The sequence below is a fragment of the Dermacentor andersoni genome, chromosome 1 (assembly GCF_023375885.2).
Source record: "Dermacentor andersoni chromosome 1, qqDerAnde1_hic_scaffold, whole genome shotgun sequence".
In the NCBI taxonomy this organism is placed as follows: Eukaryota; Metazoa; Arthropoda; class Arachnida; order Ixodida; family Ixodidae; genus Dermacentor; species Dermacentor andersoni.
Genome location: NC_092814.1, coordinates 332,441,634 through 332,585,812, shown reverse-complemented (window position 1 = coordinate 332,585,812; position 144,179 = coordinate 332,441,634). Strand labels below are relative to the sequence as shown.

The window sequence follows — 144,179 nt, the reverse complement described above, 5'->3', positions numbered from 1 at the left end:
TATCGCGTCCTTACGCCTACGTAGTCGGGTCCGCAGTGTTACGTCGCTCGGTTTGACACGTGACTTCGAGAATTATTCAAGGCACCACCTGTCATTTGTGTGATCTGTTGCTTGAATTGATGAGTTGAAGTTTGGAGAAATAATAAAAACACACAAACGGAATGTCTGCGTGTTTTTTTGTCGTACTTCGCACCGAAGCAAAAGAGACTTCCGCTTCGTCTGCTTGTTCGCACGGTCGTTCAGTCACGTGCGCAGGTACCGAAACTATGCCATTTTCTACCGTGTTCCAGCGCGTGATCATGCTCTGCGATCGGCTTGTTCTGCCTCGGTATTTGTGTAGCACTGAATTATACCGCTAGCCATGTTCCTTGTGCACAGCGCGCAAAATCGTGCGCTGCGTGAAACCAGACGATCACAACAGATCGTGCGCAGCGCCGCAAAAAAGAAAGAAAGAAAGAAAAAAAGAAAGAAAGGAAGAAAAAGCGAGACCGGAACCGCAGATACGGGAACGTGCGGTCGAAGCAAGACGATAGCAACAACAAGACCCTGCGTAGTTCTCAGCGATGCTACTTGCGGTCATCGACTTCTCTCTGTTCATGTGCCTGCACATGCCACACCACGCGCGTTTTCTTAGTCAGCGTATGTCCACTGCAATTAATACTACCACTGCAGCTACCAGCCTTACACTTCATGTAATATTCCAACATGTGGCTACTGCATTCATTGATTCGCCTTTATGGCGAAATTGACTTTTTAAATAAATAAATAAATAAATAACATTGTTCAGTGGCTGGTCTCAGAGAACCTCAAGCACAGAAGTCCGATACTGTAACCACTGCGCCATTGACGATTTTCTTCCACAACAGCTGCGCCTCATAAACACATTGTAATTATGGCATGTAAAACCCAGGACATTATTTTAAATAATTAACGTACACGTCATCATACGTCAAAATGTGGGCCGATGCCAGAAATTGCGCAGTCTAAATATGTAAGCCTATCCCGAAGATAGCGCAGTTTAAAATTGTGGGCCGATCCCGAAGAATGCGCAGACCAAAAATATTAGAATCCGACGCTCCTCCTATTCCCCTCCCGTGAGGAGGGACGCGATGAGTGCGGTAAGCAGTGGCTGTGAATATCTCACCCCCAGACTCGCTCAGGAAGACTTTGTCTTTATCGACTTCAACTGGAGGTGGAATCGTCTTTCAACTTTTTGTCTCTCGGAGCATGTAGAGTGATTGGGCCTGCTCGGGCGGATTGTATCCATTGTACAATTTTACAACGTACGTCGCCAACTTCCTTCCTGAAGCGAATCATGTCTATTCTGATTTCATTTGTTTTCATTTGTTGCTTTCGACGCACCAGCACGTTGGTGCCAGGTAAATCGAGAGAAAGCCGGCAAAAGACGTTACTCAGATCTTACGAACGCCATTATTCCATTCAAAATAAGCACAAAATGCCAGATTGGCGAGAAATGTACGGGGAAATATGATGGAAATGAAAGCAAGAGCAGTACGGTGATTGTGCAAAAAAAAAAAGTCACCGACGATTACGATACTTCCTAATGCGAAGTTTGAGCGCAGCTCTATACGCGCTTTCATTTCGCGATATATCGAGGCATCGCACCGATCACCGCACCGACTGGCAGAGCCACGACGCAAGCGCAATATTTATAGACCGGCTGCACAGTTGGCGCTTGCCGGCAACCGCAGCTTATGCAGCCGTGATCTTTATCGGGAAACGTGGCGAACGCTGTGTGCGAAGGCGAGCTTTCTGGTCCCTTCTCTTTTTTTTTTTTTTTTCGTTCCCCGAACAGGCGGTGCCGCCGCTGCCACGGATGGATGGATGGATGGATGTTATGAGCGTCCCCTTTGGAACGGGGCGGTGGGTTGCGCCACCAAGCTCTTGCTATTATACTGCCTAATGTCCTAACCAGGTTAAAGAAGAAAAAAAATCACTATGAACTCCCACAACCAAATTTTCTGATCCCCTGTTGCGCACTGTGCTTTTGTACGTCTCAGTTTTTTTTTGTCGTTTCCCTACTTTTCTTCCACCAATCCCCCAATCGCTTCTTACTAATCCCTATTGCGGGCTGTTTGCTTTTCCCCTGCTCTCGCTGAACCCAAGGGCTTCAAAGAGGCCAGTGATGCCCATTGGCGCATTATAGTCTGCACGGCTGCTGCGCCATACAAATCCCAAATCATCATCATCACCAGTGGTGCCTAAATCGACCGCTCGGTAGATCGGTAGACGTCTTCAGATTTTCATAAAACATGCTCCATAGTTTCCCTAGCTTTACCGCAGCATGCACATGCTTCTTCTTCCTTCTTATACCTCGCTTTATAGGTGCGTGTTCTAAGGCATCCCGATCTCAGTTCGAAAAGTAATGAGCTTCCCTTTGAGTTATCATAAATTGTTTCTTTCCTGATTTCGTTTTGTCCTCTTAAGTAGTTACTCATGGCAGGTTTCTTTTCCATTGCCACCTCCCATGAGATAATTTCAGCCGCTCCGACTTTCCACTAGACATTCTTTGTTGCTGTGTTGTCCACCCTACAGGCCACATACTTGCTGGTAAGCTTCCTAGGTATTTTCCTCCACTGTGAATCAATGTTTTCCATGTACAGATACCTCAACACTCTCCCAGCCCATTTACTTTCTTCCATATTCCTCAGTCGTTCTTCATACTCAATTTGACTGCGAGCTTCCCTCACTTCAAAACCAGTCCATCCCATATCACCATGCGCAGCTTCATTTGTAGTCTTCCCGTGAGCGCCCAATGCGAGGCGACCAACTGACCTTTGGTTCCTATCGAGTCCTGATTGCACCCCCGATTTAAAGCAAACAACCGCATTCCCAAAAGTAAGTCCTGGAACCATTACACCTTTCCACATACCTCGGAGCCCCTCGTACGTATTGTATCCCCATAGCGCTTTGTGCTTCATTATGGCTGCCATTTCTCTTCCCCTTCACTGTTATTGTTTTTTCCTGTTTCCATATATCTATTTCCTTCGTTTATCCATATACGGAAGTATTTATATTCTGTTACCCGAGGTGTTTCCTGGCCCTGTGTCGCCACTGTCTGTTCACTTTTTTCATTGAATACCATAACACCTGATTTTCTAACACTAAATTTCAAACCTAATTTGTTGCCTTCGTGTCCACAGATATTAGCCAGACGTTGCAAATCACTTTGCTTGTTAGCTGGCAACACAATGTCGTCCGTATAAAATAAACCTGGGAGTTGCTGCTCTATTACTGTACCTGCCTGTTTGTATGAGAGATTAAACCCGATATTACTAGAGTCACTGGATAAAATTTCAGAGTACCGCAAAGGTTGAGATTTGACTGGCAACACTGAGCGGCCACCGCCATATACCTTCCAAGCCGACGGCGTTGCGGGAAGGCCGCCGTGTTGGAAGAGCTTGATATTCGGTGACACGTCGGGTTGAGTGTTTACTGAAGCACAAATACTTTGTGCCCGGAAATAATGGTTGCTAAGAACGAAAATAAAATGTTATGTTGTGCGAAGTAATGCAGCCGGTGGTTGTTTTGCACGCCGATCGTGTTTTTTGCTGGAACTGTGCTACGATTGTGGGCAGCAGCTTAGCGCTGCTATCGGGAGCTTATGCACGCGCTTTTTTTTCCCTTCCGCGGAGCGAGCTACGAAGGGAACATTTCGTCACTTCGAGCCGGAATGAGGCAAGCTTGTGCTTTTGGGCATGAACATCGTGGACCGCCGTCGGCTTCTATTGAATGTTTCCAAGCAGGACGAAACTAACACCGGACAATGTCACAGGCACGTACATTCATTGTATAATTCCACAAGCTAAATCGGATACATCTAATTAAGTTTGTAAACGGATACCGCGCGTTCTCGATTCTGCAGGGCAACTTTGTCCGCCGTATCCGCACGACACACTGCGACTGCCATGTGCGCACCGGTGTTTGGCCGTGATAGTAAGACGATCTGTGCACAGCAGGCGTAAAAACCAACTTCGATGACCATTTTGCGCACTAAATCTTGGTGAAGGCCAATATGAGCCATTTGCGTGATTACAGCAACGTACATGTACTTCTGTATACTGATAATGAGCGAGAGTTTGCTACATTGCGATTTATGAACGCGGCTGTCTAGTGCGTTCATGAGCGACTACTCTTCTCAACTTATTTATGACTGTTTTCTTAGACTGCCAAGATTTGCTGCCTGTGTAAAAAAAAAGCAGGAACACCCGCTGGTGACGCAGCACTTTCTTTTTCTAAGTTACATAGGCGATGTATAAAATTCTTGTGCTTTTAGAGCGACTTATGTAACATGCATAGTGACAGAGTGAAACTAAAGCTACTGGGTGTCCTGTTGTTTTGTATTTCTTGTTATGCATCAAGCACAACATTATTTGTGTATGCACAGTAGCGTTTCAACATAATATGTATGCTGACTTCAGTTCATTGCATGTGCTCGGCTTACAAGCTCAAAATTTGCAGCATGTGTTGTGAATATCACCTGGCCATTGGTTTCAAGCTCGAAATTCGTATGTATAAATGAGCAAAGGATAAGTGGAAAAAAAGGAAGTATCATGGGCCTCGTATTGACCATGTTTTTATTGACTGCGATCGTCACGATCTGAGAAAAACAAGTGCCATATGGGTCGAGTGACTCGAGGCGAGAGCGCGCTCACGTGCGCGGAGAAATCATGCAAGTACCTGGTGCACGTGAGGACGCGGAATTCTCGCGCGACAAGTGTGCCTTCGCGTGCCACGAGCACGGAATAACCGCGTGTGTTGAGCAACAAACGCGTACACGTGTACCCGCGTCAAAAGTGCAAGACGCGAACGATCCCTGCAATGAACTCCTATTTTCGTAGCATCGCTAACACCGCGTGCACTTCGCTTAAATATCTTATAAAACAGTGCCGAAAAGCACAAGCAAGGTGTACTTATACCTCGCACACGCGGGTGTTTTTTGTAGGCTTGAATTTCTCCTGGCCGATTCTGTCTAACCACGCAGAACGACGCTCTCGGCCATTTTTCCCGGTCGGAATCTAGAAAAAAGTCTTTCCAGACTCAGTTCGGTTGCTGCATCCGAAGGCGCAGCACCCAGGCAGGATTTCCTTGCAGTCAAATGCGAGCGCGACAATTAGAAAACACACACACAAAAAAAAAAAAAAAAAAACGTAGGGAACCTGCGCTGCCTGCGCTCTAACTCAGCCGGCCCGCCCGGCGCTTGGAAGGTATATGGCACCCCAGAGGTCACATGGTACGGTTGGCCAATGAGCGCGTCGGCGGCGCGGGGAAAACGAATGCGGTACTCTGAAATTTTTTCCAGTGACTCTAGATATTACTTCCTTCCAGCGCCCTCTTCATCCTCACCATGTACATCATAAACAGCAGCGGGGATAAAGGGCACCCTTGCCTCAGTCCCTTGTTGATATGAACTTTCTCCTCGCTCCTCATCCCTTCCCATTCAACGCAAACTGTATTTTCTAGTTAAATCTCTCTCAAAAGCTGTAGACAATCGCCACCTAAGCCTTCCCCTTCCAGAATATCCCACAAAATGTTGCGGCCTACGTTGTCATAGGCTCCTGTAATGTCTAATGTCAATGTTTATTTGCCAATGTCCCCATTGGCAAATAAACACAACTTCGATCACAATGCTTTTAACCTCGCACTGCATTTGAAAGAGGTCGCACATTTCAGCATTCTGTAGGCCCCATTGGCAAATAAACACAACTAATAAGGCCACATATAACGGTTTGCTTTCTACTTTTGATATTTCAATACACTGAGTAAGAACAAATAAGTTATCATCCAAACGCCTACCTATTCTGAAGCCATCCTGAACTTCTTCCAAAATGCCGTTATTCTCTGTCCATGCTTGCAGCTTTAATTTGATTGCCTGCATTACTAGCCTGTATATTACCGATGTAATTAATGGTCAACGGTCTATACGAGTGAATTCTATCTTTCTCCCCCTTACCTTTATAAATTAAATTCATTCTACTTTGTCGCCAACTGTCTGGTATTCGTCTATCTTTTAAAGTTTTTTCCCCCTGCTTTCACCAGAGCTTCCTTACTTTTTGGTCCTAGTTCATTAATCAGCCTAATGGGAACCTCGTCTAGCCCTGTGGCTGTGCGCTTAGGAATTTTCTCTTCGGCTTTCTTCCAGTTGAAATTAGTCAGCACCAGCTCCTTTTCCACCTGGGTCTCTTTCATGCTCTTTTTTTCTTCAAATACAACCTCGTCATTGCCTTGGAAAGATTAGGCTGTTTTTTTTTTCGGTTGTAATTTATTGCCGCTTCCCCGTCCAGTTTGCTTCCATCTTCGTCTAGTATATGTTGTTGTATTGTTGTTGACTTCCTGCCTAATAATTTTATGTGGTTCCAAAATATTCTAGGTGCGGCCTTCTTTTTCTCACGTATTTCTGTCAACCAACGTTCACTTTCACCTAATTTTTCTTGCACCAGTATTTGAACTATAGACTTTTTCTCCCGGTATATTTCCCATTTACTGGTTACTTCATCCTGCGGCAACTGCGCCTTCTTTGTTTGCCTGCGCTCTCGGGATGCTTTCTGTCATTCGGCGATCGCTTCTCGTATCTTCCTGTTCCACCAGCATTTCGGTTTCTTTTTTTCCTTTCCAACGAACATGCTGTTTCTCTTTCCGTATTTCTGTGGCTAATACACTTAGAAGCTCACTATATTCCCACTCTTTACTTGGCCATTTGCCAAGTTCTCCGTCGACTCTATGACTATATTTGTTATTTGTTCAGCGTTCAAATTTGGACTGGTCATTTTGCACTCCTTGCTTTCTTTCCCAACTACATATCCCATTTTCAAAATTATGCGTTTATGGTCACTCCTTATGCTGCTATACCCTGCCTCATCAATGACCATTTCTCTCAACTTATCCTGAATTCCTTCTGTCATCAGACAGTAATCAATGGTTGATTGCCGGTTTCCTACTCCCCACGTGATCTGCCCTTCAGACTTAGGCCCTGTATTCACGATAACGAGGTTATGTTGCTCACAAAGGTCTAGCATTCAATTCCCGTTGTTGTCGGTATAGCCATCTAAATCCTGTATGTGGGCATTCATGTCACCTAATAGGATAATTTCAGCATCATTCCCGAAACCCTTAACATCAGCGCTTATGCATTCCACTAACTCTTTATTCTTCTCTGTGCAATTATTTCCCGTCCACAAATACGTAACGCTCAGCCAAGTTTTTCCCCACTCATTGTACCTGATAACCAAAGATGCTCTTGACATTTTGAATTTACTCTTTTCCATTTGGCTCCTTGATGGATGAGCATTCCGACTCCCCCTCCCTTTCTTTCCCTACTTAGTTCTGTTTCACCCTTCCCAAACATAATTCTCAATCACTTGCGGCTCTTCTGAGTCTCTAAGGTGTGTTTCTGTAACCGCATACACCCCTATTTCTTCTCTATTTAACTGCTCCTCAATCTCTGCCCACTTTTTCTTTCTTTTGCCGCCCTGCATGTTTATGTAGCCTATTGCATGGCGAGCTCTTTCTTGCTTTCCTCCTTTTTCTGTTGTCGACGGCGATGCTCTTCTGAGGTTCCCCTAGGGGACCTTCTTCATTACTACTTACTATGACCTCCTGAGCGTCTGTGGGCCCCCTAAAAAAGCAACAACGTGACTAGCAAGTCGCCAGCCCACTTCTCGTGCCAGCCTCGTTTCGTCTCGTTTAAAACCACCACACCTTCTCACTTCCCTGTTTACTTTGACAACCTCGAAGCCTTTCTCTCGGCTCATTTTCCATATCACATTAGCAGCCACTACGGCTCTTTATACGTGACTGTCACGTACAGGCACCTCCGTTACCGTGCACGCCACGATCCGCACCTGAGGGGATAGCTCGCGCAAGTCGTCCACCCCCTTCGCCAAGCGCTGGGCTAGTCCTGTCCCTTTCCTGTTTAGGACGTCATTTAGCCCACCTGCTACTATGACAAGGTTGCGCACGTTGGAATTTTCCGCGAGCTTTCCTTTTGCTCGCTCCATGACAGAACCCAGTGTCCGCCCTGGAAATGTCCCTACCGACACTCTCTTATCGACTTTCACCCTTTCCATAATTGCTCCTGAGCACCTAGCCAGGTTTGAGTCACCGGCGATAATCACCCTTTCACTCTCTCCTACCTCGCCCTACTTCCCTTTGTCATTTTCCGCGTGTTTCGGACTCGACAAGGGGCATTGTCCGCTGAGCTCCAGCTTTTTCCGCATGGCGGCCGCAAGGTAGGTGCCGCTCTTTCCAGCTAACCCTTCTCCACGTTGCACGTATTCCACGTACTTTGCTAGCACTTCCTCTTCTGTCACGTCGGGAGACTAAGTTCCATTGTCACGCACGTTCTCGTTCACAATGGCAGCCCTGTTCAGCTTTTCCTAGGCTGCTTCAAGTCTTTTTTCAACCAGCTTCCGTGCATCACGCTCCCTATTTAGCTCATTTTTGAGCTCTTCCACCGGTTTGACAAGCTCTTCCTGGAAAGCCTCCATTTTCTGCAGCCTGGTATCGACATCACAGTGTGTGCCGGTTGACTTGATTCCCTCTCCATTCCTCATCCGTCCCCTCCTCTGCCTTGAGGGACCCTCCGCACACTGCCTGCTTTCCCGGTTTTCTTGCCATGTATTGCACGGCTTTTTCTGATGCAAATACTATAATACTATAATAATGCACAGCACGTTCCTTTTAGCCAAAACCGATACGTACAGGATCCAAATCCTCAAAATGTCGCAAAGCAACTCTCACCACTGTTTCAAAAGCAATCAATGCCGCGGAGACCCAAGGTATGACACGCTCTCGCACGCGCTCAACTACGTGGCCACGCTCTCACTTTCCTACCAAAACACGCACAGTAAAACCACTAATAGCTATTAGTCTTGCCACCTTCAAGCTACTATTTGAAGGCTACAAGCACTCAACGTCCCACCCAGCTGCACGTGTTGAAGCACGTGGCGCGAAAGGAAGCTCTAACCATTCTGCAAAACCAAATGTACAGGAAACACACTCGCGCACACGAAATACGAGAAAAAAGAAAGAAAACCACCAAATTACTATTTAAAGGGGAAAAAATCAGCAAATCAAAAACAGAAGCAAGCTCAAAGCATGCACAAAAACTTATGATTTCGTCGCCGCCACGGAGCCCCGAAAAGCACGTCCCATTCGCCACAAAAACCCACTGAACACCGGCGGATTCGCAGACGGGGGTGCCAACTGGTGGTGCTTGAAGGTGGATTCCGCCTCCTTCCTCCTCGCGCTCTCTTCGCTGTCGCCGTTATTTCATCCCTCGTTGCGCACCGCGTTCACTCTTCAATCTTTCGCTGGGCTCGTTCGCTCGGTTTCGAGGGATGCCGAGGGAGGCCGAGGCACGCCGACGCTCAACGCAGGAACGGGAGCCTAGGAACTGCGCTCTAAAAGAAGTCACACCTAAGCAGCAGTAGCTACGCAGAGCAGCCAACTGATTTGACTTACGTGTCTCACAACACAATGCACTTTATGTCCGATAACAATTCATGAATATACTTCTTCTATAGTATACCTGGAGGATGACACATTTTCACGAGATAACTGCAGTATCGCCGGATCAGAGTTCCACGGGATATTATGTTTGTCACCCTTTTGAAGCCATAATTACTACGACACCTTATGATATCGTGTAGACCCGAAATTGTGAGCAGTAGGTTTTCAAAAGTATTCCGATGCAAACTTGTGATTAGTTGCCAGGTATAGAGTGCCACTTTTTGTTCATTGTAAACTGCAGAGAAAATTCGTTCAGATAATGTTCGGTTCATTGATTGAATGCTCAGTTGTAGATTGTTCGCGCAGTCCTCTCCCTTATATATCGCATGCGTATTTTTCTTAGATCTGTTGTAGTAGACCGCCTGAGAAAATAAATTATGCTATAATTTTCTTCATATATAAGGGTTCAGGTAGGTTTTGGCGTTTGTAGCTTTAGGGATGGAACAAGTCTATGAAGGTGACACTTCGGAAGGTTGGGAGAACACCAATATTATTGTGCCATAACTTTAGCCACGAAAAGAAGCTTTCTTGCAGCGTCGGTTCTAGATAAGGAGATTGGAATTGGTTGGGCTTCTATATGGGCGAACCGGGCAGCTTCGCTGGCGAGGTCATTACCAGCAATACTGGTATATCCAGGCAGCCAGTGAAATATAATTTCATGCCCTTTAGCGATAGCTTGATGGTGGCCCTCTCTTACCTCATATGCCCGCTGCTCAGGAGTCCTGTGATATAAGGCAAAATGCAAATGGCATACTGCTTTAGAGTCGCAAAAGATGACCCATTTCCGAGGTGTATTTTGTTGGAGGTATTTTACAGCAGCACGCAGGGCAGCAAGCTTTACTGTCATTGATGACGTCATGTGCGACAATTTGAATTTGATAGTAGTTTTCGTAGCTGGAATGACAATGGCACTTCAGGAGCTGGTAGATGGAACCTAACCATCGGTATAGATGTGTATTCGGTCCCCGTATGTCTCATTCATTAATAGCAGCGTCATCTGTTTCAGTGCTATTTTTGGGTGATTGACCTTCTTCTTTACACCCAGCATGCTTAGGCGCACCTGAGGCTGTTGGAGGCACCACAAGGGAAATGAAGACATTACTGCTGGTGTGTATTCTGATGGAAGATATTGCGTCGTACGACGAGTACGTTTACTTAGCTTGAATTCTTGTGCAATAAAGATCTCCACTCAAATTTGTTGGTTGGCGCTGTTAAACACGGCAGTGGGCTTTCATGCAGGACGTTCACTGTGCACACTACGCACATATTTAATGCAAGTTAAATTTTGTGTTCATTGCAATCGTACTGCCGTACCCTTGGAGGCTGCATTTATCTCATAAAGTTATGTTCGCCAATAAAAAAAACTTTCGGGTCACATTAACTCCTCCAAGGCTAATGTCCATAGCATTTTTTTTACAGCGAAGCTGTATATGGCTAGCCGATTCGTCCGTCCGTCCGTCTGTCACCTGCACGCCGAAAACTCTTGTGGCGCAAACCCATGAGCATGCGCGAAAAAAAAAAAAGAAACAGAGAGGCGCGCGAATGGCTGCGCCAGTAGTGACGTCGTTGCTCTCCGTTGCAACCGAGCGCGCACGCAGCAGTTTCTCTCCTGCTCCGAAATGGGTAGGCCAAGCGGCATACGTACTCCTGAGGAGCAGGCAGCTTTCGATCAGCAACGCCGCGAGCAGAACCGGGAACGAGCTCGTCTACGCCGTGCTGAGGCTGCAGCCCGGGCACAAGAACAGGCTCGTGCAGCCGAGCGCATGCAAGCAGCAACTGAGTACCGAGGATCCGGCAGTCTACCAAGCCGTCGTCTAGTGAACCGCCGGGATTAACCCAGTGATAAACACCGGGGACGCACATTTCAGCTTCGCTGGTTAACCATGTGTGCGGAGTGCTTGGGCGGTGAGTTTTTTTTTTCGAATCGCCACCAGTCGAGAACGCTTAGGCATACCTACAAATCTCATAACCATCTTTTCTTTCAGTAATTAGTACTCGCATCCCTAGAAGCGCGACTGTTTCGTAGAGTTAACTGTCGGAAATGCTGGAACACCGGCAGCGAATGGCACGAAGAAAAATAATTGTGCATAAGAAAGGTTTTCTGTCAAACAAAATAATGTAAAGTTAATATATACATGCATGAATTTGAGAACGTGGCCTGATTTTTCAAACACGTGCTGTAGGCGCCCACGCTTCAGTATGTGACGTTCTGAATGAAAAAAAAAATCACTTAACAGCTGCCTAAAGTTATGTCGGCATCCATCGTGCAATTAAGAAGCCAGCAACATTAAAGAAAATCGCGTAATTGGCGTGTTTTATTCGCGGCTTGTCACAGAGTACGAGTTACGCGCATTGCATTCGGTCCCTTAATTCTGGTAAAATGCACAGATTGCATGGTATTGGTTTATTGTGAAGCGACGCAAGCAAAATGCAAGCGCGTGAACTGCTTCCTTTATTTCACGAAAGCCCAGAATGAGTCTCGCGTAGTGGTTTTGGCCCGAGCCCCTAAAATTAAATTATGGGGTTTTACGAGTCAAAACCACTTTCTGATTATGAGGCACGCCGTAGTGGGGGACTCCGGACCCCATGGGGTTCTTTAATGTGCACCTAAATCTAAGTACACGGGTGTTTTCGCATGTCGCCCCCATCGAAATGCGGCCGCTAGGCCGGGATTTGATCCCGCGACCTCGTGCTCAGCAGCCCAACACCATAGCCACTGAGCAACCACGGCGGGTATTATGTTGAGGTGAGATGACGAAGCTTCCGGTGCACTCGATGAATGTGGATTTACTGCAAAAAAAAAAAAAAAAAACCATACCGTATATTCTTGCTTATGTTCTGTAACTTTTTTTTTGTAGCCAGAATTGTCTGCACTGCTTAAATTTTCCGCCGGGCCACGGATGGCCAAAGCGGCGCGGCCATGGAGAGCAAGCCGCTGATCTACAGCTCGATAACCATTCTTAGAGCGCTTCCGCTAGTTTATCTCGGAGTCTTTTTCGAAAATATTCGTCAGTAGGCCCTATGGGAAGTTTACCATAGTCGTGTCAGTGTCAACCAGGCGATGAATTCCACTATAACGCTTCAAACGGCTGAAACAAGCGCGCGCATTGATTATTCTGCGGCGCCCAGAGGCCGCTGGCAGGAAAAGCGTGCCGTGCGCAGCGCGCCCGCCCGTGGGAGAGTGGAATCCGAGGAGAATTGAGGACGAAAGCGCGCGTGCGAAGGAGTGTCGCCACTTTCCTGAAAAGAGGCGTTTTAGGAGGAGGGTGGTGAGGGTGACACCGCTGCACGCCCCCCCCCCCCCCCCCCAACCTAACGTTCGCGCCAGCTTTTCCTTCCTCTATGTTCGCGACACTCCCTAACATAAGCGGGAAACAGAGAGAGATAGAGGGAGAGTACGCTTTTATTATTGAGCAAGCGAAGCGTTCTTCGGCCTTGGGGGGCAGTTACCTCATTCCAGGAAGCCGTCTCCCGGGCTCGGTTCGTGCTAGCTGGTACTCGGAATCCCGACTCAGCAGCTGGCCCTCCCACTGCTCTTCGGCGGTTACGTTCTCTGGCTGGGTTCTTGCTGAAGTAATAATGAACATCTGTAGCGTGCGTCGAGTTATCCATTTGTTGAGCTTTTTTAATCATCAGCTCTCTGCTATTCCAAACAAGCATCCGTCACATGAGTTCGTCACTATTTCTTTCGTTTTATTACGATAGAAATTATATGACCCGCCGTGGTTGCTCAGTGGCTATGGTGTTGGGCTGCTGAGCACGAGGTCGCGGGATCGAACCCCGGCCACGGCGGCCGCATTTCGATGGGGGCGAAATGCGAAAACGTCCGTGTACTTAGATTTAGGTGCACGTCAAAGAACCCCAGTTGGTCAAAATTTCCGGAGTCCTCCACTACGGCGTGCCTCATAATCAGAAAGTGGTTTTGGCACGTAAAACCCCATAATTTAAAAAAAGAAATTATATGGACACTCCAGACGCATACCGTATAAAGGGTCTCGAACGGCCAGTCGCGCGTCAATTTTGCCTGTATTCGCGGGTTTCTTTCACACTCGGAAAAACACTTTTATGTACCATGTATTGAGCGACAGAAAGCTGTATCGGGAGTTTTTCATGTTGCTCTACAGTTTGCTCATTGAAACTGTTCATCTAATTACAATATTTGAGAAGTTGATTAATGAATTAAGACTAATCATATAATTAGGTGAAATGCAAAAAGTAATCTGAGTATCTCAAAAGTGACGGCAAACAATATTACCTTGGTTCTGTCCAGCTACGTTGCTTTACAGAACTACGTTTAAATCTTGGTGCATGATATTTGGGACACCCTGTATAACAGGTACATGGAGCCTGAGTTTCTCGAGAGCGCAAGCGCATCGTGGCTTCGGAGGTGAAGCACTGCTGGTACCAGACACCTCTGACGCGAGCACCAGTTATACCGCGGTACCGCGGAAAGCTCCAGAATCCACTGAGTATTCGACGGAATAAAGTGGGGAGGATAGCATGTGAGAGGGGCGCCTTGTGTTCCCGGATAAGCGGCTGCAGATGACAAGTCTTGTCGAATACGAGGAAGCGCAGAGTTTCGGGACGATGGAAGGGCCACCTATGACGGCGCGTACTCAGTTTGCATGTTCTACTGGTATATTAGCACATGGGGTAGAAACTTGGAAGTCAACAAAGAAGCTTAGAAGCAGGTAAGGGCCGCGCAACGAGCGATGGAACGAAAAATAATGATATAATGATAATAATAATATTTATTTATTTCACACAACAAGGCCTCGGATACAAGGGCAAACGGCAGATGTGCTCTGCCTGACGGGACTCCAGCACCCGAATGCACGCACTCAGAGCATGCATGCAGCAACGGAAACAAGAACATAACACATTATCGTTACATACAGAACACAGTTTAATGCAAACAAAGAAACAAGGTAAACACTTTTGCAATCATAAAGAAAAATTCGTACACATAACGGAACCTCAGGATTCTAAATAATTCTGTATACACAACTTAATAATCATTAGGACCAGAAAAGAGGCAAGCTTTAACATTCTTTTTTAAAGAGCACAGGGAAACACATTTCTTAATAATTACTGTGGCCTGTGTATGTCTGTTGAGAAGACTGGAAATTAAGTTTGAAAGCATTTGGGTTCTGTAGTTGGTTCGCGCAAGTGGAATTCTGTAATGGTCGTGCCTTAATTTGTAAGGCATATTACTACTAGAGTGCAATTCAAGATATTTAGAAGGATCGAGCTTGATCTCATTATAGATGTAAGAGATCAATTTCAACTCATATAATTGATTCACTTTTAGAACCGAGTGTTCTAAAAAATGCAAACCTGTATGGTCGTTGCACCAGGGATTTTCGACATATCGTATCGCTTTTTTCTGTAATGTTATCAACCTCATAAGATTAGTTTTAGTTTTAGACCCCCAAATCAGTATACAATAGTGAAGATGTGAATGAATTATAATGTAATATAACTGCCATTTCAGCCATCTGGGAAGAAGGTTTCTGATTCTGTGCAGCACACAGAGTGACCTTGATACGTTGGCATGAATTTTATTAATATGCTGGGGCCAGCTCAAGTGTTCTTCAAAAAGGGCACCTAAAAACTTGTAAAATGAAACACGTTCAATTACATTGTTTTCAAATGTAAGCTGAAGTTCAGAATCATCAGGTTTGTTGTGCGCTTTAAATGCAAAACCTTTCTTTTATTAACATTTAATTCGAGTTTATTTATATTCAATCATAGTGATAATTCTTGTAACCATGCATTAGCCTCGATGTGTATATTATCGAGATGCATACCAGAAAAAAATACGCTGGTATCATCTGCATAAGGAATTATTGCAGGGGTTTTTGGGATGGCTATTATGTCATCGATATAGATAACAAAGAATATTGGACCTAGAATAGACCCTTGTGGTACACCATATATTAATTGTTTCATTTGTGACTGATGGCCATTGAAGCATTTATATTGCATGCGACCGGAAAGATAACTGCAAATCAGATTTAAGGCAACTCCTCGAATACTATAAAACGGTAACTTGTAAAATGAAATATTGTGTTTAATAGAATGAAATGCCTTTTTGAAATCTAAAAAAGTCCGACTGTGAATCATTTCTCATCCATATTAGAAAATATTTTTTTCCTTTATACTAAGTAGTGCCGTTTCAGTTGACTTCCTCTCCTGAAACCCGAACTGTTATTTCACAAGAATTTGTCTGGTGTCAAGAAACTTACATAGTCTATGTTTTATCAAATATTCCAGTTAAATAGGAATAAAATACAGAACGCCGACCAAGATGGGGTTGTCAAAAAGCTTTTTGACAACCCCATTTTGGTCGGCGTTCTGTATTTTATTCCTATTATGCCGTTACTTACCGACCAGACAAGATTTCGTCCAACTCTTAATTTCAAACATTCCAGTAGTTTAGAAAACAAAGGAAGGACAGATAAAGGCCTGTAGTTATTTACGTTGTCATAGGGGTCACCTTTGTGCAAAACAACCACTCTTGCAATTTTTATACCGTCTGGAAAAACACCTTGGTCTAAAGCATCATTATATATGTGCTGTAGTGGCGAGCTGCAGATCAGCAACAGCAATAATAGGTTCTGCCTTAATTTCATCTACTCCAACCGCAGCGGATCTATCTAGGTTTCGAAGGAACGTGAACACTTCATGTTCACTGCAAGGGTTTAAGAATACAGAACTTACAACTGGAGAGGCAATCTATTGAGTAATTTCATGCTTTCTATCTTGTTCTTGAACCGATTCACCAGAGGATAATAAATGCGCATTAACTTTGTTTGCCAAGGCAACGCCACTGTAGTCGATATTATTGAGTGTTAATGTGCTAGGAACATGACAAGTAGCCCTTCCCATACGGTCACTAAGACAATTCCAGATTTTCTTAGGAGAGGTTGAAACTGTGGCAAATTAATTCTTGTAGTATTATTTCCGTGCTTTTTTTATATCGGAACCTGACTTATTTATTTTTTATATTGTCTCAAAAAGTTTGTCACGTGCTACAATTAGTTTATACAACTCCCATTTTACCCATGGCTTTCGAGACTTTTTGTAGGTTTTTTTTTACTAAGATAATGGTGGGCGTAACATTAAGAGACAGGAAGGCAGCGGTGTGGATTAGGGAGTGAATGGGGATAGCCGATGTTGAAGTTTACATTGAGAAGAAGAGGTGGAGCTGGGCAGGCCCCGTAGTGCGTAGGGTAGAGACCGGAGTTTTATTTTAATTACAGAATGGGCAGAATGGGTGCCAATGAAAGGGACGCGCAGTCGGGGACGGTAGACAACGAGGAGTAACGATCATGCGCGGATCCAGGGTTCATGTCCGAATGTTCTGACCCCCAACCATTTAAAATTTGTATGTGCAGCGTTAGCCTACGGTGCGTGACAAGTTCATGAAGTTTTTCGCAGCTGTAACTGTTATTTTGCTCTTGAGACAAAAATGGTGTAACGATTACTGAATAGAACACGGCAGCACATAAAAAAACTCATCATCAGTAATCATCTCAATTGGATGATCAGTCAGGCTGTGCAAGGACACTGTATAGACTATTTCACTATACTACAGTAGTCGAACGCTACTACAGCTAGTGCATTTACTGCGAAATGATCTATCCAAGGAAGGGATAAACTTGGCTTGGCCAGCTTTCTACCTTAAACATGTATTCCAGTGGGAGCTCAACCCGCAACATCCGCTTTACGTGTGCGTTGCACTACCAATTCTCCTACGGCGATGACTATCATACCGTCCACTTACAATTCGGTTTTATGTTTGCTAGATACAGCCCTCGCAGTGCTAGCCAGCGCCACTCAGAGCCAAGGTGGGTGGATGTGGAACAACCGATGACACGTTATCTTTTCGTACACTTTCCCATTTCCCTTTCTTTATTATTTTCTACATTTCGCTTTCAACTACCACTAGGTAATTTTCCCAAACCTTTCCTTGGCTTCAATCTCTGTTGGCTTTATATGGTCATGATTAACAAAATCAACAACCTCGGTTCCCCTCCTCCTCTCGTTTATTCATTGCGAAAGTCTTGAATCTGGTAGCCTCGATCCTATTACATGTTTATTGCCATGGCGAGGGCCTCTCCCTGCGATCTCCAATTACCTCTGTCCTGCGCCAACCGATTTTAACCTGCGCCTGCGAATTTCCTAATTTCATCACCTCACCTAGCCTTCTGTCGTCGTCGAATGCATTTCCCTTCTCTTGGCACCCATTCTGTAACCCTAATGGTCCACCGGTTATCGAACCTGCGCATTACATGACCGCCCAATTCTATTTCTTTATCTTAATATCTCAATTAGAATATCGGCTATACCCGTTTGCTCTCTGATCCACACTACTCTCTTCCTGTCTCTTAACGTTACACCAAACATTCTTCGTTCCATTGCTCTTTGCTCGTTCCTTAACTTGTTCTCGAGCTCCTTTGTGAATCTCCAAGTTTCTGCCCCATATGTTAGCACCGGTAGAATGCATTGATTGTGCACCTTTCTTTCCAATTACAGTGGTACGCTTCCATTCAGGATTTGATAATGCCCACCATATGCACTCCAACCCATCTTTATTCTTCTGTAAATTTCCTACTCATGATCAGGGTCCCCGGTGAGTAATTGACGTAGGTAAACTTCTCCTTTCACAGACTCTAGAGGCTGACTGGCAATCCTGAACTCTTGTTCCCTAATTGCCAGGCTATTGATCATTATCTTTGTCTTCTGCATATTAATCTTCAACCCTACTGTTACATTCTCTCTGTTAAGGTCCTCAATCATTTGTTGTAACTCGTACCCAATGTTGCGTTGTGTCCCCAGGTAGTGTTACGATGAGCGTGCAAAAAAGAGGATCGAAAGAACATGCCTAATCGAAACGGAGGATGGATCCATAATTTGAGGTTGATGGTCTGGCGGGTTTTCCGCAGTGATTACGGGCCCCTTTGTGTGTGTGCGTGACAGGAGGGAGGGCCGCCTTCCGCGAACTGTGCGACTCAAGGGGAGACTCCTTTCCGCGAACAAAACTGGACCCACGGGTTGCCGCCAGCGGAGGCAAGCACGTGAAACGTCGCCTAGGAGAGAGGGAGCAGCCGCCCATCACCGACCGGACTCAGTACATGTCACGTGACGCTGACGTGAGCAAAATCCCGCCTACGATTTTAGCGAGCCTATGTAAGCGGCCCCGCAATGTATTTTTATGATTATTCTCTTCTTTTATATCCTTCACCAACCATTGAATAAACAGCGCAAGTTCCGCATTAGAAATCGTCTCGCCGTGCCGGGTCGCCATGGTCTACCGGACACCTGCAGCCTGCCGACAACGCCGCGCTACCCAGCAGTAACGTCGGTCGAGGTTCGAGTAACCGCGGCGTCGCAACAGTAGCATGCGAGAGTTTATTAGCCACGTGTCTGGTCTCCTAAGATCCCGTGTTACGTGATTCCACCGGGAAAAAAAGGATGTTCCACATCCGCCCACCTTCGCTCTGATTGGCGCTGGCTAACACTCCTAGGATCTAGTAAACATAAATACCCAAGTAAGCGATCGGTTTGATTCCCGTCGCCGTGGAGGTTGTGGTTTCGGCTCCCACCGGCGACGCGTTTTCTTTCGTCCACTTTCATTTGCCCTTTCCCCCCTTTATTATTTTCTACATTTAAATTTCCACCACAGCTAATTTCACCGATGCTTTAAAAAAATTGTAGGGTTTTACGTGCCAAAACCAGGATCTGATTATGAGGCACGCCGTAGTGGGGCCAGCCTCCGGAAATCTGGACCACCTGGGGTTCTTTAACGTGCACCTAAATCTAAGTACACGGCCGTTTTCGCATTACGCCCCCATCGAAATGCGGCCGCCGTGGTCGGGATTCGATCCCGCGACTTCGTGCCCGTCACCCCAACACCATAGCCACTAAGCAACCACGGCAGGTGACGATGCTTTCTTTGGCTTCATTGTCTGTAGGATATATATATATATATATATATATATATATATATATATATATATATATATATATATATATATATATATATATATAGTGAACTCTCACTTGAGTGAACTTCAAGGGACCGAAGGAAATAGTTCAATTAACTGAAATTCACTAAACTGAATATTCACTAGACCAACATGGCATGGCATACAGAGTCAAAAGTTTGAAGTGCAATTCATGGAGCAAAAAACATGGTATCCGTAGTGTTAGAAATGTGTGAAATAGAATTTGTACATATCAATGAAAAACACACCACGTGGGTCATTTGTGTGCACACGCAGAACCGACGAGACTGGAAAGAAAAAGACGACGACCATGCCATGACTAGCTGGTCGGAAAAAAAAACACACCACGTGGTTTGTGGTGTGACAGATCGCCGCTTTGCTTTGGCGGCGTTGTAAGCGCCAGCGATGTAACTTTGTTCATGGCCTCCGAGATTACATGCATGCTCGTTTTGTGCGAGCGATCTCGGAGGCCATGCCTCGTTGCCGTTCGTTTTCTGCGCCGTCGCTTTGCCCCAGAGGCGCTGTAGCGCCAGCGACGTTACATTGCCGCTGGAGCGGCGGTGTTATGAGGGTGGGCATGGGTTGCGCTTGCAGTGCAGTGCAGTGCAAGCCTTGGTCCTCTGAGCGAGTTCGTTAAACTGAAATATTGACTGTTCCGGAATTCGTTTAAGTGAAACATTTTTGCATAGAATCTGTAAGAAAACTGCCGGGGATTTTTAAAAAGTTCGTTATTCTGAAATATTCGATAAACCGACGTTCGTACAACTGAGAGTTTACTGTACACACACACACACACAAACATATATATATATCAGCGATTATTTTCAGGAAACAAGCATTAGAAACTGGAAGGTTGCAAAAGAGAAATTAACGTATGTTGTTAACGAATGTATGATGTGATACAAAACAAGGAAAATTTGCTTTGTTAACAATGCAAATTCTCCCTGTTTTATCACAAATTAATATGACATGCAAGGTTGGCGGCCATCTTCACTTTAAATGGCCTGGGGAACGCGCAAGAAAATGGGTTCGCGTTTGAGGATTTTCGGTATGATGAACTAAGCCAAGCGGTGCAGGCTGCTTGAAGTTCGCAGCCATACAATGACGCCCGTCCAACGCTCGCAAAATTGGCGGTCTGCATTTAGGCGTAGTCCCCGAGCTGGCTGTTACGATGGCATGAGATGCAAGCGGTTAAAAAAAATAGGCTGATTTCTTTTTTCGTTTTTTTTTTTCAAGCAGGATAAAACTGAAAAAAAAAGAAGAGAAAACAGAGCTTCCCCGTAGAATCCGTCTCTTGCGATGCGACTCCTTTCGACGTATCTAAATGTTTGGTTAAGGCCACCATAGCTCGGGCAAAAGAAGGGGTCTGGGAGTCTCCGAAGGAGCTGGATCCATCCACGTGGTGGCAAGGACTTTGCTTCAACAAACTCTTCTCCTTCTTCGTGATTTGGGAGAGGGAAAGTACGCTCAATTCTGCAGCCCATATGGGAGCACGGCGCAGCGTAATGGGGATGGGGGCGGGGGATGAAAGATGAGGGGATAGAGGAGGAAAGGGAGAGTAGATTTCAGGCCGCCCACGTCAGCATCATGCAGCGGCGATGGCCGGCGCACGAGGCAGAGGCCCATGGGAGGCCGAAGTCTAGTGGCGATCTAGGAGCCCGTTTGAGTACACATGTTCAAGCAGGCTTGCCAGTGCTGGAAGGTGGTAGCGGGCCGGGAAGAGTAGGTGTGTTCCTGAGGTAGCCGGAAGTACATACCGTCGGTAGGTGGCAGTGACTAGAGCGCGCTCCTGGGCTAATGCAGGACAGGTGCAGAGTAGGTGCTCGAGGGTCTCGGCGTCACCGCACCTTCTGCAGGCCGGCGAGGCGATGCGTCCCTTGGCATGAAGCCTAGCTGCAGTCCACACGGAGCTCGTGCGCAGACGGCCCCGTTGCGACGCTCCCTGAGAACGGTCCCGTCGCGAGAGACCGTTCTCAGTGAGGAGTTTTGGGGCTCGGTTGGTAGCTACCCTGTTATCCGGATGGCTGGAAGTGAGCAGCTGTTTTAGTCGCTGCCTGGAGAAGTCCGATGCTGCGACTGCTCTGGTGAGTGGAACGGTTGGGTGGTGGGCGGCCTTAGCAAGGACATCCGCCTCCTCATTTCCGGCGATCCCTACGTGGGAAGGTAGCCAGTGGAAGGAGATCGCTACCCCCACTGCAGCGAGGGCCGAGATTTTTGCTCTCAGGAGGGTCTCAGTGGCTCCGTGTCGATGGTGATCGGAGAGTGCCTGGAGAGCCGGTCGCGAGTCACTTAGCACCGATACTGGTTTTGTCGGGGGTTCCTCAGCCAGGAGGTCTGCAGCCAGGTGGAGTCCCGCAAGCTCAGCTGCTGTGGAGCTCGCGCGAAAACGAACTCGGCACTGCCTGCTCCTGCCCTCAGATGGGATGGTACAGGCCGCCGCTGCGGAGCCATTGGAGAGCACGGAGCCATCCGTGTACACGAGCAGCCTGCCGTCCAGCACTTCCAGGAGTTTGCCAGTAGCAGTAGTAGTTGTAGTGCTGCTGATGGCGTCCGGCGCTTTGATGCTCCATTCAGGGATAGGTGCACCTCTGGAGGTTGCTCGTGTGGCGGAGATGTGACCATGGGCACTGGTCGCTGCACAATCAGCTCCTCGTAGAAGTGACAGAGGCCCCCCATGCGAGATAGCGGCTGGCTCCGCAGTCGGCCGAGCAGAGCCCCACCATCTGGAGCACGGTGCAGACGGTCAATGTGCCCAAGGGCACGCTCGAGCATGTGCAGCGACAATGGCCATTCGTCAGCCTCAGCCAGTGTGGCAGCAATTCGGGAGTGCTTGGGGAGACCGAGGATGCTCCTTACTGCACTCCTGTGCAGTCTCTCGAGCTGTTGCTTCCTGGCTGAAGATAGAACCAGTGGCAGGGCATATAGCAGGATGGATATGGCCGCAGCTTGGTTCATCCGCAGCGCCCACTTGACGGTGCAGCCCCGACCACGCTGCTGCATCTTGCTCACTGCCCCCTGGACTGTTCGGACTTTGGAGGTGACAGCCTTGGCAGCAGGAATCCAGGAGAGCCGATGATAAATGGTTAGGCCCAAATATGTGACCTCCCGCTTCCATGGGAGGGTGGTGTTTGCAATGCGCAGCTGTTTCACGTAGTGGCGTGCGGAGGCCAGCGGGTGTACAAGTAGTGCCTCTGTCTTTGCCGGGGACACGGAGAGGCCAATGCCACCGAGGAAGGAGATGACCGCTTCTAATGCCCTCTGTAGAGAGCCCCGGATGGCAGCGATGCTTCTTCTGGGTCCTCGTATCCACAGCGCCACGTCATCTGCGTAGATAGCGCAGCACACTGGGTAGCGGCTGTCCGCCGGTAGTGCTGCTGCGAGTCCTGCCAGAGCCAGGTTGAAGAGGAAAGGGCTCAGCGCTGATCCCTGCGGGACACCGGAGGTGATGTCTCTGGGATCGCTGAGCACCTTGCCTACCCGCACACGAAAGCTCCGGCCCACCAGGAAGGCAGAGATGAATCCCCGGAGACATCCCGTGACGCCTAGGCAGTCAAGTGCAGCCTCGATCACCTCGTGCGGTAGCCGGTCAAAGGCACTCTGGACGTCCAGGAGCAGCAGCATGACGACGTCCCCACTGCCCCTGGCATCCTCCAGGGTGGCCACCACATCTGCGATGGAGTCCGGCTTTGAGCGCTTGTGCCTGAAGCCAGATTGCTGTTCTGCAAAGTACTTCAGCTGGGCAGCTATCCATTCGAGCCGTGATAGGGCCATCTTCTCCATCACCTTGCATGCTGCAGAGGTAAGGGAGACTGGCCTGTAGGAGGAGAGCGAAGTCGTAGGCTTCCGTCGCTTCAGCAACGGCACCACCACAGCCATCAGCCAGCTCTCAGACAGGACCTCAGTGCTCCAGTAGGAGTTGAACTGCTCCAGAAGTCGTGCCCGTTGTGCCTCTGCAAGGTTACGCAACATCTGGCAGGTTATCCCGTCGGCTCCTGGAGCAGTCTGTCGTCGTGTGAGAGCCAGCGCCGACTCGAGCTCGTGCATGCAGAGAGGCTCGCTGCACAGGACAGAGATCTGTGCTGCCACCCAATCTGGATGGTGGCAGGGAGGGAGGCAGCGTCTTGTGGCGAACGTCGAGGGCAGGTTCTGCGGGACTGGAGACCTCTCAGCAAACCGGTCGGCTAGGCGCTCGACCAGGGGCCGCTGGCTGATGCCCATGAGGACAGCCACGGTTAAGGACTGGCGTTGAGCGCTTGGAGCATCCATCAGTGACCTCAACAGGCGCCAAGCTCGAGTACCATCTGGATTGCGACTGATGGTGGAGCAGAGGCTCTCCCAGCTTTGCCGTCTGCGTCGTCGGGCGTGGCGGCGGCAGACAGCATCCACCCGGCGGTAGGCCGTCCAGAGTTCCGGAAGCATGGTGCGCCGGGCCCTGCGCTCCACACGGCGCCGAGCAGCTCGCAGTTCTAAATGGTGAATATCTGGAACTGGTTTGCCCTCTGGAACAGTAGAGCGTATGGTAGCGGCATTGGCGCACTCCACGATCATCTGCAGCAGATCCCCGTCGTTGTCCGCCTGCCGGCAGAGCTCACGGAAGGCCTTCCAGTTGACTGTGAGGCACTCTCTGCTCCTGGGGGACTTGCCTCGAAAAGGAGACAGAAGCAGAGGCAGATGGTCGGAACCCCAGGTGTCAGGAAGCGTCTCCCAGCTGTACCGGCAGTCCTCTGTGGTCAGGCTCAGGTCGATTGCCGTCTGCGTTGGACGAGCTCCACGCCGGATGAAAGTGGGGGCGCCAGTGTTTAGAATCTGCAGGCCGAGTTGGTCAGCAGCATCCCGTAGTGCCTTGCCACGAGGACAGCAGTGCCGGCCACCCCAGGCTGTGTGGTGGGCATTGAAATCGCCACAGAGGACGAAGTCTTTGCCCAGGTGGCTAGCAAAACGCAGCAGGCAGGAGGGGTCCCAAGGCTGGCAGGGTCGGACATACACACAGGCAATAGTAGTGTCCACGCCCCCGATGCGTACGCGCACTGCACAGCACTCAAATGGCCCGCCAGTCAGGTCAGCCACTTGTATCTCCACCTGCGCTAGCTCTCGCCTCACGTACACTGCGCAGCGGGGAGCTCCTTGCTGATGTGTGTCATCGAGTCAGGGAGCGGCCTGGCATGACTCCTGTGAGCAGGAAGTGCGAGCACTGTAGCCCACGTAACCTGGCAGTCGCATATTCTCTGCAGCAACGTATACCTCCTGCAGAGCAAGCACATCATATTCACTCTGCAGGAGATCTAGCGAGAGGTCCGCATGCCGCCGCCGCAGTCAGTTGACGTTCCACTGGAGAACACTTGGACGACGGCGGCCCTTCCTTGTAGCAGAGGAATCAGCCATTTTGGGTGGTCTGGTTCTGGAGTACCACTGCCTGTAGGCAGATGGCGTGGAGAGGGTGGTCAGCAGGAAGCATGGTGCTGACTGCCTGCATAGTCAGCAGCAGGTTTGCCACCAGCTGTTCCACGGTTGTCTGCACCAGGGGGACGGTAGGGGGTGTGGTCGAAGGGACAGCAGTGGCCTGCGGCACCAAACGTTGGGAGCTGCGTGGAGGTGGTACCGGACGCCTTGAAGGATCGGCGATGCCCTTGACTGCGTTTGCATAGGAGCGGAGCGAGGGTGTGGTGGCCTGCTCCAACTGGTTCTCCTCACGGACCGCTGCCCGCACCGCACGCCTGGACAGTGCAGTGGTGGAGGACGCTATGATGGTGGCCACCCGTCGTTCCTCCTGCCAGTTGGGACAAGCCGGAGTGTCCGCGGTGTGGGCGCCACCGCAGTTCACACAGCGGACTGTCTGGCAAGGGGAGCCTTCAGGGTGGCTCCTGCCACAGGAAATGCAGCCTGTCGGCCATTTGCAGCTCTCCACCACGTGACCGAAACGGCCACATTGTCGGCATTGTAGTGGACGAGGCCTTGCCGGCCTTACCCTGAACCAGAGCTTGAAGATGCTCACTTGTTCAGGGGGGACCGGCCCCGCAAACCGTATGGTCACCGTGCTGCCGTCCTTTGTTGCTGTGAGGACTGGAAGGGAAGACTGGATGGCCTCCAGCAGCTCCTTGTCAGCAGGCATCCCGTCCATCCCGTGTTTAGCCGGTGCTCTTTCCACGCTCAGCCGGCAGGCGGGCCGTCACTAGAATGCCATGGCGCTCGGTGACTGCCAGCAGCTCCTCAAGGCATGCCCGAGTGGTTGTATCGGCGGCCACGATGTTGCGCTTGTGGTTCACACGAACTGCAACAACACCTGGTCGCGCAAAGAGTGCCGCCGCGAGTGCGAGGCGCGGGGCACTCCGGAAGGCTCCACCCGGTGCAGATGGGCGGAAGAGCACCGTGCCGGTGACCGCAGGGTTGACTGGGAGTGCTGCATTCTCCAAAGCCCTTGCACGGCGCCGATCTCCTTTCGACAGGACCAGCTGGAAGTCATCCGCAGGTGGCTCACGAGCTGAGAGGTCCTCACGTTCCACTGCCTTTGTAGTGGCTGCAGTCTCAGGAGCGCGCTGCGAGGAGTCGGTCACCCGGGAAGCAGAAGCTTATGAAGCGCTAGAAGTGTTTTTCTTCGCCTTCTTCTTCCGCAGGTTCTGCTGTGCAGGTATCTGGCGTGGCGGGCCCCTCAGGAACTTTGACGCGAGGGTCTTGTCCGGAAGCACCGACGGGGCCGAAACCCTCGGATTGGGAGTGTGCGCTGCAGCAGTCGTGGTAGCAGGCAGCATACCCCCAAGCTAGCAGACGACGTTGTGTCTGTGGCCGCAGGCGCGCCCTTGCTTCGAGGGAGTGCGAGGGAAGCGGCCGGCACCTTGTCGAGAGGCCGAGAGATGGCGTCCGTACTCTCAATCGGGAGGGGAGCCGCAGCAGGCGACACTGTTTCGGTGGCCGGAGCGTCATCTTGTGCGTCAGGCAGGGGGGGAGGTAGCGACCGTCTCTCCGGCGTGTCGGGATATGTTGCCGCCGTCGTCCGTCCTTTCAGCTTGATCTTCGGGAGATTCGTCGGGAGAAACGCGCTTCTCCGAGTGGGGAAGAACGCACGGTGCCTGCTTGCAAGGGCTGGTCACTCCCTCGTCCTCGCTCTCGATTTCGTGGGCGCGTTTCCGCGAGCTCGATAGGTCAATCTCTTCTTCGTCTGAAGAGCTGGGCAGCGGGACTGCGACCCTTTCAGCAAGGGTACCGTCCTGCGTCAGAGACAGGGTGTTCGCCTTTGTCGGCTCCACAGCTACTGCAGGGGCCGCCGGGGTCCTGGTGCTGTCAAGTGGGGCCCCAGGCTGGCGACAACCGCTGGATGAGAGGTAGCGGCTTGCTGTTTTAGCCACTTGTCAACAATGTCCTCTGCACGGCGCTGAAGCTCTTCTCTTGCTTTGAGCTCTTGCAGGGTTGCAGGCACGAGAGTCACGAACGATGTGCTCGCGTGGCGTCGGTGGCCCATGTGTGTGCACGGCGCTGAAGCTCTTCTCTTGCTTTGAGCTCTTGCAGGGTTGCAGGCACGAGAGTCACGAACGATGTGCTCGCGTGGCGTCGTTGGCCCATGCGTGGCAGGCGCCCCCTCCCCCCCCCCCCCCCCCCCCGGCACGCGGAAATCCATGTTGAGAAAGAAAGAGAGAGAGAGAGAAGTATGCGAGAACAGCGCACAACACAGTCCAAAACGTGGCGCTCGAGCCCACTGGTACGCAGAACACGTGGAGCACAGAGTCACCGCACACTCCAAGACGTGGCGTGGCGTGCGAGGTCACCAATACACACCAACACGGGGCTGGCGGCCCCCGAGCGGGCGCGCGGACTCTTGAGCCACCTCGCCTGTCGCATACTGCAGATTCCCCCCTTCTTCTGCGGCATGGGAAAAAAAACTGGTCCGAGGTTGGGAATGTGCACACCAAGCTACGCAACAGGCTCGCAGGGCATCGCGTGCAAGAACTTGTGTAGGTGCACTCGAACCTCAGTGTTCGGAAGCCACCTCTTGCGCTGCACAGCGCAGCGTTGACACTGCAAGCGGAAATGAATCAGTCACAGATTGACACAAACGTCGGTCTTGACGCTTTGATACTCTAGTACACTAGCTTTGATGTGACATCAACGCCTTGACATGAAATCGTGCCTACATTTCGAGCGCGCGGAAGCGCTGCAGGGACTTTTGTGATGCAATAATGTAATAATTATATTCTTTTCGGTATTAGAGAAATAAATGTGTCGAGTTTTTCATAGCTCTATGTGCAATCGTCTGTTGTTTTTTCATTTTTTCCTATTTTTTCTGGAAAAAAAACATGAAAGAAGCCAGTTTCTTTTCATGCCCCTCAAAATTTCATGAAATTTTACATCTCAAGGCATGAGCATAAGCCCTGAAGCTGCACTCAACCCCAAATTTCTCTGGTGTTATAAGAAAGCACGTGTCTGATTATTATCAAAATAGCAAATTCAATAATCGCGTACGTGCGGTTGTAATTTTATGTTATTTCTTAATCATGCTGAAATAATTTTGATTATAATTAATGTATTCAGTGTGATTTGAATCGATCAGCGAGGCCGCATCTTTGCTGGTTCGCTGAAACGGAGAAGTTCGATAACACGGTTGAAACTGAAGCTTTATAAGGCAGCGTGCAACACATAAACTGCGTTTCGCGTTTACCTTTCTTTGAATTAATTATGGACTCAAATATGCATTTCGGTTTAACGCTTTTTAAGCTCGAGGTGTTCATTTGCTTTTTTTTTTTTGTTTTGTTGTGCTCACGCACGTCACCAGTCCCGGCCAGATGGCGTTCATTCTTGCCGAGCCCCGATACTGACGCCGAAATTTACCGAACTCGGATGTTTCTGTGCGCTTCAGCTGCAATAACCCGGCCAAAACCAGAGCACTAAGTACTAGCATTAAATCACTTTATATTAGTATGGTATTCCTTTCTAACCTTACTTTTATTGATTTGGTGGGAAAAACTTCCTTTTTATTGAAGGTAATGCAGGCCAAACTTCCATTTCAATTTTTTTTTTTTCATTTCGCGCCGAAGCCTCAGCGACGGAACGTGGATGCGACGTCACAAATTTTAATGTTTCTTTATCGTATTGGGGCCGCGTTGGTGTAGATAAAGTCATCGGAACTTGTTACGTCTCCTATTTGGTTTCTTTAGAACGGTAAACAGCTAGAGTGAGGGAAGGCCCGATAAGTACACGCGAGCTGATTTAATCTCCGTTCATCTTTCGCGATTGCGTCTTTTTTATCTTATGAAGCCTCCTCTCAAGATGAGCCTGACTGTTCTGATACTGCAAAAGCGCAATTTACTCATTCGCATTGACTTAATTTTCTTTAGTGTCCCATGGCCTCTGAGATTTCGTCGTATCGCGTGTGAAAGACGCGCCACAATCACGGAGGCCATATAAAACTGTGCACTTGCAATGCGCCGCCGCAGTGTTCCGAACGTTGTGAAATTGGCAAGCGCTTGGTGAAAGTTGAATGCTTGTGCATAACTTCATAAGTTATATACCATAGCTTTATGTAGTGCCTTTGTACTCCCATGAACTTGGAGCCGTATCATGCATTTACTTTCGTCCCATCAGTTCGATCAAGGTTCGATGCTGCGTGTCGTAAATTTACATTACGTGAAAAAGCCTGAAGCTTATTTGCACTTTGTTTAATAATACGTACCTAAAGTTTAGATTGCACAAGCAAATTACGTTACTTATTGTTACTGAATTGCATTGGCTTCTAGCGTCCTCTTTGTAGATTGAAACTGCAGCAGCGTTGTGTACGTCACGAACGCTCCCACCGCTTTTCCGGCCGGAACTGCCGGAAACACCTTTCGGAAACTGCACCACTGAAACTTCACGCAGCAGCAAGGGCAGCGAGCTTCTGGTGGTGTTGGTCACAGTTTCGTGCGTAACATGGTCACTTCCGGATAACGCGAACTGCTGTGACTTGGTCTGCGGCTTCGTATCTACAGCGAAACATCAATCGGCGCGCGGCGGCGAGATGAGCTTCCTTTTGTAAGTTATTCTGCGCTCGAGCGCGGACTTCGATGGGCTTGAACAGCACCTTTGCACGCCTTTGTTGTCTGGAGTTGGGAAGCGCCGTTTTGCCGTCTCTCGCGAGCTACTATTTTCAGTGCGGTGATTAAACGTCGGTTGATAGGCTTAGATCAGCTGAAGTTGAGCAAACAAGTTACGAGAAAGCCCCTCTACCTTCTGCGCCTTACACTGTGTCGTGATTTGTAACGGAACTGCACATGTATACACTATGAACTGTACGTAGACGTCGCGCGCAAAGTAGCCAATCCCTTACCTGCTGTGTTCGTTTCGGAGCGCCTTCATGTTCCGAAACGAACTGAGCGGGTTTGTGATGTTTGGTTGTTACGACTGAATGAACGTATGTTGCTGCAAGCTTGACCAGAATTTTGCGTGACTGTGCCAACATTTACAGCAGGGTTTCATACTTCCTGTGTTTCAGATATGCGCGTACCAAGGAGGTTACTCGTGTCGTACGCAGTATGCGTAATTCATACTTTCAGCTAACGGGTACTTTTGCTGCAACAACTGGCGATGTTCTGGCTTGTACAGATAACCAACACCGATAGAATAAAGTGTGCAAGTGAACATACTGTTTTAGCCACATTTCAAACCATGTTGATGCATGTAAATACGTACAAAGTGCATTATACAACGAGACGGACAGGTCCTGTATTGAACTGTGGTCGTTGTGTTTTATTCACTTTCTTTACTTGCTTAGCACACTGATCTTGCATTTGAGCACTTGCTGAACACCTTGCGAACTGCCTGCATTCATTTTCGTTCTGAAAGCTTGCCTCTTGTGTCAGACACGCCTGTTGAAGTGCAGTCGACGTCCGTTTGGCAATGAACTGAAGAAGATGGTTTGGTGATTGTTGAGCGTTTTAGTTTTCACTTCGTCAGTAGTTCTTTAAATAAATGTTCAATTTTGATAGCGAGGGCTAGTGTCCTCGGTCAGGTGCGTCAGCTCCTTTCCGCGCTTTTTGGCGAAACATGTTCCGTATAAGGTAACAGGAAAGCGTCTACGAGGTCTGTTGAGCGCGGTGCAAGTAATCGCACGCGCTCGCGTCGTTTTCAAGAAGTTTTGGCAAACCGTTTCGGTGAGGAGTCATGTGAACGAAGCCGGTGTGCGCGAGGTGACGTTAAGCCGCCGTCACACTTCAGTACACAACGCGCGGCACGTATGGTTGCGTTTTCTTTACCTACGCGCGACTTTTGGTGGTGAAGCCCTGCGCTCTTCCCCCCGGGACCATTACCATCCCCACCAGTGTGTGTACAAAGACACGGCGCTTCTCGTGATAAACTTTGCTGACCTGTGCCCGGCTGGCGGAGGACAGCCAGTTTCGTTGCCAAAAATAAGCCGGCCGAGCGTCGACTCCCCGTTGTCGAATGTCGGTGGCACCCGTCGTGAGGCGGCGACGCCGCAACATTGTTGTCAGGAGTCGTAGGTGCTGGAGTGACATTTGGAAATAGGCCGAAGGCAGGATGCGGTGTGGTGCTGCATTCTGGATTTAAATGCTTGCAATCGCGGCCGACGACTCCCGAAAACTGCGAGCTTGCAGCGCGACGGCTTCCTGTTGAGCATATAACACGAATAATTCGTCGGGTAAATATTTGATAAATATCTAGTCTTTCAATCAGCGTAGCGTACTCATGGCGTGTTCGTCTGGTCGTTTCAGAGCACTCCAGCAGTGGTTGAAAGGTCGTGTAAGCATTTTATGAACCTTTACTGTCTTGTAGTACAACCTTGGTGATGCCACTACAGTGCTATGAAATGGCCGGTGCAGTGCCATCAGTATTTGGGTAATGTAGTGAGGTGCGCACATGGGCATCACTTGTTGAGAGGTGATGCGACGGGAAGTGGGCAAGTGCAGCATTATACACTGCATGTGCTGCCTCTGTTCAAAGCAGCGTAAGCAAATGGAAAGACTGCAGAAACTGTTATAGCGAGGAAAAATGTGATGTAAGCATAACTAATAATAGTATGAAGAGTGCAATATAAGCTTGTATATAAAACTTGTAAGTGTAAAAGGTAGAGGCACTATAGTGACTTGAACAGAGCATGTGAAAATGGTGATTGAGAATGTGGATTACTTAGGATGCCACATAAGAACTTTGTTCATATTTTTGTAACTTCAGTGGTGCTTTAAGTCTACAAAATGCTGGAACTTGTGCACACTGGAACTAACTGTTAATAGAGGTTAAAGTGTATAAAAGCTGAAAGCCTGCCTCCATGAGCTTCAGCCATGTGGCTTTTATCAAGTTGCTTATGTAATACGGTTGTCACACGGCGCACTCTTGATAGCGATCAAGCCCGATCTGGATCGAATTTCTCACTCACGATTGGTTCCTGTGCACAAGGGAGCCAATCGCGGTCCAGTATTTCGATCTGGATTGGGCATGATTGCGATCGAAAGTGGCCATATGACGCCGGTATAAAGGAATGCAGTGACAGGAGGCTGCAGTAAAAGTGAAAAGCTTGGCTAGTTAAGGTTACAGTTGAACCTAAGCACTGAATTAACTAATGAAGACCCTGTGTGAGCAAGTACACTTGGAAGTTTATTGCTTGTTTGTGTTGTATTTCCCAGATACGATGTTTAGCCTCGACTGGAGTCTTTTGTCTCTATCTTTCCTTGCACGCTTAAAAGTGTTGAGACTGAGTAGTCCCACTTTCACCAGTGCCTGTTATGTCTCTTCCTTATCTGTGTTCCCTCGGGCTACTTGATACATGCTGCACTGTGAACATGAGCCATAGTCCTGAAAAGCAGAGCTCAGAATCAATGAGGTCATCTTCCCTGCTATCGTAAGGGTTGTCTGGCCACAGTCTGGCAAGTTCAGTCAAGAGCAGAGATGAGTGTTATATTTGTTTAATAAATGTGCCTGTGGGTAGAGACGAAGAGATAAGTTTTTAACTTTGTTTGAACCCACTCCTTTTGCATTTGCATACTGCTTACTGTGCTGCAGGTTGGAGAGCATTTTATAATGTGAAAACTTGCAACTGCTGTATGTGTCATTTAGATGTTCAAGGAATTATTGTGGTCTAAATTGTGGTCTAAATAGACTTTTCACCTGCAGGATATTTTGGAGCCAGGACATCAGTTTAATGTAGAAATTTGCATCATGTATCCTTAAATATTTTTAATGTATTAATTGAAAAAAAGAATTGTTTTATTTCGTTCAACAAGCACTGTCCGTTTAGTAGTGTATTTGTTGGTTGTTTGTTCCTTGTGCATTTTCTTCTATATGCAGTTGGGCAAGCTTCCTAATTTTATTTTCAGTGAAGGTCTGTTGGCTTCTGCCAGTTTGGCATAATTTAATTTGGCATATTTCTCAATTCACTAATTCAACGGTTTTGATTGGCGCCCTTACAAACACCTGTGCAGGGGAAAGGTTGTTGATGTAATCTCTTAAGCACAGAGCATGGTGTCATTTAACGAAGAAAGGAGCCATGGCCAATTGCATACTTGCCTATCGGCCGCACTACTGTTCAAACATGCAATAGCAGAGTGACTGAGAGTTGAGCAAGTTGGTAGGGATTCGTCTTACTGAAAGGCAGGCGTGGGAACACCAACACAAGGTTTTTGTCTTCCTCCTTTTTCATCATCATACGACCATTCAGTTCATAGTCGTTGATAGTTTGAATAGTTGATAGCTTGGACCACCATTTAAGGGGGAGTGAAACTTTGAAAAGTGGTATGGAAGAATTGAAATCAGAGTAGTCATGAACATGGTTGTGCATTTTAATTTCTTTATATTGCATCAGTTACAGTTTGGCTGTCTATAAAGCTGAAAACCTTTATAAAAAACATATTTTATTTTATAGCATTTCCATTCTTAGGGTACTTCACACACTTTCCCGGGGCTAGCTTTCTGTGTATCTGTTTCTAATCATTTTCCCACCTACCTGGGTCACTGGGTAGTTCATGGCCATTTGGTAGTCAATCGGATGCTGTGGAACAAAGTTCAGTCAACCAGCGAACCGTTTTGGGTCACAGAGTATGTGGCAGTTAGTACATATGTGCCACTCTTCAACGAACCTTTTTCATAGAGACATGGGTCACTCACTGTAAATGCAGTAGTGGGTATGCACCACCGATTCGATTCAATGAAACTCTAACTAACAATGAAACTATTCAGTGAAACTCTGACGCCAACTTGGAGTGCTGTGTATGTGCCACTTGTTCTGTGCTGGTCTTCAATGAACGTCTTTGATGCCAACTTGGGTCACTGGATATCTGCCAGAATGTGTGTGCCGCTCTTGAATGCATGTGTAATGAATCCTGAATTGAATGATGATTGTTCCTGAATAATGAATGTCTAATGAACCCATTGACCCAAGTTGGCATCAAAGAGGCTCATTGAAGATGAGCACAGAACAGATGGCATATACCCAGTGCTCCGAGTCGGTGTCTAAGAGTCTCCTTGAGCAGCAGTACCTGCCCAGTCCTGCATCAACAGTCACCCAAGCCGGCATGAAAGAGGTTTAACAGCAGCACATATGTACACATTGCCTTATACTCAGTGGCACAAGTTGGTTTCGAACCCTGTTCCCTCAGCACAGCAGCCCAATGCACTACACATTCGACTATAACTACCCTGCAACCCAGGTATGTGGGAAAAAGGTTAGAGACCTACACAACCCTCGGAAAATGTGTGAAGTACGCTAAGAATGCTAACATCATTAAAAGAATTTCTTTGATGCTGGGCAGAATCAAGCCCACTTCACACGGGTTCCTCAAGGACAGCAGCCCGACACTTTAGCAGGCTGTGCCACAAATGCACTGGGTATGTGCAACTTTTCAGTGAACCTCTCGCCAACTTAGGTCACTGAGTATGTGCCACTAGGTGTGTGGCAAGAAAAGGAACAATTCTCAGTGTCTGCACATACCAGTGCGCCACACTTCTCGTGTCAGAGGCCATGTGCAGACTTCTCGGCAGCGCCACTAGATTGTGCAACGTGTCCAAAATGAAGCACCAGAGTGGAGCCCGGCTACCGCATGACACATTTCTGAGCGTTCACACGCGCCGTCATGCCATGCTGTTTGAAGGCCACTCACAGGCTTTGCAGCGGTGCCGCTAGATGGCACAGAATGACGCAGAATAATTGTACCAATTATTATTTTAATGCTTTTGTTCAAGATTTATTTCATAACAAATAAAAAGCTGGCTTAGGAAAAGGATTTCCTTTACTTGCTGTTCCTAGTTTTGGCTTTCTGGTGTCCTTGTCTAGTTTTCCTGGCCCTGTAACAAAATGACAGCGCTACTTGGCTTAGCAACACAAGAGGAGAAGCTCCACATGTGCAAACGCATTCACGTAGCTTTGGCTATGCTGCCACAGAAAGTTGTCATCGGGTGTATTGCAGCTCATTGAGGTATCTTCTGCTGTTTGTGCAGTTCGTGGCTCTAGGCTTGTTGAAATGTATAAGGTCTTCTAGTTTATGGGGTTTATAATGCTAGGCATAACCTTGAGAGACAGAAAGAGAGCGGTTTGGATCAGAGAGCAAACGGGTATTGCCCATGTTATAATTGACATTAAGAGAAAAAAAATGGTGCCGGGCAGGTCATGTAATGCGCTGGTTACATAACCGTTGGACCATTAGGGTTACAGAATGGGTACCAAGAGAAGGGAAGCACAGTAGAAGACGGCAGAAGACTAGGTGGTGCAAGAAAATTTAGAAATTCGCAAGTGCTAGTTGGAATCCATTGGCACAGGACAGGGGTAATTGGAGATCGCAGGGAAGGGCCTTCGTCCTGCAGTAGACATAAAATAGTCTGATGATGATGTGCCTTATGTGTTGCCTAATGTGGATATCTATTAATGAAGCATCACTCTGCTATGATGTAATAGTTCTGCGGAAACCCTCAAGGTGGAGAGAAGTAATTAATGAAGGGAAAAATGAACTGGTGGATGTCTGATTTTCCCCTTCATCACTCTGCTATATTTAATGCCAAAATGTCTACTGCTATGAGCACTTGAATACTAATTAGGTGTTTGCTTTAAAATTGTACTACCCTGTACATTAGAAGGTGCAGCAAGGCTTCTAGATCCTAAGATGCACAAATACTAGGAAGGTAGTAAGTCTTGGTTGCGCAAAAAGAGTACAGTTTGCCGATTGTGAACATGTGTTGTGTATAGAATCGCTTTGTCTTGTGACAAATATGTTGGACAAACGGAATGCTGTTTTAATGACAGGCTGCATGAGCATAGCAATAATGCTAAAAAATGAGATCGCAGCTGGTGGTTTTCTTCCTTCTCATTGCAAGAGCTGTGGCTACACACCTGACTTCAACAAATGTGCAGTTATAGGACATCATCATAATCAGCTAACATGTGAAATAAACAAAGCTGAAGCTATAGCAAGATTTGGACAGATGTGTATAAGCTCGCAGTCTGTAGCTTTACCATGTGTGTTGTTTGCACTGAGTATACAGTAAACTCTCAGTTGTACAAACGTCGGTTGAACAAATATTTCAGAATAATGAATTGTTAGAAAATCCCCGGCGGTTTTCCTAGGCATTCTATGAAAAAATATTCCAGTTGAATGAATTTCTGAATAGCAAATATTTCAGTTGAACGAACTTGATCAGTGGACCCAGGCTCATTTTTCAAATCAGTTCAACTAAGTTTTGTGCTCTGCAGCGCTAGCATAGCTGATGCCCGCTGCCCCCAAATCACCCCTCCACCGGCAGCTATGTGCAGTGTGACAGTGTGACAGTGAACTCGTTACCTGTGCTGAACTATCAGATCTGGAAATTGTTTCCATTGTTCGTCCCAAAGAAGAAGAATGCGACGAGGAATATATGCAATGTCAGAGGCAGGTTCAAATCCTGTAATTCTAGCCTAGACTGTAGGATGCCTTGGAAAGTTGCAAGACTTCATGTCTCAGCAACGAGCTTTGCCAGAGGAATTGCTTAAAAACATATTCTCTGGACAGCTTTGTTACTTCTTGTGCTTTAGGAGCACCAGCGCAAAAAAAAATATATTTTTTTTTTTTTTTTTCTTCAAAATGAGGTAGGCAGCAACGTAACTGTTACACACTTAGCATATATTGATGTACATAACTCCATAAATTGCATTTCACACTTTTAACTCGATGTCTGCTGTGCCCTATGCTGTTCCATGTTCTAGTGAATATTCAGCTTAGTGGACTTTCAGTTAAGTGAACTATTTCCTTGGGTCCCTTGAAGCTCGCTTAAGTGAGAGTTCACTGTATAAGCTTTCACAGGGCCATGGCGGCCATGTTTCGATGGGGGTGAAATGCAGAAACACCCATGTACTTAGATTTAGGTGCACATTAAGGAACCCCGGGCAGACCAAATCATTCCGCAGCCTCCCCCCCACTACGGCATGCATGCTCATAATCAGATTGTTGTTTTGGCATGTAAAGCCCCATAATTGAAATTGAGGTTCACAAAATCAATCACTTGGGACACGTGGCATCCCCCTGTGTCTCCTGTTTCGTCGTGCTCATCTTGTAACCTTAACTCTTTCTAAGGTGTTCTAATTTACAAAAACATTGTAGAGAGCGTTTCAATTAATGATTCAAACTGTGGGAAGTGCTTTAATGTAGTAATTTTGTGTGTAGATGGCCATTTAGAAGTCTAAAAAATATGTCATATCCAGAAAAGTATTATAATATCCACGAATAAGAAGACTCAGGGATTTTTGTCGAGCTTCCTTTATTTGTTTTCAGATTTTCATAGGTCATCATTGAATGTAAAGGAGGGGAAAAAAATCCTCTTTATGTTGATGGACATTTTTGCAATAATAATTTTTCAGTATTGTTGCTCACTCACGAGAGTTAATGAGAGTCATGGTATTCCCTGTGCATGCAGCGGGGGTCGCTCCTCAAAGACCTTCAAGCCAAAGAAGAACATCCCAGAGGGCACACACCAGTATGACCTGATGAAGCAGGCTGCAGCCACGCTGGGCTCGGGCAACTTGCGGCTCGCTGTCATGCTGCCCGAAGGGGAGGACCTCAATGAGTGGGTGGCTGTCAACACAGTGGACTTCTTCAACCAGATCAACATGCTGTATGGCACGGTGACAGAGTTCTGCACCGAAGGCAGTTGTGCAGTCATGTCGGCAGGCCCCAAATACGAGTACCACTGGGCCGACGGACAGACAGTCAAGAAACCCATCAAGTGCTCAGCCCCCAAGTACATCGACTACCTCATGACGTGGGTGCAGGACCAGCTCGACGACGAGGCCCTGTTCCCCTCCAAAATAGGTGTGTGGCCACTCGCCACTTTTTTTTTCATTGCTTGTGCCCACAACACTAGGAACAGCAAGGATAACACTGTTTTCTGCCTTGTCAGACATGTTAATGCTAGCGTAGTTATGGCTGGTACTGTGGGGTTGCTACCTTCTACCAACACAAGAGTACCACAAATGGTTGGCAAAAGTTGAGCGAAACCTTGGCATGGACCGACATGTTGGAACTTGAGGCACCATAGCACTATCAGGGAAAGCAGTAACAATTCTAGATTGCATGATGACAAGTGCAGCCTTAACCACACTTGTCACTCAAGTTATTCTTTTGTTTATCAAGCCAATATTCACATGGTTCATGCTTCCTGAACTGTAGAATACAATAATTGCTATATGATTTCATGGATTCTTGTTCAAGTGCTTTGGTCATACTGTACACATCAAGCCAAGTTCTTTTTAGCCAAACCAAATCAAGTTTCGAGAACAAAACTACACATTTACACGTGATACACAATTCAGCATGTTTCTATAGCCGTGTTCGCCCTTTTGATTTCAAAAGAATGTCTCTAATGATGCTTCAACAAAACACACAACAGTGCACAGTGCAAGTGCGGGCACAGTGCAGCAGGGAGCAACTGACAGCCTATTCCCATTGCCGTTTTGCATTTGCCTCAACAGGTAGCAAGTTGCAGGATAAACCAGTAGTGCTTGTGTGGTAGTGTTGGCGCACGCTCATGGCACAGTGACTCAGCAGCATTTCGTATCACGGAGAGACCACCAAACTCTGGTTACTCACTGGCAGACTCGCACACATAAAGAAGCACTTATGTGCACCAGCTTGCAATGTGGGATGTGTCAGCTCTGCCGTTGCACTTATTGCCTCAGAGACAGCGCCGCTTGTAAGCATGAACATACATTCGTAATATGCACAGAAAAAGGCACGAACACCAATCATATATATATATATATATATATATAATGGAATTTTGAACACTAATTATGGTGCACTTTACAGCCGACTTACATAGGTCAATGTGTAGTCTCGTGGTGGGACCACAACACTAAGTACAAAAGTTTCACACTCAGATGTTGCAACATACTTCTTTCACAACTTTTTGTGCCAAGTTAAAATGAGACTTCCTATTTAATCCACAAATAGCATGTTCAATTCTGTCACTATAATTTATAGCCTTCTTCATTTCTGCCAAAATCTCATGACACGTTCTGTGCAGTTGTCAGAAAGGGTAGCAGAGTTTCTGGCTGGGCAAGCTAGTGCATACTTGTGAAGCAACAGGAAGGCAGTCTCATCAATTTCTTCCCTCGTGTAAGCATCAGTTCAATGGTTTCCTGTTTGTTCTCAAATACTGCTGGGAACCTGCTCATGAATATTTTCTAGCAAAAGAAATTTGAATGAGCCTTGGATCAAGGGAGTAATCTTTAGTCAAATGGCTGCCACTTCCTCTCTTTTTCGGCATCCAGCAAACAGTGTTGAAAGCTGTGCCTGTGTGCAAGGACGTTTTCCACGCTCTACCTGTCATCACATGCAGCCTTTGTACGAGGGTCGTTCAAGTCAATCCGGGACTTTTTTAAAAACAAATAGAAGAACAAATTTCAAAGTGTGAGAAGTGGATTTATTTTTCCACATAGCCTTCAGGTACAGTTATACACTTATCCCAGCGTTTAACAACCGCCTGAAATGCTTCGGCATAGAAGGATTTATTATTACAATAAAACCATTGTAGGACACCATTTGTCACTTCATCATCAGTGTTGAAAAATTTTCCTCCTAGGAATTCCTTCAGAGGCCCAAACAGGTGGAAATCACTTGGTGCTAAGTCAGGAATATAGGGGGGGGAGGGGTAATATCTGCCAGCTAAGTTCCTAGATTGTTTGGAATGTGCGTTGAGCGGTATGCGGTCGTGCATTGTCTTGCAAAAAGACCACATCCGTTGTGATCAAACCCGGACGTTTCTTCCGTAAACTCTTGTGCACATCACGCAGAACACGGCAGTAATACTCACTGTTGATAGTGACACCATGGGGTAAAAAAATCAACGTGAATAATTCCCTGTTTATCCCAAAATACACTTCCCATCACTTTACCAGCAGACGCAGCTGTTCGAAATTTCTTGGGGGGTGGTGATTTCGTATGCTTCCACTGCATTAATGCTCTTTTGGATTCTGGGGTGAAATGGTGAACCCATCTTTCGTCACATGTCATGATGCGATTCAGAAAATCCTGGGCTTCCCTTTCGTAGCGTTCCTTCAGTTCTCTACAGACTTCAACTCTTCTCTGTCTATCAAAAGCAGACAGCTGTTTTGAGACCCAGCGTGCACTTATTTTCCGGAACAACAAATGATCATGAATTATTGTGTTCACTGTTCCTAATGACAGATTACACACCCTTGCAATTTCACGACAGGTTATGCGATGATTGTTCACAATCAGCTGCTCCACACGCAGAATGTTCTCAGGAATGACTATTGTGAGCTGTGATCCACCACGATCGCGATCGTCAGTAATAGAGATACGGCCATCTTTGAAACGCTTACAACATTCAAATGTCTTAGTGCGACTGAGTGTCACATCACCGTACTGAGCCTGAAGTCATCTGTAAACTTCAGCAGGTTTTACGCCCTCGTTAACAAAAAAACTTCATCACAACACACCGTTCCACATAGACAGTCGCACTGTTGTCCGCCATCTTGAATAACAGTCTATCCAGAAGGGCCAGAAATGAGCGCCGTCTACCAGTAGCAGAACACAGGTGCCAGTTTCTACTGCATACAAAACCTCCAGCCTAGGCATCCATTTAAAATGGGAAAGAAAAAAAGTCCCAGATTGAGTTGAACGACCCTCGTATAAGCACTATTATGAGATTGTGCCAAGACCTAGCAAGCTGGAAATTTCAGCAAAAAATTTCCTACATCTAAGACAACTCTTGACGAGGACAGGTTTGAGTTTGATAGATTATACCTACTATGGCTGAGCGAGCTCTCTTAAAGGTACCAGTCCTGCTTGGATCAACTAATGTGTACTGCCAAGCTTTGTCTCTCTGAACACCGAGTGAGGGGTTAAATTTAACCACGATTGCGTCACCTGTGCACGCAACACATACATGATTGAGTAATGTCTTCTTTCCTCTACACAATGATACCAAAGTGAGATATGTGACAAGTACAGGTGCAAATATATAAGCAATAATGCTATAACAGCTTTTCATTACATGTGGTATTAGCAAGCGAACCCCCTCTGACCAATTTTAGACTTTTCACATTAATAGCTGCATCCCTATATTTGAAGTACATAGCAAAGATTATTTGCTTATTTATTTATTTATTTGTTTATTTAAAATACCCCTGAAGGCCCTCTGTAAGAGGGTATTTACATAGGAGGGAGGAGGGCACGCAAACATACTCTTGTAACAATTTGTTAGAAAAACATGACAATATACGCAAACACGACTCTGTGTAGTAAAATCGAAGTTCGGATAAAACCAAATTAGCACATAATTAGAAGAAATTATAAAATTGAAGCACTTAGAATTCAGAATACATCAAAGGCACTCAAAAGAGAATTGGAAACAATAGCAGACAGCGAAGGTACCAGATGAATGCAATATAGAAAACAACTTTAAAAAAAGGTACATTTTCACACTGCACACAGACTTCACATTCTGATATACGTACTCAGCATTTGTTGAAATTTATCGGGGTGAGCTTCAGTAGCAATGTCTGATTGTAGGTTATTCCAGTCAGGTATCGTTCTGGGTATAAATTATTGTGCGTAAAGAGCTGAGTGACGCACTGGGTGGCTTACTTTAAAAGGGTGATCTCGGCGAGGGAAAATGACAGAGCGTGACTGAAAGAAGTCATCGTGCAAACGCTCGGGATGATAAAGTTTATGAAAGTGTGATAGCCGTGTTGTCGTTGTAATGATAAGGCATCCAATTTGGCTCGTATTTTTAAAGATGTAACACCAGAGTACGGGAATAATCTGAAAAGATCAAATGAGCAGCACGGCTTTGCAAAAGTTCAAGGTTACGTAAAATGTAGTCCTGGTTCGGATCCCGGATGGCACATGCATATTAAATTTTAGGCATGATTAATGTAGTATACGGAAGTTTAAGTGTGAAGGCGCTTGCCTTAGTCTTTGTTTGATTAATCTAAACGTGCGGTTAGCAGATGCAAGAGTGATGTTGATGTGATGATGCCATGTAAGATCAGATTGAAAATTGACTCCTAGGTATTTATACTTGGTATTAAGCTCAACAGTATTATTATCAAGAGGGTATGACGTTGCAATGCGAGACGAGGAGCATGTAAATGACATGCATTTAGTTTTAGTACAAATTAGGGTCATTTGCCAGTCTGAACACCATGTATTCAATGCATTTAGGTCTGATTGCAGTGCTTCATGGTCAGTGTCAGCAGAAATTTTACGGTAGATAACGCAATCATCGGCGAATAGTCTTACTCAGGACGACATGCAGTTAGGGAAATCGTTCATATGGACTTGAAATAGCAAAGGCTCAAGCGCACTCCCTTGTGGAACACCGGATGTAACTGGAATAAAGGAGGAGTTGTAGTTATTGATATTTGTGAATTGGGTTTGATATGACAAGAAATATTTTGTCCATGCAATGACTTATGTGTGAATATTAAGATATTTTAGTTTCAGTAGTGGCCTTTTGACTGGTAAGGAACACAGTCAAAAGCTTTAGAAAAATCTACGAAGATGGCGTCAACTTGCTTACCAGCATCAATCCATAAAAGCAAGTCATTAGTACATCCAGCTAGCTGCCCATCACATGAATATTCCTTACGAAAGCTGTGCTGATATTTAAAAATTATGTTATGTTCTTCTAGGTATGTTATTATTTGCGAATGTATGACATCTTCAAGTAGTTTACAGATGGTGCTAATTAACAAAGTGGGCTGGTAGTTAAGTGGTTATGAGCGATTGCCAGATTTAAAAATTGGTATGGCCTTGGCTGTCCTCGAATCATTAGGAATTTGGCCCGATGACAGAGTTTGCGAAAAAGAGCGTACAAGATTTCCGAAATGCCCTGTGATGGTAGAGATTTTAGCTGAGTAGTATATATGATGATTTAACTATTTTATTTAGCAGTGACGAGTACCTTCCTAATATCTAGAAAGACAATACTTGTATGCTTATCACTTGGGCTAATTGAAGACAACTGCATTTGGAGCAGTAATGCTCTGCAATGCTATTCATATGCGAAGTGGGTTGCCAGAGCTTGAATTTCTCTAAATTTCATAATTTTCTCTTAATACATACTTTTGATTTTATAAAAAGGAAACTTGTAGCAATGTTTTTGTGGTTGCCAAAAATATGTATTGGGGGCTTTACTGTGTTTCACAGTATTTTTTTGTTTGGTTTTGTATCATCATGTTGGCTATTAGTATAGAGGTAATTTTGCCAAACCACTTGGGTACACTGAAGTCCATTTGTAAACATTGGAGCTTTCTCTACCACATCAGAAACACCTATTGTTCATCTTCATTATTGGTGGTATATAAAACCAGCCCAGGTGCAAATGTGTGGGCATGTGGTTATTAGAGCCACACATTTTTTGGCTTGTCAATATTATTATCAATGGACTGTACTGTATGTGGACTTCTGTCATCATTGGTAATGAACCTTGAATATGATTTCTGCCTTTGAGGTTTGTCACTGGCTGTGTACTAACTTGTGTCCATGTGACATGCAGGTGTGCCCTTCCCCAAGAACTTCTTCTCAATCGCCAAGACAATCCTGAAGCGACTGTTTCGTGTCTATGCTCACATCTACCACCAGCACTTCTCAGAGGTGGTGCAGTTGGGTGAGGAGGCGCACCTCAACACCAGCTTCAAGCACTTCATCTTCTTTGTCCAGGAGTTTGGGCTCATCGATCGGCGGGAGTTGGTGCCTTTGCAGGAGCTCATCGAAAAGCTTACGAGCAAGGACAGGGACAGCAACCCGTCGCGCTAGTACATGCTGTCTCCCTGCTGCTCTTCCTATCTGAAAACCGCCGTGGTGGTTTAGTGGCTAATGGTGTTGGGCCGCTAAGCAAGAGGTTGCGGAATGGAATCGTGGCCACGGCGGCCGCATTTCTATGGGGGTGAAATGCGAAAACACCCGTGTACTTAGATTTAGGTGCACGTTAAAGAACCCCAGGTGGTCCAAATTTCCAGAGCCCCCACTACAGCGTGCCTCATAATCGGATCGTGGTTTTGGCACGTACCACCCCCTCCTTTTTTTTAAGCTATCTGAAACACATGCCACCACTACTTTTGCCCACCCCCACCACCCGTATTGTTATTCTGCATCTGCAAAGACTGTCTCTTAGGCTTGCTGCCAGCCAGTGTTCTGCCTCATGTTGTCCTTGAACACTGCTGGAACACCCAGGTGTTTGCCTTGAATGCTTGTCGTCAGGGAGAGGGAAAGCAAGGACCCTCGATGGCACCTAGATTCACTGCACTGCTGTTGCCACACTGACACTTTTGACCTTATCTTAATTTCCTAGCATTCTGCCCATTATGCATGTTTCCACAAGGCTAGAAGCACGATGTGCGATTTTGAAGAACATTGCTTTGAAACTCTGATTATGTCGAATGCGGTGCCACCAGCTGTTGGAGGGACTGCAGGCCACCTTAGTTGAGGGAAGCCTTTGTGTTCTTTAAGCGAATTTCCCTATGCCACAGTCGCGGCCACACTGCTCGTGCTTCTGTGCAAACGACCAGTTTCGTTGTTGTGTGCCAGCCTGTTGTGCCACTTTCCACTGGGGTACTAAATCGTCCTTTTGTACTTGCTGCTAGGCTGAATCTGCAAGGGTTCAGAAGCCTGTTATATACCCCACTTAGGCGGGCAAATTTAATGACTCTTCGAGCGAGTACAAATTGCCACAGGGAGTGTCACTTTGGTGGCGCGCTGCCAGATGAGAATTGAAAATGTAATTTGGAATTGGTGGCAGTGTCTATTGGTAAATTAACTTGGAGGTTGTACCTTTGTTATTTTAGGCAATAATTGTAAAGTAACATTGACATAATCAGTCATGAGTGAAGACAAGATGGTAGTGCATCCAACACTTGTACGACGCGCTGTTAGTTTGGGAGATTTGAAAATGATGGAAGCATTGATGCCTAAAAAAGAAGATGCCTTTTGTTAGCTGAGGAAGAATGACTCCTTCCAAAAGCAGCGACGTTTAGATCATTTGAAATCTCGAAAAGGTGGTTTAAGAAGCAGACAACCCTGGCATTGTATATTTATTTTTGAAATGCTACTATGGAGGCTTCACACATGAACACAGTGAAGTAAGTTCAATGAACACACTAACCTGCGAGTTATTCCTTCAGCGAGCATCACTAAATGTTTCCATGTGACAGCCTGCGAATGACAGTAACAACATAGTGCACTCCCTCAAGGTGACACTTACGCTAGTTTTCTCAAACGATCCTCGACTCGAAGCTCTTCCTCCACTCCACCAAGTTGAGCACAGCGCCGCTGCCCATCAGCTGAAAAACGCGCTACACTTCTTAGTAATTGTGGTGGAGTGCCAATAAAGTGCAGTGACAGCTTCTGTCGCAGGGTAGCACTGCGATCAGCTTTTTTGGGACAAGGTGGAGTTTTGAGTGGAGGGTTGTACTAGAATACAGGGGTAAATTTGCCTGTATAACAGGGGTATAACACTGGGCTACACACACTGATTTATCTGTCAAGGTTTTCTCCAACATGGCATTGCCACTTAAAAAATATCTTAAGTACAGCCACCAGCCTAAACATTTTTTACTATGGATGACTTTTTAGCTCACAGAAAGCACGACCAGCCATGCTGATAGTAATCAAGAACTGCAGCACACGGTTCTCATCTGTGATGTAGTTCCCTGGCATTGATCTTGCACTGTTTTGCCTAAATGGTTCGTTTCACAGCAAAATTTCTATTGAGGTCGCCTTTGCGCATTGTGTAGGTGACACATTTGAGCCTGTGACTACTCCTTACTTCTCTATTGGCTTCTACTCGTGGTGCTTGTAAGCATTTCATTCCATGCACCCTCTGCTCTCTACTGATGTTTATGGCAGTCTCATTGAGAATCTGCTTGTGGAGTTTCCTGCAGATCTTTTCCATTATGTTTGACCATGCAGAAAGGTCTGCTCAACAAAGGAACTGAATGAAACTTGTGCTCAGTGAATTGTTCCCTGCTGCACCACATGTGAATCGCAATTAAACAATTTGTTTAATTTTATTAATCCACACAGCTGTAAAAAAAATCATGGACTTGTCCTGTGCAAGGAATCTGCAGGTCATCAACTACAACACCAGAGTATATGCGGAGTGGAAGGCTTAACTAATTGAGGAAGACCTCTCTCTGCTGTCTGACAATTGAGCAGTGCCTCAGCATGGTGCCCACTCCTTTTGCCTTGCTTACAATCTTGGGACTTGTCGCACTTCCGGGATCTCTGGGCTTTCCTCCTCCGGTGTCCTTTGCAAGCGTTGCGCTCAATCTCGGTTTGTGCACATTGGACCTTACTGTCGCTGCGCCATGATATTGTACAATTTTGAGCATCCTCACATGCCCTCATGATGTCCTCACAGTGAGGTAGCTGCAGCAGGCAGCCTGGCTGCAATGTGACAGATGCAGCCATAATAATGGCTGCATCTGTGCCTGATTGCTGTGTGTCATTGTCTTGCCACTTCAACTTCTGCAGGGTGCAAAGTTTATGGGAGCGTGTTTGTAGAACACTGCGCGACTGCTGCCTCATTCACTCACTCTGGCAGGCCTCCCACTGTCTTTGACGCTGCCGCTGATGCAGGGCACTACACGGTGTGTACATGCTATCAAGGTTTTCAACTCCACATACAGTCGAATGGCATTATGTCAAACGGTCCCATGATCACCGAATAGTTTGATATATAAAATTAAGAGTGAAACGGGCGAATAAGCACGGTGGCTTAAAAGAAAGCGTCTCAGCGTTGCATAATGCAGCTTTCTTAAAGTCCTCTACACCACAGTGTGTTGTGCTGAAGCACATCAAAAGGGGAAAGAGGCCACTACGTTGCAGTGGCGATTTAGGCCTCTTGTTTTGGGGCCATGGCCCCCTTTAGAGCGTGCGAACAAAAAGGAATTGCAGTCAGAGAGCATGGCATGAACCCTTCCGATGCATCACTTGGGTGGCTTTAAAGGGGTCATTTCAAAAAAGAAATAAATTGCAGGGGTGACTCCAAAATTATTGCCTTGACTTCGATATGAGCAAAGCAGTTGGACAGTAAACCATGAAAGTTCACAGCTATTGTTATAGAAATAATTCAACACCAAGAAATGCGAACTTCAATAACATTGGCTTGATAAACTAATAATTTCTTACAGCTAGGGCTGCACTTGTCACCCCATATAAAAGGGCTTAAATTGTCACAGAAACGTTGGAAACAGTTCTGAATGACTGCCAGTGCAGTTAAACATCTCTGTGCTCGTACAGGGGCTGGAGACTGCATGTGCACACATGTATAAGGAATACATGTTAGTCCCCATTATGATGTTGTATATGGGGTGCACAAAGCTGGTGAAAGAAGGGCTCAAATCGCCACAGCCACATCGAAAATAGCTCTGGAAACTAGCTAGTACACTTATCAGGCGTCTCAGTGCTTGTACTGTGACAAGAGAAAGCGGTTGCGTGCATTTATGACAAAACTACTGTCCTGTGGTAGTGGCCCCTTTGCACTCTTTACGTGCTTCACTGCAACACATTACGTACGCTTGACTGCATAATGTAACTGTATTGAGGCGAAGCCGACTTTGGGGAACCGGTTGCAGAGTTTATTCATGCCCAAGCAAGTTTAATGTCAAAATTTTTAAATGCATGCAGTTCTCGGGGTTATTTGACACCTGTTCGATATAAGTAATAATTCGATTTATCAGTGTTTGATATGACATGGTTCAACTCTATACTGCTTGATTTTGGGAAGTTGCTGCAAGCAAAACACCAGTTGTCAAGCAAGTCGTTAGTTGTCAAGCAAATCATCAGTTGTCAGTACCGCTTCATGTTGTCCCTTCCTTGAAGTCTCGTGTTGTGCTTACGGCAACTTCCCCAAAATCATGAATCACCAACTGGCCTACACCCACACTCTATGTTCTAGACTGCTGTCGCCATAAAAAAACCATTGGTGAGGTCTGAATATTGGAATTTCTGTCCTGCAAGCTTTCTTGTCTATCTTCACAGCATTTGTTACGTGGAATAAGTTTTATACACTTTTATGCTATGCCTTGAGAGGCTTTCACCTGTTCTAGAGGCTGATAAAATCAAAGAGATAAATTGAGTACTTGCCTATGTGAAAGTAGCATGTGCATGTAACCATGATCTGTCATAACGAAACATAACACAGTATCCCATGAGAAAACATTAGTGCGAAACAACCAATGCAAGATGTGGGGTGCATACACTAGTTTTGTTTCCTTGTTTGTTGATTGTCTATTTAGCACTCTTCATCATATCTCTTAGATAAGCTCAGACTCCAGCCAACAACTTAGTTTACATTTTCCCAGAGTTTAGTGTGTCCTAAGCACCACCCTAGTGTTACTCCATGTTGTACGTAGTTCTGGCTCAATCCCTAACTTTTGGGCCTGCCCGACAGCTTTCTGCAGAGAGTTGAAAAGAGTGGTGTGTGCCTTAGAAGCACCTGTCTCATTCGTTAGAAATGAAATTTTGCTTAATGGCACCAGGGTGCGTAGAGCAATCTGCAGTCCACCTTTCGTAATACTATTGTTCCGATTTGTTGCTGCCGAAGCATTGGTGTATTCATTTTGGGAACCCCTGCCCAAGCTGGATGTACGTAACGCTCCTCCTTGCCGGGCAACACTGTTGGGAGGTGATCTAGGTGCATGCCAGGACAATTTCAGTGCACTGCTGGCTCTGTGTTGCTTTGTTGGGTGTTGTTGCTGAAAGCCTGTACAAGTATTCCCATTATGCATTTTCAAGCGTTCCAATATAGCCTTATGCATTACAATTAAGTGCCGCTACACTTCAGTAGCTTCATTGCACAGTTCTTGTACATATGTGCATAAGTGCTTGCATATGTAGATGCTGAAAAAAGAAGTGTTCCAGAAGTTTACTTCTTTACTTGCTCTCCTTGAAGCCTTTGGTATGTGGAAAGTTGTGAAACGGTCTGTGTGCTTGACATGGCTTGGCCCATTGTGTTGCAGGTTAGTAATCTCAAAGGTGTGGTGCTTACAATATTTTTTGTAGGTTAGTTTCATGTTTACCAGCGAAACATCTGGCTTGTCCTGCTTTGAGTTTTCTCTAAAGTATGCTGTGTTTTCACAAACATGACGCAAGGTTTTTTCTAGAATATCGCTTCGAAAAAGCTCCGTTCTCCCCCCCCTCTAGTCCTCGATAAACTTCATTCCCTGATTTTTAACATATGGCAGGCTGAACCACCAGGTGACTAATCTTAACGGAAGCTCCAGCCTCACAATGGCAGGAGACACTTACCTGAAAATAGCAAGAGTGCAAGTCTGCAGTGATGAGTGTAATGGTGGCCATGTTTCAAAGGGGTCCAACTGCAGTAACAACTTTAGGTCCAATAGACCGACCTACTGCAGTGATGTGCATGGATGTGACATTACTGCATAAGTGGAACTTCTTCAGCCTACACACATGTTGCCTCTTGGCGCAGTGCTCCTGTTAGGGCATTTTAATGTAGCATGGTTCTGTTCTAGCAGTTAGCAGCGTACATACGCCAAGGCCCATGCAGGTGGTCCCATGCAGTACCTCATCACTGTGCCATGCTCGGGGGCCCTATTCTAAGCTCACACACACAGTTGAAGTATGGTATAAACGTGTCTTCCCCCCTCTCTTTTTTTCCCTGTGCCAAGTAGTTGTGAAGTAAGAAACCAGCAGGAGGACATGTTGTTGGGCTAATTGGTGCTTGCTTAGCAACAATGTAGTGCTGGGGCACAACCACAAAGAAAGACACATAAACGTGTCATAGGCACTATTAACAACTTTTGAAGGTGCTACTAAAAAAATGCATCAGATCCAATGTGCCCTGTTGGAATCTATATAGCCAGCAAGACGCAAGACTGTGTTCATGTGCACCTTCTCATCTGGCTTCAAGGATGCCCCAAACAAGGCACTTTGCAATGCTACCTTTGAAGGCAACCACTGTTATAGGGGTTGAAAGAGACAAGCTGGCTTCCTGTGCCATTTGTTTGGGGTACCCGACATCCCCTTGGAGGTGCAGATGCCAGGCGACGCAATGCATGCGCAGCGCGAGGCCATCACCTCCAGTGCCCTCTCTCCCTTCTCATCGCAGCTCTCCACATCACAGCCTCCTCATCGTCTCCACCAGCAGCCAATGACTTGCATGCACAGGCTGGCTTCCCCCCTCTACCTTCCACTGCTGCGAGCGAAGTAGTATGAGCCATCACTCCTAGATGATATCACCATCCCGCAACCAAGTGTGAGCTGTTCGGCGAGAACACACTAGCAGCAGCCACGGTTGGCAAGAGAGGCACAGGGAGTTCACAAAGGGAGCTTCACTTTAAAAAGTTTAGTAGCGGAGATGATGGTGGGGGGGGGTCTTTCTTTTTTCTCATTGTGGTTGTGTCTCAGGCACTACGTTTGTCACCAAGTAAGAAACCAGGTCACCATTTCCCTTCATCAATGAGCATGTTACATTCTGAGGTGTTTGCAAATGGTAGAAATGGTGTTGTGCAAAACGCAGCAGCAAGGTGGCGACAGCCAGTATGCAAGTGTTCACATGTTGCAGCGCTAACATTGGCACCAAATGTTTTTCAACTTACACACCCGTGTCTGGAGGAGTAAGTAGTACACTGGTGATGCCTGTGAGGCAGACGTTGGTGGGGTTCAATGAAACCAGAGCAGGTGCTTTACATCTGCTTACTCATGCTAAGAAAGCCAAGGAATGCAGTGTCTCTAAAAGGAAATGGGGGAGAGTGCATCAAAAGTATCACATTAACTTGCACACCATTAAGGCATTGTCAGAGTGTTGCATTGAGTGACACTTTGAGGTCTATGGGATGTGGACAAGGTATGAATAGTTAGTTGAAGGGGTGTGATTGCCGAATGTACTACGTAGTGCATGGAGGAGGGGAGATGGAGGTGGTACAATGGTCGTCTGAGGTGCGGGCTTAAGTGTGGCATAGAATAGCAAGTTGCTTAAAGCTTTACTTGAATTGTGACTGCCTTGAGCCAGTGACCTTTTGTATTTCCAAGTTGTCTGAAGTGCCCCGTGAGGTAGCATTCATGGTCGCACCTTATTCATGTATTTTTGCAAATGTAGTAAACATGTGAAATGCTTTTATATTTAGTGATAACATGCATGGCATTACATCAGGAGCACATGATCATTTGGACGCATGCAGCATTCTTCAGGTCTAGCTGGATTTGTTAAAAGTTTTTGATGGGTCGTTTTCTTTTGCATGTACAGTTGACTTTTGTTGATTCGACCCTGACAGAAGCGACAGAATTGATTGAATTATTTGGCGGGTCGAATTAAACAAAATGCATAAAAAACACCTCTTAATTCATTTAGCAGCATTTGCCAGAGTCTAACATGCCTCCCGAATCAAATGCATGCTCACTTTCTGTATGTCTAAAATAAAAACTAATGTAGGAATTATATAAGAGCACCTAAACTAAGTAGAAATCTAACAGGCACTGGATTTTTTTAGCAAGAAAGATGTGTCGCACACTGGTGGCCAGTTTCCTAAAATCAGCTTCACCGCACCATTTTGTAAAGTCAGCCTCGCCGCAATATATTCCTGTTATGCGGTAAAGCATTGCACTGTGCAGACAATTTCCAGCCCAATCTTTTAAAAAGGGGGGGGGGGGGGGGGGTCTGTGTTAGAATTGGGTAAATACCGTAATTGGACAATTGTGAGCTACGGCTATTGCTTGAACATGTTCCTAGAGCTGGCCGAAAATACATTTTTGATGGGTGATGACGCATGTAGCGCATTCCCTGTCCCCTAAGCTCCGCCGAGACAGACACTGCCACTAAAGGGGTTGGCTATTGGGGTTACATAGAGGTTAGGCACATGCATGCCGACTGGCGCAGTCGGATTTATTTGATGAAGGCCAATTTTAGGATCGAAATAATGAAAGTTTGGGCCTATAGAAATGTATGGGCACTGGCTGGGACCTTCAGTCGGGATCGAATTAACAGAAGTCTAGTGTAGTGCTGTTCAATATTGATGATTGTTTTTATTATTCAAGGTATTCTGATTAGTCATGGTGCTTCTCAGTCAAACTTGGGCCTTATGCCAGAAAAGCCTACAGATCGACAATATTTATGATGGTGATTGCACAGTGTAGAAGTTTTTTAAATTGTTGTAAACTGCCACCATACAAAGAAAAAAAGTCTCATGCAATGAAGCTGTCCTGTCATGTGATTATCGCGGTGTGCAGAAATGAAGTCAGCTATACAGCGATGTTATAACTACTGTGAGTATTTCATGAGGATTATTTCTGTGGTATGCACATATTGCCCCCCCCCCCCCCCCCCCCCACACACACACTCGCATATTTTTTACACTTCTAGAAATTTACCTAGGAAACATTGCATTTTATGAATGTCACTGCACCCAAAAAGTGATTTAATATTGTGGCTTACTGAGATAGGGCCAGTGCTAAGAGTGCATGAAAACCAGTGTGCAAAAGATGACACAATCTAAGCTAGTTCTGTGCATATCTGTGCACGGACCTTTTTGTAAGATTGAAGTTGCACAGATACTAGATTTAAATTTTCTTGTTAAGTGGTTGCATGCCCCTGAATTGGCAGTGTAATGGGTTGGGGATAAAAGTATGGAGTACATACCTCAGAATTCTTGCTGCTTGCATGGGCCACATGGAAAGCTAAATTTTTGAGAGCTTCAATGTTCCAAAAGCTTCTCTTAGCAGCTGTACAAGCATGTGTGCAAAGCTGTGCATTTTTTTTGGTGCTCTCATTTTCCAGGCTATTTTCATTTGAAACAGTGCTTGTTTTGTACACATAGCAGCAGGTTGGATTGTTATATTTCTTCTAATGCAGTTGCTGTACTTTTCATTCTTCATTTTTAGCCTCAGATTTCTGATGCTTGAAAGCGACGTTTGCTTTTTTGCCTTTTTGTTCTCATTTATTGGGAGGCCATCAGGGTAGTGAATGTGGGCAGCCGTTGTGTGAATCTGGCCATCCGATAAAAGAAATTGTGCTGTTTGTGACTGTCAACTTTCCAAGAAGCTGTTGCATGCTTATTTCTTTGTGGGAAGGCCATAGTAGAAACTGGCGGCTGTGTTTAAGAATCCTTGTAACAGTTCTCGGTGAGCGGCCCAGGAACTTGTGTAGCAACCTTGCCAGTCCTTTGCTCTTGCTATCCACCATTGTGGCTGTGATTTGGTTGGGTGGAATCCCAGTTTTCTTACTTTGTGATGACCTTGGGTGTCCCCCATTTTCACGCTGTGCGCAGTGCTTCTCATCTTGAGGGCCTTATGAAAGCTTTGAGGGGTTTGTTCCTCAGTGAAAAGTCGATGGTCACCTGGAGCGAAAAGAACGAAAAGATGACTGCTTATCTTGCCACATTCTGAGGTTGGCATGCTGTACAACATTCTTAATTATGCAGTGTTGTGCTGTGTGAACTGAAGTTTTAAAGTGCTATGTGATTATTTTTTTTAACATTGGACTTAGCTATTCTACACCATGGTAATGTCATGTCTTTTTCATTATTTTTCTGGTGGGCACTTGCAGACCATCACTGTCATGTGGTCATTGTGTTTTAACTCATTGTTGTGTATTGTCGTTGCAAAGTATGTATGCTACATTGTTTTTGTTTGTTGTGAATCTTGTTTTAGAAAGTTGTTCCTTGAGTGGTTTTTAATCGATGCAATTCTGGTTGGGCATGGCAGTGGCTGATGACTTGGACGCTGAGGAGCCTGTGCCCTTTATGTGCATAGGCTGCTTGCTGTCAGAGTTAAGCACAAAATGTTTCTTGTTCTTCCTGGCGTAGTACTCTGTGCTCTGTACTCATGTGCACTCGAGTGTATTGTTCCACTTGCTGCTGTTGCAGTTAGGGGTGCACTTGTAGCTGCAATTTTGGAGCTGTTTCAGTCCTGACTGTCCCTCAGAGAGTCCTGTTCCTTACTGTAGTCAGCTTTTGCAAGTAATGCGTGCTTTGGATTTAAATTGCAGTGGTTGTATTTGTACACCAATTATACTGATTGCTTGTTTTCACGCTCTCAGGACCACACACACGCACCCCTCCTGCGCCTTCTCACACACACATTGAGGCTTTTTCATGAAAACTGAGGAACAGTAATGGTAACTTGACCTTTACCAATGTACAGGAAGGATCTGCGTAGAAAGAAGCAACTTTCCCCGCAAGTTGCAGTCCTTTAACTGGCTTCAACACTTTCCAACATTTATAATGCTGATGTGTGCCCGACTGAAAATTGCATGTCGAGTGCATCAAATTACTAGATTTTCTCTTAATTTGCTGCCCCACTATTGTTGGTACTTGCTGTGAAAGCTAGAAACCATTGTTGTTTTCTTGTGGTGTATGGCATAAAAGGCACGAAATTATGTGAAGAAAAAAAAAAAGAAATGGAAGAGCTTTTTCCAGTACTGTCTTTTTTTCTTCTTTGCATAGTTTCACATTTTACCCCGCCAGAAAGTATGAACTAAATAGCCCAGCAACAGTAGTAGTAACGAGTCTATTGTATGGCTGCAGCTATATAGGACTCTTCCTTGGATTTGGGCTCAAGTACAGTGAACTAGGGTAAAGTGCTGAATGTGACGACAATTCTATGTAGACGTATGGCTGTATTAGCTCCCATGCCTCACATTTTTGGGGGTTTTGCCACATACTGCACGAAGTGACCTTACGTGACATGTCTGCCGTCAGAAACGGTCAGCCCTGTGAACTGATATTTCTTCCATGATCTGCCAGCAACCTTCAAACCCTGAATGAACAGTGTATTTTCCTTTTTTTGTAAGTCTGTAGCACAGAGGCAAAGATTTTTTTACAGAACTCAATTTTGTACGAGGCAACGACGCAGCTGCCTTTGAGGCATTGAGCTGTACACCTTGACAGTGCATGCTTTCCTTTTGTATGCTGCACAGTATGGGACATCACATTCACATGTGTTTGATAAGCACCTAGGATGTAAATAAATTATTTGATATATGATTATATTGCCCAGCTTGTTTGACTGTTTCCGAACCACAACTCTGAAATCCTGAATGACAGCCTTGGCTGTGGAAGATCATCAAAGTGCCTAGAGACACAAAATACAGCGTAAAGCAACAAGGACAGAATAAGGAGTATGAATACTACATACACAGTGCAGATGGTGCAGTGCAGTTTTGTATGTTTGGCGTTCCACAGTTTCACTTGCATGAGCTTGGGTTCTTCAGTAATGGGAACCTAGTGAATCCATCTTGGGAAGGTTGCTGCCATTCGAAATTTGAGTTCGAAAAAATATTTAAGCACGAAGTTTACAATAGCTCAGCAGCAAAAACATATCGTGGTTCTGTAAATGGCATACATGAGATTGTTCAAAGCAGACAAATTCGATATGTCGATTTATATCTTACGTTAATTCGTTACATTGTGTACAAGGGCTCTGCAAAGACTTTCCATGTGTAACGTATCAATTTTGTCTGCTTTAGCTGTACTGTTAGACCATGTTCACAGAATTTTCATACTTTTTATTGCTTAGAGTTGCAAACTTCGTAGTTTCGTTTTTTGAAAATGTGCGATTTTCGGCCATTGTTAAAAAAAATGCAACAAACTTCGTCAAATTTAGTGCATTGGTTGCCGAGAAAAACGAATTATCATTTTACACGTATTTAGATAGGCGCACCCGAGCTACCTCTTAACATGTGCGCTGTTTATTGAATTTAAGTAATTGCAGACAAAAAATAAAAGGTATTACAGTAACAGCCGAGAATATTCTTAACTCTGTACCCAGGCGAATTCAGTTTGCAGCAGTAATCAAGCAATGCATTGTTGTAAGAAGTCTGGGAATGATGCAAATTACTTCCCCCGGCTTCGGAAGTAATTTATTTAGCTTTCCCTGAGCTGCTGTCTGTTTGCCATACAGTAACCTCGCTTGAAGTGAAACGTATTATGGTGTACAGCAGCACGGATAAAATGTTCGCTAAACTGGCTGGTTCTGGTGTAGCCGAAACTAGGCATATTACTTAGAATTTGTCTAGGCACTTCGCGACAAGGTTGTCATTAGCTTGCCAAGCTTCACCTGCTTTTTTACTGGCGCTTCGCCGTGCGACTTGATATTAATACATAGCGTAAGAAGAAGAAAGCCGTCGCCGTAGTTTATGCTCACTTTCAAATAACCCGCTAAAATGAGCTGGTGGCGCTCGCAAGCGCGACTCTTGGTGCGGTAATGTTACTGTGTGCTAGAATATTCTAGCACACTGTAGTTAGGGAAATGATGGAGCATGTTTTATTGGAATGTGAAGATATCTGCCCAGCGGTTGATTTGGTCATCACTGGCCTCCTTGCAGCTTGGGTTCAGCGAGAGCAGGAAGAAAGTAAACATGTCTGCAATAGGTAATCTCTAAAAGAGGCGATTGGAAGACTGGTGGGGAAACGGCAAACAACAAAAGCGCACAAAAACAAAGTTCACAATAGGGGGCTCAGAAGCTTTGGTTACGGGAATCAATCGCGTTTTTCTTTTTTCTTTTTTAACATAGGCAAGATATTACGTAATAAAATAACAAGCGCTTGGTGGCGAAACCCATCACCCCGTTCCAAAGAGGATGCTCCTAACATTCATCCACCTATCCTCGCAACTTCGCGAAAAAAACGAGAGTGCACGAAGTTTTTTGCACTACAGTGTTTTGTGCTTTTCGCAACCGCGCTTCGCAGCAGCGTTGCCGGCCGAGTTTACCATAAAATCCCCGCTCAAGCCAAAAAGTACCTACGAATCCCTACTGTTCTTATACTTGTCCCTATGCTTGAAGCAGACATCTGGAGCATATGCATATGAGAATATATTATGCTTAAAACGCATATGTTTGTAGCATTGGCAGCATTAGATGTCATAGCTATTGACCTCACAACGAACATGCAAATTTTAACTAAGAAACGTTATTACTCTGTACGGGCAAACACTCGATGTGAAATTTTATTCTCGACTCTGAAAGGTCTAAAGTTTTTGTGTAAACGCGGTGTAAACTCTGCAGGCTAAAGATGTTTTGGTTTCGTTGCTTATCAAACCAATTGGTCAAACACGCGCAGGCTCTCATCTTGTTTTCCTTATCTCTCTCTTTTGCAGCATTACACTTTGTCTATTCCATAAGCTTTACTATTCATCACTTAACAGTGCTCCTTACATCACACCACCCGCATACATACCTCCTCGCACTGGTCACCAACTGCAAGTTTCCCGTACACGTGTGAGAACTGTTAATTTTTCAGCATCCTTTTTTCCCTCGTGCAGCCGAAGGCTGGAACGGTCGCTTTCACCTGTCCATCATCTTTTTCTGCCAATGTGACTGAGTACCTAAATTTCAGTGTTTTATTTATTCTTTATGTACACCCACCCCTTATGTAATACCCCCTAGTGGGGTCTTTAAGGTAAATAAATGAAATGAAATTACAAGAAAGAAAAATTATATGGGCGTCGTCATGCTCGATACTGAACTGGGACTTGGGCGAGAAGCTGCAATAAATAAACTATGGGAAACAGGGTCAAGAGACTAGCGCGGCTCGCTACTACAGTACAAAAACGGTGTTTCTGATGCCGCACAAGATCCTGAATGTCGGTGGCAGCGAAGGAAAAGTGCCGTGCAATGTATTCGTAGCCTTTTTCAGACAATCGGTCAGAGCGCTGTGCCCTCAGTACTATGCTAGCAGGGCGTGTTCGTTTTCCCGGTCTTTCCTCCTCTTCGAGCCTTGTTTGTTTGCCTCGTCGGTTACCTCGGTGCGCTGCCGGAGCTAGGACGAGGCGAGGGAGCGTAGCGGGCACCCTATCGGCCCTATCTAGGGACCATTCTCGGATGCCAGTCACTAACCGCCCTAACCGTACAGTACGCGATTTCCCTACGTGAAACGCTGGCGCTCGGCTAGGACACGCCAACTCAAAAAAGCCCCTTCATCCACTGGTCGGCGGCAACGTGTATGGAGGGGCTTTAGCCAACTCCAGCTCAGTGTTGCAGTAAAAACTAGTAAAAACTCCACGATACCAACAATACGTTACATTCGGCATGACATCATGTGCTCTGGCACATACGTAACTACGACAAACACAGGCACTCTCATTTTTTGTTAGGCTGCCGATCCGTTTAATCCACGGAGAAAAGAAAAAAAAGTGTTTTCCTTTCCTCCATAGTTTACTCTGTTTCGCTTGTTTTTCTTGGAAACGAAACTGATACAGCAATAAAAAGTAGCGCTTGTGATGGCGCTAGTTACAGCACCAACTGGTACGGAACGGGAACCTGCCTCCGAAAGAAAAACGAAACTGCGGATTGTGTACGGGCAACGCATGGTTAGCTCACCCACGTGTAGAATGTCTGCCTCATTTATTTCACTCGGTGGGTTGTCTGTGAATCTCTTCTCGCGTTGAACGCTGGTATGATAGGGACAAATGTGCTGCATGTGCATCACAGCAGTTAAGCGATGGAGACTGAAGGCGGCCAGCCGCGTACAACTTTCGAAAACAACGCGGACAGCTGTGAAGTTGAGCAGCCTGTCGTTGCAAATGGTGCAAGCGACGAACCAGTAAAAAAAGAGTTCAACTCGTTGAGCATCTCTGAACTGGAGGCTGTGTTAAGTGACCCAAACTCCACGGTGTCAAAACGCTACCGGAAAAGAGTTTTGCGAAGAATAGAGTGGCTCAAGCGGAGACCCGAGAGAAGGTATATATATTTTAATGTCACGAACCACGACCTCCTCTTATAAACACAACCTCCGCTGTTCCATTACAGAATGTACTGTGTGTTTCAGTGCAACGCAACAAAATCTTGTTCTGTAATACAATAAAATGTGTTGAGGCGGTGAACTTGATGTAGTGCATATGGTGCGCTCAAATTTATCGAGTAGGATGCCCATGTTAGGACTGCGAAATTGGGGCTGGTCATATAGAAGCACGGCCAAATATTTTTCAGGAATCCTCCATTTGGCACATTCTATCAGTCACCAAAAGGCGCTATATTACGTTTCCTATAATGAATCATTATGGCTCTAACGATGACTGGCTCTGTTATTGCAGTTCCCGCATGTGTCCAAAATCCGCGCATTCAAAATGAAACGGTGCATTCCATTTAAATTGTGTGTATCATTCAGTTTCTGACACTTACCATGCCTTGCGGAAAAAACTCGAATTTTTGTCCTCACTAAGAAAGGAATGTGTCAGTGTATTTTCAGTGTAAATACCCACAGGATGTACCACGTAAATTAACCATGCTTTTAAAATTGGCGGTGCGTCCATCCCCTAGAGATGACTGGCGACTTTATTTCTATTAGAAATCGATCAGATGGGTAGTGCATAGTTATGTTTTATGTAATTATGAAAGGCAGCACATACCCCGTGACCCAAGTTCAATAAAGAGTAGAACAGTGACCCATGCAGGTTGGCAAGAAGGAGGGCCATTGAAGAGTGGCACTCCCCCGGTGGCACATATCCAGTGACCCAATCTGGTGTCAAAAAGGCTTATTCAAGAGCACCACATATCCAGTGTAGAAAAAAGTTAAATGCGGCCAGCTGTGCAGGCAATGAAAAGACTGGAATACGTGGGGGCTATGCCATCACTCCTGTCTGAGTTTATCTAACACATTGCCATATAAGCATCTATAATTGGTGCTGAAAACCCATGTGGAGACCTGCCCATATTCTACTCACACCTGACCGACTAATGTTGTTTCGCATTGCGGGCGGCAAGGAATTGACTGATGGCGAACTTGGGTGGTCTTCGAAAGTTATACGATGCCACATGGCTGAACATCTGATGTCTGGGTGTACTCAACATGCTATTTCCAACAGTCTCAGCGATGCTTATCCACATCATTCAGCGGGCTCTACCTCACGTCATTCTCAGTTTTACATGAGCAAAACAGAGCTGTGCTTTGCGGACATGATCATCTGGCAGTTCTTCTGCGCAAGCCTCTGAGTCAGTTTCACCAGCAGCTACGTCAAATGGCGACTTCAACGATCTGCTACAGCTTATGCGAGTGGAACTCGAAAGCAGAGAGCAATGTGCGTCACCATCTAAACAACCCTCAGTAGATGAGTGTACTGACAGACAACTTTGCGGTACACTTACAGCATCCATTTTACAATCTACATCTGTCGCCAGGTTTGAATGTTTCTTCTGTCACACTCAAAAAGATGGAACACGCAACTGCAATGTTGATATACCTATTGCTGTCAAGAAAGAGCAGTTGACAAAAGGCAACTGATGCTTCCGCTACACATCAAGAGGTCATTGAGCGAAAGATTGCAGAGTCAAGCTCACCTGCTGTTCTTGCTGTAGAAGATATCCGTCAAGTATGCGTGACCTCAATTACAAGAGGACTACGATGACAACAGGGCCACCAGGAAGCAGTACGGTGTGTGTTTCTTCTAGCACTCTTTCTTCCTGTGAAGATGCATCATCCACCAACCAACGCACTACGGACAACATGGTGTGTCTCCAAACATTCTGCACACAGATCGTGAATGACGACAAAAGCAGATACGTCTACGGTATTCTGGATCGAAATAGTCGAAGGACTTTTATGCAAGAAGACGTGGTCCTGAAGCTTAAACTCAAGGTGGTTAGAGAGACATCACAAGCTCTGACCACTTTCGGACACATTTGTTTATCAGTAGCAGAAAAGCGCAAGAAGGTAGAAGTACTGCTTTGCAATCGGTACAGCAAAGCTATTTTCAGCATAGAAGCTGTCGTCATCCCTGCCATCTGCCATGATGTAGCTGTGCTGGCAATGGATAACACATTTTTACAAGCATTCAGAGCTCAAGACAAGCTACTGGCGAATGATTACTTAGTTTTTAAAGATACCTGACTCTGAGATTGGCTTGCTAATATCTGAGATTGGCTTGCTAATAGGTTCTGACTACCTACGGCAAGTCGTCACAGGTGAAGTCATCCACTGCCCAGACGTTTGAGGCCTTGTAGCGACTGACACTGTATTCTGTTGGACAATCCAAGGACCGGTCTGTCAAAAGGCTCTTTTGGACTGCAGCACTCGTCTCCTGATCAGCGTCTTATGAGTGGATACTAAAAAAAAATCGACAGCAGAAATCCTGCTGTCTTTCTGGAAAATTTAGCCCATGGGCATCACTGACTCGAGCGAATGTCTCTCTGATAAGGAACTCATTCAGTTAAAGGAGGCGGTCAAAGATTCTAGTGGGAGATACATGGTTGTGCTGCCGTAGAAAGACGAATGCAAGAATCTTTTGGAGGACATCTGTGATACGACTGTCAACTGTCATCAAGAGCTCATCAAAAGACTTGCTCATCATGATGGTCTACTGGAGAAAAATGGCGGAATGGTAAGCCTATACTTACAGTTTGGGCACGCTGAAGTTGTGTCCAAAATGGGCTCTGATGATAACACAGTATATTACATGCCATATCGCGAAATTATACGAGAGGACTCTCTGACAACGAAGTTGCGAGTTGTGTTTGACATGTTATCGCATGCAAAAGAATACATGTCACTCAGTGAATGTTTGGAAAACGGGATGAACTTTAATTGAGAACTCCAAGTTTTGCTTCGTTCTCGATGGTGTCCAATAGCCATAAATGCTGCCATCGAGAAGGCGTATAGAAGTACAGGAATTGAATCACAATGCATTTCGTTTTCTGTGGTTTGAGAATGTACCCTGTGGTGAAAACAATAGTATCGTTGAATGGCGAATGACATGCGTGCCATTTGGATTGACATCAAGCCCTTTTGTTCTAATGGCGACAATACACCACCACTTGTACAACGTAAGCACAGAAGACGGAATGCTCACTGGAAAGTGGAAGAAGAGTTTCTGTGTGGATGATTCGCTGATAAGAGCCGAAAGTTTTGACAAAGGCTTGGATGTGTACAACGGGGCAAGGTTAATTATGAGTAACGCCAGAATGAACCTTCAGAAGTGGAAGACAAACTACAGCCAACTACAGGAAGTTTTTGAGGGAAATGAAGAGGGTCTAGAAGAATTTGACAGCAGCTCAGCAGCAGATCTAGGTATGCACTGGAACTCCAATGACAACTATTGGAATGTTCTACGAAGTCAATAATGGAGTTTCTAGCTTCAGTCAAGACAGACACCAAGCGCACATTACTAAGAACATCATTAAAGATATTCGATCCCCTTGGCGTTCTCTTGCCTGTTACTGCAACTTCCGAGCTTCTATTGCGAAGGTTACAGTATTTGGGAATCTCATGGCATGCTGGACGACGGAAGGAACTGGAAGCGACCTTGACGGAGTGGTGTGCTGAAGTCACTCAGCACAGGACGACCAAGGTTTCACGATATGTCAGGACTCAACCCTGAGAAGACGACAGGTAAAGAGTTGAGGACTCTACTCCTACAATTTAGGGCTATGTCCAACTCCTGCATTTTGACCTATGGATATTCACAAGCAGAACTGCCCTCAGTGTGCCCGGCCTGCTTTCTGGTTGGGAATTCGATCCTTACCTGTCGAGGAGATTGTATGCTTCATTACTGTCGGAAGCTTATTGATCACCTGTGGAAACAATGGCAATGATAGAAAAAAGTCTTTCCTGAAATTGAGATCTATGCTGCAGTACCCTGAAGGATCTGACCAAAGTATGATAATGCGTGAAGTCATTTTTACTGCAAGATGACAAAGCTTCAATGTTTTTTTTACCACTGACTCTAGTACTGCAAGCATATCCCTGTCACGATGGATTGGTGCAACCTTGCTGCATCAAAACAAGGCAGCAAAGTACTTAAAAGGCCTGTTCAAGTTTTGCATCACCTGGAGATGCCAAGTGCAGCTTCTTGGGCAGGGCATGATATAGAAAATGAAGCTAAGTAATAGAAGCGACCAGCCAGTGTAAGCAAAGAAAAGAAAGAGGACTTTAGAATGCGTAGGTGCTATGCCATGGCTCCTGTCTGAGGTTTACTAACCCGTTGCCATCTAAGCATCTATACCCATTGTTGCACACCCAGTAACCCATGTCGGTCCAACAGTTGGATTTGAACTCTGTGCCCTCAGCACAGCAGCCAGATGCTCGACCCATTTGATCATGGACTACCCAGTGACCTAAGTAGGTAGGAAAGAGGCTATGTGCAACACACACACACACACACACACACACACACACACACACACACGCACGCACGCACGCACGCACGCACACACACACACACACACACACACACACACACACACACACACACACACACACACAGCAAACTGGGGGGGAAGTTCCCAAAGAATGCTCATTGCGTTAAAAACCCAGGTTTGTGCTAATTTTACAATGCATGTGAGTATGTTTTTAAATCAAATTGCCTTTTAATAGCTTGGGATGCTGACATTTTTTCATACACAAGGATGGACTGCTGGTGGTATTTTGATTTCCTTACTGGTGGAGTATGTGAAGGTATGAGACTGCAGTATGAGGACATGGCTTCTCGGACACCGTAAACCACAAGTTGCATTAGCAGCTAGGTAAACATCAATGATGCTGAAACAACCTTGGAATGTTTTAAAGTCCATTACAAAGCACACTGCAAACTCTGCTCATTGCAGGTCATCTAATTGTCCCTTCCTTATTAGTAAAAAAAATAATTAAGAGCCCTTCCACTATGTGAAGACAGAAGACCAGCGAAGCAGTTTAGAGCACGACACAGCGGTGACCCAGAATGTTGAACAAAAGTACGAAGGTATTTATTGTCCTAACCTGTGATCATCGTGGCGATATAAGTATGTGCACACGTATTTGCGTATCACCTCTGTTATTTAATTAAATGTGTCCGTCATGCAAGACAGTGAATGGCTCATACCCCCTTTAAGCAATGGTTCATACACTGTAAACACAGCCTCCCCATTCTGACGACAGAAAAGTGAAATTCTACGCAGGAATGATGAGTGGCAATGGAACCAGCTGTGGAAGACGACGACGCTCAAGCCATTGCTGATGATAGCTTTTTGCTCAACGGAGCCAGTTGTGGATGAAGATCACCACGAACGCGCGAGCAGTGGCACTAGCGCGTTTGCACGGTTGGCACTGAGAATTTTTTTAACAGTCCTTTTTGAAAAAGTTGTGCAAAACATTTTTCAAAAATATCTGTTCTTACCCTTGTGCCTGAGACCCCTTTGGATCCGATGTGTGACAAGGGTAGTTCAAGGGCTTGTTAAGGTCCCTGTGCCCACAGGGGTATGTGCCATTGAGCTTGGACCCTTGCTGCACTATCACCAAGATCGGCCTACGTGATGATTTGTTTTTGTCAACATTATTGGGGGGGGGGACACTTTATTTTTTCAGATCCTAGCTCCTAGACAGCTTCACTGTAAAAAAACGAAAGTTGTTTGTTGTTGTACTGATCTTAGAGGGATAATATATGGCAATATTTTAAGCTGCGTTTATGGATTAGTTAGGAATTTGTTAGCACAGCAATATTTTTTGTCTTGGCCCAACTTGTGTGAGACATCTCATGAGTGTGTATGCAGAGATGAAGCCTGTATAAAGACTGAAAAATATCACTGGTTTCTGTATTTATTGCTGTCCTTAAAAAGGGACTTGAAGCTTGTTCATGCTTGTATAATCTCACAGCTAGGTAAATTAAGGTCAGCACAGCTCCTTCATGTTGATGTTTTCAGTACTTCTATCTGTCATTTATTTATAGAGAATCGACCTTGGGGAAGCCGCGAAACATTTTTATGAGGAAGGTTTCTTCTCTTTCAACATTGCAGCATAACTGTGAGAGTGTTTTTCATTCTGGCATAACATTTAACATGAAAGAGCTGGCAGAGTTATAAAATACAACACTGCTGCTCTTGCACTGCAGTCTGCTTTAGATGCTTTCAATGAACGACCTGCAAAAAATGTAAGCTGGATGCCCCCTTCTAATTGAAAACTCGCGTTGATAGACATCCTCTTCACTTCTTTTCGAAAACAAAATGGCAATGCCTTATCTGCCTGTTTAGTGAGCACCCTAAACGTGAAGGGTAACAAAAGGACTTCAACAGGCATTGCAGGTTCAGTTTGAAAAAAAAAAAAAAAAAAAGGTCAGCTGGAATAAACGCTTGGAGCAAAGCCTTTTAGAGCAGCTAAATTATACGATTTCGGCACATTCTTCATTGACAGAAACAGGAAGCAGCGTTGGATGTGTACTGTCAGCCACTTGTGACATTTATCTAATCTTCCTATGACTCTAGAGAATTGTGTAGTGTATGGTGCTGTGTATTGGTGCACTTTAATCAGCCTGTGCATGCCATTAACCTGGTGCTTAATTGTGACTTGGCCTGCTTGTGTGTCTCAGCAGTACTCATCTCTAATGTGCTGTGAATATAACTGTTACTCATCTCTAATGTGCTGTGAATGAACTACAAGTGAATTAAATTTAGCAGAACTCCCAAGATTTATCAAAACCCAAACGATTTAGAACCTGTTCAGCTCCTTCTTCAGGGGCGAGATTGCAAGAGGTGAAGTGGTGCTTATGAAGGTTTTGTACTTGCTCCTCGTAATGACGGAAGTGTGGCAATCTTGCCCAAACCTTCACATAAATTCTTAGGAGAGTTCCCAAAGAATGGGTAATGTTTTGGGCTTTTTTGTTTTCTAAATGCCACGACTTCTAAAAGAGCCACCTCTGGTAATTATTTTATCTCACCAATACAATGGCACTGTTGGTGTCAAAGCAGTGGTCGAATCGCTCACAGTACTCTGCCACAGCACTGCGTTCTTTGTTGAAATGACAAAGTTACTTTTTATGTTGTCAGATTCTTTGGTCACAACTAAGTAGATCTCTGCCATATGTTCACCTATGAAGTTAAGATGAAGTTGCATAGATGTCGTGGAACAGTTGTATCTTGGTGCAGCCACTGAATTCATGCCAGCAGTACTATATGTCAAATCAAATTGTGGGGCTTTTCAACAGATTTCAAAGGAAATAAATGGGCTGTTTAACAGAAGTCTCTAACCAGTACCCATTTTAGTAAATGGCGCAAAGCTACCTTTGCATGCACAAGTGCACTGTTTTGCCATTACATTGTTATGCAGTTCCACTGCTTTCTGGCTTTGATGCAGGGCTTTGGAGAAAGAGAAGAAGAAACGCAAGCGTGAGGAGTCTAAAGCTGCAAATGGGGATGCAATAGTGCACAAGAGGCCTAAGTTCACAAAGATGGACGAATCCTTGTGCAAAATTCGGGTAGCCATCGACCTCTCTTTGGATAGCCACATGACCGACAAGGTACAGTAAGATTTAGGTGATCATCATAGGTATGCAAACTATAAGGATGTACAACAAGAAATCTATGTGTGAGCGTGTAAATTGGGTGGCTCATCATTTTACGCAGAATAGTTTCCTCGACAGAAGGTCTTAGGAGATACTTTCAGGCTATATGTAACACACACCACAACATAACACAGCACAGAAATGTAATGTTTCTGAACTGCTGGCTGCCAATGAACAGAGCACTTGATTGTGTCATGAAAAGATGAATGCTTTAGTATTGCTGTGTAGAATTTTTTGCATTCATTCATAGTGGAATGCTTGGATTTTTGGTGAGTGTTAATGACAGTTTTCTTTCATTACCCTATCCTTTAGTGCATAACTTGCATCAATGGGCTAAATTCTGCACCAGGAGTGTTCTATGGCCAGTAGCAAACCTTCAATAGAATACTGTTTGTTAGGGGCTGCAGTAACAGATACTTGTGATTTTGACTGCAGATCTAAGGGCAATGCATTTGAAACTGAGAAAGATAAGGATACTGGCACAAGTAAGATGCACAGTCCACATGTTGTGTAAACATGTGTCCACATGTTTTGTACCCTGTAAAGTTGCATGTAGATCAACATGAGCTGGTTACTTGCTGGGGTGGCTTAGTGGCTATGGCATTCTGCTGCTAAGCATGAGGTTGTTTGTGGTTTGGTTACCTGCTGTGGCGGCCACATTGCAGTGGGAGTGAAATGCAAAAGGAAACTTTTCAGGAAACTACACAGTAAAGTTTAAGCATATGCTCTTATTAAATTAATGATTGAGGCTTGTCGTATTGTCGAAGCAGGTGATGAGTGCATAAGCCAGGCTTTGATCATGTTGTCACCAAACAAGGTGGCTTTGCTGGATAAGACACAATTTCTTTTCTTCTGCTTGTCTGTGTTGCTTTCTTCGTGTGATAATGGGGATATCCTGCCTATATATTTATGCATGTGCGAACAAATTTTACTTGAAAGTCTACATCTTGTTGTGTTCCTTCTTCCCAATGTTCGTCTTTCCTTGTGCTGTTTAGCCACAATAAATTCGTACTAACTCACGTTTCATTGCATGTATTTAAGTGCATGTTAAGGAACCCAGGCTTCCAGAGAATAATCCGGAGTCCCCCTTTACGGTCTCCCTCATAACTCACTGGGGGGTTTCCCGATGTTAACATCCACAATTTGATTGGACTTTTTAAGTCATCATGTGGTAATTAAGGGAAGTGGGCCATCTTCTTCAGCCAGCACCATGCTGAGAAGTGCTTGAGTACAGAACAAGCATTTGAATTGCCTTTAAGCATGTGGCACAAACCAAATTTCAGCCATGCTATCGCAGGGTGCTGTTGATCCCACAGCCTTTCCCATCTTGCCAAAGACTGTCACTGGTTGTCGGAAACCAAAGAAAATATTTCATGCACTGATTGTGCTGGGATTGAACCTCAGCCAGTCACCAGGTAGTCAGAAAAGGGAAGAGAGAACTGCACCACCAGTTGAGCAAGGAGTTAAACCTGTAAAAGAGAGAGATGCAAAGGAGAGAAAGCCAGGGAGGTTAACCAGGGTTAAAGCCTCCAGTTTGCTACCCTGCACTATGGGAAGGAAAAGGGAAGTAAAGATGGAAAGAAGAGCGGGTACAAAAAGAAAGGCGTGAAAAAAAAGGGGGGGGGGGGAATGATGAGATCATTATAGTCTTTCTAATAGGCCACTGCCACGTAAAAATGTTAACAAAGCCTTGACCGACTTTTGGTGCGACGACAGTTCATGTTCGCATTCCAGGGCTGTCTGTTCTGAAAGTGGCCTGTCGTCAAGGCGTGCCAACACGGCCGCGAAGGACAGCCGGTGCGCGCTGTATATCGAGCACAGTGGCAAAGTGTGTGTTCTATAGTCTCCTCGCCGCCGCAGTGACTACAAGCCGCCCTCTCGTCCATACCGACTCGGAAGGCGAAAGATCTTGTGAAAGCGACACCAAGCCATAGTTGTCAAAGTACTGCTGTCTCTAGTCGAGGGAGTCCAGATGGGGGTCGAAGTCGAAGGGACGGGTCCAGTCGGTGTAGACGTGTGTGCTTCAAGCTTGGTGTGTTCTGTAAAGATCTTATGGCTTCATTTACAAGCACATGAATTTTCATTGCTGCGTCTGTTCTTAGCGTGCACTTGGAGGGGTTTCTGCTGCTTGTGAAACATGTGGCAGATATATGAAGGCAATAAACATCAAAACAGGAAGCGTAGGTGTTAGGTGGTGTTTAAGAAATCGGTGAATTCACTTGATTGAACGACAGTTGTGATGGTGACAAAAGAAGGAGAAAGGTGATCCACTAATGTAACAAAAAGGCTATGAAAGCAGTTTAGTGCATATATTGCAGTAAAAAAAGGCATTTCATACTTACTTCTTTGCTTAGGTATGGGTAGGATGCCCTTGCTTTTTCTCTCCTTTCTTTTCCCGTGTGGCCTACCATGCTCAATTATGAGGCAACTGCACTACGAGCATAAATTCGAACGCTATTCCGAAGCTACTCTACGTTGTTTTGTTTCCGTGTTCAGCTGCATTTGTAACAATGGCTTAATTCAGGCTTCAATATTGTCACCTAGTAGTGACGGTCAAGAGCACAGCAGCAAACCTGCAAATGACAAAACTAACTTTTCATTGGGCGAACTTGTGCCCACAAAAGCAAGTTACACTCGAAGCACAACAATAGCGGCAAACACAGTTGGCGACCGTCGGAATCTGATCTGCGGGTCAAGCGCGTCGGCTTTTATGTATCAGTCATCAAAAGTTCCAGCGTAATCGCTGGTGCCCGCACGCCTTCCAGAAGCTATTACACAATTTGTGTTGGGCAATCAATCTGATTATACAAGGTTCTGTGGAAACATACACAACAGATAGAATCAACGATAACATTCATGTATATTCGAAATCGTGCTGGCGCATCTTGATCTGAGCGATTTGTTAGCCTGTGAAAAGCGTTAACCGGATTAAGACAAACAAGTACACGTGTCATTATCTACTTTTTAGTCCACTCTATGCTTGGAAGCGCTACAGAGTGATTGCACGTGCTTTCGTGTAATGATCAATGTGTAATAGGCATTCTGAAAACTTATTTCCTGCTTGCTTTTCCATTTCTGCTGATGGTACTACACCAACTAAGTAATTTCCTGGTGTGCATATTTTTCACGTGGGAGAGACTGAATTTCATTAAAGAGAACTGAACGGTAGCTTTGTACATTGATTTCAGGAGAAGGTGAAGTGTCGCAAGCAGATTCAGCGCTGCTATTCACTCAACCGCAGGTCTCCAGCGCCTGTCCAGGTGAGGTGGGCAGCTTGTTGCCACGCTTATTTAAGTTTTACATTTTCTTGAGAAAGATGATAGTTGCACGGTTGCCACAAAGGCACTATGCTTTATGCAATGCTGGAATCATACTGTGCCTTGACTTGCTCAACAAAACACCACATATGTAATACATATTTTATCGCTGCAATATAAGAACATTGTGATAAATATGTGAATAAATATATGTGGGCTCTTTGTAAAAGTTGATGAAGTACACTATGTTCTATTGTCTTTTGGATTTGTCAACTGTTACTGTTTCAAATTTTGTGCATGCATTAATGAGAGCAAAGTATTATTAATAGAACAGCTCACTGACAAATGTAGTAAAACGCACACACACACACTTGATGTTTGTTTTGTATAAACAAGATCGAAGTATGAACCAATTTTTCAATATACTTTTTGTACGTGGACATTGTGAAGAAGCAGTTAGAAGTAAGTTTTTTGGACCACCCTTATGAACGAGAACTACATGTGCCATTTTCCAGTCCACAGGCTGCACTCCAGTAGAAAGAGATTTGGTATATATTAGATAAAGGTAGAATGCGAATGGCCAGGCACGGCGCTTCAGTTTGCGGGAAGAAACACTGCCTGGACCAGGGGCCTTGGTTTCATCTATAGTTTTTGACAATGATTCGACTCGCACTGAGTTCGACAGGTGGCATTAATATGTCAGCCCTCACACGTTATTTTTTGAAGCCTGTTTTGGCCAAACATACAGTATGAAAAAAGTAATTAAGACAAGATTCCTCAGCTGTATCGTTGGATAAGATCTCATTATTGTGAACAGTTAACGAAGATGACGAAGGGCCAGGGGGTTTGGAATAGTGACGATGGCTGACACCATAGCCTAGCCCTGCTTTGTATTATTACGACTTGGCGGAGCCGCATACTTTCTGTGTGGACATTCAAGTCAAGAAGTGGGTGGACTTCATCATCCGGGCAAATAAATGCGGTGCCATCTGAATCTTGGCTGCAACCCCTCAAGATGAAGAACAAGCTCTTCCAGAAGTACTGCGCACCGATGCATTTGTCTCCTATACAAGCTCTAGGACGAAGCTTACGTCAGATGATTTAATTGCGGAAGCAAAAGTGAAGCTGACTATGATGCTTCGATTATGAGAATGTTGTTCTGACTCCAATTCGAAATTGCGCACAGCCTGCTACTGTTACTTCGTCTGACAATGGCATCAACCTGATCTCTAAGTTTCTTGAAGTTCAATAGGAACAGAACATATAGAAAAATGAATTAATGTTTTTGCTTGGAAACATGATTGAAAGAGGAATAAACAGACCAAATCTCGAACATGTGAAGTCAGATATATTTGATAGAAAGTTCATTAGACCCGAGTCCTGGCTAACATGTTACGAGTATGCGTGCAATGAAAATTACTGGCACAATGATGAACATAAAGTGAAAAACATGTGACTGTTCGCATCAGGAATAGCGAAGAGTTAGTACAAATTACATGTCACCATTCACAGAAACAAGCCATGGACAGAGTGGGAGGAAAGTTTTCTCAGCTTTTTGGCGAGAGCAAGGTATTATTATGGGACAAAGCTATCGCATTCAAGTACAGATCTGGATCTGCACTCCGCTATTTGTATGAGAAAATGAGGTTACTCTAACTCCCTGACTCAGCCTTGCCGGAGGCGTCCGTGGTTCTGCTTATCATTCATGGTTTGAGTCCGGACGTTCAGAAGCAAATACAAGTGAGAGGAACAAAACGGTTCAATAACTTCTGCAGGGAATGGGAAGGCTGAACGAATCATATAGGACTTGAAACAGTTTATATCCATGTATCGAAGTTTCAACGGCAGATGGAAGTGCTGTGTGGAGGCCGGTGTAGCTCCTCACAATCGGTAGCACACTGCAAGCATTGGCTGTAGCCCATATTTTGCAGCATTTGGCAAGGCACCGGTGATCCCCGCTGATCAACAGTTTGGTATTGTTGACCGCCTACAATTGTGCGAGAAGCAGAAAACTGAGGACGCATACTAGCGATACTGCGAAGATATGAGGAGACTTTTTGACTGCTGGCACAACACGTGGATACCCCGTATGCAACTGAACAATTCAGTACTCGTCAGGAACAGTCTTCCAGGTACGAAGCAGATGTACATGGGACCATATTGCGTGGTACAAACTGCAGTGCAAAAAGGTGTCCTCAGGAGCGTGAGTTATGTCAACGATGACGGTATGCTCGAGTTTGCAACCGTTGGAAACGTCTTTTTGTATCATCTCATGAGGGATGAGTCTTCAAAGAGGGGGAATGTACAGGGACGTTGTGAGGAAGTTAGAGAGGATCTTAACGAAGACGACGAAGGGCCAAGAGGTTCGGAATGAAGATGGCTGACACCATAGCTTAGCCTTAGTGTTTATTATTACATTTTTTAATCTTGAAGTTCGTGCTTTTTTTTTTTCTCATGAAACCTAAATGCTGAATAAAGTAACTTGCAACCTTAATTTTATTCATGGCTACACTTCATTATTAGGCTGTCTATCAACCAGGAAAGCTGGGAATTCTCAGGGATTTTGAATAGTCTGGAAATACTCAGGGCAAACTTGGGGGAGTTTGGGATTCTATCAAAGAAAATGAGCAGTAATTTTGTTGAAAGGGAATGAAATTCGCGGTAATGCTGGCTCGAGTAACAGAGGGAAATCGTAACGAATCTTCTTTGATGCCGTGTCATCCGCTGGAGGAGTTTCCAGTGTACTGTCAACGACCAACTTTCTGGACGCCCAATAATAAGGACGGCTTCGCAACATCACCACATACCCCACAGAGTATAAGAAGGTCTGAAATTTCGGACGCGAGAAGCCTTCGCTGTCCGATTTTCCTGACTTTTTGCTGTGACCGCAGGTTCGAAACGGCGTTACTCAAAGCCACCACCACCGCCGCCATATTGTTAGCTTGCCGCCTCAAACCGGCGCTCTCGTACGCAGATCTGCTGGCAGCCGTAGCCACCTCTGCGGCAACGCTAGGTCTAGCTATGGTGGCTAGAGGGGTAGGTGTCGGCATCGGTGCACCCGAGAGGCAGCATTTGTTCAAGACAATGCGGCGGCGCTGCTGTCAGCTCCGAGATGCCTCCCGTATGGTGGCCTGTGGTTATTTAGTTTCGCTGTGAAGTGCTTTCTCACTCCGCGGCTTCTTGGGGTACAATACGCGTATCAGAAAATCATTATAAAAGCTAGGCGACTTTATCACTGTAGCTAGCCTAACGTACTACTAAATTTTGGTCATTTTATCGCCGTGCTTTAGCTTCGTGCTCAGTGCAACACTTATGAAACCCATAATTGCACCGAACAGAGAAAGCTTCTGTAGTAGGCAGTCGTTTGCGGTTTTCCAGTGCCGCTTTTACATTTTAAGGGACTATTATAGGGTGCTGTATGCAGTTCTGTCTGGTGTGAATTTATTAGTGCCTTGAGCTACAGGCTCTTGTCCTAATCGTCTACTGGATGGTGCACACCTCAGCACTTGAAACGGGCTGCTCGAGTGAACCAGGATTATTCCAAGTTTATTTAATTTTGCAATGAAAGGTAGAACTGTAGGCACCAATGGTCAGAACTGAGCATAATGAGAGCGCAAAGGGAAATTTGGTTTCCAATAGAAACCTGCAAAGAACTAAGTTCGCGTATGTAGTACCGGTCAGATAATACCAAGAATGCCTTAGAAAAAAAAAAGAATATTTATTGTTAATAAATTAATGCACACGGCTGTATATACATGGTTGTTAGCTCTCAAACAAACAATATGACATGAAATGGAGCGCAAATCTAATATAGAGTAGAGGTATACACCCAGAAACGGTGAACAAGGTGCAGTGCAAACAATAACAATTTGTCGAGTGGGAAGTTCTGTTCAGATATGCACATATTTCTGGGCATACAATGTGATGTGAACAATTCCTGCTCTATATACATATACAAATGCTTTGTGTTGGTCTTGCTGATATAAACTTTGCAGTTATGCAGTTATGTTGTGCGCCTCAGCTTGAGGTACTTCATTTTTTCTCGCTTCCCTTGCTTCGATGCGTTCTCTCCTGCGACAAGGAAGTGCAGCCTCGTGATAACAAAAAACCGTATCACTTAGTTGGTGGTCTCTACGCTATGTTGCGCACAGCCAACCATATCCAGCTTATTTATTGACAGGCAGGAAATAAGGTCCATGATGCTGTCAGCCTTCAACTTGTTAAAGCTGAAACAATGCATGAAGGCATCGTCCATTGCAGCAACCAAGTCTTTTAGTGCCTAAGATAGGTAAAGTAGGTTACTTCTATCCATGTGATTGGTAAGGCACAACTCTTCTGGAAGCAAGTGCGAGTCTTTTGCTTGAAGCAACAGCTGAGAATAGTCTTCGCACTTTGTTCTCATTAGCATTGGTCAGCGTGGGTCAAGAAGGCTACTCAGAACTCCTTTTGACAAGCAACCAAAAGCGGGGCAGGCGAAGCTAACTTCACGACGCGCGCTTAGAGCCGGAGAGATTGCTCAAACACAACCTTGCGCTAGGCATCTCGGAGACGACGAGCGCGCCACCTGTCGTCGTAAAAAAATGCCGCACCGCCATACGCGGCGCAGCCCAGCCGATGCTGACACCTCCCCCTCTAGCTACCATACTCTAGCTGCTTGCCGTTCTGTGCCGTGTTTTTCATTGAAAGAATTCTCCGCTGTCAGCAATGGCACCGACTCCGCCTTTGTGGTCCTCGCGATTAGCTTCGAAGCTCGGAAAGCACGGCACGTTGGATAATGCCGGTTCCTGAAGGTCAGTTTCGCCTCTGTACAGCAATGTTGCGTGGCGAAGCATAGGCGAAAGTATCGCGGTCAAGCATTGCAAGCGTGGGAAGGGGCAATTGTCACGGGACACAGTATATATTCCTTAATATACACGCGTGTACCCGCCATCTCCTGTCACAGTACGAGCAACGATATGCCAAATAAGTGTACTGACAGTCCTTCAGAGCTTTTTCGGATGTGCCTGTGGCGATTTGAGCCCTTAAGGTCAGTAGAAGAAGTGCATTAATTTTTTTGAACTGTGATTTTTCGGATGTTTTTGTGGCCCTTAGGGAGTCCGGAAAATCGGACGTTGACTGTACAACTGACTAAGAAGATGCTTCAAATGGTCCATGGGGTGAACGCGAGGCGGAAGGAGGATGAGAACAGGAATGAATGGGAAAGGAAGCATCGCGCTGCTTCTTTGAAGGAATTTGAGCTCAAAAAACAAAGTGTTGACTAACATCGAGATGGCAGCTGTCCCTCATCCAAACCAAAGTAAACTCTTTAAAGCAGTGAAATGCAACACTGATGCATTGTGCGCCGGCTGAGAGTATGTCAGGACACTTGAGGTTGACTTTCCAGCTGCTGAGAGAGAATCTCGCTTGTGACAAAGTTCGGGCCTCATACCGGTGAGCTTGCTATCAGTTGGTAGAAATAGCTCATATCCGAAAATATTTGCTTCTGTATGCATCTCTTCTTTATTTGTATTTGAGAATGTTTGACTCTATTGGCAATGGGTTTTACCATTTCTTTCGAAGATATTTGTTGTGCATTTTACTAACCCTGCCCTTCTGTTTTCTTTTTTAATAAAAAGACACTACTACTCATTATTCAAACTGGATTAAGTCGTTTTTTTTTTTTTTATTTTTTAACATGCTTAGTAGAGAGTGACAGCATCGGGCGACATAGTGTCAACCCATCTTGACATAAAACATAGTTCTGTGTCACTCAAGGAATTTTGCAGAGGCACTCGGGGAAAACTTGGAAAACTCAGGGAATTTGGAAATGTCAGTTTGGTAGACACCCTGATTATGATCGAAGATGCTGTTTAATGTGGCATTAATCTTCTTGTTCTGGCCTGTACAGGGTGTCTGAACATACACCAAGTATGTATTAATTAAGAAGTCTATTTTAATGGAAACAGCATAATGAATAATCTCCTGTGGTAGATATCAATTTTGTTACATCAGCTGGATTATTTGAAAAGTTATGCACTACTTGCTAGACAAATGGCGGAGTGATGTTGGCTAGTTAATGCATTTTCTCTAATTAACTTTGTAATCAGTCATCTTAGAGCAGATGTCCAAATTGCGTCCAAAATCCTGTGCTAAGTACAGTATTTTTGGAGGCAGTGAAATGGTGTACTGAGCACAGGATTCCTGCTATAGAAGCATCATTACTGCTCAGCTTGAAATCTGCAATATGAATGCATGCTATAATGTGATTGATTACAAAGGTAATTAGTGAAACTGTGTTAATTGGCTAACATAACTCTGCAATTTCTCTTGCAAGTAGTGTATGTCTCTTCAGATAATACAGCTTATGTGACAAAATTGTTATATCTACCACACGAAATCTTTAATAAGGCTGTTTCTACCGTAATATACTGTGGGAGAGCCCACCCCACTTTCGCTGAAAATTGGGTTAATCTAGATATGGACGCCTGTCTGGTCAAAGCAGTAAAAACCAAGGTGGCAGCCAACGAAAAACTTTGAGGCAGGGCTACAGTGGCTAAAGAATCGAAGAAGGCATGTTTATTTTCAAATGGTAAATGGTGCGGTACACTAGCGGCTACTTATCTTCCCTGAACCCAGCAAATGACTCTTCCGATTCGGGGCAGAATAGGAGGTCAGTGGATTCTTTGCTGACACTCGTGTGACTTGAACAGACCACGGTCTCTCCAGTGCCTGCAAGTAGGTTATGCAAGTGCCCATCCTCGCTGCTGTCCAATGCGACACTGATTCCACACCCCTTGAAGGATTACGCGACCATCTTTTCAGACACAGCAGCCCAAGCCATTGACACAAAGTTCAGCACGTCTTGGCACAAAGGCTTCTGGAGGTTCCCCTTAAGAGCGACCACAGTGGGGTGAATATCTTGGCTGATGCTAACGCTTTGGAGGGGGGGTGTTTAACATATAGTTTTCAGATTTCTGAAGTTTTAGAAATGTTAATACTGGGCGCTTCCACAGTATTTTATGGTATTGAAATAGATAGCCTGGTATAAAGAAAAGAGCTCTCTGCTGGGTGGTTTAAACAACCTGTGTGTGCTACTAGCAGATCTTTCGTGAAAGCTCCGAAACTTTTAATATTCTGCTCCATTATAAAATCAGTAATTTCTAAAATAATTTATCTGCCCAGGTTCCAGTGCAAGAGATTAAAACTGCGGCTAAAACGGCACATTCCAGAGCACCATATTTGCCTCACAGTTCTATTTTGTTGACCCCACGTTGAAGAGAAAGCCTTCGATGTTTCAAAAACACCTACAGTTTTTCTGCATGCTTCAGTGTATCTGCACCCAAACTGGGCACAATGAGAATTTCCCATAACCAGTCAGCTTGCCCCGCCTATGTACTTAATGATACTCCCCTTGACCCAGTACTTTTTTTACAAATATCTCGGTGTGCATATTACTAGCAATCTTTCATGGAAAAGACACCTTGAATACATCACGTCGAAAGCTCACCGCATGCTTGGCTATCTCAGACGTAACTTTTCTTTAGCTCCACCGAAACTAAAACAACAACCACGTCACTTATGTCAGACCTAACCTCGAATACGCATGCTCGATACGGGACCCTGGGCATGCTACTCTAATAAATATCCTTGAAAGTGTGCAAAATCGATCGGTCCTATTCATTCTTAACAGTTATCACCGTACTTCTAGCGTTACTAACATGAAACTTGCTCTTGGCATTCCCCTTCTCTCTTCCCGAAGAAACTTATCTCGTCTCTCCCTTTTTCACAAACTCTACTATCATAACCACGAGCTCAAGTCCCGGTACATTACACCAGCATCTTATGTCTCCGCACAGGCTGATCATCGCTTCAAAGTTCATGTACCTGCGCAGCGCACAGTCACCTACTCATACTCATTCTTGCCGAGAGCATGTCTTGAGTGAAACCGCCTGCCTGCGTCACTAGTCGCTATCGCAGATACAGACCGTTTTCGCAGAGCACTAACAAACGAATTATAAGCCTACTTCAAAACTGTGTCACTACCGCGTTGTCACCTATTGCTATAATTTTCTTTCATTGCTATTATTTCGTGTTTTCATTTTTCTATTCTTGTTACTTGATTTTTAAGTGTTTATTTTTGCTGTGTTACTTTTGTGCTCATTTACCTGTAGTTGCTGTATTTTCTTTGCGGTATAACTATTTTCTTCACTGCTCCTTGTATTTATTTTAAATGTACCGATATACTAAAGCCCCTCCCCTCTATAATGCTTCTTATAAGCCCTGAGGGTAATATAAATAAATAAATAAGTTAGGTAACTCTGGGCTGGGGTAATGCAGCAGTTCTGTACGAAAGCTATATCTTTGAGCATCTTGTCAGTGGTGTAAGTGGTGCTCTGCCCACATTCTCACTGGGATTGACCACTCCTGAACAATGGATGGTAAGAACGGAATAATATTGAGCGAAAGGAATCCTTACCTTAGGCTGACATTGCCTTGGTTTTGAACTGGCATCTGTATACATATGACAGACAGTTCGCTAGTATGGGCACAGCCATTAAATCTGTGCATGTGACCAGTTTCCCATGATGCTGCGAATTTATTGCACACTACAGTTTGTGTCAGCGATGTGGCACTATTTAAAAGCCGAGTTACCACAGAGTGCAATGTGGGCTCTTAATTTGCCATGTCGTGTGAAGCTAACCACTAGCATGGATGCATGAGCCACACCGATGCAAACGTCTTGTCACGTCTGTGCAGTCACTGGTTCAAGTTCAAAGCAGGTTCAGTTCACTTGAAGCCCATTTGAGAGCAGCACTATTGTCACGCAGGCTTTTTCAGTGAAGCTCTTAATGCAGTGGATGTAGCAAAAGTTCCCTGCCCTCTCCCATTCAACAAAAAATTGTCCCATGAGAAAGCATGGCCACTGAGGGTCCACATTGATTGCTGGAGAACCTAAAAGCTTTAGCAGGCTGACATTTGGGAGAAATGTTGGGGGCATTGTGGGTGATGTGGAGGTAATGTTGCAAGTAATGTGGATTGTGTATATTGTGTATATTGTGGATTGTGTATATTGTGTAGCCACTTCCAAGTTTCAAAACAGTACCACGAAAGAAATAAATACCGAGTGGATCGGACTGAAACTTTGTACGTCAAATCTTGTGGGTATATTGTGGGCATATTGTACCTGCCGGAAAAATTGAAATAGAATGTGTGCCTTGAAAAACATGCTGGTAAAGTTTTAAAGTTGGAGAGGTATTGGAGGAGTTGCAAGAATCTAGTTTGCATTAATTAAAGCATGTCACAGAGGTTATTTGGAGACTAAAAGGGGTGCTGTCACAGAACTTCTGGGTCGATGAGGTTTAAAATTTGTAAGAATAGAGTACGTAGGTTTAGAAACATGCTGGTGCAAGTTTCAAAGTTGTTGAAGCAATTAGGGAAGTCACAAGAAATGAACACATTGCCATGGTAGCTGTGAGAATGCCTTCTGGAATTGAAATAAATTTAGAAATTGTCACTGTAAGCAAAGTAAGAGGCCGGAACTTTGTGCACATATAAGGACTTTCTGCACACTGATGCATGTGTTAAAAGTGCCTTTGTGAGCTCTTAAGCATTAACTTGAGCACATTAATTAGAATGGGTGCACTCTTTGGAGCTTCTGAAATCAGAGAAATGCCTGCACCACACTGAGAAGTCTCGTGATCCACCTATAGCCAGCAGTAGCAAAGGTGACGGATGGAATCGTCTGAGCAATCAAAGGCATTGCACGAATGGGAGGAGGTCTGGTATAAAAACAGCTTAGCTGGAAATTAGGTTGTTATAATTATGCAAGGTCGCACAAGTCTACCAGGTTTTTCTTCTAATTTTTTAAATTTTTTTTATATGTCATAGGCTTGGCCGTCTTAGCACCACAAACATGCTGTGGCCGTGCCACATCACATTACCTAAGCTACAGTGTTAAGAATGGCCGTACGTGCCAGCTTTCAGCCCACTGCACGTGTTCCAAGCCCACCAGTCGTTGCGCCCTTCCGAGAGCTGCGAACGGCCGGCAGCCACGAGGCGCGTGTTCAACTCCGGAAATTGGTACTTGGCCGCACCACCCGGGACAAAGCAGTTCTACGAGGCCCTCTGACGTCGGCACTGAAAGCTGGGCAGTACCGAGAACTGCGGATGACCGGCAGCCACGTGGCGCGCGGTCAGCTCAGGCATGTGGCACTCCGCCGCGCCACACCAGACGGAGCAGTTCTACGAAGCCCTCGGTCGTCGACTCCGGAGCCTTTGTGTGTATGGTTTCGCACCTGTGTGTTTGCATGTGTTTGGGCGATAAACGATAGTGCGGGGCGGCGACAAGTTTACAATGCTTGGACGAACCTTCCCGACCATTCCTGCTCCGACATACCTCATCCTCCAAGCCGGCACACCTCACCCTCCATTCCTGCTCCGTCCTCGTCCGAACGATGACGTCGAACTATGACGTCAAGCGGAGAGCTTATAAGCAGCGTTTGCCGGCTGCTAGGGAGTGCTCGTGTCGTGATCGTTGTCGAGAGCTGAGTGCTCTGTCATACTAGAAATGTACTAGTGAGCTGTGTGCTCGTAAACTGTTTGCTGTATGTTAGTTTTGCGGGCTCCATATGGGAGTCGTGCTAGTCTGCCAATGTATGTCCTGTTTATAAATGTAAATCCTGCAATTAAATCCTGCAATTAAATCCTGCTCGCCTAGCCCTGTCGTCCCAAGTTCATCTCTACAGCTACGACCGCCAAATCCTACATCTGGTTGGCAGCGGAGGGATCGGCCTGCGGCTCGTAAATCGGCCTACGACTCGGAGACAGCAACGGCAGCTGACGGACGTTGGCACATGGTGACCGACCGGCATCCTGATCAAGTTGGAGGCGACTTGAGATTGACCACCTCTTGCAACTGACTGGATACGGCAGGGAAGGACTGGTGATATGGTGCTGCTTCAGTGGGTAAGCGTTTGGTTTTGGCTGTAAGATTTGCCAGGCTTCAATTTCACTGTGTTTTTGGATTTGATTCGCTGGGATCTTTTACTTGTATTTTGATTTGCGTGGGTATCGCAACAAGTATTGTGTGACAGCAGAGCCAAAGCTTAAAGTAGCGACCATGGTCCTAATGTGTTTGACGAGAGCTGACCTATTGTGGTTGTGTGAGGAGATCGAGGTAAAGGTAGATGAGGACTTGAAGGAATCAGAGATTCGTAAAACCATTCTAAAAAGTAACAATGATTTGAAATTCATAGAACAAATGGGCAAACGAATTCTAAGTAAAAGACAGGAACAGGAATCAATTAAGCAAGAATGCCAAGAGCGCGAGCGAAAACACCAAGAGCGTGAGCGAAAACGCCAAGAGCGTGAGCAAAAACGGCAGGAGGTTGAAAAAGAAAAGGCAGCACTGATCAAAGAGATACAGTATTGTGATCAGTTATTGGCACAGAGACGACAGCGGCTTGAGAAATCTGTAGGCTGGACGCAGCAAAAGTGTGAAGAAGTAGATTGCAGATTTTCGTCGAAAGCCGAGAAAAGTAGTAGTACCTGTGAGAGTAGCAGCACGTTCATAGGTTAACTCGAAGTGCTAGCAGCTAACGAAGCCTTAGTGGCAACAGAGGCCGTTAAAGGCCAGATTGAGAGCGACGAGGTGCTGTGCCAACAGAGGACTGTAGAGACAGCTAGGCCAGCTGCGAACAAATTGGCACAGTTACCGCGCGTGTGCGTCGCATCTCATGGTAGCGAGGTCGTTAGCGAGGTACAGAATACTACGGACTTGACAGACGCGAGCACCCATGTCGAGTCAGATCTGCGTGCAGAAGTAATGTGCGAGCTGGACGATGCAGTTGAGAGCAGTTCTTGGGGTGGCGAGCTCCGTAGCTCACGAGAGAACAACTGCATTGTTCAGGGATCGGTGCGGCTCTCCGCCAGTCTAGATAGCCTAGATAGGGATGATTCAGTTGTTAATCATTCGGACTGTGCGCGTGAGACAGCGATCAATACCGACGGGCTGTGTGCAGATGCACAGCGTGAGCTGGGCAATGTAGTAGAGGGCAGTTCGCAAGAGTGCGAGTTGTCTAACTCGAGTAAAGCCTGCTGCATTGTTTCAGAGTCGGTTGGGCTGTCCGCCAGTCGAGGCGAAGTGAGAGTAGATTTTAATGTAAATCACTCAGACTGTGCGGGTAAGAGACCGATCCGGGCCGACGAAATGTGTACCGTCCAGCACGAGGCACGAGAAGGCGACATGAAAGCGAGTGCAAAGAGAAAGCGCCGTAAAAAGAAGCGCGGTAAAGACTGAAAGACGGTAACATATGTAGCGCCGCCAAAGATGGCGAGAAATCCAAAAGGGCAGGGCGCGAGGAAAAAGGTGCAGTCGTCACTGACGATGTTGACGCATCGAAAACGTTCGAGCCACCGGTCAAAGGGGGACCGAGAAGCTTGTTCTGCACGGACGCGGACAAAGGGCACGGGGCAGTCAAATTCCTCGTCGTTCCGTCGTTCTCTTCGAAGCTCAGCGTGCAGTACAAAGAAGCGCAAGGTGGCAAGACGAGACCAGGTGGGGAGTAGCGACGCGGTCAATCGAGTTCGTGTTGAAAGCGGGGCGCCAGGACGCAAATTGGCAGGGGACTGTAACGTCTTGGGGGAGCTGATAGTTAGTCAGCCCTTTTGTTGTTCCCTGATAGCCAGAGTAGCTTTCAAACCGCGGCCACCTCGGGTCCGACTCAAAGTATGAGTCAGACGAAAGCGTTTGGAAAGGGAGGCCAAGAGCCCTTCCGTAGAAACATGTTGTTTTGTTTGATTTTTTGAGCATCGGAGAATTTTCGCGATTTGAGACTAGGATTTCTTTCAATAAGTAAGGTATGAGCTCTGTTTATGTTTTGTTTGAGAAGCTCGAGATTTGAAAGACGCGTTTTAAGTAAACCTGTAGTCTCGCGAGGTGTTCATTAATAAGTATATAGGCTTTCTTTTTTTATGTACGTGAGTAACCTGAACGTCAAGTTTATCGTTGAGAGGCCTATCGTAACGCTCGTGTGTGTTATTTAACCTTCTTTCCTTTTAAGTGTTTTTTGATTTTTCTAAGGTTAAGCGCGCAGATTTTCAGTAAGTGCGTGATTTGCACTGAGAAGAGCTCTTAGGTCCATTAGCGCGTGTCCTGTGTGGACGGAAGGAAGCAGAACGTTTATGACTGGGTTGCTCGTGTGTGTCGAAGGCAGCCGTATTCTGACTTCTCTAGTACGCGTGCGAAGAGCTAGTTAGTAAAAGACACATTTGTTCGAAGGTTCCTCTGTGTTGCGTAAGTTACGCAAGTTTGGTTGTTTGTTTAAGGAACGTGTCCTGTGTGGACTAAAGGAACAAATGTGAGTCAGCGTGATGAAAACTTTGTAGGATGCAAGCACGTGTTCGGAATAGGGACCGCAAAGCAAGCGCGATTGTGATTGCGTACCTGTGGAGTTGGCCAGACTGTTCAGTGGCAACAGTACGTGAGATAAGTAGGCCACTGTGATAGGCTAGGAACAGGCTGTTCGCGAAGTTAGGCTGCTGAAGTTATGTTTGAGTATTGGTGTTTGAAAGGCTTCGGTTTAATTCTGCGTAAACCTTTACTCTTGTGCAGCGCGACGGTCGGGTTTGGTCGAACTCAGGAGGAACGTGAACGCTCCCATTGGCGGCACGAAATTTTGGGGCGAAATTTGGGATTCCCAGTTGAGTGACTTGCATGGAAATTGTGATAGGAGGCCTGGTGGGTTAGCAGCTAATTCCGGGCGTTTGAACGCTGAGCGGTATTGTGTTGCCGGGTCGACTCTTCTGTGCCAGTTGTTGTAAGATGGTTGAAGGCATTCCAAGTACGCAGGGGTTGCAGAGAGCAAAGCCATCGTCTTGCTCGCCAGCCATTCTCTTCCTGCCCAGCGGTTGCCAGCACTGGCCAGGCGAGATTTTCCGGGCCATGGAGGAGCTGTTAAGAATGGCCGTACGTGCCAGCTTTCAGCCCGCTGCACGTGTTCCAAGCCCACCAGTCGTTGCGCCCTTCCGAGAGCTGCGAACGGCCGGCAGCCACGAAGCGCGTGTTCAACTCCGGAAATTGGTGCTTGGCCGCACCACCCGGGACAAAGCAGTTCTACGAGGCCCTCTGACGTCGGCACTGAAAGCTGGGCAGTACCGAGAACTGCGGATGACCGGCAGCCACGTGGCGCGCGGTCAGCTCAGGCATGTGGCACTCCGCCGCGCCACACCAGACGGAGCAGTTCTACGAAGCCCTCGGTCGTCGACTCTGGAGCCTTTGTGTGTATGGTTTCGCACCTGTGTGTTTGCGTGTGTTTGGACGATAAACAATAGTGCGGGGCGGCGACAAGTTTACAATGCTTGGACGAACCTTCCCGACCATTCCTGCTCCGACATACCTCATCCTCCAAGCCGGCACACCTCACCCTCCATTCCTGCTCCGTCCTCGTCCGAACGATGACGTCGAACTATGACGTCAAGCGGAGAGCTTATAAGCAGCGTTTGCCGGCTGCTAGGGAGTGCTCGTGTCGTGATCGTTGTTGAGAGCTGAGTGCTCTGTCATACTAGAAATGTACTAGTGAGCTGTGTGCTCGTAAACTGTTTGCTGTATGTTAGTTTTGCGGGCTCCATATGGGAGTCTCGCTAGTCTGCCAATGTATGTCCTGTTTATAAATGTAAATCCTTCAATTAAATCCTGTTCGCCTAGCCCTGTCGTCCCAAGTTCATCTCTACAGCTACGACCGCCAAATCCTACAACAGACATCCATTTCCCTGTAATCCCGACCACTAAATGGCTTACTATAGGAAAAAAAATCTGAAAAGTAATTAATTGTTTTCACTTTCCATTCCTTGACCAGTAATTAATTCCTTGCAGTTTACATTGACTGAGCACTCAAACATGCTGCAAGCAGCACCCTGGACTGAGTGTGCTGGCTTATGATGACACCCCTTGCTCATGAGTAAAGCATTTTTTTATCTCTCTTTCAGTGTGAAAGCAAACAAGCACGTAAAATATACCATGCCACAGACAACAAAATGAATATGAACCTTCTGGACACGAAAAGGTGGCCATGTAAAACATACATGCATTAGCTTATTGGGCAGAACACAAAAGATACTGGTGCTTTCTTGGCACTGCTGCTAGCAATGTACATTCATTCCATTCAGCATACATTCAGCTCCATACATTGGCTGGCTGTTATGTATAGCTTCAAAACTTATGTGCATGCGAGCTGAGACATTCTGTAAATTGTTAATTTCTTTGCCATCACCAAATTGTATAGAAGCACCACAAGGCCTGAATGTGTTTTTTCCCCCCTCTTTCAAGTTCTACCTGACTGGCATGGCCGGATCATTCAAGGACAGTTCCTCCAGTATGCATGGTTTTGAGAGGTGGGATGTAAGTCACTGTAGGTTTTTTGTTTCTTCTATATTCAACTCAGCAAAGCTTAATTGAACTTGAATATCCGAAATATTTGTACAATCAAACAGTTTTTGCAATTCAACTATGCAATGAGAGTGAAAAAGGGAGAACACACTACTTTTTGCTGACAGTGACATATTCATGCTCAAGGCAGCATGACTGATGGACAATTTTAAATTTGAGATGCTTAAGTTGTTTGAATCCTCTGTATATGCATGAACATTCTAATGCGAGATGTTGCCCAGAACATGCTTAAGTTTGATTTGAAAAATTGTGCCATCGACTTAAAGGGCTCCTCACGGGCCCCATTGCAAGTTTTGGTTATACATTGGAGCTGTAAAGCGCCATGTAAGAAGTGTTTTACTTAAAGAATATTTCAAATCGGTTCTTTATTGGAGGAGATAGGAGAAATTAACTGTCCTGTCATCATGCCACCAGGAGGCGAGCGTCACTGCCAACGGAAAGTCTCTCTCCCTCTACCTGTGGTAGCGTTACCAAATGGTGTTTCTTCCCTGTCTTCTGTCATACCGGAGCAGAGCGACATACTGCGACATAAGCTCCACCTTCTTTCATGTGGCATTGCACCTTCCGGATTGGTTGATTAGTCTTGGTCAGTGAGAAAACATGCACAGCAAAGAGGAATGTGTGCATGTAATCATGGCTCTTTTGCTGGGAGCGTGCTGTACCTCGAGAATGAAGGAGTGTGGCGTTTGCTTTGAAATTTAAGCTGTTTTTGTAGTGCACAGTGCAGTAATACTTTGCAGACACGTTTGTCAGCATGTCATGCTGCATATGCTACGCTTCTTCTTTAGAAATGGGCAAACCTGGTGAGGGGCCATTTAAGACTGCCATGACTTGCACCATAAATGTCAAAAGGACATGCTTGAGGCTCGGCAAGCCTCTGCGTTGTTAGTAAGCTCTACTAACCTCACCAACTGGGATACGTAAGGTCATTTTGCTTTGATTGTTCTTTACCCCTCCGCTTACTTGTGACTCCGTGCTTGCCGTGTGATAGTCATTGTGGATGACTGTCATATTGTGTGCACTGTGAGTTAGTATCAAGAGAAAGCATAGCTCATGGAGTTATAAAGGCGTGCAGCATGTAAAAACTAAGCACCACGAAACTAAGGGCCAAAAATGTTTAGTATAGTGTATACATATATAGGGTTTTGCTTAGCTGCACCAAATTTTTTAAAGATTGCCTATGGCAGATAGCACAATTCTAACCCTTGATCTAAATTACTCGATAGAACGGCCATTGCTTCTATGAGAAATCAAAATGTTCAATTGAATAATTAATGTGAGCACACTAATTAACTTTTCAATTAATTACTTTATGCCACATATTTCAATCTATGAATTATAGCCACTGAGTTCGCACGGTGTATCCACTTGAAATGATTCTCTGGACAACACCAGTTCCGAGATATTAATTTTCAAAGTGTCCATTGAAATGCATTCGTCTTCCAGTTACTTTTATGCTTCAATGTATAAAACAGCGCTTTCTTAAAATATTAACTGGAATGCCAATGCATTTCGTTGGGGACACTGAAAATTAGTATATCGGAACTGGTGCCATCCAGAGAATTCGTTTCAAGTGGATAAACCGTGCGAACTCGGCAGCTATAATTCATAGATTGAAATATGTGGTGTAAAATAATTAATTAGAAAGTTAATTAACATAATTATGTGAGGCACTCTTTATGCTAGCAGACAAGTGGAACACAGTCAGAAAATGCTTTCAAAATTGATTGTGCTTTGGTTGAACATGTTGTCGCAGGACGTCAGTACCAGTGCTGGTGCTTGAGTTTTAGTCTTTCAACACTATTTTGGTCTGATGGATGAAAACTGACAAAAAAACACCAATAGTTAAATGTTCTCGGTGCGAGATATTTCATACAGTTGACTTATGTGCCCTTTGGAGTCTGTGGATTTTCTCCATTGCTGTTGAACACCGCATAAAGTATGAATTGTACAAGCTACAAAAAAAAAATATAGATATACAGCTGGCAGTTTGGAAACAATGAACAAAACTCTGCCATTGCGTTAAACTTTGCTATTCTATCTGTGTTAATTATACATATAGTAGGTTCAGAGGCACATCTCACAATGTAGCCAGTGTGAAAAAAACATTTTGGCCATCCTTCAGGCACTGGCATCCCAAGGGTCAGTGTATGGACTTTGGAATAGACTTTGGCCATAATTTACACGCCGTGCCTCGCATATCATGGAACATGTGCGCGAGCAATGAGTGGTGCCAGCACCAAACTTATGGCCCAAACATGTTTTATTTAGTTGTTGCTTAACTTGTAAGGCTGCATGCTCCATTATGATTGGGTGTTTCATTTTTACAGGTGCATGCATCGGATGATGACCACGTAAGTTGCTTTGGCAAAGAGAATGTTGTCTACCTGTCCAGTGATTCGGAGAACGAGCTGCACGAGCTGGAAGAAAGCAAGGCGTACATCATCGGAGGTCTTGTTGACCACAATCGCAGCAAGGTATGCGAGCTGCTGATAGTGCTTTGCCCACATCATTGTGCCCGTTTTTGTTTTGTTCCTCTTGAAAATCTAAAAGCACAGGTGTTCTGCTGTTTCACATACTTCACAGGGAAGGACACGTTTTAGTGCATATTCCTGTTTTGTACGACTGTTTTGTTGGGTTCCCGTACTGAGACTTACAGAATGAAAGGTTTTCTCAGTCAGTTCCTTTTCTTCTCCGGATCTTGTGAGCAGCTAACTCTGTGCACTGCCTTCCAGACACCTTTTTCCTCACCACTGCAAGATTACAGTGTCCTTTATACTGCTGTGTGTGGTTTCTGTTTTTGTTTCTACAGTGAAGCTGCGTATGGCTAGGATCTGGCGGATCGCGTCCGCGCGTACACCAACAATTTTACATGCGTGGGCCGATCCTGAAGATAGTGCAATATTGGGCCGACCAACGGCGGAGGTGAAGCGGGCGTTAAGCACTCCCTATGTGTTGGCCGACCCCGAAGATAGTGTAATACCGGGCCGACCCGCGGTGGAAGTGCAGTTCGCCATTACGGGCGCACATACACAGCGTTGCTGGTCTTCTTCACAGAGTGGAAGGGCACTGAGTTTTATTTTTGTTTTAATTTCTATGCAACAAACTTCTGTGTAAGCATTCACTTCATTTGTAGTCTAGCTCAATTGAGAGCCATGCATCTGCAGATGTTATTGCTTACATGTGGGGTAAATCCACAATGGTTTTTCAGCACTTCTTGAAATATGGTGGGGTTCCTTGGAACCAAAAATATTAGGGAAGACCCGTATGGTGGCACTGATGTGTGTTGTACATGCAGCTGATACTTGTAATGAAAGAGTGATAACATCCATAGTACTTGTGACAAGCTGAGCTTGAAATCTCGATTGCATCGTATTTTTGTTCAAAAATACTACAATTGCATGATTTAATTCTTGGTTGTTCAGGGCTTGTGCCACAGGCTGGCTGAGGAACAGGGTGTGGAACATGCTCGGCTGCCCATAGGCAACTGCCTCATCATGAAGACACGCAAAGTGCTCACAATAGACCAGGGTGAGTTGAACACATACAAGTAATGTCTGCCTTCTGAACCCCAGAAGAGCAATGCTTATGTTGACTTGTATTGCAAAGCTTTCTCAGTGATTCTTCCTGCATGTATGTAAAGCCACTTGTGTTCGTTAGGGTTCTGTTTCAATGGAGCTACACGCAAGACATTGTGCTACTTCAACTGGATATGTGTGTACTAATGCTGTCTTTGTTTATTAAGCATAAGCACAGTGAGCTTTAGATGCAGATAATGAGCAGGTGGACAACGCAATGCAGTGACTTCAGCTGATTTTTTAATGAAGAAAATAATACAAACCTGATGCAGGTACACAGCACAAAAACAAACGTGTAGATTACACAAGCTCTGTGGATTCTGCTTGTCATATTCTGCTTGCTGTGTCAGAAGAGGAAACAGAGGGCTGCTTCTTAATTTCTATAGCCTCCAGGATTTTCCTTGTGAGGCGATTTTACTTCCTGTGCAGAATAGTGATTTTTCCTAGTGTGGGCGAACACTGGAAGGGCAGCTTCCCAAAATCTTTTTGCTGCGATAGCAGTTAAAAAGTGGGTTCACTGTGTCCGTCCATTCCATTATGCCATCATCATCAAGGCACCTTCCTTAACCTCAATTTCACCCTGACATCTAAAAAAAAAAAAAACAGAGCTTGACAACCACTGTCGCTTGGGGGTCAAACCCATGCCACTGCAGCAATGTGTACTGCTGGCATCCAGACAACCACATAGCTGTCATACAAATTTTGCTCTGTGCACATATTTTGGAGACCATGGCAGACAATATACTCACGCAACTTTGCTGGTGCATGATGTAGCCATTTACAGTTTCGCTTCCAATGCAGAAGTAATTTTCACTGTTCCTCTTGCAAAGATGGCCCTTCACACAGTCTTGGATATCAGCCAATGAAGTGCCCTAATATGCCATCACCATTGCCATGGTGCCATCATGAGTGCTGTCTTTGTAGAATAGTTTGGGGGCTTCGCACAGGATTGCAGGAGATTTGCACAAAGTTGAGGTGCTTTAGACAGTTGGGAGAGTACCTGCTGTCATAACAAGTGAGCTCGAAGCTGGAGCAATCACCGAAGTCTGCTCACATTTTTGTTTAGTAGTAACAATTTTGTTCAATAACATCTTTTTTTTGAGACACCAGCTAGTCTTTTAGTATATGCAGTCTACTTAACGTTAGTTTGACCCTCACGGTACCGATAAAATTGATAGAATTATACCGCAAACAAATTAAACATGATGCTAAAAAGCATCAAAACACACCACTCACTCATTTGACAATACTTGCCAGATTCTAACATCCCCACGAATCAAACGCGCGCCCAGCTCTATGTGTATCTGAAGTAAAAAACTAACATAGAAATGACAATAAAGCTCCTAAACAAAGTTCAAATCAAACACACACTTAATTTTTAGCAACAAAAATGGGCAAGGGTCTAATGTGTGTTGCACAGTAACAGCTGGTTTCCTAAAGTCAGCTTCGCCGCAGTGCAGCCGTTTTATGCGGCAAAGCTATGAACTCCGCGAACGCTGTTTTTGGCTCAACTTTCACGGAAAAAATATTATGCAGATCTGACGCATGTGTTGGAACCTATGTCAAATGAAGCTTTCATTAAGCGGTTAATAAAATGCTATAACTTTGCACATTTCGTTCCTGCGTTTTTGGCGTTAAGGGAACTGGAGTACGCATGTGCTCTCGCGCACTCGTGCAATGGAATGTGACGAATCTATTGGCTTTTATTTCTTAATTTCTTTTTATTTTAAATGTACCAGCCACTTCTTGGCCAATCACGTGCTGTGGGTATGTGCCATAGTATGTAAATTATAATCATCAACAAGCGGCACTTATATCAAAGAGCTAGTTGGGGATGGCAAGATATGTACTGCCCACTTCACACCGTTTCGAATGTGCTGCACGAGACAGACTGTCCTTGCCAGCCAATATATTGCGAAATGAAAGCATGTATAGAACTGCGCTTAAACTTCGCATTAAGGAGTATTGTAATTGTCGGTGGATGTTTTGTGTGTTTGCATTAGTAAACTAATTAGTTCTGATCAATCAAAAATTTATTTATTAACTTTATGGGCACAATGTCAATACAAGGTTTATAGCACAGATTTGAAAACATCACATTCAGTAGTAGGCAACACATTACCACTTACATATCTTTTTTTACGAGCTTTTCCAGGAGGTTGCTAACAATGTAAAGTTGTTTTTATGCACACAGAAGGCTACGCCTCCTTAGAAAACTTGCTCCATGATAGCTTGCACACTGGGTAAAGTTCATTGGAAACCATTCAGCAGGGAGAGAGATAAGCACTATTAGTTTATAGCTGTTCTTAAATTTCGCTTTGTGTATCCAGCTTATCACTCTTATAGCATTTTAGAGGATGAGCAAAACGAGAACAAGGTAAAAGCGGGAGCCAGTGTTTCGGCAAGTGGACTTGTCTTTTTCAAGGACTTGTCTTGAAAAAGACAAGTCCACTTGACAAAATGTTGGCTCCCGCTTTTACCTTGTTCTCGTTTTGCTCATCATCTTGAATTTCCACCTCCTGCCTTCCCCGTGTTATAGCATTTTAGTAGCACTTAGAGAAAGTGCAAGGTATCCATACATTTCGCATTATACGAGTCACAGTAGAGTAGGAATCCGGTCCTGGTGTCGTACATGACGTAGTTGTGGCTGTTCTGTGCACTGTGAACATCTCACGGGTCCCTGCGTGCATGATGATGGTGCTCTTGTACTGTAGTACTGGGACTGGATTTTCACTGCACATTTATTCTTTAGAGTTTATAGGTTGAAGATCCAGGATTACCTGCTCCAAAAGCAAAAACCTACTAAGAAAGTTTTTTACTCGTGCTGTAAGAGTTCGATATATGCGACTCACTGTTTTTTCCACAACATTGTGCAACAGAAAGTGTAGCCATTATTTCATTCCATTCCTTTGGTGTACTGTCATCATTTTAAAGCTAATGCATTTGTGTGCTGTGTCTTTTCAGTGTTTGCCATCTTGCTCAACAAGACCCAGGGAATGTCTTGGACGGATGCTTTGCTGGCGGCCATCCCTCAGCGAAAGGGTGCTAAGGCATTGGATCAAGAATCTGGTTCTTCATCTTCTTCACACAACAGTGACAATGATGAGCAGCAGGACTTATGAGAAACCTTTTGGCAAATGAAATGAGACAGTTGTGATAACATAAATTACCATCCAATGACAAAGGGCTCCAGGATATAGAGCTCAGTAGATGTCGTCAGGCAGTGGCTACTGCAGGCTCACAACTTTCCCTTGGCTTCACTCATGAAGTTGCGAGCCCATTTTATGCCTGTTACGACAGAGCTGGGTCAGTTCATTTTGTGATGGAATAGACCATTTTTGCTTGTTTGTCTGTTGTTTGTTTGAACCAAGGTAAAGGAATGTACTTTGAATGGACTTATTCATAACAGGCTGTTAGCTACAACACGCAAAACTTGTCTAGGGAAAACCCAGTGGAACTATTCAAGTTGCACTTTATTTTGGACAAGAAACAGTTGTACCTTAAAGCATCAAAATCGTAAATTCAACTGTAGAGTTAGGAATCCGAGGCGTGTTTTGACAGCTTTGCTTTTTTTTTCCCTTTCTTTTTCGTGCTCATGGCTTCAACTAGCTGAACACAGCTTACAACACAAAATAGAAATGTAGGCAAATCTGCCTGCTTCTGAGTGGGTCCAAAAAACCTGTTGCCCGGACTTTTGGGTGAACTGCGCAAGGACGGGACAAGAAAGGAAACAAACGCTCGTGTTTGTTTCCTTTGTTGTCCTGTCATCACGCAGTTCACCCAAAAGTTACTATGCACCAACAAGCCCAGCTAAAAACCCTTCTACTTCCCTAGAATTATTTCTATGCGAAGGCAAATGGGGTTGCTATAATGCTGATTTATGAAAGTGGTCCCACTTGCTTAATCTCCTCCTTCCGAGAGAAGAAATCGAAATGCAATGGCCGCAGCAGAAGTGTGGGATGGAGGCATCTAGTTTACATGCAGTACATGACCATATACTGCTGATAGCAGTAGACTTCCTTTGCTTCTTGACCCTTACACTCACTTCTACTTCCAAGTATGCTCATTTTGCATTTCAAGCACACTCCCTGCCTTTCCTGAAGCAACTCGTGCAAAAAATATATATAGTTGAACCTCGTTGATAAGATTCCATATTGTAATATTTCCTGGTGCCAACATTCGCGATTGAGAACACAAAAAAAGTCATCTAATATAGTTGTGCTTCTATTTTACCGTTTAATATGTTCCCTGAAGACACGGTCTATCAGCACCAACACAGTATAATACGTTTTCCCGCTGCTATATCCCATGTGAGCAAGAAAAGGCGTGATGTAGGTGCCCGCCACGGCAGCTTCCCCACAGTATATGCACTACGTTTCCTCTTCCGGCACCAGCAAATCTCCTCATGTGTTGTCGCTCGTCACATTCACAGATGCCATCACCAAACCTATTGCGATAGGCATCTTCACCTATCAGCTTCACAGCGCGTGTGACGTAATGCCATTGGAAGCGTACTGCTCGCTTTTAATAGGCAATAACCCAGACATGCCACCTTTCCCTGCTGCTGGAGGCGCAAACTCAACTTCTTGCTTCACACTGGCGTCATTGTATTCCGCTATGGCCTGCCTGCTAAATTTTTTTTTCAATTACCCGTCGCCGGCTTAAATACTATGCAATGGAAAAATGACAAAGCACGTCTTGGGCCACTCGGACCCCACTAGCTTGGCACAAGTTGGCATCTCGTGCCACAACGATTCTTGCTGAGTGGGCACATCAAACCTTCCCTCCAAAATGCCCTGCCTGAATAAGCTGCTGTCTTTGGCAAAATTGAAGAAGCGCAAACGTAAGCTTGCCAAAGACGCAAAAAGGACAATGCATGTCTCGGGCCACTCAAGTCTGACCAGCCTGGCAAGCGTCTGCACCTTGTGCTGCAATTGAGTCTGCAAAATTTTTAGCCACTTCAAATTGTACTTTTTAGTATGTTAGTACATTTTTTTCTTGCATTTTGTTCCAAAACATATGAGTGAGGTTCTGCTGTATATTTTACAAACCTGGTGTGCTATCCATAGAGAGGTCAGCTTAACAAACAGAGTTTGTAGATTAAATTTCTGGCAGCACAGTCTTGGCAAGCCAGCATGGCAGGTCCATCTGTGTTTCAACAGTTGGTGAAATTTATGAACTGTTAATAAATTTTGATTTAGACAAAAGCAATGATAAGATATCATCATCTGTGTAGCCTCAAGTGTCTGCTAAATCAACTCGTGAAAAAACCCTGGCACAGTCAGTCAAAGGGTTAGAAGCGAGGCTCCCAATTTCCCAGGGTATGATTTAGCCAAAAAACAGGCTGACGTCTTTTTGTGTTCATGTATTTTTCAGAGAATAATGTAGTCCTATTGTGCAGCCCAGTGAAAATGTTTTTAAAAAAGGCAGTTCATTTACTGGTAGCAAATGTAGCTTCAGAAGACTGCCATTGAGAGTCTGTCTGTGCTAGGCCTACAAAGCCCAGGCATGGTCACATCACTTTCTGCAGCCTTTTATTGCAAGGAGAAGCAGTGTACCACAAGACACACTCGATAGGATGTGAACAGGATGCACATCACCGTAAAAAATATTTGTTAAAATATGCAACCTTTCTACTAACAGGTGCAAAAACACACATAAGTTCAAACAAAAGGGAGATTAACATAATGAGGCAGAATTTCTTAATGTGCATGTCCTTCCTCAGTTTATGGAACATGGCATACCATGATCTGTGCATAACAAAATGTCTTGTGCTGTTTGAGCAAGAATTCAACCAAAAGCAAATTTTTTTACCAGCTAAATAGGTCACCAGTGCTTTACCAATGGGGACACTGTTCAAGTGCCCTATGGCTTTTCACTTCTGGTGCATAAGGCTGGTTTAAATCGAAGGCTGGGAACACATTCAGCAAGTTCTTTCAGACCTCTTGGAGGCACTCCCACCTTTGACTGAGAGCGCAGCAGAAATCTGGCGGAGTTCTGCTCCTGGTTGTTGGCGTGGCATCCCTAGTGGCGGCAGTAACTTAGCACCTGCGTTTCTTGTTTGCTTACAGCAGAAGTGCCGACGTATTTCCTCGTTCGGCCTCCAATAGATGATATGCAAAACCTGAAAGTGCACTTCTCCACACACCTCCTTGAAGCAACCAAGATGGCAGACCTTGGACTAGAATCATAAATGAAGTATCAACATGCGGGTCAGTGACACCATTCCTGCCACTGTCTGTTCCCTGCACTGCCTAAGATTTCAAAATGCGTGTCTCAGCTTTAACAGTGCTACTAGCAGGAATGCGGCCATCTTAGTTAGGGAAAGGTAGCTGTCGGAAAGCCTGCTTACGGAATTTTGCATATTGTCCATTGCTCTGGCAAGTGGCTGCACGTCTATTTATTTATTTATTTATTTATTTTCAATACTCTCAGGGCCATAGTCATTACAGAGAGGAGGGGCATACAATATCAGCAACGGTTCCCTTAAATTTGTTGACGTCAGTAATGGCAGCTACGAAGGCAGGGATACTCGAGCTCACTTTCTCTGGCTCCGATCAAGACCCGGCTCTGTAGTGTTGCGCTTTGAGTAGGAGTGCGGTAGGAACCATCTGAATCTACCATTAGCGTGTTTAGTGATGCAAACACAAGCACATTTGTCAGAAACAGCAAAGCAGATGGTAATGTTTCAATAAATGTTTGTCTGCAAATCTATGAGAAAAGAGGATAAACATTTAATGAAAGACCGGCAAAGTGAAAATGACCATCTCATAGAAGTTGTTTTTCGTGTACGGAACACTGAGTGTTTATAAAGTTGATTGACTGATAAGTGGTTTATTGATTGGGTTTGACATCGCAAAGCAACTCATGGGCTATGAGATATGTGCTACTGGAGGCCTTTCTATTAATTTTGACCATCTAGGGTTTCTTAATGTGCACCCAAACCATGGTACACAGTTGTTGTTACATTCAGTCCACATAGCAATGCAGCATATGTCTTTCAGCATTATTCAGCTAACACCAGGAAGTTGGGAGGTACAAGAGTGCATGAAGGTGCACATATTGTGAGTAGACCATGCATGTACTACTCCACTGACTAAAAGCATGTAGCCAGACATGTACAAAGAGTGCCTGCACAGCAGACAATAGTTCGTTGCAATTATGATGTGATGCACGTCACGTACACGTCTCCTAGATGTTGTGCAGGAATCCATAACGTTGCCATGACGGTGCTTGGTACTCCAAAACCATCTCCTTCCTACATGCTAAAAGCCATAGGATCTGTGCTCCGACGGGGGCTGAATGCAAAAATACTAGCCTCCGTGCTTTGGGTGCAGATCAGGCAGTTAGAATTAATCTATAGCTGCCTGCCGTGGTGTCTTTCATAGCCAGGTTTTGGTCTTGAATCATAAGACCTCTTACTTATAATGCAGTAATAATAAAAATTATTTATGATTTGCTCACCTACACCTTTAGGTGAAAATTTGTCTTGCCGCATTAATGCATTCTCATTCTTTACATGAATATAGTGATTATTCGTGTATATAGTGAAAATTTCTTAAACGTAGCAAGGTAACTTTTTTTGATGTGGCGCTTACTTTTTATAAAAGTTGAGAAGTGCATCTGATGTTAAAGCAGACTATTTCAGAAATACTTTGCTGCAAAAAGTACAGTCTACCGATTCATTACCAGTACCACACAAGCGTCGACTGGCCGGCTGGTCGGTCCGCACCTTCTAATAGCACGAAGCTACAAGGTCAACAAGGGTGGCTCATGCACATCAAGTTCACTGGAAGCGCAAGTTTCGTCTGCTAGGCCTTTTCCACCAGCACGACACAGCCTCTGGCATAGAGTGGTGACTGGCTGGCCGGCCAGTCGCCACTTGTGTGGTACTGTTAAAGAATCGGTAGACTGTACTTTAATGCGTTCAGCAGAAGCGGAGTTATTGGCAAGCCTGTCCCCTTTGCAGTTCTCCCACTCCTTCTTTAATGCCTTGCACTGCAAAGGCTGTGGCAGAGAGGGATGGTGCTCACAACACTCCACCTACTGAACATCACCGCGGCGCGCAGCTAAAATTTGATTTTGGATGTTGGCATAGATGCCACTACTTCAGAGTTTGGTGCCTATGACGTGACAGACTCGGAGGCTATTCCTTAGCTTATGGTCAAGCTCACGGTCTCTCATTCCTTTGCTGTGCTACAGTCTACTAGATAGCTACGCGTGGCTATTCTTGCACTGAGTGACATGAGTAGCACATTTCCTTTCGTACTTATCTCTAAGACAATCACACAATTTCCAAGGGCTGAACAAACCATCTTTGTGTTCGCTCGTGCAAGTACGTTGGCAGCACGCACAATGGCTAAGCAATGGATTCTGCACTCGACTTGCATTGAAAGGTTTCCCAACATAACAAGATTTTACCATGATGCCGACACACCTTGAGGGTGTGCAACTCGGGAAGCAGATGACTTCTTCGTCAGATGTTGGCACTTGGGCCTTGAGTCGCATCACTCGCATATTGATCCTTTTCGTGGCGATCCCATGGGCGCTGCCATGTTTGATCATGTGGTGATGCGTCCATTGCTTGCCTGAGCTGCTTCCATTGCCTGTGTTTAGAATGGATGCACATGACGCCGGTGGGGCTTTGCAAACTTCTGTTTCGGCAGATATCGTAGGTGGTGACTGGGTGGACGACTCACAAAGCTTTGGCTACAGCTTCAAAGAACACATAAGCACTTTCAGAGCTCATTACACTTTGTCCAGATAGCACGAGCACCTATACGGTGCTTGTATAAAAGCAGGGCTAAAAATGTATTCCAAGCTATCCTAACTTCCTGCTTATGAATTGAATTGGAATCAGTGTGCTTAGCTCTTCATTCTTTATTTAGCAAATACTTTCAAGCAGCAACTTGTCATGTTTCCGACTCGGTTAAGTTCCCCGGCGGTTACTATGCGATTGTTTATTTTCTGCCTGATCGCTCGCGGGTGTGCTCAGTTGTGATAGATTTGTTCTTGCAGGGCACAAGGCTTGTAACGTAGATGTTCTGTACATTGTAATAGCTTGTAGCAATTATGTATTATCGCTAGTTACTCGCTTACTGTATGGGCTGTTACAAAACGTTCGGCTTCAAACATTACTGTGCTGTTGGTGTAGTTGCCGTCATCCATGCTTCACTACATTGATTCAAGTGGGCGCCTGTTCACTTGATACGTTGGCGATAGAGTGGATGTAAGTTCGCATTTGAGTTGGGGTGGATGTGTTTAGGTAATGTGCGAGAAACTTACTGTATGCCAAGAAGCAGTGCTACTCCCTTTGTCACCTTGTAACGAGCTGCACTCACTTGTGCAGATGTTTCAGGGTTGAAGTCCTTTCCTTGGAGGTTAGCGCTACAACGTAGGCGGATGAGTGAATTTTTTTTTTATCCTCAAGAAAAGCCTTGCATCGTGAAGAGCCGGCAACACAGGCTGTCCTCATGTAGCAGCGGTCTGTAACTTAGACACACAGATTCATTCCATTCCTTAATATGCCAGTCACAACTTTTGCAACACACTTCTTCACTCCACCGCTTCACCTTTTGCAGCACTGAATAGAGCACAGTGTGTTAGCAAAAACCCAGTTATTTCTGACAGCTGATCCCACAGAAGCAGGGCAGAAGAGGTAATGTTTTCGTATTCGTGCACTTTCACTGAGGCAACGTAGTGCACGCCGCCAAAAGTGCCATCTCATTTCTCTAGAGTGAACTGCTTCGCAAAAAGGGTCAATACCAATCGGCGCACACAGTCCTCAGCGAGCTGCAGCGAGCGCGCTCGTCGCAGCACCCCGAAGCAGCTGCTGTCTCTACGCGACACTGCAGGCACGGCTACATGCACCTGTAGTGGTATGACTATGTGCACGACAGGGCTGGAGTGTGCGCTTACGCTCATGTGCTCCAGTCTGGCTGTGCTGTTTGGTGTGGACAAGCTCCGTCCTGCACCAGCTTGACCGACGGATAGTAGCCACGTCCAAATTGCGCGTTTTTCGTAATAACTCAATATGAAGCGACATCTGCCAAGGTGTTTAGCCAGGAGCGCCAAGGAGTGAATGCGTGCTGGCAAGCATACGTCTGGTCTGAGCTTAAGTTTTGTGGGGTTCGAAGCTAGTTGAGTGTACAAAACTAATGGAAATTAGCGAGACCCGACATCTATGACATTGATAAAGTGTGGCCAAGGTTTCATTCCTACGCTAGCGGGCGCGGCCGAGCGTTTGCAGGCGATAGTACGATAATCGTACTTCCGGAAGTACGTAATTTCTTTCGAAATTCGAGTCGAATATTTTCGCTAGATTTTTTTTTTATTAAACTGCGTCAATAAATACACCTGGTAACAGCAGGAAGGAGCGCACTGAACCAAACACCCTTGATTGATGCCAACTATTGGCCAATAGCAGCCGCGTATGGGTATCTGCTATATGACGAAATGAGCGCGCGTTTTGGCGTCTCGTCCTCTAGCGCGGCCGTGGCTGCACATGGCTGCCCACGCAGCTGAGCGCATACGCGGCGCACGCGCCGTGTCTTGGATATAATCTGCGGCGACGGGTGCAAAGATTAGGCGATCGGAGATGGTTGGTCATTTCATGGGCGCAGTCTACCCGCACGCCTAGTGACGGAGGTCGCGTGATCTCAAATTTCGGAGACTCGTTCGAGAAGCAACAGGAAGCGTTCGCAGTAAGCGTTTGGCGTAGAAACTGGCGTAGCAAGTATATTTATGGCGTATTTGAAGGCGTAGCTGCAGGGATACCTACGACGAACAGTTTCATGGCATACATAGGGACATGCAGAGGGAATTAGGGATACCTACGACGAACACTTGTAAGAAAACGGCGCACAGGGCCCATGGCCTGGCGACCTACGGCGTAATGGTGCAACAAGCCGCTTTGCAAAGGTCACTCGAGCATGGCTGGGGGCTGGGACCCGTAGCCACAACCCGTGGTTTCGTGTGCGATTAAAGTTGAAACGCCGGGTGCATACTTTATTGGAAAATTTCGTTTGCGCGCTGATCTGCTTTTTCTTGGAGTTGTTCCTGTCCATATGTACCGCGGAGGCTATCCGACCGCATGTAAAATTATAGTGCCGCAGACTTCCTTTTTCTTTTTTTCATACGTGATCATCTCGCGCACCTGCAACGCATAAGGAAGGTGACGTAACATACTGGAAAACCCCATATTGGACGAAAGTATGATGTCATGACTAAAGGCGCTATTGATTCAGCGGTGGATGAAAGGAGTCGTGAGATGAAATGATGGCCAGAATTGAGTCTGGTTGGAAGAACTACAACATGTTTTTAATTCGTTTTGTGGAACAAGATACCAACCACGCAAGAAGTCCAAATGCATGTAACCAAGAACCAGTCGGCGGATGATTTAAAGAGAGTCAAACGACCCGGTTGAGTTACTAAAATAATGCTATATGATAGCGTGGAATTACGAGGAAAGACGGTGTTGACACGACTATAACCGATGAACAATCAGGCTCTCCTACATTGCAGCATGTGGTGTCACAGAGAATTACAGGTCGATTCGGCGACGTAATCGAAAGACGTGAGCTATATCGGAAACGAAAACACTCTGAAGACACGAGCAAATACGGTGGCGAGATAAAGGAATGTGTAAAGCACGCGCGAAAGACGGACGAAATTAAGGAAGACATACACAGTTAGTGCTGCTTTCATTCCTAGAGGACAAGCGTCCATCCGAGACGGAGGGAAAGCTAGACGTCTCTCAACAAAGAGCTGTAATCTTTTATATTAAACCAAATCAATAATTAAGTGATGAAAGTACGACTCGTCAAAAGCGACGACCCAACGTCTAAACGTCCGTGGTTTTAGAGTGTGACAGTTGGTTAGCTGAACTATTGCTTCAGTGTTTAAGACGGCTGCGCGCGAAGTATGTATACGACCGAGTAAAAAACAACGCAGCGCGCACTCAGCCCCACGAATGCATTCTGACAGCTCTAGCATTCTTCCCGCATAATAAATCGCCTTTCACAGTTATTCAACAATGATGCGCACAGCGTACCGAATAATTTTATAGGCAGCATGCGAAGCAAGTCGAGGGTCAAGGACGCAATCAGCACCATGGTCAAGGACAGGGCAAGGGTCGCGGGGATGCAGATGGTCGAGCATTCAGTGATCCAACTTCCCGCCACTATCGCCACTATTCTAACACGCCCTGCCTGCCAAGATGCGACTGCTGCAGTGGGCGCCACCAGTTAACCCGGCGGCAGCAGCTTAAAATGTCGAAGTTTCGGTTCGTAAGGCGACGAGGAGCGAAAAACGACAGAAACCAATTGCGAGCTCGGTGTTTCTGATTGAGGCTATAGTTCAGAACGTTGGCAAATTTTCGCATACTGTGCTCCAATTTTGCGCCAACACCGGCAGACATACGAGTGTATTAGAAGTATCCAGGCAATAGCGCAATAAATACTGCACAAAATAATAACAAAACAAGAAACGGGCATGCACAAATGAAAAGATCGTTTACCGCATTGTATTTATTTGTTGCATTAGCTCGTCCAAGTCTGAACGCTATGCTCCTAACTTCGTAGTCGTTACGCGGTTTCTCAGCTTTATTTCACCGTTCTAGCGGTGACAGGTGTCCCAGGCAAACACAAATCACCGCAGCCGACCTGTTCAATTGTTCTGTCAAAAAGCAGTGTATTCACTACGCGCACCTCCTGCTGTTTGCACTCGTACATGCCAACGCACGTTAGTCTTGTTTTGTAGATCAGCTTGTTTTTAGTTCCTCCAGTCGCCGATTCGCTAGAAAACGCTAGTTGTACTCCTAATGGTGACGATGGCGATAAACTTCCTTGTTTTGCGCAATGCAGGAACGTGAAAAGCTATGTTGTAAATGTGGTGAAACACTCTCTGACAGCGACAGGTCCACTTGGGTTTCGTTACCTGTACATAATACAGCAAATGTTAGCTATGCCAATTATATGAATCCGCTAGTTGAAGAAATAGCAAAGCAGGCATATGTCATCAGGTGAGTTTCGCAAGAAATGCCAAAACGCCAAGAGATTGCGGTACACTTATTATTGTACAATTACACTTTGAGCTACGTTTTGTTCATCATTGACCAGCGAAAATAAATAAATAAACGTCGCTTGACACTAGGGCGTTGTGAACAAAGCTTTGTTCATTTCGTCCGGTTTTGTTTCGGTGCGCCTGCCGGCTAGCACAGCGCGCGAAATTTGTCTACCAGCCGGGCTTCATGTGGAATGACGTCGTTTGGCGTTGCGTATAATTAACTGCTTTACGATATACGCCGTTTCTTTCTTGTAAGAAACGAGGCAACTTGGCCGATAGACACGGTGCGAATAGGTTGGAATGCACGTGCAGTTAGACTAACGAGAAGATTTGAGAGAGTTGGTTGTCTAGAGGGAAACAGCACACAGCCCGCCCTCCCCCCCCCCCCCCCCCAACACACACACACACACACACACACACACACACACACACACACACACACACACACACACACACACACATGCCCGCGCGCGCGCTAGAAAAAATAAATGAATAAAAGAAATAGATGAAACAAAGCGCTATCGCCCCCTTGGGTGCTCTCTCTGTCTCGTACTCCTCGTCTTTTTTTGGCTGTACCCCTGCCAGACTCAGCTCAGCTTCGCGAAAAAGGTTTACGATATCGACCTATTGGGAATGCGTTTATCAACAAATACGGTCACATAGGGCATTATTATAGGAAACTCTGTGTCTTATGGGATCCCGATCGACACTAGCGCTATGGCACCGAGTAACTTTGATATGATAAACTTCGGACTAGTAGTTCGCAGATTAGCTTATGATGCCCGCGCCCGTAGCGACATCGCTTGCGGTATCAGCGGTCATGTTGTCTGTTACATTTCATACATGTGGTTGAGTAGGCTTTGGCGATGTTAAAGGGCCTCTGACGGAATTGATTATGGCCCCATATAAAGATGCCCCGTCGCAATTATGGTTACACACTGGAAGTTGTGAAGATCCGTCCAGGCAGCGTTCTGCCGGAGAAATATTATGTTGCGAACACAGCAGTCTGTGAGCTAGGAAACGAGGCCGATTTTGTTCGTTCCTCACGCTTTTGTGCAGGTCACGGTAACAAGACAGTAGTCTGTTTTTTTTTTATTTAATTGGGTAGTAATAGCGAAGAAAGCGAAATGTTGGCAGGCGATGGTGCAGGAGGTGACGACAATATGCACCGCAACCTGCAAATATCGTTTCATTTATTTCGCTGCTTATTCAAAGGTTGAATTTTTGCATGGACAGCGCAAGGACGACAGTGACCAAGAACGCTCATTTCTCTAATTTCTCATTCTCTCATTTCTTATTTTACCCCACTTTCTTCCCCAGACACCGCGGCAAGACTTCTAAAGAGCTTCACCGTAATATATATATATATATATATATATATATATATATATATATGTTCAATCAAAACTCACAGAATCAGAAATCAGAAGCGGTGGAACTGGCAAAATACGAGGGAAGGAAAAATGTCAACATCCAAGAACAACAAAGAAAGAAACGCAAGCGTGACACTGTCCCAACGGCCACCAGCAACGAATCCTGAAAGTCATAATCTTGAATCCGAACCGACCGACTGTCCTGAAGCAAGCAGCGAAAAAAAGCACGAGAGTATGGGCATTGCCTCAAATGTCATAATCTTGTCGAGTATCCCATTGTCCAGTGCACAACTAAATCTCCTTTCGAAAGGTCTAACTTTTTGTCCGGCGTTCGGAAGAATGAATGAGTTTCAATTATTCCAAGATTCGGATGATTTCGCGAGGAATTTACGCCTAAAGGAATACTTCTGTAGTCGCTCAACTGTAGGGAAGTTGTGATGAGCTACCTGGACTCTCCGATAAATCACGGACACCTGGTGAGCAACGCGACAAATACTTGGACATGTACATTTGCCCGGTTAAAAAGAAATTTAAAAGAGTACGAAAGGCATTGTCCCGTCCGCAGTAACCTCTCGAAAGCGGAAGAGGAGACGCTGCGAACCCTGCGTGACGATCAAACAATTGTCGTTGAGCCAGCGGACAAAGGTGGTGCAGTGGTGGTACTTGACCAGAACGATTACATATAGCCGAAGGTTTCCGTCTATTGGGCAACTCTAATTTTTATACAGAACTCCCAAGCAATCCTACAGAGAAATTTGAAAGGGAAATAAATGACATCCTCACCACTCTGCTCAAGGCAGGGAAGATAACCGATGCGACGTTCAAAACCTTGATACCGAGAAACTATCCAAGCCCCGGCCGTTTCTACTTACTACCGAAAATTCACAAGATAAACAATTCCGGCTGGCCTATCGTTTCCAGCGATGGAACAGTGACTGAGAAAATATCCAGCTTTATTGGCATTCTCATTAAGGACATTCCACCTTCATTCCCCTCGTACATTAAAGACACATATCACTTCCTTCGGGAGGTATCAAACCTGGCGGTACCGCGGGGCATTACTTGGTCACTACGGATGCCGCATCTTTGTACACCAACATACCTCATGCCGAGGGCATAGCTTCCACAGTTTCCGCTGACTCCAGCCAACCTCATGCCTAAGAGTACGCGGATTGTACACGCAAAGTGACGAAGAAAACACCACAACAACCCAACGCTTAAAGACATACACGGCACAGGTGGGCCGGCTTATTTCGAGAATTGCTGTCAGACACACCGACATGAACGAGAGAAATATCATTCGACTGGTACAAGCCTTTGCCATCTGCAGTATAGAGTATAGCGCGCCACTTTTTAAATTTCACGCATACGGAGAAACACATATGATAGGCATAATTATAAGGAAAGCATTAAAACAAGCATTACACCTTCCTTCAAGCACAGAAAACGAAAGGTTATTAGCCCTAGGATTACACAATACACTAGACGAAATTATAGAAGCACAGAGAACATCACATCATGAACGCCTAACAAACACGAAGACGGGACGGAAAATACTAAACAAGTTGGCAATACAATACCAGATGTGAATTGAAGAAAAGAGAGATATTCCACCGGACAACAGGAACTCCTTCATAATCCCCCCCCCCCCCTCCCGAACCCCCGAAGAACATGCACCCAGACCATAATGCACAGCGATGGAAAGCAAGAGCTAAAAGACTCAACAAAGTTCTCAAAGATGCTGTTATGTTGATGCTGCAAAGTATCCGTCACAACCAGCCACGAATCCGGCAGTTGTTATGGATTCAAAAACGGATATCGCAGCAACTAGCTCCATACGTGACAAACACCCAGAAGAAGGGTAAGAGGCTGCAATAGCTTTAGCATACGCATCATGCATCGCCACAGACTTCAAAACAGCCGTAATTAATTACACGAAGGGACTTATATCACCTCAAGCATGCCGAATTCTCATTGGAACACATCCTACCCGCAGAAGAACTGTTCGACTCATCTGGACGCCAGGCCACGCAGGGGTAATTGGGAACAACGCTGCCCGAGCAGGTATCAACCGGGAGAGTCACTTGCGTCGCCCATCTCTCTCTGGACAAGAAATCCCCGAAGAGACCGAAACAGAACTACGGCACCCAGAACCAGGTCAAGAAATATCAGTTTCCCAATACGAACAAATGACTACTTACGGAGAAATCCTCGAATTCTACCGAAATTATCGCTATAAAAACAATCCTCCTGACAAATCATTAAACAAACACCAAGCAACTACGTGGAGACTTCTAGATAAAAGCAACTTACCTACGCCACTACTCATGCACCGAATACTCCTAGAAGCATACTCATCACACTATAAGACATGCAATTTTAGAACTTCTTGCTGGGCTAGTTGGTCCATTGCTTTCAAGAACCAAAATGAGCATTCAAAAAAAAAAAAAAGACAACCACAGGAAAAAAGCGGCAGAGACGGAAAGAGCGCTCGTGGTTGTCTTTTTTTGAATGCGCAACTTGGTTCTTCAAAGACATGCAGTATACACCACGTGCAAACCACCATCACATTATATGGGCATGCCCATCAGCTCCAAACAATTTAATTATGGGGTTTTACGTGCCAAAACCACTTTCTGATTATGAGGTACGCCGTAGTGGAGGACTCCGGAAATTTCGACCACCTGGGGTTCTTTAACGTGCACCTAAATCTAAGTACACGGATGTTTTCGCATTTCGCCTCCATCGAAATGCGGCCGCCCTGGCCGGGCTTCGATCTCGCGACCTCGTGCTCAGCAGCCCAACACCATAGCCACTGAGCAACCACGGCGGGTAGCTCCAAACAATACCCGACACATCATAAACCACAATGCCAAATAAAAACCCCAGAACAGTGGCTTTACTGCTCAGGGAATGCCCAGAAGACCAGCTCTGGGCTGTCCGGCTGACGGAGGACGCCGCTACGGTTCAAGGCCTGGCCTGCGTCTGACGGAAAGGGTGTTAAGAACGGCCCAGCTGAGGTGCAAGTGTTGCCAGCCAGTTGCGACGACGGCGGCGTCAACTTTCAAGGAACGCCACCGTTACGCTCTAGCCTCGCGCCGTTGTGACTGAATGAGTTCGACGAAGCAGGCTTTGTGCCGCAAAACGTCACCGCCAACCGGGTCGGCCGCGAGCGGGGGAGTTGCCGCGGGAACGTCGTCGGGGACCCCTTCCCACGCGCCGACCAAGACGCAGGACAATGGCTACCCGGTCGCGCTGCGAGGGTCAGCTCCGAGTTCTACGAAGTCCGTGTGACGTCGGTTCCGGACCGGACCGTGAACCTGTGTGTGTGTGTGTGTAAGCCGTCCCGGAGGCGTATTTTCATCCGCTAGCAGCTACAACGGGGCGTGCCACTTTTGACGGAGCTCGACGTTTCTGCGCAGGCGCGAGTAAGAGCGGGCGCGAGAGAGAAAATCTGGGGGCTTTTGCTCCTTGAATATATGACTCAGCCTAGGCACTACGGAGGAGGTTTCTTAGATTGCGTTGTATTCGTTTGTCCCCTGACATGCCGGCATTGCGGAGTTCGGTCGAGTTGGTTTATACGCTCCGCCGCTGGCTGCCCGCGCGGTGAGGCAGTGGGCGCGGGCGCCGCTTGGTGATCGCTGTGTCTGAAGGGACAATGTTCTGACTGGTGTTTTATAAGTCACGGGTCGAATTTTTCGTCGCGACGATAGATCGGATTTTTTACAAGCACTGCTCCAGGAGGGCACATGTAACCGGCAAACGGAGGCCTCAGGAGAGCACCTGAGGTTATATTAAAGCAGGCGGCGCAGGATCTCCGGGGCACCCAAGCGGTAGCGGGGGGATCAAAGCTGGAAGCCGGGCGGCCCGTGGGTTGGGGCCGCAGAGGCCGAAGCGTGCCTGGGGGTGTTCGCATAAAACATTGGCTGTCCGCGATAGCGGACAGCCGATCTTATACTCCCCTGGCACGCGCAGGCCTCTGCGAGCCCCAACCCACGGACCAGTCCGGCTTCTAGCTTTGATATCCCCGTTGCCGCTTTGGTGTCCTGGAGGCGCCGCCAATAATGCGAAATAATGACACGTTGTTTTCATTAGTAAAAAACATGATCGATTAAATATGATTGCGTCGAGCCGCCAACTTGCGATGCTAAGTTCAGCACAACCGCGCCCCGCGACTTCTGCCGGCACGGCGCGCCTAGGGACAAGCGCATACACCGCGCCCCAAGGGACTCCTCCGTAGTACCTAGGCAGAGTCGTATTTTCAAGAATCAAAACTCCCCACATTTCCTCTCTCGCACCCGCTCTCACTCGCGCATGCGCGCAAACGTCCGTCGTCTCCGCAAGTTCCACGCCCCGTTGTACCTACGAGCAGTTGGAAATACGCGTCCCGGAGAGAGGCGGCGTGTTTACAATGACTGGACGAACGTTTCCGTCCCCTTGGAATCAAGGGGGGACCTAGTGTTTATAAACCGCTGTTGTGGGGATGCTCGACACACTTTCTTAAGCAGTCATGTTGGACTGAGACACTCTCTCAAGCATTCATGTTAGACTGATGTACTTTCTTTCGCAGTCATGCTAGACTGATGTAGATACTCTGACAAGGGGAGCTTTAAGGGGCTAGAGCCTCCCAGCCTCTCCGTTCCCCTTTCGAACCCAGCAGGGACTTTTTAATTAAGATGATTTTTCTCTCTCTCTCTCTCCATCCAACCTAGCCATTTAGAGAAAGATATAACTGACTCTTCTAAATTTAGTACTTAAATATAATAACTTATAGTTCGACAAGCATTATCTACAAATCAACGGAACCGCCATGGGAACGAAGATGGCGCCAAATTGTGCTAATATCTTTATGGCCATCGTTAGAAATCCCTTTCCTCTCAAATTCGGCCATAAAACCAACATTTTACAAGCGATTCCTGTATGATATTTTCTTTTTGTGTGCGCTGACAGTGAACAAGGTCTCTTGCACTTCATTTCCAATTTCAATTCTTTTGCACCCGTCAATTTGCTTAACGCACAACTTCTTCCAAGATAGTGTTCACTTGTTCGACGTCACTGTCACTGAGCGACGGTCGCATTTCTACGTCCCTGTACAAAAAGCCGACAAATCGTCAGCGTACGTTGCAGTAAGATTATTTAGCATACGACAGTAAATACCCACAAACGGAGGCATCAGGGGAGCACCTGAGATTGTAATAAAGCGGCCTGGCGCAGGATCGTCAAGTTGCCACAGGGGCAGCAGGAGAATGGAACCAGGGCGGTCTGCGAGTTGGGGCCGCCGCCGAGGGCTGAGCGCGCAGGGGGGGATGCACACCCGGCGACTGGTCTACGGACCAGTCCAGGCTCCAGCTTTGGTGCTCCCTTTGCCCCTTCGGAGGCATCGCCAAAGCGCACTGAATAATACGGGTTATTTACTCTTAGTACTTGCGCAAAGTCTCTCTCCTTCACCGCATTAAACTGTATTGCACTGAAGCCATCATAAAACGCACATATAATATCCTTGTCGACACTGCGGTTGAGGTGTGGTTATTACCACGGTTCCCCTAGGGCTTCCAGTAGCCACTTTCTCGTGCTCAGGATACGAAAAAATTTAGAATACTTGCGCTTTTACCACGCATTGCGTGGTTCACCAGAGGGAGCCCAAAGCTGTGGGCACGTTGACACTTGATGCCAAGCGCATAATTAAGCGCATCGGAAGGACCAAAGAAATGCATCGATGCGCAGCTAAGTCGCGAGCCTTCTCTCGTTATGGTGTGACCGCGGTGCGCCATTAATAGTTTTTCTGTAGGACTGTAGTCTTTAAACGCGACAGACATTTTTGTTAACAGGCACATATTATTGTGATAGCAACTACATGAACACTCCAGGCACATTTCCGCCGTCGCCGTGATGTTTCGCATAAAGTGTAAGTGCGATAACGTCGCGGCCACGCGCCGGTTGCTGTGCACATGGGGGCGAGTGAAAGAGCGGGAGGGTAAACCGAGAAGTATGATGGCTCCATCTCGCACGCGCAAAGGCGGAAGCCTGCCGCGCCGTCTTCTATTGCGCGCAAGGCAGCAGGGGGGCGTTCTACTCTGGTGGCAGTTGAGCATGGCGTGGGTGAGCGCGGCCGCGCAGGCCCTGTCTAGAAGGCGATCTGCGGTGCGCCAAGGGCGGATGACTTCGTGTGCGCTGTGTTCTCGCCGCTTAGTTCGCGTTTAAGCAAGAGACGGCAGGAAGGTCAATTCGCTCGCTGCTGCGGCCGCTCTTCCTCCCGACAGCGTTTTGACAACGAGTGCCCGCGGTCAATGAGTGGGATGTGTTCATGTTTGCCTGTGCGCGCGTGACACCACGTTTGCTAATTTATTAAACGAATGTTTACATGTTTATACGGCCGATAAAACTGCTACCATTACTTCGTACAGCTGTCTAATCATTTGCTGTCGCAATCAGTGCTTGGCCTTTCGGGCGAAACTGCGACTTTCATGCGCCTAAATTCTTCCCATTTCCCTCTGTAGCTGACCCATACCTTCTGACCTCAGGTATTGCGTAATAACACTTTTTGAGGCATTGCGGGATGGCGTCTTGCCGCGCATTTATAAGGCCGATTCGACTACCTCTTCGGGAGTTTACCGCTCAAGAGCACCACTCTCTGAGGCTTTTGAACGCGTATATCAAGGGCACATGCCGCCTCATTACCCCATGCTTTTGAGCAGTTGCTGACGTGGGCTTACAACAGCCCAATGGGCAATATGACGGCACCCAGGGAGCTCTGGTTGGAACCCTTTATAACCAGCAAGGCCAAAGCTCAACCCTCATCTCTTTATGGCTGGCCCTCCTCTTTCACTGTTTCTGCAAAAGCATGGTAGACTGGGAGAGTTGGAATGCTTTATAATTGCTAATAATAATAATAATAATAATAATAATAATAATAATAATAATAATAATAATAATAATAATAATAATAATACGAGTAAGACAATTAAAGGGGGGAAATGAGCAGACCTCAGCGATTACTCTGCATCCGAACTCATTTACTGCGACAGCAGCACGCTCTCACGCAGCGTACACGAACAAGTTCTCGAGAACAACTACTTCGCGACGCAACGCAACATCGCCTTCATCCGCTAAAACAATGCCTGCTGTGGCCTGCGCAAACGCCACCACTCTCGGAATCTGTGTGGTGCACACGACACTGCATGAACTGCCATGCGCCGAAGCCATGCCGAAGCCGCGTCGTAGGGAAGGGGCATTGCGCGTTCGGGTCCCAAGTTCACATTACCACAGGCGCGTGGGCGCAGTGCCCAGTGGCGATGGTGGGCAAAGCGTGGTTTTTCTCCGTCATATGGCGAGAGTGAGGAGGCAGCGGCGTGATGAAAAGAACGGACACAGCGAGCCCACTTGCGAGCGTTTAACTGCTGTCGCCGTTAACATACGGGGCTTTCGCCTGCCTAGCGAGCAACGTTTAGTAGCGGCATAGAAAGTGGCGTGCGTTCATTAGAACAGCTCTGATTTATATAAAGTCACTCTATTGCTATTAAAGGTCAATTGCCAGACTTGCTAGACGTGTATGTTCCGCTTTCTCGTCGGTCTCTTTTGTGTGATGTAGCAATGCAATTTACTCTTCACTGCGGCAGTGTAACACTAAAGAGAGAGAGCTCAAGCGTTTGGTTCAAGCATCGGATGGACCCACTAGCCTCCAGGCATACTCATAGATACCTGTCTGCGTGCGGTTGACCTCTCTACCTTTCCTTCCTTCTTTTCCTCCTCCTCCTTACAGACCGTCGATTGCTACAACGTCTTATAGATAGAAGCCTCCTTACTAACCGTATACAGCTCTTTCTTTCTTTTTTTTTTTGCAATCCATATTTTTTTTTTTGTAAGAAGGCTTAAGCGCAGCGAACTTGTAGACGAGTTCTTGTAGACGAGTTCCTATAGGCGAGGCGGACATACTTTTCCACTAGTAACGCGAGCTTCTGCAGACTAATGAATGAAATTTATTAACTTTTTATGAGTGCCTTCGGGGCATGTTTAATTGTCTAATTTGAAGGCAGTGACATTTTAATGCACCCTATTTCTCTTTTAAATATTGAAAGCCGCACCTAATCCGAGTTATAATCGAATTTCAACGGTAAATCCAGGTAATGTTGAAACCGTGCACCGCGGGAACGCAGGAAAGGCGGCCCCGCTATCATATCAGACCGAAACGCCCCGTGACAAACGCGAGGAAGTTCGAAGCCGAATGGACCGAAGGTCTCGGCTAATCGCGGCAGCTACTCATACGGCACGCTTTGTCTGGCAAGCGTGTGCGACTGTGTGTCGGGTCAGGATATGGCGTGGCATGCAATCACTGAAGCTTCACCCCACACCTCTTTACGGAGCGTTGCCGTCTGACGGGCACGCTCAGGGTCGATACTGCCTAGATTGAGCTTTGGAATTTGTCGATCGATGAGTGCCTCGGATTAGGCGCGATTTTCAAGATTTTTACAAGAGGGATCTGCATGAAAATGTGACTGCCTCCAAATTTGCTATTTACACAACTGCCCCCAAGGTACAAATAAGTTAATTAATGCAAGTTTTGTCAATCATTCTTATGAAGCTGGCGTTATTAGCGGAAAAGTATACGTCTGCGCCTGGCCTAGGAACCCGTCTGCAAAAACGCCACGTTCGCTGCGCTCATTACTTTTTATAAAAATTTTGTGTGGTCTAATAAAAAAAAATCACTGTCCAAGCACTCCGTACAGATGGTTAAAGAGCGAAGCTGAAACGTGCGGCCCTGGTGTTTATCATTGGGTTAATCCAGACGGTTCATTAAACGACGGCTTAGTAGGCTGCCGGATGCTCGGTACGCAGTTGCTGCTTGCGTTCGGCTGCACGAGCCTGATCATGTGCTCGGGCTGCAGCATCGTCACGGAGTAGACGAGCTCATTCCCTGTTCTGCTCGTGGCGTTGCTGATCGAAAGCTGCCTGCTCCTCAGGAGTACGTATGACGCTTGGCCTACCAATTTCGGAGCGGCAGACAAACTGCTGCGCGCGCGCTCAGCTGCGACGGAGAACAACGACGCCACTACTGGCGCAGCCAATCGCGCGCTTCTCTTTTTTTCGCGCATGCGCATGGGGTTGGACCGAAGGAGTTTTTAGCGTGCAGGCGACAGGCGGACGGACGAATCGGCTAGCCATATACAGTTTCGCTGCAAAAAGCTTTGAGAGCGAAGAAGCGCGATAAGAAAAGTGGAGAGGAGGGTGCAGCGAAACCATAAGGCAGAAAACGGAGGATGGCATAGCGAAAGGGTGAGGGGGAAAGCGGAGTGCGCGCAGTGACCAGGCATGCGCCAGCGCGGAAACAATTCTCTGGCGTGGGCTTCGGACCCACTGCGCTTTGTTTCCGCGCTGCCCGCATACAGAACCCACCAGAGTTATTCTGAACGAGTGCACTTGGCCTGGGTGAGCCACTTTAATGACTGGTTACTCAGTATGCTCGTGGAACCAAAGTTCGGTTTGGTAAAATGGTGTGGGCTTCGGACCTGCTGCGCGTGTGTTACATTGCTTACGGCGCCGCCGCCTCTAGAGGATGCGCTCCGCGTGAGCCACGCGTTTCCGTGTTTACGTTTTTTCCCCTGAACAATGAGTGACGCAACCCGTGGAAATGCTTCGTCTGCCGCTGATCCTAAACGAGCTGCCCGAGCAGAAGCTCAGCGCCGCCGCCGAGAGCATCCTGTTATTCAGAATCAAATTCTTTGCCACAATATATCGCGAATTCAAAACACCTAAACACCTGCGCTAAAAATTCGCATTAGGGAGTATCGTAATCGTGGGTATAATTTTTGTTTCTTTTACCCGTACGGCCAGTGCCGCCGCCGCTGCTGCAGATGCGGTAGGTTGCGCGGACGTGAGCGCCATTTGGTGGTGCTTAAAGGTGGCTTCCTCAGCTCTCCTCCTCGCGCTCTTTTGGCTATCGCGATCTTCTGCTTTTCTCCTCACCCATTCGCCATACTCTCCGGCTTTTCGCATCAATCTTTGACTGTAGCCTTCTCTTCCGCTTTCCTCCTCGCGCTCTCTTCGCTGTCATCCTCTTTCATTTCCCGCTGCGATCCGCGTGCGTTCGGTTACGTCGACGCTCAACGCGGGAATGGGTGCCTAAGAGAGGCGCTCTAAAAAATTTCACTGACGATTACGATACTCCCTAGCACGAAAATTGAGCGCAGATCTATAGGTGTTTCATTTCGCAATATATTGGCTGGCGCGGACAATCTGTCTCGTGTGGCACGTCGCAAATGGAGCGAGTGTGGCGCGACAGCAGCCGCCGCAGATAGGCCTCGCAGCCAACGCGCGCTAATCTGGCGCCATCTCGTAGCCATTGTCGCCGCAGAGAGAGATAGTGTCGTTGTGGAGAGGCGCCGCAGAGCCCGTCTTGCGCGGCACTACGCTTTTCTTCTCCCGCTTTCGCCATATCCTATTCTTTCGCTTTCCGCCTCATGGTTCTACTGCACCCTCCTCCTCGCACTCTCTTTGCTATCGTCATATTTCATCTGCCGCTGCACTCCGTTCCCTTTCATCCTTCGCTGGGCTCGTTTCCTCAGTTACGCCGATGCTCGCCGCAGGAACGGGCGGCTAAAAGCTGCGCTCTAAAAACACCGTGTATGCTGCATGTTTCCAGGCACTTTGGTGCAAATGAATACAGGACCCACCGGAGTGTTATTCTGAACGAGTGCACTTCGCCTGGGAGAATGTCATTTTAATGACTGGATACTGTTACGATCGGCCAGGGGAGACAGCGACCTTCGAACCTCTCTTTATTTCCTGAGACGAATCGCTTCAGCTTTGTGAAGTTAACAGCACGTTCCATCAGTCAGACCAGTGGCGACACCAAGGTGTGACACGCTTGATGGAAGACCACGTGGTTGAAGGATGTCATCGTGCCGCCGACCATGACGTCGAGCGAACATGACGCAGAACGCACTCTCTGGAAAGTGCGTTCTCCGCCGTTTCGTTACGGACGCTCTGTGCCCCCCGACTCCTCAGTTCGACCCACGCAAGGGGTTCGGCAGATTCCTGGAACTTTGCAGGTTGTCACCAAGGGCAACCACTTCAGATGAACGAGAAGGTAGAGGGGGGAGCGCCCGTCGCTTCGATGGTAAGTACGTAGTGTGGCATAATACCGCCCAAACAGACCGTCCCAAGAACCACCTAATTGTTAGGCCATTCCATAGGCCAAGACGCGCCAAGACAAGCGTGAACCCCCCTCCCCCGCCCCCCTTTAGCGCGTGTCCTCTTTCTTTTTTCTACTGGGCAGTGCATGAGCCGTGTGCGCCAGAGGGTACCTCTCCGATTGTGTTCAGTGAACAAAGGTGCCGGAGTGATTATGCGCAGCCTCACTATCAAGGCGACTTTGAACGCTCCCGTTGGATGAAGGTGAGACCAACGTTAGTGAGACCGCAGATTTCCCTGAACTAGCGATGTAGGGAGGACCAAAGGGCTTTAAGCGAAGTTTTTTCTGCTCTTTCGTGCTTCAATGCAGTCATGCTAGACTGTTGAAACGTAACGTTCTCTACTCGTCATGTACATATTGCAAATAAACCCAGTACTCTTCGTTCTTGATGAGAATTTGTTCCTACCTTCAGCAACGTCCTCAGCGTGGATGAGGCGGACGACGGCATGGGCCAGTTACCCCTTTTGATGTGTCCGACCCAACTCTTACAATAGTCAGTATGCTCCTGGAAGCAAATTTCGGTTCGATAATGACAAAAGCCGGTGTTTGGTGACCAGAAATACACTGCAGGGAACGTAGAATAACTTAATTTAACGACGAAATTACCGTTTCGTAAATAAAGAGGTGGCTTAGGTAAGGCGTACTGCGATAGATGAAGGCATTTACTACCTGTTCATTGACACCACCATGTCGTTACAAGAAAGCTATAGAACAAGCCTATTCGAAAAGCAAAAGACGACATGGTGTGAATCGTAGAGGTTAGGCCAGTTTTCCATGAATTACGTGGACGATATGACATCTTTTGCTGGCATAAAACGAATGTAGATCTAACTATACGCCCCCAATTAAAAAGTTATGAAAGAAATAATAAAAATAATGATAGAATCCGTCATTTTCAACTACGTTTTCTTTCATGATTGAAGGCCTGTTGCAAGTTCTACCAACTTCAGTCCACTGAGGCGGGCTGGGCGAATGCACTCGTTTGAAAGAAGCCGTTGGATTATATGTGCTATTCTACTAAGAAGTCTGTGTGCGTTGGAGATACCTATAAGCCGACACCATATGTACAGGTTTCATGTCGCGATGTATCGTTTTATTACGCAGAGCAATCCTTCATATAACAATCCTTCGATCCTCATACCTTATATAGCAATCCTTGTTACGTTCCACCTGCGGTGGCTGGCAATCTTCGGGGAAGCGACCGTCGAACTCTGCTCGGCCCACTGCGATGACTCGCTTTGTGAAAACAAGAATGCGCCTCGTCAACAACCCGTTGGCGCCGGCATGTCTGTAGCGGCGACTCGCTTTGTAAGGACGACAACACGCCGCGTACCCAAGCGAGCGGCGCCGGGATGTCTAGACGCTGTGGCGGACCAAGTATTGTTAGTGGATTCGCCGTCACCGTCACGGTTTGTTTGGAGCAGGGGAACTCCTGAAAGGAGGTGTTTGCGGCGCCGTCTCACGGGTATTAGAAGTCGTCAGTCAATGGACAGACGCGGCGGCCACTGTCTGCGGGGTCAACTCTGGGACCAAGAGGCGCCTGCTCAGGGCAAGACCCGTGTCTTCGAAAACCCTCTCACCTTGGTGTGGTCAGTGAAACCTGTGTGGAAGTGAGTGTGTAAACCCTCCCCCTCAAAGGCGGGTCGGCTACGATGACTTTGGACGCTCTGAATTGGTCGACGGTTGAACGGCCATTTTCCCTCACCTAGTGATCTAGGGAGGACAGAGGGTTTATAAGCAGCCGTGGCGCGGCTGCTGAGTGTGCATTCTCTTTCAGTCATGCTAGACTGATGAACTGTAACGTTCTCATGTATATACTGTACATAAATCCCATATTCCTCGTTGTCGACGAGAACAAGTATCTCCCTTCAACAACATCCTCAGCGTGGATGAGTTGAACGACTGCATGGGCCAGCTACCATCTATTTCATGCCCGACCTTAACCATTCCAACTGGCTGACAGCGGTGAGACGGACTTTGCGACGTGGTGCTGTGTCTGCAGTGAGTGCTTGGTTCTTGCTTTGAATCTCTAGGCTTCATTTTGTGGTTGTTCAGTTTAGAACAACAGGGAAGCTGGATTGCTGATTGTTAGCTAGGCTGTCTTTACCTAGGTAGGTTGAGCGCGCAGGATCAAGGCAGTAAAGCAGCAATCATGGAGTTAAGGACACTGCTCAGAGACGAATTGTTGATTGTTGGTGAGGAACCGGGCCTAGAGGTACACAAGGAAATGCTGAAATGGGAATTATTGAAGCTGATTTCCGAAAAGGCCAGTGAGGAGGACATTGAAATTGGGCTAGAACCTCTTAGGAAAAGAGAGAGACGGGACAGAGAGAGAGAGAGAGAAGAACGGGACAGAGAGGAATGCGAGTTGAGAAAAATGCAAGTTGAGCTTGAAATAAAACGTTTGGAGTTGTCTCAAGGAAGTGAAGGGGCTCTAGGACGATCAACTGAGGCAGAATCATACCACATGGGCAGGCTGTTAAAGCCATTTGAGGTCAGGAACGACATAGGCTTGTTCCTAGGAAATTTTGAAAGGACTTGCGAGAAGATGAACTTCGGTCCGAGTACATGGCCACAGCGGTTGCTGTCTATGCTGCCGTGTGAGGCTGCAGAAGTAATCGCCAGACTCAGTGCGCAAGATGCATATGATTATGCAAAGGTTAAGGCTAGTGTTTTGAAGAAGTACCGCCTTTCAGCCGAAGCTTTTCGGCAAAGGTTTAGAAGCACAGGCAAGAAGGTATCCGGAGTTTGCATATAGTTTAAAGGCGAACCAAGTCGAATGGTTGAAAAGTGGTGATTATTGAATGCATTTGTCTAGAGCAGTTTTACAAAGGCATCCCCCAATCTCTGAAGCTGTGGGTGCAAGACAGAGGAAATGTAAACACTGTGGAAAAGGCGGTTGAATTAGCCGAAGAGTACGCAACGCGTAGAAAGCTGAACGCCGAAGATGGAAATTGGGACGGTCGAAATGGACCGCGGAAACCATTTCCGTTCAAGAAGGGTTCGCAGACTAGACTACCGGTCCTGTAGACGTGGAGGAAAATCCCTCAGAAAAGAGCGAGGAGAAATCAAACAGAGAAAACGTACAAAAAGAGCAGAAAGCAAAGTTCAAATCTTTTAGACCGACTCGCTGCTATAAGTGCCACAAACTCGGACATATAGTAGTAAACTGCGGGAAGCCTAGCGTAGTTTTCTCCTACGTGGATGAAAAAGACGAGAATATGGAACTTTTAAGCCCATATCTTCACGACCTGCAAGTTAATGGCAAACCATGCCGAGTGCTGCGAGACAGTGCCGGCACTATGGACATTGTCCATCCTTCTTACGTGACGGTACATGACTTCACTGGAGAAGTAGCATGGGTCAAAGAGGTTGTAGAAGAACACAGCGTGTGTCTGCCCATGGCCAAAGTCAATATCAGTAGACCGTTCGGGGAACTCATGACCGCGGCTGCAGTTTCCAAATTTTTGTCGCTGCAGTACCCTTACATTTTTTCGAATCGGTCGGATCAGTTACTGCGTGACAAAGGGCTTAAACTGGGAGAGGGCGTAGTAGAGGCGTTGACGCGAGGCCAAGCTCGTAAAATCGCGTCGCTTTCGGCTGAAAATGCAAAAGCTGCTCCAGCGGAAGTAGCAAAAGAGGTAACTTTATTAACCAAATCCGAGCTAGGCTCGAGGGTCGAAAAAACGGTTGAGGAAAGCCTGCCAGCTGACCAGCTCAATGAGAGCGGATCGCTAGAGTGTCAAAGTTCACGCCTGCAGGTAGAGCCCGCTGACGCAGTAGCAAGCGAGACAGGGTCGTTACTATCACCGGCTTAAAAGAACTTTGATCAGCTCTTACGTGTGCACAGAGAGTCACTGGCAACCGAGCAAAAGAATTATGATAGCTTAGCTAAACTGCATTGCACAGCCAAAGAAGGCATTGCTAGGCGCAACGTGACGATACAAGAGAGAGGAGGATTGTTGTATCGGTACTACAGAGAACGAAAGGGTAGGATTCTAGATCGGTTAGTCGTACCTATTAAGTACAGGGAGGAACTTTTGAGTTTGTCATGGAAATAGGTGGTCTGGCCACCTAGGCATAAACAAGTAAAAGGAAAGATTGCTTATCGAATATTACTGGCCTGGCTGTTTCAAAGACGTAGAAAACTTGGTAAGATCGTGCAACGCCTGCCAGTGCTCCGAGTCGGGTAAATCAGGAGAAACATGGAAAGCTCCACTAAAAGTAGTGCCCTTAATATCAGAACCTTTCAGACGACTTGTAATAGACACGGTAGGGCCTCTACCAGACAAAGTCGGGTTACAGGTACTTGTTTACCATGCTGTGTCCGGCTACAAAATTTCCAAAAGCAATCCCTCTGAAAGAGCTGAGCTCCACCGAAGTAGTAGACGCGCTTTTGACAGTATTCGCACGAGTTGGGTTTCCAGCCGAAATTCAGGCGGATCAAGGGTCGGTATTCATCAGCGCGCTGACTTTCACATTCTTACAAAAGTGCTACGTAAAGTTCATACACAGTTCCGTCTATCACCCTCAGTCAAATATTGCAGAGAGGTGGCATTCAGTGCTTAAGCGAGTTTTGCGGGCGCTCTGTTACGAGCTCAAGGAGGACTGGGAGAATTGTCTTCCGGCCACTTTGTTTGCTTTGCGAACAGTTCCTCATGAGGCTACCGGGTTCTCGCCAGCAGAACTAGTGTATGGGAGGACACTTCGTTCTCCACTGAGAATGTTAAGGGAGATGTGGGAAGAAAGAGGAGAGAGTCCAACAGTGGTAGAATACATGCTAAATCTGCTGGAACGGCTAAGTGCAACCCAAGAACTAGTCGAAAACAACATGTGAGAAGCTCAAAAGAACGCCAAGTTCTATTACGACAAGAATACGAGGCTTCGTACGTTTAACGCCGGAGACCATGTAATGATCCTCAAACCTTCAAGAAAGAACAAGCTTGAAGTTCACTGGGACGGGCCCGTTAAAGTGTTGCACAAACTTTCAGATACTAACCATGCTCTGAAAATGCCCGGTCGCAGGAAGGAGGTGAGGATATATCACTGCAATTTGATGAAGCCGTATATAGAGCGGAGCGGAGTCATTAACTTTACCATCAAGGAGCAGGATGACACTAGTACCGAGTTTAATGAGTATAAGGCGATCTCCAACTCTGAAATCAGCCTGGAAGAAGTGGTAAAGCATTCGGTAAGCTTGCACGCTCTTAGACCCGGGCAGCTAGATGAGCTAAAAGAGGTGTTAGGGGAATATCTCGACAGATTCAGCGATCGGCCGGGTAGAACCGAACTAATGACGCATGAAATAGAGCTGACATCAACCGAACCCGTAAGATCGAAGCCTTAGAGGGTGTCTCCACGACAGAGAGAAATTATGAAGGCAGAGATACAGCGCATGCTAGAGTTGGGAGTTATTGAACCCGCTGAGAGTGACTACACGTCACCGCTAATACTTGTAGAAGCCCCTAATAAGGACCCTCGTCCGTGTGTTGATTACAGGAAGTTAAATGCCATCACTAGGGATCAGCTGTACCCGATACCCAACATTGAGGAACGAATCGAAAGAGTTAGCGCTGCTAAATACATTTCAACTATAGATCTCGTGCGGGGGTACTGGCAAGTTCCCCTTTCAGAAAGTGCCAGCCGCTATGCCGCATTCATCTCACCTGTAGGCACTTTTCGCCCTCTCGCCCTCTCGCACTCAGCTTCGGGCTGAAGAACGCGCCGTTTAGCTTCTCTAAGTTAATGGATGTTGTCCTAAATGACTTGCAGGAGTTCGCCTTGCCATATCTATATGATGTAGCAATTTTTTCGGATAGCTGGGAACAACACGTATCGCACCTCAAACAGGTGTTCTCACGGTTGAGGGAAGCCGGGTTAACCATGAAAGCGGGAAAGTGTAGGTTTGGCTGCTCGCAGGTTACTTATCTGGGCCATGCTGTCGGTCAGGGCACGAGACGGCCGGCTGAGCTGAAAATGGCTACGATTGGAGATTTTTCTCAGCCGTGTACGAAAACAGACATTCGTTCATTTTTGGGACTTGTGGGGCACTATCAACGGTACATTCCGAATTACTCGTAAATAGCAAGTCCTTTAACGGACGCCCTCCAAATGGGAGCACCGAATAGCGTGCACTGGGATAAGGACAAAGAGAATGCTTTCCAAAGTTTGAAAACGCTATTGGTTTCTCGCCCTGTGCTTCGCGCGCTAGACTACACAAATGAATTCATAGTTCAGTGCGACACAAACGACAGGGGTATGAGCGTCGTACTTAGTAAGGTCGGCGACGATAATGAGGAACATCCTATCCTCTATGCCAGCCGTAAACTAACTGTAAGAGAGGAAGCCTACAGCGCTTCAGAGAAAGAAAGCGCTTGTTTGGTTTGGGCAGCCCAGAAGTTGTCGTGTTACTCGTTCGGAGCGAGGTTCATCTTCGAGATTGATCATTGTCCTCTGACATGGCTAAATCAAGTGTCGCAGAAAAATGGCCGCATGCTCCGATGGAGACTCACTCTCCAAGAGTACAACTTCTCCGTTAGATATAAGAAGGGAAAGTTGCACAGCAATGCCGATGGTTTGAGCAGGCTTATTTGAATTCTACGTTTAAGGGTCCCGCCTAAATTTTAGGGTTATTATTGTTAATTTCGTTAAGCCAAGAAGATCCCCTCTCATTTAGCAGGACTCACTCCATGATTGCTCAATTTGACAGCACCAAATTTCTTTAAAAAATTGGCGTAGCGAAATGCAGCCTTTTTTTGTTTCTGCACTTATGTTTTCTTTGAAGCCTAGCGGGTCTAAAGTCAGATCCAAGCTACGTCATCTCGGCGCAGAGCCGTGTTGTCAGATTCGTATTGCAGTTGCCTGTCCTTGTTGGATGTTTTGGGGCTGTGTCATCATTTCACAGCTGCTCAATGCAAGCCCAGGCATCCCCCCTTGCCACCAGCCATTCCCTTCCTGCCCAGCGGTTATCAGCACTGGCCAGTCGAGATTTTCCGGGCCATTGAGGAGCTGTTACGTTCGACCTGCGGCGGCTGGCAATCTTCGGGGAAGCGACCGTCGAACTCTGGCCGGCCCGCTGCGATGACTCGCTTTGTGAAAACAAGAATGCCCCTCGTCAACAACCCGTTGGCGCCGGCATGTCTGTAGCGGCGACTCGCTTTGTAAGGACGACAACACGCCGCGTACCCAAGCGAGCGGCGCCGGGATGTCTAGACGCAGTCGGCGGACCAAGTATTGTTAGTGGATTCGCCGTTACCGTCACGGTTTGTTTGGAGCGGTGGAAATCCTGGAAGGAAGTGTTTTGCGGCGCCGTCTCACGGGTCTTAGAAGTCGTCAGTCAATGGACAGACGCGGCGGCCACTGTCTGCGGGGTCAACTCTGGGACCAAGAGGCGCCTGCTCAGGGCAAGACCCGTGTCTGCGAAAACCCTCTCACCTTGATGTGGTCAGTGAAACCTGTGCGAAAGTGAGTGTGTAAACCCTCCCCCTCAAAGGCTGGTCGGCTACGATGCCTTTGGACGCTCCGAATTGGTCGACGGTTGAACGGCCGTTTTCCCTCACCTATACTCTCGGACAACTTTTCTTGGCTATGAAGCGAAGGATATGGAAACTAAGCGCGCCTCTTTCACCGTTGCTGGAAGTAGTCCCGCAGTTTTGCTCACGTTTTCTTACGTGGGAAATAGGAAACAATGCTTTTTTTTGTTTTTACAGCACCCAATTTGAAACAATACGTAACATTCACCAGTCAAATATCGGTATTTCATTGTACTTTTAGTTTGCTCTTTCGAGTTTCCCACACCCGAGACCGTCGCACGTTTTGCACATTCATCAAACGCAAAATGACGCTTGTGTCTTCCGGAGGGTGTTCCTCGCTTGCTGTCCCGCCAATCAACTCCCCTCAGAGGCTGTTGTCTAACTTTAGCAACTAAAGACTGTTCAAGCACATAAAAAGAGTTTTTCCAGCGTCTGCGCGGAAAACAAGCGACCCCCTCTCGAAATCGCAACCATCGCCCGCCGTGAGCGAGCTGACTGCTACGCCGGCTCTACCGACGGCAGCATCGGTGGCGCGTCGTCATACGGCTGCTGCGGAGCTCCGACACAAGCTGCGATGCTGGCTGTTAAGAACTTGGTACATATCGCATGTGAATAAACATTGATTCAGGACGAGTTATTGTATCTGCATGCCTTGGCTAGAGAGATTGCGCGAGGTTGGCGAAACCGAAACCGGTGCCGAGCGCGCCCGGACTACATTGTGTACGAATACAGTCATGTGCAAAAGCCCCGCCCCCGTAGCTTTCGCTTCATAGCCAAAAAAAGCTGTCCGCGAGTATAGTGATCTAGGGAGGACAGAGTGTTTGTAAGCAGCCGTGGAGCGGCTGCTGAGTGTGCATTCTCTTTCAGCCATGCTAGACTGATGAACTGTAATGTTCTCATGCACATACTGTAAATAAATCACATATTCCTCGTTCTCGATGAGAGCAAGTCTCTCCCTTCAACAACGTCCTCAGCGTGGATGAGTTAGACGACGGCATGGGCCAGCTGCCATCTATTTCATGCCCGACCCCAACCATCACATCCTTCAATCACGCCCCGCAGGAGCACGATTGAAGGATTGCTATATGAAGGTAAGCTAAAGCTTCATATTATATTGCGCTGCTAAGCACGAGGTCGCGGGATCAAATCCCGGCCACGGCGGCCGCATTTAGATGGGGGCGAAATGTGAAAACACCCGTGTACTTATAATTGCACGCTAAAGAACCCCAGGTTGTCCAAACTATTCCGGAATGCCCCCCTACGGCGTGCCTCATAATCAGGTCGTGGTTCTGGCACGTAAAACCCCATAACCTTTTTTTAGAGGTTAGCTCACTGGCACTGTTTTTGTCGATGAAAATTCTCTGTTATATATGCCGGAGCATCTAGCAACACATACACCCAGTGGCCAAAGAATGGGGTACAGGCGAAATATAATGAATTCGGAGAAGCCGTTTAATATGCGGCATTCTACTAAGAGATATGCGTGCTTTAAAGATACCTCGTCCATTGGGTTGCCATCCAAGCACTATTTGAAGGCAGTCACCTAAAAGAATCCGATTAGCAGCCGAGCAAATTTGCTTCTTAAAATCAACGTATTTTACGGCAAAAATTATTCGCAGAAGCTCTTCCGTTGTACCAATGCAGGCACGTTTGGCAAGCTTTCCACTTGCCCGGCTGCGATAAATCGGACGCGCTAGACACTTTCCCAATAAATTACCAATTAAAACTTTCACCGTCGTGCAAATACCATGATGAAATGCCTTTTTTCTCGGCAGCTCAATGTATGTCGACTGCTACGTAACACCGGCATATTACTATCGCGGTGCTAACAACGCGCTACCGCTTTGCCACGCATTTGTCGCGTCTATAGCTCGCACTGAGCGCGATAGCACGCCCGGTCATCGCATTTCTCTTCTGCAGCTGCACCAGCAAGGTTATATATATATATATATATATATATATTTTGCCGGGTTCATAACACACAACTGAGCTCGCGCGTTTTAGAGACTTTACAAAACATTTGAGCCAATTGTAAGATCCTCAAGATTGCATTTTAGATCGCAGCTCTCAGACGCCCGTTCCTGAGTTGAACCTCGGCGTGCCTGGGCCGCGTAACCGAGCGAACGAGCACAGCTAAAGCACCGCTAAGAGAGCGCGAGGAGGAAAGCGGAGGAGGATAGTGCAGCGGAAGCATGAGGAATAAAGCGGAGGGAGCCACCTTGAAGCACCACCAGATGGCGCTCGCGTCAGCGTATCCGCGGCAGCGGCGGCACCGACCGTGCGGGGAAACCAAAAAAAGAACCTGAAAGCTCGCTATCGCGCACAGCGTACGCCACAAGCGTTTCCCGGTAAATATTACGGTTCCATAAGCTACGGTTGCTTGGCAACTGTGTGGCCGGTCTATATATAGCGCCGCGCGTCATGGCTCTGCCAGTCGGTGCGGTGATCGGTGAGATGCCTCAATATATCGCAAAATGAAAACATGTATACAGCTGCCCTAAAATTTCATATTAGAGAGTATCATAACCGTCGGCGATTTTTAGTACGCTTCAGAGTACACTTCACAAACTGTGTCTTTCACGATCGTCGCTTACTGGATTATTCCCTTATTTGAACTGAACTGAACTTTATTTCCAAAGATGACAAAGTCATTTGCGGAGGCACAGTCAGCTAAAGGCTGTTATAAAGGCTGTTACTAACAGCTTGACGAAGCCGAGGACTGCATGATAAAAACACTTTGAATAAAGTAAAATGCATGTGAAATACAAGTTTGGCGCCATTTTTAGTAGTAAAAAGAAAATAAATGCACAAAGCATTAATCAGCAGTTTTCATTCGCCTATAAGGATAAGAAAAAAATTACTGAAGACATGCGAAAAGCTATTGAAAAATCAAGACAGATTTTCAGGAAGTGTGTGCGTGTTTGTGTTTTAGGCTTCCATATATAAAAAGACGGGTCAATATCGAGCATGTATATATTCCCAAACAAATAAGGATTGCACGTTTTCAAAAGCCTAGGCTTGATGCACACTACCTGGCCTACAAGGTATACACATCCGGCCCCAGTGTTAAAGCCGCAGCAAACCGGTCACATACGCGTCGAGCTTTGCTGATAGTTCTGCCTTTATGTTAGGGTTCCCGACCTCAGTCCGGTACCAGAATGAATCGCTGGTCGTGAGTAATCTTTCGGTGCATGATACTTTTGTGCAACAGCGTTGTATTTTCGGAAGCTGTTGACGCTTTCATAGCGCTTATTCTCACCAAGTGACAAGCTGCGCAAACATGCAGTCAACGTGTGAGCCAAAGGTTGCGGCAGGCGCATCATTCCATCCACTTAGAAGCGTCTGCAGGCGCACAGCAAGAAGACGGCACAGGTCATGCAATCGAGTAGACAGCTTATATATTTCCTTAATTCGCGAGAGCAATTCGCTTGAATTTATTATTATGAACTTCCGCTTGCCGAGCAAGACGTTCAAGAAGTGTGCTTACACAATGAGCGCCTTCCAAATTCAACTTGCCCCCCCCCCCCCCCACCCCGCGAATGCAGTCACAGCAAGGTAACGTGAGCGCACCTGACAATATTTCGTAGGTTATCAGACAAATTCGAATGAATTTTTCGTTTACGGACGCGCGTATTCGAAGTTCATCGGATTAATACGAAAACGCACAGCCCTAGATATACTGAACTACAGAACCCTAGATGCAGCACGAGAGCTGTGCAGCAACGACCACTGCCTTACAGACCACTGCTGCCATGCTGGTGCGCTGAACCACAGAGTTCCTACAATTGCTAGAGGGAACTCTGGCGCTGCGATCATTCAGCCACCATGGGAATTATGGCTACGTATAATTTGAAGTAGTACGTTCATGCAAAGTCAAAACACTTGGTTTTGGAGATCCTGGGCATGTCTTCAGAAAAGAAACGGTTTTCAGGCCTCGATGAGCATATCCTTGACTGCGATGCTTTGGACAACCACATTTGTATTCTGTGCAAGAAAGTGGCCTAACTCTACATAAGCATCAGACTCCATCCCATGACGAAAGAAAGAAACAGGGAAACGAGTGCCGAAAAAGGGAGGTCTGCAATTGCAAAAGGCAGATTATTTTTAAAAACCAGTAATACAGACCCTTCGCCGCTGTTCATGCTTGCAAAGAGAACGCCAAAAGAAACAAAAGTGGATTGCATTGTTATCTGCCATTTGACTTCTTATTGACTACTTCTCCCTTAGTGCTCGCCATAACCGTTAAAGACCACGGTGGGGAGACGCAGTCAGCGCGGCGGGCGCACTGCGACTCCCGTTTCTTGCCTATGGCAAGATGGCTGCCGCGCGCGCGGCGCGGCTTCACCGCCGCCCACTGGTAGGTATTGGTGGTGAGGACTTACGCAATCGCCATCTATCGGAAGCGCCTCGCTTGCGTAGTATGAGGGATAACGCGACGCGCTCCTCGTAGATTTGGCAGTCGACGCTCAATAAGAACACCACGCGGGAGGCCTCCTGGACATTTCTGTAAGTACTCTCGAAATGACAGACATTCTTTATTGCCAAAATAATAATCTTGGGCAGACAGAAAGCACAGAATGGTTTACAGACGCTACCTCTTTACCGAATACGTACAGTTAACTACCAATGCGCGCGGTCACCGCGATGGAGTCCCCCGAATCGGTTTATTGCGTGGAAGGTAGGCAATCGCCGACAGTAAATTAAACCCGCCGTGGTTGCTCAGCGGCTATGGCGTTAGGCTGCTGAGCACGAGGTCGCGGGATCGAATCCCGGCCACGGCGGCCGCATTTCGATGGGGGCGAAACCACCCGTGTACTTAGATTTAGGTGCAGGTTAAAGAACCCCAGGTGGTCGAAATTTCCGGAGTCCCCCACTACGGCGTGCCTCATAATCAGAAAGTGGTTTTGGCACGTAAAACCCCATAATTTTAGTTTTTAACAGAAAACTAGGTAAAATATGTTCTTACAGTGGGCTATCTGTGTAACGAAATAGAGCATAACAGAATGAAGCCTCACTGCAGCGATCGCACGCGTTCGCAGCGACCGACTGCGCGTCTGCGTGCATGTCCGCGCACAATGTTTCACTTTCGCTGCGAACGCGCTTTCACACCGTTCCGTAAGCGTTAGGCCGCATCATTTGAGCATTTGACAGTACACTATCAACAATCATTCTTGCGTGGACGCTATCAGAGCTGTGCAAACATAATTTCGTTATAACTAGGGACTTCGACGCCTACGACGACTTGCGATATGCCGTCGCAACGATTCAACCTTTTTTTTTTTTTTCGTTTCTTCTAAATTCTTGGACATTTCAATATCACTATTTCTCAAGTTGCATCGCACTGTATGTTTATCGGAGCAATTTCAGGCTGCTACTTTTTCTTAATCCAGTATACATTCATTGTTTGACGCTAGCACAAACATAAGCATATGCCACGCCTTTTTTAACGTGCTTCTTACCGTTTCCTTTCCATTCCAGTGAACTTGCCAGTGTCTTACATCAACACATGCATAGGTCAAAGCTTCATGACAATAGCTTGGCAGCGCGCGCGAGTGTCTCAGTGCGCGCTTTCTGCTACTCACAGAACATCGCAGCCCCGACGCCGAAGCAGAAATCTTCCTCGCGGAAGTGCTTTCTGCACACCCGAGTTGTAACCGATGGCTGCTTGCCGATTCTAAATTTCGCGAGCCAAGCTTCGCGCAGCTTTTTGTACCGCGGCTATGTGTGAACGCTGAAACCGGGCTCCGTCGAGTACGTCAGACACTGCGGCATCGAGCAGTAGACTACCATGTTGGACGCTTTCAAAGGCAGCCACTACCTGTTATAGTATGTTCAAGATACCCGAAGCGGGGAAAACCTCCCCACTTAAGCAGAACCGCAGCGCAGGTGGGACTTTAAACCTTCGTTTGCAGCTCGTTTCGGCGCTATCCGAAGCAGCCGACGCCGCCGCTGTGTTCACGTGATCTCTCATACCACCTCATGCCGACGGCAGCGCCAGCTTTTCCAGCGGTGGAACTCTTCCCTAATAGGCGACCTCCGCTCCAGCAGTTTTATTTAAACTTTCCTTGGACAGTAAATTAGTGGATTTGTCTGGTCTTCGTGCTTGGGGCATCATACGTTCTCGTGGCTTCGTTTGCTGCGCTTTATCTGGGCTTAAATTGCACTATAAATTTTAAAGCAGTTTATACTTGTTTTAATACAGAAGATAAAGACTCTTCAAGCACGCATAATCGCTGCTAATTGCTAATTGATTCTGCTAGTGCATGTGTCCGTGGCGTAATGGTTTCACAAAAATATCCCTCTAATTTCAATATCGGGCTTCTGCGCTAGAGATACTGTGTTCGAATCGTGCCTTCGGACAATTTTAATAATGTTTATTTGTTTATAACACAACACTTTCTTAAAAATGCTCACTTTGCAAAGTCACGATGCAAACAGGCGATACTATAGGCAAATTAGTGCCCACCATTTCCATGCTGGCTGGACTGCGCTGCCTGCAGCTCCCGTATTACACTAGCGCCACAGTTTCCCTCTAGTAATTGTACGAAACTCTATGGCCTGAACACACTTATATTCTGCAAGGGAAAGAAAAACCACGGAACATTTTCATTGGTAGTCATCTTTTTTATTTTTCTTTCATCGTCGAAAAAAAAAAAGAAAAACGTGAACAAAGAAACAAACGTGGGCAGCAAGGGGAAAAAATGCACCGCAACAACATATTCTGCACTGCAGGATATAGACCACAAGTCTCGAAGGAGAGAGTCTCGTATAAGCTCTTTGTATTTTTTCTTCGTACGTCGAACAACAAGTGCGCGCAACAGGGCTTAACAAAACACAGCCGCATAGCGTCAACTCTGCGCGGATACAGAGCACCAACAGCTCGAGCCACACACGCGTACATGCTAGGTCCACAGTACACACTCGCAAAAAAATGCAACTCGGGAAAGAAGGGGAGAGACCTTGCGTGAGATTACGAAGACACGAAATGCAGCTTTCGCGAGGAACAGAACGACACGACCAATCGTCCTGGTCAACTGGCCTCCAACGTGAGCCACGTGTGCGCCGCAGCACAACAACAATCTCCCAATGCCGGCTCCATCAAATGCCCAACATGCGCACATTTGTTCATCGGAATCGAGCGCACAGTCGATTAGATTTGTGGGCGTATACTGTATTAGCTGCGAACAGCATTCTGACAAAGCTAAATTTTCTGCAATTGCCGGTAATTACGACAAAAAAAAAAAAAAATCTGTTGCGCAATCGCTCACAAAAGGCCGCGGAAAATCGGAGCCGTTAAATAATTCCGTCGACGCTTGAGCACGCAGCCCATAGTTCAAACAACGCACTGCAGCGCCACACGAAAAATCTTGTGACCCTTCCAAATTCTAGGCTGCCGCAAAGATAGCGGGGACGTTGCGTTATTCTGTTTTTTTTTTCTTTTTTGCTTGTTGTTGCGTGTCTTGTGCGGCCGATGTTATAAACCAGGCATTACCAACCGCGGCGGTGTACAGCCACTTGTGCCGAACCCTGGGTGCGATTAATGGCGACACGAGACAAAATAAGGAGGAGGAAAACGAAGTGTGCCGAAAAAAAAAAAGAAAACTTTCATCGAGTCCCAGATACGAGAGCCCGTAGGCTAATAAATCGCAAGCTTGGGGCAACGATGCTGAATCTTGCGGCGAGTCGCAAGCATAACTCATTAAGCGGCGGAGCTCGAGGGGAAAAAAAAAAAGGAAGAAATTCCGTGGGAAGCATTCTGTCGTTAAGCGTACCATGAATGTATATATTGTATGTAAATATGTATAATCACCAGTAATTCACCAGAGAAATATAGATTGATAGATCAGCCTCGTCACTGGTATAGAGCACACTGCTGTGCATAGTTTACTATTTACATGAAATGTAAAAACAAGTACGCCCTCTATGGGAAGGGCGCGTCATGCACACCTGCGAGTACAGGGAGGGTCACTCCCGTAAGTGCGGGCAACTTGAGACGTTTTTTTTTCCTTTGCCTTTTCTACAAAACGGCTATATTATTCGCTATATTGTATAACTGGACCTTTCCTCACGAGAGAGCAGCTATGGTAACGTCTTACGTTATTTTTTTTTTCGTTATTACGCGAGTGGAAATTCAGCTATAGTGCGTACATAGCGTACACCTGAAAGATAGTCGGCATAGGCGTCGAAGGACAAGGTTCAAAAACGGGAAGGAGAGACTCGACTTATGCGCGCGCGTGCCACTTGTAACGTTGTGGTACAGTATGTCGCATAGCATAACACAGCTTTATCAAACGCGCTCGATTTCCCGCAGTCGTGGTGAAGGGCGTATAAGTGTTGTCTTAAGTACTCTGCAAACTCGCATTTTGTTTTCTTGCGTGCGTGTGTAAGTACAGAGCCGCGGCACGAATATTTGCGAATGCTGTTCACTCCCCTCCCACTGCAGTGTCACCCGATCGTCTCAAAACACTCGAAAACAACGCAAACGAGGGTTTAACATCGCGCAACCACCAACAACACAAATAAAAAAACAGCAATGGCCGTCCACCAGGCATCAAATCCAGAAAAACGAGATAAAAGAAAGAACAAAAGCAAGCTCACGTCGATTTTTTGTTTTGTTTTCCTGCAACTAAATACGTATCACGGTAATGCCCCAAAACAGGCTGGCGAATGCACCACAGCGTGTAAGAAAAAAAAAAAAATCATAGCGCGTCGCCGAACGGTTTTACTCGACCGAGAAACAAATGTGCACTGGTATCCCCCACAGCGCTTGGAACTGACGACCGGATTTGGTCGGGAGTGGGAAAAAGGTGCAGTAGTACGGAAGCGCGTTGAAAGCTCCCTAAGAAAAACAAAAAAAGGACAGTTTACTCGGTGGAAGGGTCAAAGGATGACTCGTGACTAGACTGACCCCGCAGCTTGTCCGACACGGCGTTCGTATCATGCGCATCTCCTTCTAGTCCCCGCCCGCTTCCCCCCCTCCCCCCTATTTTTTTCTCAACCGCGAGAGGAGAAGACTGACATGACACGCAGACCTGCAAGCTTCACCACGAGCGAAGCTGGGCGCCTGCGAAATATTGCTCAGAATAAGAAATAAATATTGGAGCACCGCGGGCTCCCGACGGACGAGTTCCACTCTACTTTTTTTTTTTTTGGCACGTGGATCGAAACAGTCGTCGCAAGACAGTTGCCTGACCCCGAGAAAGGTTTGCAAAAAAATAGAATAGAAAGAAAAATCTTGTTCGTGTTTTCACTATCCTGGACGCGCACGTTCGGCGAAGGCTGTATCGACGGCCGCGCGCGTAGCTTCGACGGAGCCGCATCAGCGGCTCTCCCGAGTATGCCGTCGCGCAAGCACGCGAGACTATAACAGGCCGTGCACGAGGAAGTTGAAACGCCGGGCGCTCCACTGTGGGTCGGTAAGCGTCGGCGGTAGCAGAGGGACCTGTATTTCCGAGAAGTGCGTGCAATGGTGAGCAAAGCTCAGCTACGGAAAGACTGTCTGCGTCGAAGAAAAAAAAAAAAAAACATCATAAAAGCCCACGCGCGCTCGAAGCTCCTGATGGGAGTGCCGGCCTTTTTGGACGACTGCCGCAGTCGGAGTGCGTGGACCCTTTCTGGATCCACAGGAGTCGTTGGTCGACGGCAGACCTCGGCCCCCTCAACGCATTGCAAACGGCGTTGTAGCAAGTGACCGCGAAGAAGAGCATTTTTCCAGGCGCCCGCTTGAAGCGACACGGCGGGGAAAAAAAAAAAAAAAAAAAAAACTCCTCGAAGCGTTGTTTTAATCTTGCGCGAAATTGTGCAATTCGACCTAAAAACCTTAGCAGCAACTTGATATGGGCGTGTTGGTGCATCTTGAAGCGGCGCGACGGGACGGGGACAGATGCATACGCAACACAACTAGCGCCGACAGCCAACAAAACTTCATCGTAAAAAAAATACAAAAATACACTAGCCCTATCTGTCTTCGTTTCGACATAACTTAAACGGCTGGTGTTTCTTTCCAATAAAGTTTTAGTTGGCTGTCAGCACCAATCTCGTTGTGTATGATTCTGTCCTAGTCCCACCGCGTAGCTTCAATATATCGCCAAGCTTTATTTCGGCAGCTAACCTGACATCCCAAGTTGCGATACAAGTATTATTTCTTTCTTCTCTGTGAACCGGATAGGTCAGCACAAGTCTGTAGCACCTTTGAAGGAGGCAAATGTTCCAGTTATCACGAGGCTAATGGACAAAATCATTACTGAGCAAGCGGGCAATGCATGCATCTTTGAAATTTTTCTACTGTGCTTAAACATAAAAAGAAAAAGCTTTTTGCTGTTGATTTCTGTTTTTAATACTGGAAGAAATCGTTTTTTTTTTTTCGGGGGGAGAAATGATGAAGCACGTTTACAAACTAAAACAGAAATGATCATGAGCTCCCTTATAGCATAAACGTTGCACGATCCAATGGCGTAGAATTTGTGAAGCTACAACGGGCAACTAACGACGAATCGAATGTATAGAAAAGACAGCCTCCGCAGGTACCCCGTTCACTTCGAAACGGAGGACAAACTCTAGCCTTGGTAGCTCTTTTGTGGATCACTGACCCGTGCCAACGCGTCGATGTCTTAAAGGGACACAAAGAAAAATAAACACTAAATAAGTTTATACTGGTGTAGTGTTCTTTCAAAACTCCACGTTCGTTAATTTAGTTGTAAAAGGTTCACTACTACGGGGAAAAAAAAAGGCTCATACTTTCATCTTTTTTTTTATTTCACAACGAAACCGCACCGCAGGTATACGTAAGTGTGACGACACAAATTTAAGACTCCCTACACACATTTTCGCCATTGTGGCGCAGGACCCTTTCGGTGTCACTGACGCACCGGTACGTTTTTTGCGTTCCTGTCCCGCCATGTCGCTGACGTCAGATAGGAATGCGAGGAATAATCCGACAGAGCATTTGCCTATCAGCGTCATTTTCTGCCTTCTGCATAACCAAAAATAAACCGTTGCGTTCGTTTTAAAATCTCCGAGTAAAAAAAAAAAAAAATCAAATAAGGCCCGACGTTGGACGTGCATCGCGTCACTCCCCCCCCCCCCCCCCCAAAAAAAAAAGAAAGAATTGACACTGACAAGGTAAAATGTCCTCAGAACTTCCTAAGTTCAGTCTTTACCTTCTTCAGAATATAGTCTATTTTTACCCGTAAAAAGCTTAAAGAAGCCTGAGGAGATGGCGTCAAAGTTCGTGACGTCACGGAGAACTGGAGCACGAACTAGAATGGGGCGTCGCCACCTGTCGCCCACTCTTGGCCTCTTTTTCGGCTTAACGTTTCTCCTCTATGAGAAAAGTTTTTTTTTTTTTTGGTATTGAAGATGCGTAGTTTACTAATACAGCTCAACGTATTTTTTCTCTTTAGTGTCCGTTTAAAACCATCGTCGAACGCGCAACGAAAACGTGCATTCTTATGAAACAACTCGAGCGGAAAACTACAGGTCCTCGGCGGTCGGATAAGATTAAATGGCCTTTGACATTCTTCCTGCCGGCCGCGATTATATTATATATATATATATATGCCGCATTAACTAGGATTCAAACGTACCGCGGCGTTCAGCGCTCCTGTCTCTTAATGACCGCAAATGAAAAGAACAAAAGATCAACTGAACCATGCTTCACACTGAATCAATCCCTTGAAGGTTCACAGTTCGGAAAATTCGCATTAATATCATGAACAGTAACATTAAACAGTGCCCATAACCTACCGGAAAACCAAGGGAGGCCTCGGAAGACGTTCAGCTTTATGCTCGAATGCCCGCCCACTCGTGTAGCTCCCGCGGCAAGACAACGAGTACGGATCATCACATCCTTCAGCCCACTTCACACAGAGCAAGATAGGTAGCTTCAGTCAGACACACGGAGAGTAGCAATGCCCGCAGTAAAGATGCATCGTTTGTGAGGTAAACCCTTTTAATGTCGCGAACGCCGAGAGAAAAAGTAAGTAAAACTAAAATATTTTGCGGAGTGCCTTAGCACATGCATTCCGTCATATGTATTATGGGACAATTTCTCAAACTTTAAAATATTCCTTGTTGATATAAAAACAGAAAACAGTAAAAAGAAGGAAAAAAAAAAAGAAACGTCGCTGTTCTCGATAATCTCACAATCCCTGACAAACGGCGACATTTGTGCACATCATGAAAGCCCGCCACAGAGAAGTATCTTTCTCATCGCTTATCAAATCCGCCCCCCCCCACCCCACCACCGAAACAACACAATGTCACACAGTTCAAATACGCCAAAATTCGAACCTTTCGGCGTAGAGCAAGTCTCGAAGGGCAGTGATCACTTCGTCGTCGAGCTGCGTGCAGCCCGAGAACATGCAAATATAGACTTGACAATAAGAAGCGTCGCTCAAGCACTTTCACTGTGTACAAGGTCGACGACGAAAAAACAAATAAAAACACTCGAAGAACGACAAATTCATTCCCACCCTCGTGATAATCAAAGCAGCACGAAATGTCGAATTGATTAGAACGGTTGCACGAATAAGTGCAAGCGGCGAAATCCCAAATCCATATTTTGTTTTTTGTGTTTTCTCCGGCCAACGGGACTTACATAGTGCCCGTCGGCGCCCATTTACTCTTGCTGATAACTGTAGCTACATAGCAGGAGTTATATGCACCTTGCATTCATCAATTAGTTCAGAATACGTCCGCTTATGGGGCACGTACGGTCGTGTCCTGCTTGCGCTCGTATATAGCGGTACACTTTTTTTTTTTGCTCTCACGCTGGGCTTCAGTTTCTTGTTAAGTACGAGAATCGGAGGGTTACACATGTCTATACGGGATGCTGTAGAGGCAACGCCACCCGCACAAGCCATGTTACTCGCACGCCGGCTCGAAACCGCGCACGCGCACAAAGCACTGCGCGCCCGAACTGTAGCGGACCGTTAATCAGCTGGAGCGACATTGTCGTCTGTCGCGGCACTTAAGCCTGCAATACGAAGCGCTTCACTATTGAGTCACTCAAACGCGGCTGTTCGTGAAACACGTCAGCCGAGGCGGGTCGGAGACGCCGCGACCGATTTCCTCCTCCTACGCATGCTTCGGAAAGAGAGACTGAGCGGAACGCGACTGATTTTCAACACCATGCGGCAGTGTTTCAGGTTTCATTGTTTTCTTTAAACACACGCCCACACACGAAGCCACCCACAAGCAGATGTGGCGTTTTGGCACGAACACACAGGCTCGGTTTGCACGCCGGGGGCCTGCATGCCTTCAGGACACCCTTACGACAATACACTCGGGAAGCCTTTTTGACTCGAGCTCGCTGGCCATCGTTATATAATAGCAAGAAAAAAAAACGAAACTAGACAGACCTTGTAGTGGTAGCGCAATGCTATATACGCGCTCCGGGCGCTGCCGATTGCCGAAAAACGGAGCGTGTGGCCCCATCGCGAAGTCGTACTTAATCCGAAACTGCCAATGGCAGGCGACCGCAGACATGCGGAACTCGCTGCCCCTAGACGTGCACACATGTGCGACTGTATAGTGTTAGGCACTAAAGCGCGAAGGTGTTCAAGAGAGACAAAGGTTTTCTTCGCGTTACAAAGAGGGCCTAAAACCAACGCACGTAACGTCGTCCATCTCTCGGCAACGCGCCTACGCTACGGGCTACAGTTTTTGTCACAACCTTTACCACTTTCCGCCAACATTATACCAGACGCAGCCTTCACACGCGAGCAAAGCGCGATGGCCTCGCGACGTTAATTACTGCAGCGGTTCAGTGAGTTTCACTAGTAACAGGGAGCTCAACGAGACGCTTCAAGTTTCAATTTTATACGTTATGCGCCCGCGTAAGCCCCGACAAGGTAGGTTAGCACAGGCGGAGGGCGACGCCAGGCCTGAAGCGCCCGCGACCATGTCGAACCTGCTGACGTCGAGACAGGACCTACAAACAGCTTTCATTCTGCCGGGCACAATGCGCGACCGCTGGACAGTCTCGCTTACACGGGCGCAGCAGCACAAAGATTCAATGTCACGCAGAGTACCCGAAAGAAAAATGCCGTTCCGTTACACGTAGGATTAAAAAAAAAAAAAAAAGAAAGCAGCCTGGTAAGGTCAGTAGCAACGAACTAGCCACCTCTCAGTTCGTAAAGGCGAAATAATTTTTTTTTTTTTCGTTTGGTCTGAGCACTAGGTCAAGAGGGTGCAAGTAGTATTAGAAGGAGGAAAAAAAAGCTAGACAGGGAAGGAGGCGCGCGGGTGGCGATGCCTCTGATAGGTGGCGAGGCAACTAGACGGCGGTCCGTCGGGCGACGAGCTAGCTGGCCTGCTGCTGCTCGTCGCCTTCCTTGCAGGGTGCGCCGAGTTCGCGCACGGGAAGGTGCTTCTGCAATGGGTCCCTGAGCCGGCGCAGCTCTTCCTCGATCTCGGAGAGCTCATCGCGCAGGGCGTTGTAGCGGGACACGTCCATGCCTTGTCGCCGGGCGAACTTGTAGAAGGATATCAGGAACTGGCGGTCCCGCACTTCCGGAAGCACGTAGTCCTGCGGCGGCAGAGCGGCAGCGCTAAGCGACAGCGGTAGACAGTGTATATATGATGTGCATCTAACACAGGACATGGACCAGAGGCCGCTGAGAGAGACCGCACGTGAACTGTACAGTACACGTGGCAGGCGTATACGCTTAAACGCCACGCGATAGGCATAATTTCGAGCGCAAAAGTGACGCCATCGAAGAGCACACATGACGCACCTGGCGGGTGACGACGAAGTAGGCATACATGGCCATGGTGGTGCCGTAGGTGATGAAGTAGGTGACAGGCTCCATGATGTCCCACGAGTACTCCCACCAGGTGAGCCTGGCCAGTATGCCAAACTGGACGCCCATCAGGCCCAGTCCGAGCCACGACAGCAGCGTGGTGCGCCGCTGGGAGAGCGACATGAGCTCGCTCTTCTTGCGCTCCAGGGGGCCCAGCTGCACCTTGACGTTGTGCAGGCGGTCCAGCAGTTTGCGCTCCTGCTCCAGCTGGTGCTCGTTCACGGTCAGGCTCTCGTACAGCCGAGCCACCAGCGTCTTCAGGTCGGACAGCGTCTGTGCCTCCTCGCTGGTCAGGCGGTCTGCGACACACATCCGACATGCAGCTGGCTTATCCGGGCCCCCCATACTGCCATCCTGCTTTCCCTTTCCCTGCGGGCCCTTTCTAGTAGAAATAAACAACAACAAAACCATCACCGCGACGTCAGCACGACTATTTCAGTCGGCAAAGGTGAGCGCGCGGAATACGCGCACGCGGCGTGTCTCGACAACGTTGGCCGTGCAAGATGTATGCAGCCTGCAATACAGTATATGCATACCCAGCGAAAACGAGGCGGCGATTATTAGTTGGCGGTAGAGGGAAAAGGGCAAGTTGTACAAGAACGCTCTCAGGAACCCTATGCTCGCACCGCACGCTGTTGAGTCGGTACGCGAGCGTCTTCGTATTCAAGCACCACTAGCGGAAGGAAGACCGTGTACACTGTAGATATGGCGGGGTTTCGGCTTGATGCATCGAGGGCAACATATTTGAATGCGGATGAATTGATTGCTGAAGAATATAAATGACAATTGAAAACTAACGTCCGCGAATGTTAACAATAGCAGTGAAGGTGCCGCTTCAGAACGATCAATCATCACAATAACACAGCGCGTGCAATGGCAGACTACTGCATGCTGCTCATATGCCCACCTATATATGGCGGCTCAACGAGGTAGACCTGGTTGTTGAGGGTTAGGATGAAGTTTTCCCGCAGGAGATGCTCGATGGATGACGTTGACGCAATACGAACGCCATCTGCAATAAACAAAGTAGAACATTTTTTTTGATAACACAAAAAATCAAATTTACACCAGTGATCTATAATTTCGATCGCCGATTTCAGTACGTTAAAGCTGTTTCACGTATGCATGACGCTACCCAGTAAGTAGCATGTGGTGTGAAACGTGTAACTGCGAGACAGGCACAAAAAGCCAAGAAAAAGAGCTTTCAGAATGAGTTTCGATGCTGTTTTTGTGGCGAAATTGTAATTTAACACGCAAATTTGAATAAATCAAGGCGTGCACGTTGCAGCGAACATTTTGTGGTATTCGCCCTCCTTGAGTCTGAAAAAAAGAAAGCGCGCGCCTCGTGATCCCGGCGCAGAAGTGTAGAATTTTATTGCGATAGCAATTATATGCACAATCCAGGCGGATTTCCGCCACCGCCGTCGCCGTGATGTTCCATATCGAGTCCAAGGCCGATAACATCGCCGCCGCGCGCCGTGTGCTCACCAATCTCCCAGCCGCCAACGTTTGTGCAATCCCTCAGCTCACGCGCGCGGTCGCATTCGATGAAGGCACGGGTAAATTTTGTCCAGTGTTCCGACCCCGAAGTTCATGAAGTGGCTAGGAAGCTTGGCATCAAACTTAGATTTTGAAGAACCGTGAATTCAACAGTGAATACAGGACTATCTCTCAGCAGTTCTTTTTTTTATCCGGAAAAGGTCGTATTCTGTGTCGCGCGTAACAAGTGACGCATATCGAGGTGGCCTCTCTGAGAAATCAAACAGATAAAAAAAAATGCACACGCAGCACACCATTTGGCCTCAAAAAACGCTACAAAACTTCATTTGGTAATGTCTGGCATGCACTTGTACACATAAAGTGAAAGCAACTCAAGTTTCAACAAGATTTAACTCCATGCACTTCATATTATTGTGAAACCGTTTTTTTTTTTGTCTTTCGGTTTTTATGTCCAGGGAAAAGAGTGAGACAAAAACAGTGTTTCTTCATTAAAAAAAAAAAAAAAATATCGGTCATTTTCCGTGCCCTCCTCACATCAGAACTACCTGCCACATGTTCTACTTGCAGAACTGGGCGATGTTTAAAAACATTTCGGGTTTGCTACTGCGGCAAAAGCGTCCAGCATATACGCCCAAACTACACATGTTTTAGTAGCGCACAACGTTTTGACGTGCTCATAAAGCTGCAGATGCTACAATGCACGTCAGGAACGGATAAGGTTAGCTAATTGCTCTGGTAACCTTGAGATACCTCACTGCGAGCATACTTGTCATTAAAACTTCATTTGGGCCTAGCTGGTACATAATTATGAACTTAAACTTACAGCGCAAGCACCTAAGCCGGACCACAAAAGGAAGATACGACACACACTGGCGCTGACTAACAACTTCTTCATTTGTTCGTCGTCGATGCATATATAAACCCTAGGCCACACAACCGCGCAGGCGCACAGATTACATTACAGAGATCTGCCAAATTATCACATACGTAAACGTAGGAAGTCCAATTCATATGGATGCCGGGACAAGGATGTGCCACTAATGGTATTATCACCTTGTCTTTTTATGTGGTAGGCCTCTAAAGCAAGCCACGCATGCTCATTCTTGCTTTTGCCAAGAGTGATTTTGCCTATGTCGCTTTTGACCGCCGTGGTTGAAGCTCTGATTAAGAGAAGAAAAACCACAAAAAGGCCGGCGCCGAACGTGAAACGCGAAGGCCTGCGGTGGTCCCTTATACACATAAGGTCACCTATCAACTCAAGAAAGTCGCTTGCAGGCATGGTGTTCCTTTGGCGTTTTCTGCGCAAAACAAGCTTTCAAAGCTATGCTCCCGCACCTGCGGACAGAGCAGAGGAGGATGCCGAATTCGGCATGGTTTTTCATGCGTGTCGTGCGCTGTCGGCGTGGTTAATGGCATTCCACTCTCCTGTGGTAAGACGTACGTTGGCCAGACAGGGCGTTACGTCAATGAGCGACTCAGGGAACATGCGCAAAAAGTAAACAAGAATGTAGACAGAGGAGCGCACCTTGTTGCGCATATAAACTCTTGCAACAATTGCGAGGCGCGACTTGATGGGACGTCGATTCTTGGCAAAAGCAAGAATGAGCACGCGCGGCTTGCCTTGAAGGCCTACCACATAAAAAGACAAGGCGATAATTGCATCAGTGACACATATTTGTCCCCGCACCCACATGAACTTGACTTGCTACCTTTACGTATCTGATAATTCGGCAGATCTCTGTAATGTAATCTGTGCGCCTGCGCGATTGTGTGGCCTAGGGTTTATATATGCACCGACGACGAAGAAATAAAGCAGTTCTTAGTCAGCGCCAGTGTGTGTCGTATCTTGCTTTTGTGGCCCGTCTTAGGTGTTTGTGCTGTAAGTTTAAGTTCAGAATACTTGTCATTGTCCAGCATAATGTAATTTTGCAACTCTAAACACATCTCTTCGACCGTTTACACGGCTGTGCACGCAGCGCGAAGCCCGCGTCCTGAACACCGTCAAGACCTTCGATAACTGTCCCGTACGTTCACTGTTGAGCAGACCGGTGGCTGACTTTTGCACAGGCCACTAAGCCACCTGTACAGCATTAGTATCCCTGTGCTCACAGGAACACGGTGCAGCGTCAACCCAAAGGAAGTTCGTTCAGCATACGATCAGCTCAAATTCTCGCGGTCTACAACAAAGGCGCTCGGTTTCCGTTGCTGCCACGAGATGGCGCAGCGGCCTAGCGCGCCGCTGCGAACGTGGATGGCCGGATGGCTGCGCTCGCCTCCATTCGAGAGAGAAAAAAAAAAAAAAAGAAAAAAAAAAAGAAACACCGGCACAGCGAGCCGCATTTCATATAGGTTTGCGCGTACGGAAGAAATGGTTAGAAATAGTATGGCTGGAAATCGGTCACCATGACAAACTAATTAAAGACGGAAACATCAGCTGACTCGGCCAGTCAGCTCGGCTCTGTAGCGGGGCGACTGCAGCGCTCCACGTTTTGGTGACGGCGTTACGTCCACGCGCACTAGCGATCCCGGTAAACGACTCCGTGCAAATTATTAGGACACACCAGTCTTAGGGGAACAGACCTTAAACCCTGCTATATAATTCTGAGGAAGGCTTGTCCACTAGCCGAAAAACTTAAGTACGCCTTATTTCCAAAAAAGCTCGTCGTCTCTTTCCTCCTGCATCTGTTACGTCGGGTCCAGCGTGTGGAACTTTCAAGAGCCCCCCACCTTCTATATATACAGGGGGTTTGTTCAAAGCCATCTGTGACAGATAGAATAATTGTCGTTGAGCTGAATTACTCGAAGCGGCGGGCAATACTTCCATGAGAAGTGGAAATACATATTTGGCTCATTAACATTGCCTACACAGGATACAAATTTTCTTTAAAAGTATCGTTCGTGCCTCAATTTATCTTTCACCTCCCTCCTAGGTTTTGCGCGGCTGCTGTCTGCTGCTGTGTCGGTCGGTATCTCAGCGTACAGATGCGCGCCGAATGCCAGCAAAGTGGCGGCGCTGCCATACTTAGACACGTGACCATGCCGCCATTGAGCGCCTTCCGGCTTAGTACTGTGCTGTGATCAATGAAGTCTCGTGGACAGTTCAATTTTCTTTTAAAAAAACCTCAGCAACCACAGGCACTTCTTCCTTGAAGTCATGCATATATATATATATATATATATATATATATATATATATACACTTGAAGGTTTGTCCACTAGGCTACGCCATTATTGTATTAGATTACCTGTCACCGAATAAGTCAACTCGTCACGGTGGCTTAGCGGTATATGGTGTTGCGCTGCTAACCAGGGAAAACGAAGTGACGAACGGTCGCTACAAGGTAGAGAATTCCTAAATGCAGCTAGATACGTGTCGTACTTCTCTGTACTCCTGTTATCACTATTCCTCCCTCGACAAGCATCATTCATCGTCTTCGCCCTCGTGATATCGTTGCACATACAAGACTCACGCTGTGCATCAGCCTGATTTAAAGGTGTTTCCATTTCGACATAGCTTGTGAGCAGTGTAGTGCATAAACATAAAAAAAATCGAACGATATAAAGGTTGTGACCTATAGGGCTGTGGAAAAAACAAGTATTGGCATGCGAATACACGTTGCGTAGAATAAAAATAAACGCAATGGTAGCGCATCCGCGGTTAGTTGTACTGCCTCTGAGTAAAATTTACCATATCTCTGTATACTCCGTATACTTTCCCTTCATATAACGGATTGTAGTTAAACAAAGTACAAATTTACGCTAGTCGCCGTTTACGTCCGCTCCTAACCACCACGGAAGGTCGAATAGAGGCTGGAAGAAGGGCAAGAGAATGAGAAAAAAAAAAAAAAAAACACCCGCGCCGCTATCAGTGCATTTCCTTCTGTACTGCGACAAACAAAACAGTTCCAAGTTGCAGGGCATTTGACATTCTTGAATAAGAAAATTTGATGTTCTTGTGAGCGCAATTAACATTGCATATGCGTAAGTATGAACTAGATATCAGGTGAGAATTCTTCGAGACCAAATGAAAAAAAGTACTGTTTGAGAGAGCTTAAGTTTAAAAAAAAAAAAAAAAAAAACGTGATAAACCGCGCTCTGGCAACCGTACGCACTGAATCGACAATGTAGCGGATAACGCACTGTCCACAGTGAAGTTTGTCAACATTTGACCAAGACAATGTTTCCTGGATACGTCTCGTAAAAAGTTTAATGCGAGAAAAAAATGTGCTAAGTGCCGTCAACCCGTGCTGTCCCTTAAATTCGTCATAGCACGCGGTTTGATGCGGATTTTTCAGCTGCAGCTTGCGCGAAGCCGGCAGCAGGCGTCGCCATCTTATCGACCGATTCGCTGTAAGAAAAAAACTTTGCCTTAACGGCACTGCCTCAAAGAAAATTCACTTGAAGCAGGCTTATACAGGGCAGGCAGCAGGAACTTTCCTTAAGTTGAGAAATTCACGCCGATCACGTCATCGTGTGACGTCACAGAACTCTCCGCATGCTTTCACGCATTTTGGTTTTGCCTTTTCCCGCAGGAAAAGCGCGCGAGTTGCCGCGTTGAGTTATCGCTTATTCTCGATGGCAGCTCTGCTCATTAATAAACCATTAGCGCTAGCAGCCACTGGAAGAGGACGAACGGCGTCGCGTATACGCTGTAAAATAATTTACACCCTTTTCCACTTTTAAGGATGTAAATTACTTTACGGCGTAGAGGAACCAGTTCGTGAATTTCAAGATAGCTATAGCCCTATTTTTCTTCGCCGTTCTGTTATCTTATTGTACCGTTTGTCCCAGCGAACGTGAGCAAAGATATTTAAAGAAAGAAAGTTAAGAAAACAAGACGGTGAAAGTTACAATAATAAAAGCTACGGTGTTCGTTAATCGCACGTCTGACGATAGAACACCGTATAGATCTTACAACTATATATCTTGCATGCACAGTGTCTTTTTTTCTTTTCTTTTTTCTTATAACAGCTTGCTAACCTTAGCTGGGACACCCTATATATCAAACTTATACCCTTACCGAAAGAGCTATTTTCTATTGCAGGAGTGTGAAATATACGGTTCTTGCTTCGCTTAATATTTTCTCCTCATAATACGAATTATTTTGTCGCCTGAATCCCAGAGTTAAACCTACGTTGTTTTTTTATATGTGTTTGGTGCTTGTTTCGCATACAGAGATCTCTTCGGCTATGACCACGCCGCGAGTCTCCACAACGGCCGAACAAGAAAGGGCGGAAATATCAATAAAATAATCAGACGAATCGGCATTAGATTTCATCCGCGCATCAAACGGCGCACTGTGCGTGGTGATTACCAAGTCGGGCAAATGATTGCTCGCCTAATTTTTCTTTCGGTTTTATAGAAACATCCATTTCGGTAATACCTTCTAAATCAAGCGGATGTTTGAATTATTTGCGAAATGATCTGTCCGCTGTATATTTTCGCTTTGACTGTGCATATGCATATGCGGGCTTTGAATGTCCCCTCGCAAGCAACTGAATGGGTTCACTGCGAGCGATAAATACACACAACAACGCAAATACGCGATGGCCTTGAAAATACGGTACAGGAGAATACTCCGCGGCGGTGTACTCGATTCCCGCATTAAAGGCGCCTGGTGGACTCACGAGACCGCTTGCTAGGTGCGCGTACAAGCCTACAGGGCAACAGGACTGCGTCAATAAATTACGAGTCATCGCTAATTATACGAGGTCTGAAACCGCAAGCATAAGTCTGCAGCCCCTCGACCATAATTTTGCGCACCTTCACCATCGTCGGCAAACGCGTGCGTCACCCTCAGGTACAGAATTAGGAGAAAGAGAGAGGAGCAGAATAATTAACCGTTCATTAAAGCAGCAGCAGCAAGAGAGGGGTGCGGAATCGCTCGGGCTCTTTTTTTTTTCGAGCCTCGATCCGCGGTCTGCTCGTGCTTAGTGCGCCACGAAAGCACGTGCACACGTGGTTTGCCGACGAGTGGGCGCGGGCCGACGCATACCCGTGGAGGTGACGGTGACGTGGTCGACGCCGCGGTCCTCGACGCAGATGCTGCGCACGAAGTCGCCCACCGTGCTGCCGAGCGGCCGCAGCGTGAAGCGGCACCGGTCTCGCCGGGAGGGCAGCGGCACCGTGATCTCGGGCAGGCCGTCCTTGTACACCACCGTTACCTCTGCGGACAAGAGCGGCGCCAACGAAGACGCTCAAACCGGGAACAAGGCGCGGAGTGCGTGAGACAGCGAGCAACACGTTCGGT

General features: G+C 46.4%; 3 protein-coding genes across 4 annotated transcripts in view; 2 read left to right on the top strand and 1 right to left on the bottom strand.

Annotated features, from left to right (window-relative positions):
* The first annotated feature begins 29,357 nt into the window (after nt 1–29,357).
* Nucleotides 29,358–54,951, top strand: mats (MOB kinase activator-like 1). The gene is made up of 3 exons (XM_050166911.2): nt 29,358–29,540; nt 37,395–37,789; nt 43,506–54,951. The coding sequence occupies exons 1-3, from the start codon at nt 29,527–29,529 to the stop codon at nt 43,763–43,765; spliced, it is 669 nt and encodes a 222-aa protein (XP_050022868.1). The 5' UTR covers nt 29,358–29,526; the 3' UTR covers nt 43,766–54,951.
* A 3,268-nt stretch (nt 54,952–58,219) lies between these two features.
* On the top strand, nt 58,220–91,814 carry LOC126516802 (tRNA methyltransferase 10 homolog A-like). 2 transcript variants are annotated; one of them, XM_050166908.3, is made up of 7 exons: nt 58,222–58,646; nt 66,001–66,163; nt 69,397–69,468; nt 84,770–84,841; nt 87,220–87,366; nt 88,315–88,420; nt 91,432–91,814. In XM_050166908.3, the coding sequence occupies exons 1-7, from the start codon at nt 58,408–58,410 to the stop codon at nt 91,587–91,589; spliced, it is 957 nt and encodes a 318-aa protein (XP_050022865.1). In that variant the 5' UTR covers nt 58,222–58,407; the 3' UTR covers nt 91,590–91,814. The 2 variants fall into 2 exon arrangements, with proteins under 2 accessions (XP_054920015.1, XP_050022865.1); XM_055064040.2 differs by lacking the exon at nt 69,397–69,468 and having other exon boundaries at nt 58,220–58,646.
* Nucleotides 91,815–128,228: 36,414 nt separating this feature from the next.
* The window catches only part of MCU (mitochondrial calcium uniporter), a 323,985-nt gene continuing 308,034 nt past the window's right edge, over nt 128,229–144,179 (bottom strand). Inside the window, exons 4-7 of the mRNA XM_050166907.2 lie at nt 143,925–144,095; nt 137,337–137,441; nt 136,364–136,728; nt 128,229–136,155 (exon numbers count right to left, since the gene is read on the bottom strand). Of these exons, the coding sequence (XP_050022864.1) occupies nt 135,931–136,155; nt 136,364–136,728; nt 137,337–137,441; nt 143,925–144,095 (866 nt within the window). The 3' untranslated portion in view covers nt 128,229–135,930. The remainder of the gene's footprint in view (nt 136,156–136,363; nt 136,729–137,336; nt 137,442–143,924; nt 144,096–144,179) is intronic.

Excerpts from the sequence above, each read along its gene's own strand:
- mats (XM_050166911.2), top strand. Across the intron at positions 37,790-43,505 it reads CCTGTTCCCCTCCAAAATAG|GTGTGCCCTTCCCCAAGAAC; the intron begins GTGTGTGGCCAC and ends TGTGACATGCAG.
- LOC126516802 (XM_050166908.3), top strand. The coding sequence starts at position 58,408 with ATGGAGACTGAAGGCGGCCAGCCGCGTACAACTTTCGAAAACAACGCG. Across the intron at positions 58,647-66,000 it reads AAGCGGAGACCCGAGAGAAG|GGCTTTGGAGAAAGAGAAGA; the intron begins GTATATATATTT and ends GCTTTGATGCAG. Across the intron at positions 66,164-69,396 it reads ATAGCCACATGACCGACAAG|GAGAAGGTGAAGTGTCGCAA; the intron begins GTACAGTAAGAT and ends CATTGATTTCAG.